Source organism: Arvicola amphibius, chromosome 15 (genome assembly GCF_903992535.2).
Source record: "Arvicola amphibius chromosome 15, mArvAmp1.2, whole genome shotgun sequence".
NCBI lineage: Eukaryota > Metazoa > Chordata > Mammalia > Rodentia > Cricetidae > Arvicola > Arvicola amphibius.
In genome coordinates this window covers 36,224,492-36,366,344 of record NC_052061.1, presented here as the reverse complement: position 1 = coordinate 36,366,344, position 141,853 = coordinate 36,224,492, and the positions used below count along the sequence as shown (strand labels likewise).

Here is a 141,853-nt window from a genome sequence, read left to right as displayed (position 1 = left end):
GGGTGGGACGGAGTCTCTACCCGAGCAGATCGGTAATGCCTGGAAAAGGGGGACCAACTGGGAAAGGGCTCTCCATAGAAGGAAACATTTCCCTCTATCTCTGGGTATTTCCACAAGCAATGCGTTCTCTCCAATGCATATCCTGGTGCTAAAGGCCTGTACAAGCAAGAACCCAGGCATTTAAGCTCCATCATCCACTTCACTTCTTAGATGCCTTTGAGTGTTCCCCACAGATCTCTACCAATTCCTACCCGCCACCAGTATGAAAACCACAATAAAATCCTAAAGCTCTTAGGTGTCCATCAGAAATGGAGATAGAGCTGGGCTAGCCTCTTCTGACACCAATGTTTACCCTCTCCCCTTACCTGTCCTTGCGGCCACTCCGGCCAGCCTGCTCATCGCCCTCCTCGTCAGCATCCTTCTGGTCATCCTTACTCTCCTCCCAGTCTTTGTAAGAAGAGACTCTGGATTTTTTCTTGTCCTCCCCATCATCCTTTTCCTCTCGCTCCCTCCGTTTCAGGGACGCCAGTAAGTCCAGACCCAGCAGTGAAGGGCGGGGAGCAGGGGCTTTGAAGACATGTTGCTCGCTGGCTGCACTTTTGGTCTTGCAAATAAGACCTCCAACCTGAGAGTCCAGATCGGTGCCTTCCAGCCGGTGGATGGAGGCATCCTCAACGATGTCCTCCATCACAGGCTCTTATTTCTCTGGGAGGAAGGCAAGCCATTAGAATTGGACATAAGAAAACTCGGTTCTACTGCCCCAGAATAACTAGTATATTTAAGTGGCTACCCCTACCTTCTTACACTGAGTCCAGGACATCTTCTGCTATGAGGGATGTGTGTGTGTGTGTGTGTGTGTGTGTGTGTGTGTGCACATTCAGACAGGTACACATGCACTGTGTGCACATGAAGTCAGAAGTCAATGTCAGCTGTTTTTCTCAGTTGCTCCCTTACTTACTTTTTGAGACAGAGTCTCTCACTTAACTGAGAGCTAATTCAGCCAAGCTAGCTGGCCAGCAAGCTCCTGGGATCTGCCTATATCTGCCTCTTCAGCATATATGTGCCTCTACTCGTGGCTTTCCCATGGGTTCTAACCTCAGGCCCTCATGCTTGTGAGAAAGCCAACTGAGCCATCTCTCCAGCCCCTTTATGCTTGTGAGAAAGCACGTCACCAACTGAGCCATCTCTCTAGCCCTTTTTGCTACTTTCGAAGACTTTCCCACCAAATCATTGACAATCTCAAAAAGCTTCCCAGTTCCCACCCCAACATATATATGAAAGCCACAGAGACACATACACACAGAGCAAAGGACAGGATCAAGAGGGTCTCATCCAGACAAGAATAAACCTCAGTAAGAGCTTCTAACTGGAATACAATGGCATTTACAGGAGTACAGAGGAACCAGGTATAAGGCAGAATCCTCAATTAAAATCCAGGTTCTGAACCTGGGCATGGTGACACACACCTGTAATCTTAGCATGTGGGAGGGCGGGGCTCCAGAGGATGGCAAGTTTGAAGCTACCCTTCGATACATAGTTTCATAACAGCTAGACTATTTGGTGAGATATTCATTCATTCATTCATTCATTCATTCCCACGGCCCTCACTCACGTATCTTCCCCTGCCCATTATCTAATTTATTCTCCTGTGATTTCACCCTCCTACAGGATATACTTTCTCTCACTTAAGAACCAGAATCATCATCTTCACGATCCCCCATTAGCTCACTGCCTCCATACATCAACCAGACACACTCAGCTTTTTCACGTGAACTGCAGCAGTATATCCCTTCTCTAGTAACAGACATTTAAAAAGAAAATCCCGGCTCTTGGCATTTTCTGCTTCTGTGAAAGTAAGCGTCTGCCTTGGCTAGCTATTCCTGCTCTCTCTGTGAAACAGAAACCACTTCTACTTTACACCATCCACAGAACCACTGTGAGAATCAAGCAACTGCATATGAACCACAGCTGCTTCATCGATGTAATTATTACACATTTGATATTACATTCCTATATACTGACTAGTTTCCTTACTAATATTTTATAAACATTCTCCTCCCCACCCATTCCCGTCCCCTTTAAACCACAGGCTCCATAAAGCAGAGATGGAAGAACATAATTTTACCATCCACATTCTACACACTTGGTGACTTTGTTTAACCAGTAGAGTTTTGTGGGAAGAGAAAAAAAGGTGCCCCATAGCAGGCAAAATCTCTTGAATAACAATCTGTGTTCACCAAAGCTACTGATGAGAAATACTGTTAGGAAACGGCATTTCAGGAAAGAGTTTAAGAGACTGCAAGATCTCCCGGGTGCTCAGCTGACAACACATTCATGTTTACCCAACACCATCCACTTGTGAGCATGAACTGATGCTGGACACAGAGACAATTATTTTCATTCCAATAAGTTGTTAAAGCATAAGAACCGTGGAATCTAGATTTCCTTTGCCATGTTCTAATCAACACACACAGCTCTACCAAGGAGTACTGCAAACATAACGTGGATGAAGAAACGGGAGTTTCATTCATATGAGGAAATCTAGACAGGACGGCTGAGATCCACAGACTCTCAGCAGTTACCTGAATGACGACTTCCGCCCTAAAATGGCATTTGTATACAAGCAAGAGGCTGTCTTGATGATTGCTGTAGACCAATAAATGGCAAGATAAAAGTCTGATTTTTTTTTAAGTAAATGAACAAATATAACTTATTAAAAGCGGACAAGAACTCAAAACATTTCTCTGGACAACAAGAAGTTATCTACAACACAAGACAAGTAAGGTCTTAAATGGCTGCTCAAATAAGGAATTCCAGGGCCGGATTATGGAAAAAGATCTGTGGTAAAGAAGCCATAATGGACATAATTGGGCAGGAATTGCTTATTGCATGTGTCCTTGAGTTAAATGCTGTTTTCAACAATACTGATAAGAGAGAGAGAGAGAGAGAGAGAGAGAGAGAGAGAGAGAGAGAGAGAGAGAGAGAAGAGAGAAGAAAAAAAAAACTGTCCTTTGGAGTTAGCGTTCTACTTATAGATCACCCACTAGATGTAGGGCGAACACTTCTGTGAGAAAGGAGGAAGGCACCAGGAGCCCTAGCCAGGCTCTCCCGGTAGCCGGTAACAGGTTAGGGTGCTATCCTAAACGAGGGCGCAGGGCGGATCCCTAGATCTCAGTGCGACGGTTCCAAACATCGGGATGTAACCAGAACAGGGACAAAGTCTATAGTGTGCTGAATGGACACAAGACTGCTCAAGTGAGTAGAGAAAGTTGGGTAACAAGGAGCAGAGGAACTCTGAAACCAGGGTCCAAAACCTAAGCCGCGAGCCGACCGGCCGCCTGAAGCCGCCACGGCGGCCGAAGGACGGATCTGAAAAGAGAAAGAGACACTCACCTCACCAAGCACAACTCTCGGGACCTTCTGCCCCTGATTTGGAGACGCCAGCGCGGCCACTGCTCGGTCTGACGGTCTCAAAGAGGCCAATTCCACGGCTTGAAAGCGGCCATCATTGTCCCATAATACCCTGCGCGGGGTCCTCTATCCGTCGAAAATTACCATCGAGAGCAGCCAGGAAACGATGGTTCCTGGACGCCAGAGCGAAACAACGTGAACACGCCTTCAAAGCCGCAGTGTCTTCCACTGGGCCCCAAGTGTCCTTGCGACCAATCGTGCTTAGCCTGATAGTTGACAGCCCGCCTCTGGCCTGTAGGCGTGAGAGGAAAGACAGAACAAGGTCGGCCATATTTACTAAGGGCAGAAATGACATAACTTCCGGTTGGGCGGTGCCAGGTGGGCGAGAACTAAGATAATGCCGTCTGATTATTGGTCTCCTGACTGGGGCGCGCGTTGGTACGTTCATTTTCTGCGTTCGTGTTTCTCACTTCCACTTATAAGTGTTTGCGGGTCGAAGAAGCGTTTGTAAGCAACAGCACAGGTTAGTTGGGGTTAAGGTCTTTTCCCGGGTTGGGACTGAGGAAGGAGACAGTTGTGCCTCGGCCATCCCGTAGAGGAATCCGGATTGCTGACAGGTTTTCCGAAGTGTCCTCCCTGGCACCGGCATCCTGAAAAACACATGTGCGGGATATTTTGGAAAGTAGACGTGTCCGCCCTGACGTAAATGAAAGTTGCCTTCCTGGCGTGGTGGCACAAGCCTGTAATGCCAGCAGTTGTGAGGCAGAGACAGGAAGATTGCCACAAATTCAAAGCCAACATGGGCAGCTAACCGAGACCCTTAGTGTAAATAATAATCACCTGTCTGTTCGTATTCAAATATGTCCTTTGATGATACCTTGGGATATGTATTTCCATTTTCCTATGTAAATGTTATACATTCAGTCTTTACAAAAAGCTCAATCAGACTTTACATAGTGCTTCATAACTTTTTCAGTGACTTGTATAAGGTAGATCACAAGACTACTGTTATCAATATCCTGTTGATGGGTATTTAGGTTGTTTGCCACTTTTTGCCATGATCAATGTGTTAATTATCCTATGAACAAGTCTGTGTCCTACTTCATATTCTCAAAATAGGGCTGTTGTGTAAAGAATGTGCCAGTTTTCCTTCCGCAGAGGTTTTGCCTCTGAATTCCAACATTCCCACTGTCCCTTCTCTCTCTGGCCAAGGTGTGTTACTGTCTTTATTTAATGGTTGTCAACTTTAATGCATTTCTTAAATATGCCTTTGACTTTGTCATTCTTTGACTGCTTGCAAAGCTGGGCTTTCCAAGTGTATTTAGTATTCTTTTTTTTATGATTCTCCATTATACTGGCAGTATATTTGGGGTCGGAGAGATGGCTCAGAAGTTAAGAGCACTAGGGGTTCAATTCCTGGTATCTGTGTGACACCTCGCATCTGTCTGTAACTCCAGTCCCAAAGAATCTGATACTCTGTTCTGGCCTTTGCTGACACACGTGTAAAAATATTCAAATGGTGACCTATAGCTGGAACAACTTCATTTCTTATATAAATTTTATTCCTATCTTGTGTCTGCACCTGTCCTTGCACACCTGCATGTAGAGGCCCAAAGGCAACCTCGGGTGTCATGCCTTGGCTGCTGTCCACTTTGATCTTTTTGAGACAAGGTCTCAGGCTGCCTACAACTCACTGAATAGGCTAGGCTGACTGGCCATCAGACCCCTGAAAGCTTCCCGACTTCACCTCCCATAGGCTGAGTGGCCATCAGCCCCCCCCCCCAGCTGCCTGACTCCACCTCCCCAGCACTGAAATCATAAGCATGCTCTCACACACCAGGTTTCTTTTAGCGTGGAGTCTGGGGATCAAACTCAGTCCTTACGATTGTCAGGCAAGCACTTTACCAACTGAGCCATCTTCCCAGCCCTAATCATATCTTAAAATGTGAGTTTTGATGAATGGGGAAAAGAGAATTCAGGTTTCATAGTGTTAACAAACCTTGAAACTAAATTCAAACTATCTAATCTCTTCATCACATCTCCTCGTGGACACCCTCAATAATAGCTCTTCACTCATAACACTCCTCACACGTGAGGTTTCTTCTTATAAAATGAGGAGCTAGACTAGCAATTTTTTTTTTTTTTTTTTTTTTTGGTTTTTCAAGACAGGGTTTCTCTGTGGCTTTGGAGCCTGTCCTGGAACTAGCTCTTGTAGACCAGGCTGGTCTCGAATTCACAGAGATCCGCCTGCCTCTGCCTCCCAAGTGCTGGGATTAAAGGCGTGCGCCACCACCGCCCGGCTAGACTAGCAATTTTGTAGAACAGATTTTAGCCATTGTTCTATAGCTCGAAGCGAACCAGAACAAACTAGTCTACAGAATAAGAAGCCCAGCACTAAAAGGAAACAGAGAAGACCAGATTAGGCCCCTGTATCACAGTATCTTCTGATTCATTTATTTAATTGTGATTTCCACGCGCTTTTTTTTGTTTTGTTTTTCAAAGACAGGATTTCTCTGTGTAGCCCTGGCTGTCCTGGAACTCACTCTGTGGGCCAGGCTGGCCTTGAACTCACAGAGAACCACCTGCCTCTGCCTCCCAAGTGCTGGGATGAAAGGCGTGCCGCCACCACACCTAGCCCCACACGCTCTTTGTTGGTCTGTTTGTCACGTGATAAAGTGCACCTAGGAAGACTCCTTAAGCCAGGACGTGAGAACGTACAAATGTCCATCAACAAAGGACCTCTGAAGTATGGTCCACATATGAAGTGGTACGCTACCGTGATAGAATCTGGAAGCTTTCTATGTGGGGCTATGGGAATTTCATTAAGTGTTAGATTTAAAACTATACGTAGCGCAGAAAATTGGGTGAGCCTCTGCTGTTACCAACTGCACTTCCTCCTACACTAGCTGGCTGAGGTCAGCAAGTTCGTCTGCCTCGGCACTTCCCGTAAGTTCTGGTTCCATCTGGACTCAGGCAGTGGTATTGGGGGTAGGGATAGCAGCATCCCTTAGATGCAGACCAATCTCTCTGTGTAGCTGCCTCTCTGCTCAGCTGCCCATGGCTCCACAGAGTGGGGGCAGTCACAGGCTTTGCCTTCTCTTCCTGTTCTGTTCTAATTAGATCTCCAGGCCCCACATTTGAGGGTATCATCTCTTGTTCGCTGGACCAATGACTTATCTCTTGTGTAAAAGGGGAGCAAACACAGAACTGTGCGTATGTTCTTCTGGTATGGTATTTCTCATGTATTTCTGAGAGAAATTACTGAAAGCAGTTACCTGGTGTTTCAGGATGGCATATGAAGTTCTGGAAGCTAGGCCCAAGGATAGCAAGCCAGGGGTGGGGCCTCCTCACAGAATAGGCTTGCTGGAAGGCTTCTTAAATCACCTGAATTCATGACTGAGGCTCAATGGCGTTGTTTTGTTCTTTGCACCAGGACTCCTGTACTTCATCTAAACAGCCTGTAAACTTCGCAGAATTGGCAGTGAAGACTCCCACTGGGATTTTTCCAGATGAGCTTCCTCTTGCCCAAACTGACTAGCAAGAAAGAAGTGGACCAGGCCATCAAAAGCACTGCGGAGAAGGTGTTGGTTCTCAGGTTTGGGAGGGATGAGGATCCTGTCTGTCTGCAGCTGGATGACATTGTAAGTGACTTTAAGTGAGCAGCTTTAAATGAAAAGTCAAGCCGTGGAAGAGCAGGAAACGCCAACACTAGGTGTCTGAACCTTGTCCTTTCCACGGTCACAGCAACAGTCCATGCAGAACTCAGAAATCCCTCCAGGGTGCAGCAGTGGTAAAGCGGGGTCAGAGCTGTTTCCCTGGCTGCCAAGGTGCTGCTTGTTTGCTGCTCCTAGAACGGGCCTGGTGGAAAGGTCAAGTTTTACAGCGCGTCTTCACACGCCAATTAGTAAGGAGGGAAACTAGGAGACAGGATTTGTTTTTCTTGTCTCTGTTTACCGTGGAAATTGAACCAAGGACGGGCTTCTCTCCCACCATCAACTGTGGGAAGCAAATGTAAGAGTAGCATTATGTCATTAAAACGAGTGTGCGGGGCTGGCGAGGCGGCTCAGCAGGATGAGTGCTGGCTGCACAGGACTTCCAACCCGAGTTCCATTTCCGGAACCCGCGGTAGAAGGAGAGAACTGAATCCTAAAAGGTGTCTTCTGACCTCCACATACACCCACACTCACATGTGCAGCACACACACACATACTCCAGTCAATAAGTAAGAATGCTATATTAACCTGGGAGAAGATGGTCAGAAATGTATACTTATAACTATGGGAAAGAGTATAGATTCTAGGCCCTGAGTTTCAACTCCTGATGCTAACAAAACACTTAGATATATAGATTGATTCTGAAACCAAGCCTCCAAAGTTCAAATCCCGCCCCCGCTGCTTAGGAGCTCTGTGTCCTGAGAACGCCCTCAGCTTTATCATCTGTAGAATGGGGATTCTAAGCAGCTGTAACTTCTATGCTAGCTGTTAAGTGGGCTAACAAGTGTAAAGCATTGAGGGCCAGTTAGCCCGAGGGAGGTGGTGGGAGGCACTTCTCTAATTTCCATTTCTAGGAGGAAAGAGCCTGGGGAGCGTCAGCATCTGTGTGAGTGTTCCTGAGCTGTTGCGGGCGGGTATATCAGGATCTATTGTTTCTGTTTTGAAGTACTGAGAATTGAAACTAGACCTCACGCTCTAGCACTGTGTGTGCTCCCAGCTCACTTTAAGAGAGTATAGATTCCTTTCTTGAAAATAATTAAACACGAGCCCATGAGATGACTCAGCAAGTGAGGACTCCTGCTGCTAAGGAGGAGAAACCTGACCCCAACAGATTGTCCTCTGGCCTCTACACATGTGCAGCACACATGCACCCACCCTATCCCTGCACACACACAAATAAAACTTTAAAAAGAATTCATCTCAAGCATCAACAAAACAGAAGTTTTTGGTTACTTCTCTATTGCTGTGATAAGACACCATGACCAAGACAACTTATACAAGAAAGAGTTTATCTGGGGCTTATAGTTTAGAGGGTTGGAATTCATGACCGTTATGGCAGGGAGCATGGTAGCAGGCAGATATGACGCTGGAGAAGTAGCCAAGAGCTCATGTCTTGACACAAGCAAAAGACATGAGGGCCATTCTCATTCAAACAACCATACAGTGCCTTCTCCAGAGCCTGTCAACAGGGTTCCACCCTCTGAACAGTAATAGTATGTCTGGCTGGGCGTAGTGTACACATTTAATCCCAGCACTTGGGAGGCAGAGACAGATGGACCCCTGTGAGCTCAAGGCCAGCCTGGTTTACAGCAAGTTCCAGGATTGTGTCTTATGAGGAATTCAAGTGCACTTGATTCTTGGTTCAGGTATTTTTCTCAAAAAAAAAAAAAGTTATAGTAAGTTTCACGTACAATATTAAAAGGCGGTTCACAAAAGAAGCATCGTGCACCTGGCGTAGCACAGTGCGACCTCCATCCATCTTGTCATTCACAGCTCTCAAAGACTTCTGCTGACCTCGGTAAAATGGCGGCTATTTACCTGGTAGATGTGGACCACACTCCGGTTTACACGCAGTATTTTGACATCAGTTATATTCCCTCTACTGTGTTTTTCTTCAATGGGCAGCACATGAAAGTGGATTATGGGTAAGTTAAGTTGACTCTGCAGTCTGGAAAGTTGGTTCTCTCGGGGCAGGTTCAGTAGCTCACTTACTTTTCCGTTGCTCTCTGAATCTGGCTAAGTGAGTGCTGGCTCCTTATTTGATGCTTTCTATTTTTCTTATGAGAAACTTCAGTGCAATTTGCAGGTATTTCAAGTGTGATAGGCAAATTTTAATTTCTAATTTAAATATAAAAAATAGTATAGCCTTTGAAGTGCTGACTAACCATCCTTAGGTATAGAAAACATAGAATAGCTATATTAACTGAGCACAGAATATAAAAATTTCCAAAAAAAAATCTGTTGCAGGAATATCCCTGGTTCCTAAGCTTTGGGCTGGCAATTGTCATTTCCACAAGAAGCATTCCTGCCAGGGAGACACACTTCTCTCTTGCAAGTGTCTTCTGACACTCAGAGAATTTTGAAGTCATTCTTCAAGAAGACCTGTCAAAATAAGTCCATGGTATCTTCTGCACTACCCTCTACCCTGTTCCCAGCCCTAGATGAGTACCGTTGGCTGGGTCATCCCTTGCTCTGCGGCGGGTGTCTGCTTTCCCGTTACCTGACGGAGATGAGTTTGACACTGCCTGTTTGGAGCTGCTTGTCCTGCTCGGATCTGCTTACTGTAATCGTTTAGAACGACCTCCTCCGTGGAATTCATGGCATGGTTTCCCACACCTTCTCAGTGCTTCATCTTTCAGCCCAGTAGTTCCGTTTCCAGCAGTTTCGTAGTGTCTGTGCACATTTTACAGCCCCGAGGCAAATATCCGCTGTAAGATCACGTTGCTAAAGGATCTGTGGCGTGGTTCCTACCCTAGCAAAATACATGGAATTCACACCCCACACACACAGAACTGGAAGGGAACCCATCAAAAGGTGACTTCTGGCCTCACAGCTGGCGTTATTTCTCTTCTTAAATTTCCTACGAGCCATATGCCTGATGCTAAAGATAATTTGTAAGGTTATTTATTAATACCCACAACTCAGAAGAGTCAGTGAGGAGAACCTGAGCGGCTGTGATGAGCTAGTGGACTTTTACAGAGACCCTGAGCAAACTGCCCACTGCAGGACTCGGAGCTCGCCAGGCTACCCTGGAGTGAGTGACGTGGAGAGTGGCGGAAAGGCAGGGTCTTCCCACACGGTATACTCTGCCTGGGGAAGGGCAGTGGTCACACCACAGGTGGAGGCCGCCGCTGGCTGCTGACCGTGCAGGCTTCATGCACTGGAAAGCTCTGACGTGGTTATTTCCCTCCGTGCTGCAGGTCTCCGGATCACACTAAATTTGTAGGAAGCTTCAAAACCAAACAAGACTTCGTGGATTTGATTGAAGTCATCTACCGGGGAGCAATGAGGGGAAAACTTATTGTCCAAAGTCCTATTGATCCCAAGAATATCCCCAAATATGACCTCCTCTATCAAGATATTTAGCACACTCATGGTTGCTGGAGATGAAAGAGTCATGGGTGGAAACAAGACCTGAACCCAGAGGGCCTGTGGTCTGGAGTCCCTCAAAGATGTGGTCACTGCCCCAGCGAAGAGGTCTGATGTGCCTGTAATCAACAGCCCCTGTGCAGAAGCCCCAGTACCCCAAAACTCCAGATGTCTGAGTGTCCGTTCCCTGAGAGCCTTAGAGCAGACAGGCTACAGTGTTTGGTGTCTTTGTAACTTCCCTTTACCTGGACCTGTCTTTACCCTTAAGGTCATCCATCGTCCTAGACACTGAGAACAGTTTAATGGGCATGTTTGTGCACACATGCAACCCTTCCCCTCGCCTCCATTCCCTTGCCCCTTTTGCTCCCTCCTGTCCCAGCTTATCTTGAAATAATTAGCATTCTATTAGTTGTAGGTGAGTTCTTGTATTTCAGGGGCCTTCCTGGCATGGACTGAGAGCACTGCCCTGGTCCTGCTCATTTATAGCTGGCAGGCTACTAAATTGACAAAAGGAAAAGGTGGCCCTTCACCGTCCAGCACAGTTTAAGCTAAACAACAACTTGCTGGGAAGTAAAGGACGGAGCTCTTATTTCAAAGACTCAAGACCAAAGGTACCAGAATTGTTAAGGGGGAAAAGCCTGTGGGGTTTGCTGATCCCAGAGGCTTTTGAAGAATAGCTAAGCTTCCAGGGTCCCCCAGCCCAAGCTCAGGAAGCTTGTGTTTTTACTAATCCTCTGGTGTTCCTGACACTCTGGAATGGGAGCGTAGGTACAGATCTGGAGGTCCATGGCCAAGCAGCTTGAGACCTGCTGGGTAGCCAGAGACTTCCGCCAGCAGAGGCCCAGGCTTGTCACAGCGGCACTGTCACCTCAGGGCCAGCCCTGTCAACAGCGCCTTCTTTCTAAGCTTGTCCTTCGGGGAAAAGTGAAACGGGACCCGGTTTTGATGATTGTGGCACAAGAAGGTTGTCTGGGCCACTTCAGGGATGGGAGAAGAGTCCTTCTTATACACAGGGGGGCTGTGGCAGCCACCCCGGCTTAGTGTATGCAGAGATGAGAGTCAGACCCCTAGTGTTACTGAATCCTGGGTGAACTCTAACCCTTCCTCCACATCCCTAAGAAAAAATAAAATTCTTTTGTCCAACTCACTGTCGACTGGTCCGTCCTTTGGCCTAAGTGCTCAGGTGCCAGCAAATCTCAAAGCCTGCACAGGGAAGAACACTTTCATCTTTCTCCCTGAGGGCTGGGGTGAGGGCAGGGAGGGCCCTGCAGTCTGGCCTATGTCTTAGATCCTATTGTGGTTGCTTTCCCTTTCATTAGTGTTTATTAAGCCTGTGTTGTATGTCCTGTTCAGTGCTAGATACCGTGTAAATGACTCCTGGACAGAGAAAGGTCTCTGAGGAGAGATGAGAAAGGCCTTGTGCAGGAAGGGAGAAGCATTGCTGCTAGGAAAGCAGAGCCATGAAGGAAGGGCCAGGTTTCTCAGTTCCCTCTAGGTAGTGGCCAGCCACCTGCTCCCAGGTGTTGTGTGAGTGTGTGACTGCACTGTTTCGGTTTCTAGAATATAGGTCCTTGTCTCCCTGGACCCCACAGCTCTGCCCTGGGAAGATGCCCAGTGACTCCGAGCATGCAGGTGAGTGCCTCCCTGATGACCTCATACGCTGTGAGGAGAGACTGTGTTTGGCGTGGTGGAGGGTAGACTAGAGAAGGACTGAACTGAAGACTTGGGGCAAGGAAGTGTATTTCTGCGGTAGAAGGGGCATGTGGCTTGTCTCCAAACCCCAAGGCAAGCTGAGTTTTTCCACTGTGGAAGAGGAGCCACTGAGACAGAGACCCCAACTCAGCCGAGTTCCAGCACATTCCAGCCAGGGAGCTCTAGAGTCACTAGTGTTTATCCCTGATGGAAAAGATCTGGGGAAAGTAGCAACCGGGGAACTTAAGTCGCCGTGCAAATCTGTGGGCTGGGCAGTGGTGAGGACCCCTTAAGTCAATAAGTAGCCTGCCTGCATGTGCACTCTTTTGGTTTCTGGGTCACTGGCAGGTGGAAGCACAAACACAGGCTTTTATCACAACCCTTGTCCCACTCTGAGCTCACACGCCTCACAGGCTCTCCTCACCCACTTCTGAGAGGTGATAGGATTTGCTACTGAGCTCAGGGTTTGCAGTCAAGCAGACCCAGGGTCAAGTTCAGCTCCATCGTTGAGTAGCTGAGTGACCGTAACCAAAGCACTTCACCTCTCAAAGTCTCTTCCCTTGACCGAAAAGCAAGGGTCACAGTGATCTCCCTCAGACCTGGGTTTCATAAACATTCCCCAACGCAGGCAGTCTATAACACTCTAGGGATTTCCTGGCACCTCAGGATGTGGGGGTCCCCATTTTTCCAGTCCACCCTGCCTGGCCGCCCAGTACTGTAAATAAGAATAAAAGCCCCCTACAGGGAAACCCTGTCTCGAAAAACCAAAAAAAAAAAAAAAAAAAAAAAAAGAATAAAAGCCCCAGACTACAAAGGTGTCAGAAGCAAGTTCTTTATTATTGACGGAGCAGTGCCCTGTCCCTTCCACTCCCCCTTCTTCCGTGGTGAAGAGTGTTCTCAGACATAGACTGCCAGCCTGCCTGGGCATAGCTGTCCAGTCAGCCCTGCACTAGTCCTGGGCCATGGTTTCCTGAATCCAGTCCAGGATGGAGTTCACTTTCACGTACACGCCGTACTCAGCCACAGTGCAGCTCTTATCGAAGCTCAGGATCCCAGCTGCATACCAGGTATCCTGCTCCAGGTCGTGAACAGCGAAGGCACTGCCAGCATCGCCATAGCAGGTGTCTTCCTGGTACTTGGTCATGCCAGCACAGAAGGTATGTTCATTCAAGATGGGCTGTACCCCCACAGGACTCTTGTGGGTCTTCTTCTCGGGCACTGTGCTGCCCTCATAGTGCAGCACACAGCTGTCCTGGTCAGCTACAGGCAGCATGACATACTTGAGACGTTCAGTAAATCTAAAGTTGACATTCCGCCCCCAGCCAGACACGTAGCCCATGCGGCCTGGTGCCACGTAGTCTTTGGAAGGCAAGCAGATGGGCATCACTCTCTCGTTGACAGGCACCTTCTGCTTGAGCTTGATCAGCCCAATGTCCACCGCAGAGCGGTTGGGGTGGATGACCACCTTCTCAATCTCCACCAACTGATTTCTTCCCACAGAGAGTCGTAAGGTCGGGGCGATGTCCTTGGCTTTCGCGTCCTCACTGTGATTCAGGTAGAGGTTTTTGGCCGTCGTCAGCAGCCACTGGTCACTGATCAGAGTGGCCCCCGTGATGAGGTCATGGCGGGAGACCATCTTGGCCTGCCAAGGAAAGCTGCCTTTGGCATCCAGAGAGCCGCCAATGATGCGCTGCACCTGGTCCACGGGATTCTTCGGCTTCCCGCACACTGCAGAGGGAGGGAGGAATGAGAGCAAGCCCCACCCGCGGAGGCCCTGGAAGCATCAGCTGCTGCTGTTTCTACACCAAGCAACATTCGCTCTGCCATTGCCACCTGTCCCTCTTATTTCTAGTATTTACATATTGCGTGACTCAGACAATTTTTTTAAACCCTGGCTGATAAACTACTATATAAATATATATACCTGCATACACACATACACATATATAAACATTATCACACACAAAAATTCCACAAGTCTCTGAAACTCAACGAAAGGACTGGAAGCTGTGTGTATGTTTCATTCTCAAAGATGGGTGTGCAGCAGTGTTAGCAGGAACACAGACTTTTTTTTTTTTTTTTTTTTTTGGTTTTTCAAGACAGGGTTTCCCTGTAGTTTCTAGAGCCTGTCCTGGAACTAGCTCTTGTAGACCAGGCTGGCCTCGAACTCAGAGATCCACCTACCTCTGCCTCCCGAGTGCTGGGATTAAAGGCGTGCACCACCACCGCCCGGCAGGAACACAGACTTTTTACAGATGTTGAAATTAACCCAAAGCCAGTTGGCAGTTCCTGCCACCCATCGTAGAAATTGAGCAAAATCCTTATCCAGGCAGAAGAGGGGAGAACTATGAAGTGCAGGGGTCCCAGCTGCCCCCCATGTCCTGCCTTACCCCTTGTGGGCTTAGCTTATTTTGTCCCTAGCCTGCTCCTTCCTGGGACATTCACTTTACCTTTGACCAAGTCTCTGTAAGCAGGTGTTCTGTCTGGAGGCATCTCCATGGGAAGCTGTTTAGACCATTGATTGAGCCAACCCCCTTGGGCCTAAATGGCCATGCCACTTACTAAGCTCTCTGGGAGTCGTCTTGTCCCTGCTTTGCTCTCTATAACCCCTGTCTTGGTTCTCCCATATTCAGACCACACAAGAGGAACACGGCTCTGCCACATGTTAGCCTCGATCCCCGCCCACCCTCTAAGACCTCAGCACCTACCTGCCTCGCATTCAGGGAGTCTCTCTCCAAGGTCCTTGTTCACCCACTGGTTCTCATCATTCAAGGTATACACTCCTGAAACAAAAGGAAGAGATAAAGTCAGAGGACACAAATCCGGCCTCAGTGCAGCATGAGGAGATTCTAACCAGAAGGGTTAAAGCGTCGGAGGAAAGGGAGCAAAGGAAGGCCGGAGTACTGGGCCTCGAGTCACGAATCATGTTGTGCCTGGCAGGACAGAAGTCAGTCATGACAGATGGCAGCATAGGACAGGAAGAAGTCAGGATTCAGACAGACCCTAACTCTGCCTCTCACAGGCTGTGCCTCAGTTTCCTTGTCAAAAAAAAATGCTATAAGACTCTGCAAAAAAAGATGCTATAAGACCCACAGGAGCTTTAAAGACACAGTAACGTTCTTAGAAACTGTCAAGAACAGTGAGGCTGCCCAGTGTCATAGGTGAAGACTGCACTCCCGGGCAACAGGGGCTATGAAGTTGCTGCCCCAAAACAGGAAGCTGAGACAACTTAATTTGGCAGAAGGACCTCCAAAAGGAGACATAAACTTTATGAGAATCTAGCTCTCCTGGCTCCAGACAGTACTCATGAGGTTTCTGGCCAGGTACCCTGGCCCTATCCATCATAGGGACACCAGCCAGGGCCAGGGGTGTGCAGGGAGGGACGCTCATCCAGGCCTGACCGTCTCCTTTGGTCCTCAGTCTGTAGAATGGGCGGCAGCGATAGCGAACCAAGTGCTCCACGTAGCCGTTTGCAATCTCCGGGGGCTTTGGACAGCTGTCATCTGCCAAGAAAAAGAAGCCAGTAAGGGTCGTGAATGCCCAGATGGCTTCCTATGAAAAGTCAGCCAAGAGGCCCCGAGTGGAAGCTGAGGAAGGGAAGCCCCAAAGATTTAGGGAAGAAGAGGGTAGGAAGAGGAGCTGGGTCTTCCCTCACATGGTGAAGCCTTGATAGGGCCACACTGGGCCCCAGCCGTGCTGGGGCGCACAGTTCCTGGGGAAACCCAGAGACTCACCTGCAGTATCCATGGCGTCATTGCCCAAGTCCACAGCAAAGAGCTGTCCCCAGAGCAGGAGGGTGGCAACTACTCCCAGGGCTCTGCAGAGGGGTGGCAAGATGGAGAGTTGGTCGCCTTGCACGTGTAGTCCTGCAGCACACGCACACACACACACACACACACACACCTTTCCATTAAGAAGCCAGTAAAGAAAGAAAATGGAGCTGCATCCTCCTTACCCCTAACCCGCCAACCCCATCCCCACAGGCTTCAGCAAATTCCAGATATACCAGCAAACTCCCTATCACTGGGAATTCTTTCCAAGCTTCAGAGAGGGACCACATAACAGAGGAAGGAAGGCCGCCAGTATCACAGCATCCATGCCATCGCAACTCTCCACACTCTGAGGCAGAGGCAGGAGGATCAGGGCTTTGAGAACAGCCTGTGCTACTACATCACAAGTGCCTGTCTCAAAACAGCCGAGGGAGGTGGGGTGAGAAAAGCGGAACGGAGTGGAGAGAGGCACAGAGCTGTGAGCCCTTCTCAGTGATGACCCACGATGCCCCGCAAGAAGCCTCTGCTGCTTGTCAGTGAAGTCCTGGGCTATGAAGACACCGTTAGCACACTGTAGCTAAATTAAAGGTGAGGGCTATGGTTTGTTTTTTCTATTCTCACTCCTTTCGGAAGTGTCCCATATTGAAATGGTCGGTTTTTTTTTTTTTTTTTTTTTTTTGGTTTTTCGAGACAGGGTTTCCCTGTAGTTTCTAGAGCCTGTCCTGGAGCTAGCTCTTGTAGACCAGGCTGGCCTCGAACTCAGAGATCCGCCTGCCTCTGCCTCCCGAGTGCTGGGATTAAAGGCGTGCGCCACCACCGCCCGGCTGAAATGGTCGTTTTAATGTATAACTCATCATAGTTGTTATTCTTAAGTGTCACTCATTGCCCAGGCTTGTCACAAACTCAGTTTCCAGAGTCACCGGGTGCGCACCGTCACCCCTAACTCAGGTCTGGCTGTCCGTATCACTCCCTGAGTGTTTGACTTTAAAAGGTGGTATATCAAACCCAAGAATGCCAGATGATTACCTGGAGAAAACCGACTTCCTAAAGGCATGACTGTGGCTGGCCATCCTTGGTGCACAGACCACACTTAAAAGGTAACCAAATCCCAGCAGATGCTGGCCAGGCAGGAATTTCTTGGTGATGTTCTGCTTCTAGTCTTTTCTCAGCCTCCAAAGTCTTTCTAATTTGATAGAAATCCGGGTGCCTTGACTGTGTCACTAAAATGTGAGACTATTGTCTTTGTTTCATTAAAAGCTGGTCTATAAATAGGCATAGTCAATATTCCGGGAAGCTGCTATGTACCTGGTCAAAACAAAACCTCTATAAACTTAAGAGGAAAAGTTCTCCTTAGAGATAACCAGCCCGTGTGAATGCATGGATGCAGGAGGAGGGGCTTGGTCACTGGCCCTTCACTCCCTGGGGTTCCAGGCACATCCTGCCTTTGACATTTCAGCATAACATTGTCACCTGCAAAACTCACAACTCAAACTGCACAATCAGGTTACAGAAAAAAAGAAAAGAAAGAAGGAAAGAGAAGGAGAGAGGGAGAAAAGAAGGAAGTAAGTATCATAATTCTCTAAGCTTACAGTTTTGGGTTGAGTTGCATTCACGGCTATCCTCAGCAGCATGCAGCCTACAGCCCATGGGCTTGCCTCACCTAGAACTTTAGCCCACTGGTCCTGCTCCATTTTTGCACTTCTCCCACCGAGTGCCCCAAGTGTAAGATGTGCACCGTGGACTCACCTCATCTTGGGCCTCTCTTGCCGCTCTCCGGAAGGAAGGTCCGTACTGTGGTGACTCCCACTGAACCTTTTATGCACCAAGGTTCTACCCCACCTCCTCTTCCAATTCCGTGTTTGCACAATATCGGCCAAGGTCATCAGTTATGCCAGTAATCAGACCACAAACCAAACCCCTTTCAAGAGTTGAACTCTTGCTTCATACCTCTCCCGTGGTACTATTTTACAAATCATGAAGAAAGCTGGCAGCTTCGTGACCCCTCCCAGTCACCACAGTGGTGGAAAACCCCAGAGGGTGGAACAGAGAAGAGGGCCTGTCAATCTGACACTTTATTTTTTTGGAGGGGATTATCAGATCTTTCTTTGAGTTATTTCAAAGCCCTTTTAGACACCCCTGTGACCCGACCTAGCTGGGACTATAAAGGAAGTGTTTCCTTTTCTCACCCACGCACCTAAGTGTGGGCATCTCCTTCCTGGTTGTGAAAAGTTCTGGAACCTGCAATCAGTAGACTGGGTTTATTGGGTCTTGGCCCTTTGATCTTTTAAGTAATTAAAGCAGCTGTAGTACAGACTAAACATGGGACCCTCATGCTGGCTTTCACTCCAGAGTTTTCAGTGCTGACAAAGTTTTATCTTAGGATCATTTCAAGATAGACTCTCCGGGGCAGAGCCCCCCACCCACCTGCAGCCTCCCTCAGGGAGAGCCAGTGGGTAAACAACAGGTTCGCATTTCACACTTGCTTCCTAACCTGTGTGGACATCTTCCTGTTGCTAAGTGTTCTGACTTGAAATTAGTGAAATGAGCCTGTGTCTCTCTCCTCTGATTGCTCCTAGCAGAAAACCACACCAAGTGGTTAGTGTAGACACAGAGCAAGTTCAATAGCAGGGCTTCGTAGGCCAGTTTCTAGTCAAGATAGGCAGCTGAGAAACATCACTGTTTCAGTCAGACACCTGCCCTGCTATGCTGTTCACTCATTCCACATGGCTTCACTCATTAAAAAAAAAAAAAAAAAAGTTAGCTGTTTTTAAATTAGATCGTACCAAAGAATTACATCAAACAACTGAGAAGAACACAGATACATATCAACAGGGGACTGGAAACTGATGTGCGGTGTGGTCACACGATGGAAGACTGGAAAACCATGAAAATGCCTGAACAACAGAGAGTCGAGAAAATCTTATAGTTTTCAACAACGCACAAAGTAGCAGGTGATTGCATTGGGAATAATACTGCTCTTGTAGGGGGCTGGAGAGATGGTTCAGTGGTTAAGAGCACTGGCTGCTCTTCCAAAGGTCCTGAGTTCAATTCCCAGCAATCACATGGTGGCTCACAACAATCTGTAATGAGGTCTGGTGCCCTCTTCTTGCCTGCAGGCATACATGCAGACAGAACACTGTATACATAATAAATAAATAAATAAATATTAAAAAAAATTCCAATCAGCGACCCCGCTAAAACACACTGGCTAACCAAGTTGGACTTTGGTGCTGTGATACTTTGATCTGTCACGGGACCTCTATCTGGGGTGAACAGACGTGTGTGTTGCATCTTCCCCAGGAAAAATTTTGTCATACAACAAGGTGTCCACCAATAGGAACTAAAACAAGAGGCTTTCTGGCAGTGTTCCCTGCAGTGTCTTCAGAGTGGTAGAAAGGTAGAAACAGCCCAGGGGTCCGTCAGAAGATTGCAGACTGATCTGCACATGCCAGAGACTTTTATCCCCCTACGGAAAAGAATAGAGCTGATTGACACCTCCTATCATAACCTCGGAAACCTCCCAAGTGGAAAGAGCCAAAAGAGAGATTCACAAGGCAGGAAGTAGATGAGGAACCGCTAGAGGAAGGGCTTGGCAAGACGGCTCAGTGAGCAAAGGCACTTGCGGCCAAACCTGAAGACCTGAGTTTGCACAGAAATCACATGGTGGATCGAACCACATGGACCTTAAGCATGTGCGCGCGCGCGTGCACACACACACACACACACACACACACACACACACACACAATCTTTTAAAATGTAAGAAACTGCCAGAAGCTGGAAGAGGAGAGCTGTTGCTTAATATCTGTGTAGTTTCTGGTTGGCTGGTGAAGATGTTTTCGGAACAGTGCTGATGCACAACATTGCAGGTGTGAGCCGCACGGCTGAAATGGAAGCTGAGAGGGGCTAGAGACAAGCTGTACGTTCTATCTATTTTATCACAGTAAAAAATAACTCAGGAAATAAATAGTAAGTGAACTTTGCCACACGGGGGGGGGGGGGGGGGGGGGGGGTAGGGAAGCAAGCGAAATTCAGCGGTGAAGCGCACAGCCGTACCCTCCAGTGACACGGGAACTTTAGTTTTCAAGTTTTCAAACACGAAATGTGAAGAGTCATCCATGTGAGCAGGGTTTGGGGAGCCAGGTCCCCACTGTGCCCGTGCAGTGATTCTAATGGTTTCCCGTTCCTAAGGGGACCCTGTTTCCCTAACCTTTGCATCTGGGTGTGGCTGCGTGACTCTGTGAACTGGTGCAGATGCAGCTCGAAGATAGACCTGGAATACAGCTGGCCCCTGGGCTTGCTGTCACTTTCCTAAATGTAGAATCCAGGGGCCGTGTGGAGGAACCTGAGCAGCTCCTGCCCTGCCGGAGCATTTTAAGGAGAACGCGGGGGGGGGGGGGGGGGGGGGGGGCGGGGGGGGGATCTAGCCACAGTCAGTCGGCTCCTCTTTTCAGAAGCCCTCTACATGGTAAACACGGGTAAGCGGTAAGCGCTTGGCCCAGCTGAGACCTGCCCAAACCAGCGCAGCTTGGTACAGACCACGTGGATGGTGTTCAGAAGCCCAAGCGGAGAGGGCGCTTGCCTGGAGAAGGCTTGTTAGGCGGCAGCATCAGCTAAGCAGAGAAGGCAGAGTACTGCCACCTCAAGCCCCGGTCCATTGTCCGTGCCATCCCAGTTTGCCTTTGCCAGTTCCTCTTTCTCCACCATGTAGGTCTGGGGATAGATCTCAGGTCCGGACTTGGCAGCAGGTGCCTTTAGCCATTGTGCTGTCTCAATGGTTCCTCCCTTGAACTTCTTATATTGTTTGTCTCTTTTCTATGTCGGGGACTCCCCATTTTTTAGTTTCTTTTGGTTTGACTTGTTTGTTTTGCCTTTTTATTTTTCTGTGCATGTGTACAGGCATGTATACATACGTGTGCCAGTGCCCATGGAGACCAGAAAGGTGGCCCAAAGAGGGTCTGAGATCCCCTGAAGCTCTAGTAACAGTCAGTTCTAAGTCACACACTTGGGCTTACATGGGTGTTGGGAACTGAAATTGGGGCCTCATCAATAGTAATGAGCATTCTTAACTGCCGAGCTATCTCTCCAAACCCCTGTTTTAGTTTTTTGAAGAGTCTCATGTAATCTAGGGTGTTCTCAAACTTGGTCTTAAATGCCTCTCCATTCCAAGTGCTGAGGGTACAGGTCTAGACCACCATACCTGGCCTAACGGCTCCCATTTTCTCTGCCATATCTTTTCCTCCCCCCTCTATCTGTCCTCCTCCCCCCTCTATCTGTCCTAGGTGTGTTTTAGTTTCTGAATTTCTTAAAGTAGAAGCTTACATCAATGTAAGCGCTGTACCTATGAGACATACATTTAAAGCCACGCCCTCCCCTGAGCCCTTGACTCACATCCCATGTTTTAACACACTTTACTCAGCCATTGAAAAATATTGGCAGTTTTCATTTCCTGTCTTGTTTGCTCCATACCTTATTCGGTTTATTCATTTTTTTATTTATGTGAATGTGCGTGCACGCTACATGATGCTGAGCTTGCAAACATGGAAGTTTTAATGACTTCTCCATACTAACTTCATTTCCAACCATGCTCACTGAACGTATTCCGTGTGGCTTCGAACACTGGTCCGTCTTTTTTTCACAAGTTCTGTTGTTAGGTGCAGTCAATTTTAGACTTCCTGCCTCTTCCACTGGAATCAACCACCAATCATGAAATGTCCTCGTTCACCTATAGTAACTCTTTTGCCGGAAGGTCCCTCGGGATAAGCGAACTTACTTCTAATTACTGTTTCTGTGCACCATCTTCTCTATTGATCTATATCACCTAGAGAACTTACCCACCCTTTGCCTTTTAATTAGAATATTTGCTTTATTTATATTTAATGTAATTACACCCACAAGTTCTATTTTATTTCTCTGCTCCTACCTCCATTACCTTACTCAGTTATTGCTGATTGGAGTGGGGTTTGGTGAGGGTTTTGTTGCTGCTGCTGCTGCTGCTATTGTTGCCTTTGTGTTTTTGAAATAGAGCCTCACTCTGTAGCTCAGGATGCCTAGAACTCATTAAGCGGCCCACTGAGTACTGGCAATCCTCCTGCCTCAGCTCTCAAGTTCTGGGATTACAGGCATAAACAACCACACCTGTTTGTATTATTCCACTTCTCTCTCTGAAATCCCTTAGAGGCTGTCCTGTCTCCTTCCACAGGCTGTAGCAGGGGATTTCCCTGAGGCCACCCTTCCCATCTTCCACTGCAGAGTGGGTGGCCGTCCCTCAACAGGGTTAATCTCTTTAACAATTAGTCACAGCCTCTTTTCTCCCACTTGTCTTGGGGTCAACACTAAGCTTCCTAGGCTCATATTTTGTTATTTCTTTCTGTTCCACTTGCTCTTTTTCATTGTAGACCTGTCTAAGCGTAGCCTGTAATAACCATTCTAAAGACTCAACATTATACTGTCTTGAAATTTTCTCTGCCAGAGAAATTACACTTTTTTAAAAAAAATCTTTTTTTAAAACAGATCTCTCTATGTAGCCCTGGATGTCCTGGTACTTTCTATGTAGTCCAGGTTGGCCTCGAACTCACAGAGATCCACCTACCACTGCCTTCCGAGTGCTGGGATTAAAGGTCTGTGCCTCCACCATCTGGCAGGTCGGTTACTTTTAACTTCAGCTTCGAGTGCGTTCTTAGGACTTTGGCAGAAGTCAGTTAGAGTCTTTGCAAAATATCACATGAAGCCCCTAGTACAGCCTCTCATAAAGTCCTTGCTTCCCTCTAAATCCGCATGAGCTGAGCCTTCACTATCCACATTATTCTCAGTGCTACTGTCTTCCAGGCTGCTAGTAGGATGGCCCTTGACCTCTGCGTAGAGCATTCAGCTGCTTTTCTAGTCCAAAGTCCCAAACTCTCCCACCTTATTCCAAAAAACAACATGGCCACATTCTTTAAGATCAACGCCCCAATCTTTCTTTCAGCTTTTATTTTTGTGTGTGATTGGGCTGTAATGATACCACTACCTTCTTCCCTTTCCTCTCTCCAGAAGAATGTGTATTCTGTGCAGTTGTATGTTGGGGGTATGTAGTTTGTATGTTGGCTTACAGGAGTTTACAACTAAGAGAGTGCCTTGAGTCTCAGAAGAGGCACTGGACTCCTGAGCAGTGTTGAGACTGAAAGACAATGAGAACTTTTGAAGCCAGGCTAGCTGTATGTCACATTCCATGACAAGGCCATGGGTCTGTGGGGCCAGGGAAGGGTGCTGTAGTCGGAGTAGGAACATCCCCATAGACTTGTGTGCTTGACTACTTGGTGGCACTTTGGGGCAGGTTATAGAACCTTTAGAGTGTGCAGCCTTGCTGGCGACATGTATCTCTGGGGAAGAGCTTGAGGTTTCCACCCTGGCCCCTCTTCCTGCCAGCTCCCTCTGCTTCCTGTGTGTCTAGAATGTTCTCATCCAGTTCCTGCTCCTGCCACCTGCTGCTGCTTTCCCTGCCGTTATGGACTTCCCCTTGGGAACCATAAGCCAGAATACTCTTTCTTCTCCACAGCAACAGAGAAATAATCCACCCCATAAACACTTTATCTGGTGGTGCTGGGGACAGAACCCTGGGCACTGTGCCCACGGAGCAATGCTCTGCCAGGGAGCTAAATCCTTGACCCTCTTTCATTTTATGTCTGGAGACATGGCCGCTTCAAGCTGCCCAGTCTGGCTTTTGACTTGCCATCTTCCTGCCTCAGCCTACTAAGTGGCTGACATTACAGGCCTATGTTCAGCCCAAAAGGCTTTATAAAACACAGTTCCTACCAATAGATAGGAAATACCTTGAAATGCAAGCAAATTAGGATAAATTTACTGTTGAAGAATTTAAAGGGAAAGGGGAAATCCAAGATACTGTGGGAAAAAATTATAAAGAGGAGCAACAGTGAAGAGGACAAAAGGAAGAGCTGCCTCGCGGCTGAGGAAGCCGGGGTGGGGAGGCCTCGCGGCTGAGAGGAAGCCGGGGTGGGGAGGCTCTGAGCTCTGGCTCTTAACTCAACTCACTCAAAGGACTGCTGGAAAGGACAGCTTGGTCAGTTAGTGGCCGAGCAGAAAACACTTCGGTTAGACAGTGTGTGAGGAATGAGCTTATCAGGCAGTTAAACACAAAAGAACCATGCATGCACTGGCCGAATGTCGCTCTGGAGTCTTCAGCGTGCCTGGGCATTCCAGGTGGTGAGTCTGCAGCAGAGACCAGATCAGACGGAAGCCTCGAGCTCCGGGAGCCAGCGTCCTCGTAGGGATTTGAGAATGACTAATGCACGCGATGAGAATCATCAATGGAGGCAGGAAAAATGCAAGGGCTGGCAGGATCTAGAAGGAGCTGCCGCGAAAACTGTGCACGGAAAGCAGTTACAGCAGGAACCCTGGATTTCGGCAGCTCACAAAGTTGGCTGCTTTCTCTCCTGGGGAGATTTTTTTTTTTAAATCCCAGTGCCAAGGACACCTTTTCTCTGTTATGTCTGATTGTGAGATGGTGGGCACCCAGACATCAGATTTTTTATTTTGGGTGTTGTTATAGGTAGTGGTGATGATGGTGCTAGTGGTGTGTGTGTGTGTGTGTGTGTGTGTCTGTGTGTGATACATGCACATGACAAACATTCAAAATGGAAAGATAAGCGGCATCTCAGAACTGGTGGAACAGGGAAGGCAAGAGCATGAGCAGCGTGGACAGAGAACCCCATGTTTTCCTGGGGTACACACGACTTTCCAGCAGGATCAAAGGAGGAGTGTTGGAATCCAGAGCGTGTTGCTCAAAATTGCACCTTGTCTCCATATGAAAATTAAACAGATGTTCCCGTTAAGACACTCATTTCTAGAACGTCACCCAGCAATCAGCTGCCAGGGACTACGCGGCACTGCCCTTCTGGGAACACAGGCACTGCTTCCCAGCAACAGTTCTGAGTGCCTGTGATTCTGTTCTCAGAAACTGGACCACTGGCACACAAACGTGCCAACGTCTGCACTATATGTACCAAAGTTTCAAGCTTTTAGAAAAACTTATCCAAAACATGAGCGTCCTCCCAAAATCAACCTAAACATTGCATAAAGGAGGAATTCCCAAGATCCTGGCTGCCAAACTAAACATGATCCTCAAGCCAACCCCTTGCAGAGACAGGAAACACGTGAAGTCTGTCACAACTGTCAATAAAGTCGGCCTTTCCCCATAAGAGATGGGTCAAAGGTCAAAGGCAAAACAATATTACTATAACTCTAAAGACAAACTGTGTCCAAAAGTCATGCCAACTTTGCAAACTTCCTTCACTCTGCATTTGTAGGACAGATGGCCTCGTGGAGCCTAGATGACCAATGTCATCATGTTGGCATTTGCTTATTCTCTGCCATCAGTGTCCCCAGCAATGCTGGCACACAACTCAGTTCTGTTTGCTGAACCACATGGAGAGTAAACAGAACCTCTGCCCTCAGAGTTTGGGGTGGGGGCAAACATGATGCAAGGCCACAGCCAAGCGCTACCTGCTCTCTCTACAGCCCTGAACGTCTGGTCCTTACAGAACCAGCCTGACAAGCCCCTTACAGAAAAGGCAGCGGTCACACAGTAATGACAGGCCACATGTGAGGGTCCTTACCATGAGCCAGGCACTGTTCTGCCTGGATCCTGAGCACTACTGATTAGATTCGTCAAGTCCCCAAGGCAGGAGGACCTGCCATCATTTAACGAGCCTGTCTTTATAGCTGAGACAGAGGTTTAGGAATTTGCTCAGAGTAACAAAGGAAGAAATAGTAGGCAGAGGAGATAGGCCTAAGACATACGCCAAGCCCAGGACCACTAGGGGGCCTGATCTGCAGGCTGACCTTTCCTGCGAGTAGGGGTCCTTCGCACCATCGGGTCCAGTTCCCACCAAAGTCACCTCTGGGAGTCAGCAGATGCAGACCCTTTGGTCCTGGGTTAGCATATGGCTTCCCCAGAAGTGCTTCCCCATGCTGGCCAGGCTGAAGTCATTTCTTATTAGCTATGTGGGTCATGTGGAAATCTGTGTATCATATCTGAACTATGAACATGGCAGTGACACCCAACAGAGTGGGAAGAAGGCCACTAAAACGCTGACACCCCCAAAGCTGGGAAGCCCAGTGCTTTGAAGAGAGCAAGGCTCTGAGAGAAGGGGCCTCTTAGCCCAGGCCTCCAGGGACATCCAAGAACACCATGGAAGGGCTGTGAGGAGCTAGCACAGATCACGTAGACCATGGCTGGAAAGTACATTATTAGGCAAGAGCTCAAGCAAACGGCCTCATGCATCCAGGCAACAGAGTCCCCCAGTGCCAACCAGGGGACTGTTGTTAGGAGGAGCTGGGAGGAGCCACACAGCCCAATCCCCTGATGAATAGCTCTGGTGGGGGTGGAGTTAGCATGGAATTGTATTTTTGAACAGTCAGTCCAAGGAATCCGCTACCACACACACCCGGTAACCCAAAAGTGACTCCCCTCCCCACTGTGGAGCTCAGGCTCCTGCTCCTGCTGTGGGATGTGAGCAGTAGGATTCTGCCCCTTGTATTCACATGTGGCTTCCCAGAGACTAAGGGTAGCGAAGCATGGTCATCCCCATCCCAGCACATAGCTCAGCCACCGACAGCAGGGTTGCACCAACAAATAATTAAAGAATGAAGGACACAGCTCAGATCCAGTTATGCACACGCTTGTGTTTGTTCTTAATGGTTAGAGACTCACATAAAATGGAAATCCTGATCTCACCAATCTGATATATTTTGGGTCCCAAGACTCAGGATCCACAGCAGACTGTTAAGAATCAGGCTCAAGGGGGGGCAGAAGAGGCAGGCAAATCTCTGTGAGTTCAAGATCAGTCTGATCTACATAGATTCAAGCCAGCCAAAGCTACATAGTGAGAACCTGTCTCAAAAAACAAAAATTAAAAGAAAAGTTCATTTTCTGGCAGTGGTGGTGCATACTTTTAACCCCAGCATTCGGAAGGCAGAGACAGGTGGGTCTCTGAGTTCTCGGCCAGCCTGGTCTACAGAGTGAGCTCCAGGACACCCAGGGCTACATACAGAGAAACCCTGTCTCAAAAAACAAAGGAGGAAGAGAAGGAAAAAAAATGACAAGAATGAGCAAGATCAAGAATGAACAAGAATGAGAATGAACAAGAACGAGAATGAACAAGAACGAGAATGAACAAGAACGAGAATGAACTTGAACAAGGAAGAACAAGAACCAGACTCAGCACCCAGGAGAAAAAACTGAAATTGCTGCAGCCAGGGCATTCAGTGACTCTGTCTGGGGCAGGAAGAGCCTGTGGCAGAACATTATTTTAACTAGGCAAAGATGTGTTACTTTGTTTCTGCTGAGGAATGTTACTTAAACTGTGTAAAAGCTTGTTGCTTTTGTTTATGCTGTATTTGTTTAATGATGTAAGGATGTGTGTTTAACTATGAAAAGCATCTGTTTTACCTTGCCTGCCTATGGTACCTGATTGGTTTAATAAACAGCTGAACAGCCAATAGCTAGTCAGAGAAAGGATAGGTGGAGCTAACAGGCAGAGAGAATAAATAGGAGAACCCTAGGCTCAAAATGAAGAAACGAACAAAAGGAGGAGAGAATGAGGGAGACGCCTGGGACAAGAAGCCAGGCAGACACCAGCCAGGCAGACACAGAGAAGCAGTGAGAGTAAGATATGCAGAACTAAGAAAGCAAAAGGTAGATAAAGCGAACAGGTTAATGTAAGTTAAAAGAGCTAGCCAGAAACATGCCTAAGCTAGGCTGAGCATTCAAAGCTAATAATAAGTCTCTGTGTTGTGATTCGGGAGCTGGTTGGTGGCTTAAAAGAAAAAGGCTGGGACAGGAGCCAGTTCTGATCCTTTGAACCATTTTGCTTCTGGCCCAAGCCAAGTGGTTGACGGGAACACAGGAGGAGCAGTGGCTCAACCCTCACACTGTCCCTCCTTTCATTTCCTGCAGGGTACTCTCCAGTTGGGATTTCCCACACCTAGGAACCACCTCCTGGTCATCTGATGAATGCAAATGGCTAAGCTCCCTCCCTCTCCCAAAGGTCCAGCCCTTTGGCGAGCTGGCCCTTGCGTCAGTTCCCAGGCCCTGCTGAAAAGCTGCTTTTGTGTCTTTCCCAGGCCTATCACAGCCCAACTGGGTGCCACTTCAGGTCACCTCCACTTTGCACAGATGCCTCTCAGTCATGTCCCCTGGTGTCCAGGTACACGGACTTTATTTCCCACCCGTAGGACCACGGGGTTCTTATGGAAAGATCCCCTGGCTGCCAAGACTTACTCAACACAGTGGCACTTACTCAAGACTAGGTGACCCATTGACTCCCATCGCATTCTTGTGGTGCACTGACCAAGATCCGCACCTGGAGGAAAAAGCCTGAAGTCCCTCTCAGCAGAAAGCAACATCTCTCCCGGGCCGATCCACAGTCGTGAGAGGCCTCAGTCCCTTTCCTTGCTGAGGTTAGGGTTGACTACTTAAAAGCGGGTCTAGCTTACGGCATTAAAGTGATGAGTAAGTAGACAGAGCCATTAGCCATTCCACAAAGCTCTTTCTGTCCTTGCCACTGTCATCTCTGGAGGGTGACCCTGATCCCCAGGGCTAATGCGCATGCCAGAGCTCCACACTCGTGTTGTGGTCGGAAAAGACCTCCCTGAAAGACCACCCAGTGCCTTCACACTGAACGGAAGGGGTCATATGACCAAACTCAGATATATCAGAGATCAGGAAATGTAGCCTTTAATCCAGGGATTAGGAATGCGGAACTGTCTGCACGACTGCTCACCTCACTAGACTAGAGGAAGCTGGAGAGCACACAGGTGAAACCTGACTGGCCGTGGAAGGAACGTGGGGCCAGGAGGAGGCACTTGTGTACACACAAACATTACAGGATGTCAGGGAACTGTGGCTCATTTACTTAGATATAGCTATGGATTAATGGCAATTTAGGAATACATACGTATTCTCAAATAGTTCAAGTTATTATTTACTTGGGAATAAATTAAAATACAGTATATAAACAGGTTTTAAAAGATTGACAGAGGGGACTGGAGAGATGGCTCAGAGGTTAAGAGCACTGCCTGCTTTTATAAAGGTCCTGAGTTCAATTCCCAGCAACCATCTGTAATGCCCTCTCTGGCCTGCAGGCATACACACAGACAGAATATTGTATACATAATAAATAAATTTTGTATACATAATAAATAAATATTTAAAAAAATATTGACAGAGTAAACACATAAGAAAAGACAGAATTTCCGTCTAAATGGAAAACTATGGATATTATCCCATTTGTTTAGATTTTCTGTACATCTAAAATATCTTATTATAAATATTAGGGACATTCTGCATTTGGTTTGGCTGTCCCAAGGCTTTCTCGTGTTGAGGCTAACAGGCTCCTGGTGAAAGGCAGGGACTTGAGCCAGTCAGTGCAAAGGGCAACAAGATGGGTCCCTACAGTCCTGGCCATGGTGCACGAGTCATCCAGGACCTCCTGTCCCCAGCTGGGGTGAGCTGTTCTGTGTACCTCTTAGTGCCCTCCTGGGGCTCCTGGCTCATCGCTGCCAAGAGTAGGTACAGACCTATATTGGAAACCTAGATTTGCATCTAGCCTGTAAGCCAGTTCCAGCGATTAGCACATCAGCACATACTGTGAGGACTGCAGATGCCACATCAGGCGTGAAGACGTCAGTCTTCTCTTAGCAGGTCAGACAGCACAGTGCTCTCCCAGCATAGCCTCTGGCTGACCATCCTTCCCCACCGCGAGCACAGCCCAAAGAACTCACACTTGATAGCCCTGTCGTGAGGCCCAGGATGATGACACCAGTGATCTCGGGTGCCCTCCAGACTAGGTCCCCAAGCTGCTCCACACTGTGTCATTTTCCACTTGTCTATGTTACCCGCAATCAGATGGCATGTTTCCCTATTCCTCTTCATGGACAACTGGACACAAAAGTATTGGCCACAGAACCACATCAGAAGCAGACCATCAGGTGAACCAGCTGACTTTCTCCAAATGTCAAACACACCTGTGCTGACCAACCATGACTGCTCTCGGAACCAGGTTCACTTAACACCCAAGCCGGGCCCAGGAGCGTGGACAAGGGTGTCCACTGGGGCTCTAGGAGACATCAAATGCTGGCAGTCATCAAGGGACCATGAGGAGACTGGTTAAATACATCCTCCTGATAGACAAGCCCGACTGACAGGAGGCAACAGCATCAGTGCCATCTTAAAACCGCAAAGGAACTGCAGAACTGTCCTGTGTTAGTCACGGGAAATGCTTAACAGCTATAAACACAGACAAGGGCAGGCACTCGGTCCCCAAAACACAGTGGACTCATATGTGGGTGCTTCTATGTAGAGGGGAGTCTGAGAGGACACACTACAAACTGAAGTCGTTTCTGCAGAGTGTGGTTAGGCAGCAGGGGGACTTTTACACATTTGAGAGTACTGTTTTGTTTTGAGTCAAGGTTTCTGTGTGGCCCTGACTGCCCTGGAACTCGCTCTGTAGACCAGGCTATCCTCAAACTCAAAAGAGATCCATCCACCTGTCTCTGCTTCCTGAGCGTTGGATTAAAGGCTGTGCCACCACACCTGGCTGAGAGTACTGTATTTTTTAGCCTTTGAGAATAATGTATAGTGTACTGGCTAGTTTTTAGGTCAGCTTGACACAGGCTAGAACCATCACTAGAGAGAACCTCAGCTGAGAAAATGTCCCCACCAGATTGGCCTGTGATGCATTTTCTTGATTAATGATTGATACAGGAGAGCACAGACCTCTGTGGCTGGGGCTACCACTGGGCAGGCAGTCCTGTGTCCTGGAAGAAAGCAGACTGAGAAAGTCATAAGGAGTAAGCCAGTAGCCGCTCCCCTCCATGGCCACTGCATCAGCTCCTGCCCTGCTTGATCTTGCCCTGACTTTCCCTTAGTAATGGAGTGTGATCCAGAAGCATAAGACAAAAATAAACTCTTTCTTCACTGAGTTACTTTTGGTAATAGTGTTTGATCAAAGAAAAAAAGAATCTCTAAGAAACATAGTGCTTTTGAAATTTAAGCAGTAATATGATATGCTTTGGAGAAGCAGGCTGGCTTCTCATGGAGGAATGACGACACCATCTCCAATGTTTCAGCAATAATAGCATATGCTAGCAATATTCTCTCTCTCTCTTTCTCTCTCTCTCTCTCTCTCTCTCTCTCTCTCTGTGTGTGTGTGTGTGTGTGTGTGTGTGTGCAGAGAAGAGGATAGAGAAGCTACTGTGACAATTGGTGACCCCTGGTGGCTCAAAATGAAGACACATAGACTTCACTGACTACTCCTGCAACTTTTGACTATGTTTGAAATATTCTCAAAATAAAGTCAGAAATGTAACAGAAATTAAGTCAACTGAAAGGCAGAGTCCTGGGAAGCCCCCTGTAGACCAGGGAGTGGAGACCCAGAAAGACCTTCAGCATATGGGCAGAGACCTGGCCCCCAGGAAGGAACAGGATTTTAAAACAGGTTTAAATGCCTTTATTTTCTCCATGATTTTTCCTCCCAAAGAGCCGATGTCCTTATAATACCTAGAGATCCCAGGACATAGACCCAGAAAGTGACACTCGAGTTTGTGGTCTCATTAGAGAACGCCTTCACTGTCTAGTGACACCCGGGACACTTGTGCAGTCCAGCTGGGCCCACAGTTCAACGGCCATGGCTTGAGACAGAGCTTCCTCTCATGATGCAGCCACCGGGGGCTCGAGGTGCGCACGTTCTGGATGGAACGTCTGGTAGGAGCTGTCACCTCCGATGATCTGCTCCAATGGCCTCTGTGACTGTGTTAAAACCCTGCTCTCTGGAAAGAAAACAAAGTCTGTCGTCAGGAGGCCCACGCTTGCCACGAGCACACTGCTTACCACACCACTCCATCCAGCACACCTTATGACTACTACTCTGCCCTCACCCAGGCCCCTGCACACATGTCCGCCCGGGCCTTCTGTGCAGGAAGGGAAGTGACTTTACACTGCAGCTCCTGGACACTAGTCAATGTCAATTTACCACCCGCTTCCTTCTGCTAGGATTCCTCCATCCCCGGTCCCTGGGCAAGCGGCAGGCCCTGCCTGTAACGAGCTCCGCCTCCGAATCACTCTGAATTCCTTGGCACTGTTTGTCTTTGGCCAAAGATGCAGCAGAGTCATTTTTCCCGCCCTGCTGTCTGTGTTTCCCTCCAGCCCTCTGGGCGCGCACAACAGACGGATGACCAGTGTCACTTTTTAATTAACCTCTCTGACCAACTTCCCTGTCAAGCTGCGTCAAGCCCCACTCACTTAAGAAGAGCCTCCAGCTCACGCTTGACCCTGACCACGACAGGTGGCCCCAGGAAGGTGAGGGCCGTGTACAGCTGCACCAGGGAGGCCCCTGCCTGGATCTTCTCCAGCGCATCCTGCCCGCTGCTCACACCGCCAACCCCGATAATGGGAATCCTGCCTGGAGGGAAGCACACAGCAAGGGCAGGGAGGGGGGTGTAAGGACCCAGGTGTCCATCGGGCCTCAGTGCTGGCAAACACAGCGGACGAGGGAAGAACCAGGGCCTCGTGAGCCTAAAGAAGCCTTGCCTTGAGTGAGGGCGTACATCTCCCGGATGGTCTGGGTTGACAAATCTCGGAGTGGCTTCCCACTCAGTCCTCCCACCTCAGAGCGCAGAGCACCTTGTAGGCCGGTAGGGCGACTCACTGTGGTGTTTGTGACAATCAATCCATCGATGCCCAGCTGCAGCGAGAGACAGAGAAAGCGCCTTAAGCCATGGATCTGAGGGACTCAAAGAGACTGTCTCCTTTGAGGACTGAAGCAGCCATCAGGCCAGGGGCCAGTTCTGCAGAGCAGGACCCTCACAGTCTCACCCACATCTTGACTGGAAAGACATATCAGAACAAGCCTCTCAATGTGACACAACAGTGTCCCACACTGAGCCCATGGCAGCCCCTGAGCAGGGTCTGACCTTAGCTGTCTGGGAGTATGTCAGGGAGTACGTGGTAGCACCAGGATTGAAATCCAGGACTGCTGGACTGTGTTCCTACTACCCTGTATAGCCGGAGAAACCTGTTGTTGGGACCGGCTGGAAAGGGACAGACGTGAGACTGGCAGACAGGCTAGCACAGGTCTTAGACTTTCTGGATGAAGACAGATCAGAAGAAAAAGACTGGCCAAACATATTTCACTCACCGGGTGGTCTACACAGTGACAGATAACCAACCAGCCTTCCACGCCACATAGAGGAAGTCACCAACTGTGCCAGTTTGTGTTATCCCAGCAGCAATGGACGACGGAGGCTACCCCCACCCTAACCGGGACCACCCTGACTCAAACCTCTCTCGCCACACTGGCAATGTCCTCCTTGTCCTGGGCCGTGAGGTCAGGGGCGATCTTCACCAGCACGGCTGGCTTCCGCACTCCCTTCAAGGCGTCCCTCTCCTGCAGCACCTAGGAGGACAAGCCAGCGATAGGGACCCCACCCCACAGCCCGGCAGGGCAGATCAGCGTTTTCACATACGGTCAACTAAAGCACAAGCGGTTTCTCCCCTTGGGATAACCACTCAGGTTGATTTTGTTCTTGAAAACAAGCAAGGAGATGTGTCGCAAGGACTGTGCAGTGAGCAGTCATTCTGTTCACACACAGTGCTGGGGACAGAGTGACACCTGAGAGCCGTGCCAGCTCTGGCTGCCTGTGGTTTTACAGCAGTTAACTGCCTACTGGTATGACTGGGGATGTGAGAGATGAGGCGGTGCCTGGAAAAGGTATGATGAGGGTTCCTAACAGCTTCAGCAGAAGAATGAAACGGAGTAAGGGCAGCAGGCTGGCCAAAGGAACATGTGATGGTGTAATGACACACCTTGGCCAGCAGGAGGCGCAGCTCAGTCTTTCCCTGGAGGCTCCTCAGGCCAGCAGTGTTGGGACTGGACACGTTCACCACGAGGTAGTCAGCCAAGGGGCCCAGGACACGAACGCCCTCTACATAGTCTGCAGCAGCATCCACCGAAGTCTTATTCTTCCCCAGGTTTATTCCCAGGGGCAGCCCATCTGTGAAGAGCAAGGTTCCCAGGCAACATTCTGAGTACAGGTGGGACTCCCCTGAATTAGCTGCCAGAGAAGGTTCATTCCTCGGGCTGCTGCCTGATGGCTGAGAGCCGCTTCATCATCTGTCTCTACATGACAAGTATGTGCACATACAAGGATGCTTCTGGCATACTAAGCCTTTTATCTTTTAAATTTTAAATAGAGAAACTAGAAGCCTACATACTAGGAAAAAGCAGAAAAACAGCAGGAAGCTGTGCATGGTGGGCACTTGTAAGCCCAGTTCTCAGGAGGTGAAGGTAAGGAAATCAGGAGTTCAAGGTCATCCTTAGCAATGTAGCAGGTTCAAGGTCAACCTGGGCTACCTGAGACCCAGTCTCAAGAAAACAAACAAAGAAATGCAGGGCTATGGAGACTGCATCTCGGTGATACCGCACTTGTTTAGCGTACAGAAGGCCCCCAACAGAAGCCCCAACACCAAAGAACTTCCAACTTACTAAGGCCCCATTCCCAGCAGATCACAGCGATACTCTCCAGGCTTCCTCCACCACCCCATCCTCTGTCACAGCTGCCACTCCCGCAGGGACTCTCTGGGAACCCTCCAGCCCCACCGGCCAGGAGATCAGCTCCACTCTCCCACCTGTCCCCAATGCCAACCTCCCAGTCTTATCCTTTGAAACAGACAACCTGCTGTGTCCCCTCCTCAGAAACCAAGGGACTGAGCATCACCCCAACAAAGACAAGAACAGATATCAGCACCCAGAATTACAATCATCTCAAACCCAGATGCCTACATTCCAGTGTAAAAACCCAGTAACAGTCAGGGCAATGTCTCCACTGGAGCCCAGCAACCCAACGACAGCAGCCCTGGGAAACGCTGTGCAGTGAAACACAAGACATGGATCTCAGAATAGCTATTACGAGCATGCTCAGGGCCCTTAAAGAGGGCATGAATGAATCCATTCATGAAAACACAAACAGCGGAATGAAAGGGAAAAAGCAGTTCAATACATGAAAGAGGAAATGGGATCGCTAAAGAAAACCCAAACTGAGGTAAAGCTGAAAATGAACATTTTAGGAACTGGAACAGGAACCTTGGAAGCAAGCCTCACCAAAATTATACAAGAGATGGAAGAGAGAATCTCAAGCACGGAAGACAATATAGAAGAAAATGATACCTCAAAGAAAATGTTAAATCTAAAATAAAATAAAATAAACAATGCAGGCAGAAAACATCCAGGAGATCGAGAACACTATGAAAAGATCAAATCTGTAAGTAATGGGCATAGCAAAAAGGAGAAGAAACCCAGGTTAAAGGCACAGAAAATATTTTCAACAAAATCATAGACAAAAAGTTACCTAACCTAAAGAAGGAAGTGCCTATCATGGTACAAGAAGCAAAATGAACACCAAACAGACTGAACCAAAAAATAAATTCCCCACAACATATAATAATCAAAACAAAACAAAATGTATAGAACAAAGAAAGAATAGCAAAAGCTGCAATAGAAAAAGACTAGGTAACATATAAAGGCAGACAAACCTATCAGAATAACACCTGGCCAGGTGGTGGCGCACGCCTTTAATGCCAGCACTCAGGAGGCAGAGGCAGGCAGATCTCTGTAAGTTTGAGGCCAGATTGGTCTACAGAGTGAGTTCCAGGACAGGTTCCAAAGCTACAGAGAAACCCTGTCTCGAAAAACCTAGATAAATAAATAAATAACTTAAAAAAAAAAAACAGAACAACACCTGACTTCAATAGAGACTCTAAAAGCTGGAAGGGCCTGGATGTTCCGCCATAGACACAACACTTTCAAACAGAGTAGATGGAGAAAGAAGGGCATTCCATGAAAAATGAAATTTAAGTGGTTCTATCTACAAATCTAGCGCTACAGAAGGTGCTAAGAGGAAAACTTCATCCTGAAGCAGTTAACCAGACCAAAACACAAGGATTGAATGATCTCAGACCAGCAAATCAAAAGACATAGCAACAATATAACAGGAATCAACAAACACTGGTCATTGATAAGTCTCAGTATCAATGGCCTCAACTTCCCAATAAGAAAACACAGACTAACAGACTGTGTTCAAAAACAGGTGTACAAGGCAGGCGGATCTCTGTGAGTTCGAGACCAGCCTGGTCTACAAGAGCTAGCTCCAGGACAGGCTCCAAAGCTGCAGAGAAACCATGTCTCGAAAAACCAAAAAAAAAAAAAAACAAACAAACAAACAGGTGTACAGGTAAGTATATCTACTGACCTGTACGCCTGGAAGCTCTGGCACAAAAGGAAGAAATCACACCCAAAAGGAGTAGATGGTAGGAAATAAACTCAGGGCTGAAATCAATGAAACAAACAAACAAAAACAATGCAAAGAATTGAAACAAAGGGTTGGTTCTTTGAGAAAATCAATAAGACTGACAAATGCTCCTTCCCCAAAGCAATGTGCCTTACTCTCTCTCAGGAGTGGGAGTAGGGTGAAGGTAGAGGGAATGGGAGGAGAGGAGGGAGTGGGAACTGGGATAGGTATATAAAATAAAAAAATATAGTTTTTAAATAAAAAAAGATCGACAAACCCTTAGCCAAATTAATTAAAGCTGAAGAGGGGAGATCCAAATTAACAAAATTAGAGATGAAAAGGGAGCCATAACGACAGATACCAAGGAAATCCAAAGAATCATAGGGACATATTTTAAAAACCTATACTCCATCAAATTGGAAAATTGAAAAAAAATGGATAATTTTCTTGATATATACCATCTATCAAAGTTAAATTAAGATCAGATAAACAATATAAACAGACCTATAACCCCTAGTGAAATAGAAGCAGTCAATAAAAGCCTCCCAAACAAAAAATGCCCAGGGAGACAGAGGAGAAAAACCACAGGGTTCTAATACAGAATTTGACCAGACTTTCAAAGAAGACATTCAAAGAAGCTGTTGGCCAAAGGGGCCTCAAGAGAACCCCCAAACAACCTAGACTATTGCCAACTGATGGCAAACCCTATTGCTGAAGACAACACCTACACAATCATTGGATAGGGATGAGTTAAGCTGGAGCTACCTTCAGCCTTCATCCCTCTGGTCTAGTGTCCATGGTACTGGAAGGTATTCTACACGCTACCAAATGAGAACAGTAAACACCAACCCAGCTACAAACCTTTTGATCTACAATGAGGCCCTGCCTGGAGGATGCACTAGTGAAAAAGCACAAAACTTATGGGAGTGACCGACCAATATCTGATTGGATGTAAGGCTCACTCCAGGAGATGGAGGCCATCCTCAACCCTGCTTGGAGGCCAAGGATCTGAGATCAGACAAGTCGGAGACAGAGGGGAAAACCAAATACTTATTGTTCTGCTAAAGGAATGTAGCAACAAAATGACTCCTAAAGACATCCTGCTAGACTCAAAGATCAGTGCCTTGCCAAAGTTAGAAATATATACATTGAATGGGCATGCCATCAAAAGCAAGCTCAATCTCGCATGAGCCTTGGCCAAGGGACTGTATGTGAAATGGTTGGAGGCCACACATGGGGATTCAGCCTCCTGTAAGTCTGAGCACGCCTGAGCTTCACAGAAAAACACAAGAAAACGTTTTCAACTATCATGCCTAAAAGGCAGATAGAGGTGTGTCATAAACCTTTTTTGTTCTCCGTTGTGAAATAGTTCAAGATGTATTACCTTCGTTTATGCTGTGGAATAATTGTTTAATGATGCAAAGATGTGTTGCACTCTTTTATGTTGCATTTGTTTAACTCTGTGAAGCTGGGTTACTTTGCCTGTCTGGAACACCTGATTGGTCTAATGAAGGGCTGAACGGCCAATAGCAAGGCAGGAGAAGGACAGGCAGGGCTGCCAGGCGGAGAGAATAAATAGAGGAGAAATCTAGGCTCAAAAGAGGAAGAGGAGGAGAGGAGGACGACAGGGGCCAAACAGCTACACAGCCTGTGACAGAGTAAGAAGGAAAGGAAGATATATAGAAGAAAGAAAGAAAAAAGCCCAGAGGCCAAACATAGTTAAAGAGAAATGGGATAACTAAGCTAGAAAGCTGGCTAGAAACAAGCCAAGCTAAGGCCAGGCATTCATAGGTAAGAATAAATCTCCAGTACTTATTTGTATTTATCTGGGAGCTGGGTAGTAGGCCCCCAAAGAGTAAAAAAACAAACAAACAAACAAACAAAACAAAACAACAGTTCTCTGAGAAAAGAACTTATAATTGGAATGATCATACATCTCCACAGCCCCAAGACATTCCTTGAGCCTGGTGTAATCACCCACACCCGTCTCCTGTCACTCGCAAAGGGCCTGCCTCGAGAAAAATGGTCTTTCAGACTCCTCACGCTTTCTGTGACAGAAAGGCATTTACAGCATTCAGCCTTTCTGACAACGCCTCGCAGTGGTCAGTGTCAGTGGTCCAGTGTGCTGTTCGGCTGCCACTCCTGCGCAGACCTACACCGCCCAGCCAGCTCACCCGTGCCGGGCCAGGGAGGACATGGGTGACACCCCGTGCTGCTAGCCGCCTTCTCACGGCCAATCACCTTCTTGGTCACCAGTTTAAAAGTCAGATTTCTGTAACGCATTTCCTAAGTGGTCTCAAAGCTTCAAGCCCAGCACCCAGCAGGCTAGAATCACTTGTTAGCTTCAGCACAAGTGAGCCTCATGGAGAATATGGCTTCCTGAATACCTGGGCCTGTCAATAGTGCTCACCCATGAGGAAAGCTGAGCTACTCTACGCAGTGCGCCGTCTCTTCTATCAGTTCGTGTTCCTAGCCTGGTGCTGGCAGAAAGCTTCTACGAGGCCGCTAGCTGCCAGCAGATGCCTGTGGGCAGGGCATGGACACGGGACTGGCCTCACTCCAATGAATGTGAGGGCACAGACTGAGGGTGAAGGGTGGACACAGGACAATAGCAAGAAAGCCCGTCCACAATGCAGGCATTGAAAAGAAGAGATGGAAGGCAGGAGGCAGGAGAACACCACAAACCACAGACCTTCACAGTTCTGCAGGGCCGGCAGGGTCTGGTTCTGTCAAAGCCAGGGTGTTTTCTGTTTTGTTTTGTTTGTTTTTTTGTTTTGGAGTTTTGTTTGTTTGTTTTTCAAGACAGGGTTTCTCGAACTCACAGGGACCCTCCTGCCTCTGCCTTCCAAGTGGTGGGATTAAAGGTGTGCGACAGCACCACACCACCAAAGTCAGCGGTTTTTAAACACTGTCATTTCCTACATCCACCATTTGGGCTTGCCAAATGCTTCAGCCCAGAAAGGGCTAAGGAAGAAATCCTTAGCTCCTCAAATAAACGCAGAAGTTCTTGGCTTAACCTTCACGCCATAGGACATCAAGGGAGTCTAAGACCTCCTGAAAGACACTGCAGAGGCGAAGGGGAAAACCACCCCACCCCCCAGAACTACAGAAGGCGTGTGGGGAGCCATGGGCAGAGGTCCACCACCCAGGGCTCTGGCCCCAAAATGCAGCTCCGAGAGCAAAGCAGACCACAGAGGACAAAGACATTTCCATGAAAAGCCACCAAAAGTGAGGCCTGAGGACAGCTGTCCCGAGTGGGTAGGCGTGAGACACCTCTGAGTCCAGCTGGTCCCGAGTGGGTAGGCGTGAGACACCTCTGAAGACAGCTGGTCCCAAGTGGGTAGGTGTGAGACACCTCTGAGGCCAGCTGGTTCCGAGTGGGTAGGCATGCGACACCTCTGAGGCCAGCTGGTTCCGAGTGGGTAGGCGTGCGACACCTCTGCTCTCCTCTTTAGCTTGTAGTGCACACCATTTACACAGTGAACGAAAGGACAGCCGGGCTGGACATGCAGGGATGCACTCGGGTCACATCTTAGCCACACACATGCTCTCTGCTGACCCCAAGCCTCCAAGTTAGGGCACAATCCAGGTTCCATGGGTGCCGGAGACCAAAAAGACCGTGCTGAATTATGACATCCGTTACGACCTTTGAGGCTGTGGTGGAAGCTGGACAGTCCCCAAACGAGAGGAGCCTGAGTGGCTTTGTGCAGTTTTTATTGTTCGTTTCCTATCACTGGATCGCATGCCCTCCCCATGGATTTCTCTGTAATAGAGGAAGAGCCATCCTCCCCCGACTCCCGACTCTACCTGCAGTGAGCTTGGTCTGCTTCTGCTGTCGGGCCCGTAGCCTGTGTTCCACCACCGAGAGCCCGTGGCTGTTGAATCCGTACCTGGTGCACATAAACGCACAGGGAAGGGGAAGAGTTGGAAGGTGACAGCTGGAAAAAGCACCTGAGACCGCTTCCACGCTCTCACACCGGCTCCTCTCTATTGTCAAATGCATGGGAGTTAGAGTCGCCATGGAAACACACCTGTGGTGTGTCTGTACGACTGTTCCCAGGAAGGTTGAATGGAGCAGGGAGACCCACCACGAAATGGGCAGCACCGTCCCATGGGCTCACATCCCAAACTGAGTAAGGAGAAAGAGACCCAAGAACCAGCATCCTCCACTCCCTGCTTCTTCGCTGGAGGTGCAGAGTGGCCCTCTGCCTTAGGCTGCTGCCACCAGGAGGGCTTGTGCCCTCAGTGAGCCAAAATAAACGCCCCCTCCTTAAGCTGCTTTTTGTCAGTACTCTGTCCCGGGAACAAGAATAACTAACGGGGTCTGGTTACATCGCTTTGTAGCTTGCAGCCAGAGCAATGCAGCATGGGCAGTGGCACGTGATCTGCTGACGCAGTAAATACTCACCCATCCAGCATGGCTATGATGAACACATGCCATGGACATGAGCAAGAAGGCTAAGTGTGCACGTGCCCAGGAGCACAGATGCCTGTCCCTCACCACTCCCTGCCCCACGGGGCTCTGCCAAGTACATTACCCAAAGTCTCATGTAACAGACAAATCAGAAACACAGGTATTTTGCCTGTCCAGCCCTAAAGACACTGGTCCCTTCCATAATGCAACAGAAAGATCTATGACCTGAGAGAAGCTTTCTGAAATAAGCAGTAGGAAGCGCGGCCACAGGCCTGCCAAAATCCTCACCAGGAAGCTCTCCAAAAATCTCCCAGCAAAAAGTACAAAGATCTTCCCTTTGCAGTTATACTAAGTACTCAGAACCATGAAGGGTGAGGCTTCACGCAGTCGGAAGGACTCCTCCTCCTAAGAGCAGCCGTACATGCTGAACACTCCGTCCTTGTTCATCCAAAGCAAGGGCCAACTGTGCAGTACCAAGGCTACTGGCAGCATGTGGCCACCAGCTCTGCCCAAGTCAGAGGAACCAGAAGTAAAAGGCACGTGGGTGCAGAAGGACCAGAAGCTAATAAAAGGGGAGTATAGTTAGCCAATGATTTTTACATCGACTGCATATTACGATGGTTTTAGAATACATTGCTTATACTTAAATCTTATAATTATAAATACATTACCAAGTTCATTCCTTTTCTAGTTTTTAATGTAGTCATGAGAATATTTCCAATGACAAGTGAGATCATTATACTCCTATAGGCCGACCCTGGACCAGGGCAATGGAGAACAATGCACACTGTGAAGTCCAGGCCTTTCCCAGCTGATCTTTGCGACCAGCACCAGCTCTGGGAGCCTCAGAAGGAACACATGGTAAATCCTAACAGCTGTTTTCCAAGGTGGGGTGAGCGCTGCCTCGTGTTCAAAAGGGCTCCTGAATACTCCAAATGACAGAATGTTCTCCCATCTTAGGCGAAAAGCAGAAGGCGGGTCTTCCATCTCAGAGATTCCAGCAGGGGAGGAGATACTCCACCTGCAACACTGAGCCACCCCCTACCTGTTAATGACAGCTTGGTCCTCTGGGAGGCGGAATACTCTGGGTCTGGGGTTTCCTTCCTGAGGCTGGGGAGTCACACTTCCGACCTCAACAAAACCAAAGCCCAGCTTGAAGAGGCCATCCACAGCTTCCCCATGTTTGTCAAATCCTGCAGCAATCCCTACTGGATTTCGGAATTTATGGCCCAGGACTCTCACTTCCTGGAAAGGAGACAAGGGCAGAGGTGTACGGGGCTACACCAAGTGGTTCTCACAGCAGGACTCCCAGCATCCTGCATCAGAAGTCCCCTAGAGCTTGCTGAGCATCAGTGGGCCCACAGAATAGGGATCTTTGGGAGGAAGGACACTGAGGTGTCTATCTGCAGGTGCTTCTGATGTCTGCTGGAATCTGACACCAGGAGGCCTTAAGGCTGAGGGAGAGGCCGTATCCCACCACAGGAGAACAGGAGACAGGGGCTACCCTGCACAATTATGGTGGCTCTTCTTATCTACTGGGTAGGAGAAGGAGTCCTCAGGTGTCATCAGCCTTTAGGTCATACTACTCGGGCACCACTGAGTACCACACAGCTGAGCCTGTCACCTGTCTCTAGCATACAAGCCCCAGTTGACCCTTCCTCCATGACTGACAAGAACCCAGCAATGGGCATCATGGAGAGTTGGAGGGAGGACACTGGCCGGCACTGGTGCTGGTTCCAGTGAGCTCTTAGAGGTCAGGTAAGTGTCCCCAAGGGGAAAATCACATGGTCTTGAAATCCACAGGAGATGAGAAAGGGCACAAGGAAGGTAAGAATGTGCATGCAGCACCTCAGAGCCACGAGGCGGGAAGTGCAGCTCTAATGGACCCTCAAGCCGGTTCTTGTCCCTGGCTGTGTGACAGAGCCTGCGGTGTTGTCAAGCTTCTCTGAGATTATGGTTAAACCGGTCAGTCAGGAGACCTGGGCAGCCAAGCATCCCAAAGCACCCCCACCCTCCCAGGAGAGCCGAGTCAGGACAGAGAACTGAAGCCTTAGGCAGAGAACTAAATCTCTGGTAAAGGGAGGGAGGTCAGGTGGGCTACGAGTATCAGCTGGCCTGGATGCCGGGGAGCAGGGACCACTGCTCAGTGGGACATACTGTATGGTCCCACTTACTCAGGAAGCTGAGGCCCAGAAATCATTTGAGCCCACACGTTCGAGATCAACCTGGACAACATAGACCCTTCTCAAAAGAAAAAGGGTATGCTGGGCGGTGGTGGCGCACTCCTTTGATCCCAGCACTTGGGAGGCAGAGGCAGGAGGATCTCTGAGTTTGAGGCCAGCCTGGTCTACAGAGTAAGTTCCAGGATAGCCCGAGCTACATGGAAGGAAAAAAAACCTGTCTCAACAAAAAGAAGGAAGGGAGGGAGGGAGGGAGGGAGGAAGGGAGGGAGGGAGGGAGGGAGGGAGGGAGGGAGGAAGGGAGGAGAAATAGGGTAGCTTTCAGAGAGACAGCCAAGGGCCACACTGGCTCTGTCATAAACGATGCCAGGTGGGCCAGAGAAGTGAGTTGTGATTGGATGTGACTGGAGCAGGTGGTTGCCTAGGACTTAAGTCCTCCACCCTCTCAGGATGATGACTACACCCAGGGCTGCTTCTGGTGGGGGAGAAAAGAAAGGACCCATCGGGCCGGACTGCAGTATCCTCCTGACCCTTCACACCTAGCCAGACAGAAGACACAGTATCTAAAAGAGACGACCCTTCCCAGCTAACACTGCATACATTAGCTGTTTAACGACTACAGAAGATGCCCCTGCTCAGCAGAGGGATTTCAGCAAGGCTGGCCAGTGGCCAGGGTTGGACACTGGAGTCAGACTCCATAGGTTCGAATCCTGGTCCTGCCACCTCCCAGCTGCGTGACCTTGGGCAAGCCACTTACTTAGTCTGTACCTCAGTTTCCTGCTCTGCAGATGGAGATGAGATAGGACCAACCTCAAACAGCAGTGGTGAGGATTAAAGCTGTGAGCATAGGCTACGTGGTGAGTGCTCTTCCGTAAGTTAAGGGTGTAACGCGGGATAGGAGATGCTTCCTTGGCTTGGGCTCCAGGTCCCAGCTGCCTGTGGACCTGCAGCTCTGGTTTTCAGAAGTGCAGTCGCAGCAGAGAAGGACAGAAGCGCTGAAGGATGTGACCTCTCCCACATACCCAGGGACACCTACCAGCATGCCAGAGTCCTGAAATGTAGCTCGAGGAAGGAGCCCGAGGGACGTAAAACGAACAGCGAGTCGGTGGGCTGATTCTGGGTCTAGCAGCCTCTGCAGGGCCGGCATGAGGTATTCAGCATAGAAATGGTCATCACCCGTGGCTGTCAGGTAAGAGGTGAAGAGAAGTCCTCCGCCCCCAAGGATGATGGCCGCATCCAGAGCCCGCTTCTAGTGGGGGAAAAGAAAGGCTCCGTGGGGACCCTCATGAGGCCAGGCTGAGCACCCTTCCTTACCCTGAGGACATTACATCCTACATGAAGTGAGAGCCCTTCCCTGCCCACACTGCCCCCCTTCATATTCTGCCCACTCACACACCAGCATTTGTAGACACGGTACCTACATTGCTTACACAGATTCTATTTCTGAGTATTTTTTCCTAAGAACCAGCCAGGGAATTTTCAAGATAGGGGCCTCACGGGAGAATTTTTACTAGTTAATGAGGGAACAATGCTAATAGATTTGGTGTGGAGAAATCAGTCCTGTCAATATTCTTCTTTGATTAAAGTTAACACACTGATTTCCTTATGTTTGAACTTGCTATTGCTATTTAGGCAGGTTTAAAAAAAAACTTCCTATTATCTGAGCCAAAGAACAAGCTGTAGTTCACCACAAAACACCTACTCCCCACATTTCACATATATACAGTAACTTTGCCAGAAATATAAGTATCTTTTGTTTTTGTTTTTTGTTTTTTCAAGACAGAGTTTCCCTGTAACAGTCCTGGCTGTCCTGGAACTAGCTCTGTAGACCAGGCTGGCCTCGAACTCACAGAGATCCGCCTACCTCTGCCACCAGAGTGCTGGGATTAAAGGCGTGCACCGTAACTGCCAGGTGGTGCCTTGTAATTTAAGGACAACTGTTCAGTGTGCACAAAACATTACAAAAGAATCAGTCATCATTCCTAAAAGCCCACCAGAAAGGGCGTGATGCGCTGTGTGTGCACCGGTGGACCCCTTCTACTTAGAGGCTTAAACACCTGACCATCAGCCAGGCCGTGGTGGCGCACACCTTTAATCCCAGCAGAGGCAGGCAGATCTCTGAGAGTTCAAGGCCAGTCTTGTCTACAAGAGCTAGTTCCACGACAGGCTCCAAAGATATAGAGAAACCATGTCTCAATTAAAAAAAAAAAAAACACCAAAAACCTGTAGGTGAATTGTGTTCTGACGTCTACATGCAGAAATTCATGTTTTCATTTAGCCTTTATTAGCACATGGTGTTTATATTTTAAAAGTATACCGGTTACTGGTCTAAAATGTCCTTTGTGTATAATATAAAAGTGGCTACAATATAAACATAGCTTCACACTTTGGGTAGAGAATCACTACCCCGGAGCCCAAAAGTGGTTCACAGGGCTTTTTGGTAATTAGCACCACAAGATGCTAAGTGACTAATGCGTTCATTCAATCCTTCAAAAGCAAGCAAACCAGACTTGGTCCCTGTCCTTCAGAAAAATATAACCTAATGAAGACACAAATCAATCATCATGAGCCAAGGAAACTGACATGAAGCAATGGAAGCATCTTGAGGGAGCGAGTTAAAGCTGACTCTCAAAGGAGCCACAAAAGCTAAAGTGCAGGAAGCAGGTGGAGAAGGGATCTCTAGAGGGCTGAAGCCAAGGAAGGGCCAGAGAAGGGAGATCTGTTTGGAACTAAAAGGAAAGCATTGCTTAAAATGAAGTAGGAGGAATGAGAGTGATGTCAGCCAGGATACAGATCTGGGGGCTGGAGATAGCTCAGTGGCTAAGCGCACTTGCTGCTCTAGAGGAGCAGAGTTCGGCTCCCGTTCCCGGGTCAGACAGCTCACCACCAGGCCTGTAACTCGAGCTTTAGGGGCTCCAAAACAGCTGGTTTCACCCCACCCCCACACAAAATTTTATTTTTTAATGGGATTTCTTCACTAAACAAGGAAGTAGAAGATGTGCTCAGATTCGCCCACAGCAAACCAAGTATTCATTCTCCCTCCTCCTGGGAGTTTGCAGAAATGCCTCACGTCTCAGGCAGCACTATCTGCGCACTCTTTCCCAAACCAGGGACACAACCAAGGACTCTTCACACAGGGCTCCCATTTTAAGCACACTATATCTAGAAGGGTGGCTGCACGTCTTATTTCATTCCGTCTTGGATCCTTTCTACAAGGATAGACAACCATGTGCTCACACAGGTCCGATACTAGCTCAGTTAAAAAAAAAAAAAAATGCCATCGATCGCTCACGCTCAGACCAGACTCTGCCAGGCACGCTTGCTTTTGGCATGCCCCTAGCTGCGCACCCGTGCAGGGCACGCTGCAAAGGCCCCAGCCTTTCACGCTCCCCGCCTCATCTCCTCCCATCCTGTGCTCCGACCACGCGTGAACTCCCATATCAGTACTCACTCGCAACTGTCTCCACGCCATGCTCCTTCGGCCACTGGGCCCGCCTCTGCCTCCACTCCATTGGAGAATGTGGACTCAGCTCCACCTATCTCCCCAGCCCTGCCTGCCGACCCAGCCCCGCCCCTAGATGTTGAGTGGACGGTCTCACGCCTGCGTTCTGCCTGGAACCGGACCTTTTCCGTCCGTCTGTCGCTGTGTTCTCTTTTACCGTTATCATGCCTTCTGAGGAATGCTCGCTACTGCGCCGAGCTTGTCCGAAATTCCACACCCTCCCTTCTTTGCATCAGTGAGGAAGAGGTTTCCAGAAGCCTCTGGAGTGGGGAATAGACGCCTCCGCAGTCTGCACACTCAAACGCCAGTGCCCAGCAGTGTGTACTACCCTAATGCTTTCCTACCTTTCGGAAGGAAACAAAGGACTATAGCCCGAAGGTTCCGCATGATTGTCTTTATGCCAGAGCTTCGGTATGACTGTCAACTTAAGAATTCTGTTTTATAGAGCGCACTCTTGCCACCACGTTGTAAACAATAAATACATAAATTTTTACTCCCCCACTTTAGGTCATAATTTGGGGCAAGTTGGGGGAAACTAGAGATGGCTCCGCTCTTAACATTTGCTGGAGAGGATCCGAGTTCCCGTCCAAGCACCCAAACAGGTGGGCTCACAACTGCCTGTAACTCCAGCTTCAGGTGATCCTATTCTTCGTTTGCACATAACCACATGCAGACACATACACCTACACATGATTTAAAATGATTAAATCTTAAGTCTATTCTGCATTTGAGAAAAAAACATTTGGCTTTTGGAGATTGGCTTGCTTCACTTAACATGATCTTCAGTCCCATATGTTTTCCTGTAAATTATCTCCTTTCAGTCTTTTTAATGGATGACTATTGTTTCACACCTATGTATACCATATTATCTTTATCTGTTCTTCTGTAACTGATTCCATAACTTGGCTGCTGTGAATAGCGCTGGTGGGGAGGGGAAATGGTGCACAGTACCTCTGTTGCTTGCTAGGTATATTCCTTTGGGAGTATACATATTCCTAGAAATGACATAGCTAGGACTTTTGGTGGTGATTCTGTCTGTTGGTTGTTTTTAAATTTTTCTTCCGTGTGTGAGAGTTCAGGCACCAGCCTGCTATGGCAGACATGTGGAGCCCAGAGGACAACTTTCAAGACTCTGTTCTCTCTGCCTTGTTGAGGAGCAGGACCACTATTGTTTCTGCAGCACTGCGTACTCTGGGCTAGCGGGCGATTCTGTCTCTATCTCTCTACTCCTGCGGGAGTGCTGGATACAGATGTTTACCACTGGGCTAGAAGGCGATTCTGTCTGTATCTCCCAGCTCCTGCAGGAGTGCTGGGTACAGATGTTTACCACTGGGCTAGCAGGCGATTCTGTCTGTATCTCCCAGCTCCTGCAGGAGTGCTGGGTACAGATGTTTACCACTGGGCTAGCAGGCGATTCGGTCTCTATCTCCCAACTCCTGTAGGAATGCTGGATACAGATGCTTATCTCTAAATCCTGTGGGCTCTGGGGTTCCAACTCAGGTTACCAGGCTTTCACATGTAATGGCTCTGCCAATTTATATTCTCCCAAGCAGTGTCCAAGGTTTCCCTTTTGGTTGGATTCTTGCTAACATAGTTGTTTCTTTTCTTCATGAAAGACATGCCAAGGATTGAAACTGAATGTCCGTGTAGCTATGATCTGCATGTCCATGAAAACTAAGGATGCTGAACATTTCTTCATATGTCTTATTAGCCATTCATGCTACTCTAGAGATTTGTCTGTGAAGAGTCCAAGAATAAGAAAATAAAAATGTAGAAATAAAAAATATAAAGTTGTAAGTCTAGGAGAATGAGAGCAGACTATCAGCAGCTTTCTCAGCAGATCAAGGATCATTCATTCACAGTGAGCTATTTTCTCAGATGCTTGGGAAGCTTAGGTCATTTTACAACTGGCTGTTTTATTTACAAAGCCAGAGCTTCTCCCTGCAAATTGAGAGTAGTGTCCTGGCCATCCCTGATAAATAACAGATGTGAACTGAGTTAACCTTTAGGAGACAGAGATATGTCACCTTTGGGTTAGACACTGTCTCCGTTATGGAAAACTGGCGCCACCAGAGGAGAGGCATAAGACTCCAATTTACACCTGGAGGTACCAGGAGACAGTGGACAAATACAATGGCTTAGTTAATGAGCTTTAATTAATGGAGATTGTAAAGTATGGCAGTCAGTATCTGAGTTTTACCTTGAGATAGTGTGAAAAAACTTTCCGTTATCTTCTAAGTTCTCAGCCTAAGAAAGAGTTAATCCAAATTTATTAACCTTCTAGTATTACTAGCAGTCCCTTACTGACTAATTGCTAAAGACATCTTTTTTCTCGCAATTAATGACTTTCGTTGTAATCTCCTCTGAAACCTATTTCATGATGGCTGCCTTGTTACCCATTGACATTAGCACTCACTCCCTTTTAGGGTCTCCGCTGACCAACCCAAGGGTCAGGGCAAGGTTGTAAAAATTCCTTTGCCCAGACCTAATGCTTGGTGCCCTTACTATAAAAGGTGGGTTCAGAAACTAGTTGGGGCCACGGTCTAACAAACACCATAATTGATAAGCTTCTGTGCCCCGTGGTGTTTTATTTTTTATTTTTAAGTTTGCTTCTGGTTTTCCTAGGATCTGGTTTCTGGAATAAAGTTTGCTTCTGGTTTATTAGATTTGGTGGTGTTCTCATCTTTGGGCAACCCCCCTGGACCCAACAGTCTGCTCACTTTATTTGTCCATTTATTGATTAGATTACTTGGGGAGGACTGGTATTTATGTTTAGTGCTTTTTATATGCTAGATATTAGCCCGCTGTCAGATAGGTAGCTGGCAAGGCTTTTCTCCCATGCTATAGTCTGTTTCTTACTCTGGTAACTATCTCCTTTGTTGAACAGATTTTCAATTTCATGATTTTAAATTTCTTCCAATTGCCAATCCTTGCTATTTCCTAAATTAACGACTCCCCATCCATAAAGTCCTTGCCTATGCCTAAATCTTGAGAATTTGTACAAACCTGCAGGCCCTGGACCCTAGGGTCATGGACTTGAAAAAGGGGAACTCACCCAGACAAAGCTAATCTTAGCCTGGAGGAGAGCACAGGCAAGAAGAACAGTTTCCAACACATAGCCCTGGGCCAATGGAAAAAACAGCCCATCTCGGTGGGATCTCTAAATGTTTAGTTTTTTCGGCCTGAAAAACCTCTCCACCAATGCAATAATCCAAATCAAACCAAATCAGAGTGAATTAGAAGTCCAGGTTTAATGGATGCCGATGCTCCTAGGTGGCCCTCCGGGAAAACAAGGGGAAAAGGGGGGACCAGGAGGACCACAGAGAACCAGAAAGATCATATGTTCGTTGGGGGGGGGGGGGACAGTTTAAATAGCCTGTGGGCGTGGTCTTGACCTTCCCTGGGGAGAGGTCACCATTTGGCGGGCTTTCTTGGAGGTGGAGTTTGGACTGAGGCAACTCCCAGGGGAGGGGCCTTGAAAAGGAGCTTTCCACCCAACGTTCCAAAATGGATGCCAGGAGCTAGGGTGAAGCCCCCAACCAAACAGTGAGCTGCCATGTGGATGCTGAGAATTGACCCGAGTCCTCTGGAAGAACAGCCAGTGTTCTTAACCACCGATCCATCTCTCCAGGCCCCACTCCTCAAGGTCCTTTAAGTATAGGCTTAAATTATCTGTAGACAGGAATAATTTGAGTTCTCCCCTTCCTGTTTGTAGCTCTTTTTATTTCTTTTTCTTGCCTCATTGTTCTAGTGAGTAATCCTAGTGCTATACTGAATAAATCTGGTGCCTTAGTTAGGGTTTCTAATCCAAAGAAACAAGATGGGCAGGGAAGTGTTTATTGGGCTTAACTTCAGCATTGCTGTTCATCGCTGAAGGAAGTCAGAAGAGGAACTCAGACAAGGCAGGAGTTGATGCAGAGGCCATGGAGGGGAGCTGCTTACTGGCTTGCTCCTCATGGCTTGCTCAGCCTGCTTTCTTATAAAACCCAGGACCACTGACCAAGGGATGACACCACCCACCATGGGCTGGCCCTCCCCCATTGATCACTAAATGAGAAAATGCCTTATAGCTGGATTTCATGAAGACGTTTCCTCAACTGAGGCTCCTTCCTCTGATGACTTTAGCTTGTGTCAAGTTGACACACAACACCAGCCAGTGCAGCTGGGAAGAATGAACACCTTTTAATCCTTCCTGAATTTAGAGAAAATGCTTTCAGTGTTCCCCACTTGAATATAGGATTATCATACCGTAATGAGCGTGGAAACAGATCCCTCTGAATAAGTAAAAAAAGAGGAATCTGTAGTGTAGGTAAAGTAGGAAAGCTATAGTAGAAAGATAAGTCTAATAATATCGTATAAGGATAATATAGAAAATATCGAATAATTATAATTTAGAAAATAGAAAATTAAGTAAGAAAACTGTGTGAAGTAAAAAGGAGGAATATTAAGAGAACATTTTGCTTACTTGGAGGCTGCCACACCCATCTGGCCTTGACAGATGGGAGACTGCAGCCAGCAACCTTGGTAACCAAAGTAATCTTGCCACACGAGAAGGACCCCCACCCCTCTGTGACTGCCGAGTCAGGAAAATTTCTCTGCGGTACCCCACCAGCAAACAGCAAAAGGTTGTGTTAAACTCTATATTTGTGTTGGGAAGTGGTTAAGTGCACTTGTCCTGTGAGGTCGCAACAACTCCGTCAGCACCGGCCGATAACATTGTTGGGTCTAGTCAGTCATCTTGGTTATTTGCTCCAGGAATGATATTATCATCCCATGCCCTCCTGGTTTTCAGGGTTTCTCTGCTTAATCTGGGTGTCCCAATAAGTTTGTCTTTGTGAGTGAGACGACCTTTGACTCCTGGTTCCTCTCAATGCATTACTCACCAGAACCTTCTTCCTCTCGTCATTAAGTACAAGAATTTCATTTCTTCCCAAATTAGACATTTTCAAAGTATGGACCAGACGATGCCCTTCAATAGGATACTTCAGCGTTTTCAAACTAAGGGGATAGGTCCTCAGCTTCCGACTTCAGAGATGTCTGTTTCCATAATGTTTTTCAAACTCTTAAGGACATTAAGAGCTGAGGATACGGCTCCATGGTAGAGTTCATGCATGGGAGCCCTGAATCCCAACCCAGTAACACGCACACCAAACACAGGTGGAGAGAAAAGAAGCATTATTTGGGTTGCTTAGATGACCATCTCAACCCTGAAAGCTGCCAGGCGGTTCAGTACTGCATTTGCTTGCTTCTATGATCACGCACAAAAGAACAAGACCAGCTGGACAAATCAGCAAAGGGCGTGCCACAGGTGGAGACCAAGGGGTAAGCTCTGTAAACAAAGGTTTTTCAGCAAACCAATAACCCAAAAGAAATGAGGGAATTGAAGTTTCCCAATGGCGTGAAGTACTGTGCACGCCTCAGGCAAAGGAGACAGTGCAGTCATAAGCCAAGCCCACACAGATTTGCTGTTGGGTGCAGCCAAGTGTGAGTTTTATTGGTTTCTAGTTTTGTTTGCTTTTTTTTTTTAATTCATTCTTTCATCAACTGTTTATCTGGCTTTAATGACTTGGTAAGATCTTTAAAATACAGTTCACGTGTGCTTTTGGTTTTGTGTGCTTCAACAGAATACAGCCATCTGAACGAATCCCAATGGCGGTAAATATGGAGGACATGCAAGCCCGAAGATTTATCAGCGATAGTATTTATGTTCTTACCCATTAAAACCCTTCTGGGAAACAGAGCCCTGCTGCATGAGTAGATTCCAACTGCTCTGTCACAGAAGCCTTTTGGAGGGTAGCTCTGAGAGGGCAGACATGTTGCTTGACTACATTGCATTAGCGCATGTGTCCTGGAATACCGTCCATTCTTTATAGAGTGCGCACTATAAGAATCCACACTAACAATATGTTAACGAGCTTCACTACAGCATTTCCAGACCTGAATTTATCCTGTTTCAGTCTGGTTCCTACTCCTGTCTACGCTGAGTTAGCCTCTCCTTCTCCCTCTCCCTGAACTTTTCATAGTGTCTCCTCTACTGGCTTCAGGTCACCTTTAAGTTCTATCCTCTAGAAAGAAAGTGTGAGAAAATGCGTGATAATTGACCAGCTGCATCTGACTTATTCTGCTTAGCGTGAAAACCTCCAGTTCCATCCATTTCCTGGCAAATGGCATGATCCCATCCTTCCTGACCAAATAGACTCTGCTGTATATATCCACCGTCTCTTTTTTAGTTGGGCCATCCGGGCTGATGTTGTGGCTTGACTGTGGTCAATGGTACTCAGTCAGCATGGATACACAGGCTGTCTTCTTGATGCTGACTTCACTCCCTGACAGCTAGTACAGGTATAGCAGGGCCACATAGCAGTTCTTCTGAGACTGTTGATTAGATCTCCCCTTATTATTTTCCACAGGTTACACTCGCTTACAATTACCACCATCAATGTACAAGGGTCACTTTCCCCCATTTTGCTGCTGGCCATTCTAAGCGAGTGGAAATGAAATCCCAGTGCAGCTTTGGGTGGCATTTTCCTGGTGACTGGGAATGAAAGGTTAATGACCTAAAAGTGTTGGGTGGATTGAGAAGCTCTGGGCAAGACAGCTGACTGACTGATGACACCAGTGGACATCTCTGATAAGGAGATCCACACATCAAACCCACTGGCCTCCACCACTTCCAGACCACGAGGGAAGTGACAGGCAGATGGACTGGATTCTTTGGTCCCCAAAGTTTCCCCATTTCATATCCTATAAAACCCCAAGACCCTCACGCCACATGCACATGGAAGATACCATCACCGTTCATGGTGCTAATAAAAGAACAATCTGGGATCTGGAGCTGGAGTGGCTGAGTGGTTAAGAGCACGGACCGCTCTTCCAGAGGACCCAGGTTCAATTCCCAGCGCCCACATGGCAGCTCATAAGTGACTGTAAATCCAGCTCCTGGATGATCTGACACCTTCACACCATTGCCCATAAAATAAAGTTAAATCAATCATAAGAAAGAACAATCTGCTCCTGTGGGGGACAGTTTATTCTTTCTTCTATTTCTGTGACAACTCGGTCAATCCCTGTCTAACAAAGGATGCTTAGTATTCCTCCCTTATATTTTATCAGCCATTAGTGTATCTCCTGAGATGTCAGTTCAGATCGTTTTCCATTTATTGATTGCATTACCTATTCTTTTTCTTTTTTTTCTTTTTTTTTTTTTTTTTTTTTTTTTTTTGGTTTTTCGAGACAGGGTTTCTCTGCAGCTTTTTTTAGAGCCTGTCCTGGAACTAGCTCTTGTAGACCAGGCTGGCCTCGAACTCACAGAGATCCGCCTGCCTCTGCCTCCCGAGTGCTGGGATTAAAGGCGTGCGCCACCACCGCCCGGCTTGCATTACCTATTCTTTTGTTAACTTTTTGAGTTCTTTATACAGTCTGGATATGATCCTTTGCCAGATGAATGGCCGATAAAGATAATTTAAAAAAATCAGTCATAGGGGGGCTGGAGAGATGACTCAGTGGTTAACAGCACTTGTTCTTTCAGAAGACCCAGGTCCAATTCCCAGTACCCAACACGATGGTTCACAAGCATCGTAGCCTCCAGTCTAGAGAACTTGACACCTTCTTCTGGCCTTGCAGGCACCAGCCATACACATGGTGCGCATACGTACCTACAGGCAAAACACCAATATACATGAAATAAAAATAAGTAAATATTTTTAAATGTTTAACTCAATAATAGGACTCAATAAGAATAGTCTTCTTTTTTATTAAAAAAAACTATCCATTTTTCTGGACACGGCTCCGTGCCTGAGTGCTTGTGCTAAATCACCAAGTCTAGGAACACTGGCTTAGCTATCCACCAGCCTCTCCCTGCTTCCAGAAAGACTTAGCTTCATAATGGATCTTTATTTGCTGAAGACACATCTGGTTATGCAGACACAGATGGAAAGCTCTGTTTCTATTTATTTGCAGCAGGTAAGAACTCCATCTGGGCTCTCTAAACAAAGCAAAACCTTTTTCCTCCTTAACAGGTTGTTCCCATCCCACCAAAGAACAATACAAATGATTGTGACAAACTCTCTGAGACGTATTTAAAGGGCCAGGCACCTGCTGAGCCTCCACACCCTGTCTTGTTCACAGTGCAGGGAGATGCTCTTCCCGAGAAGGTCCTGGCTCTGGCTGTACATTAGAGTAGGTGTCTTTCTGGGACGTGAACTCAGCAACCCTCAGCCACATAGGGAAGAGATCTGCTATGGGCTTTACATGCTTAACTGCAACTTCAATGAAGCAGATACTTACTGCCAGACCCAGGGAGGACGCCTGCCTCTCACTTGGAACGAAGGGCTTCAGACTGCCATACAAAACCGCTACCCAAAAGAGACAACGTGGTGGGTGGGAAGTAGCCTACAGTTCCTAGGAAAGCATCAAGAGGAAACTGACTCAGGTAGGGCTCTGGTATGAGTGCTGAAGAAAGCAACATCTTGTGCCTTGTTCTAGCTGGGGGGAAGAAAGTCGCTTGAAACTTTCAGCTTTTATATTCAGAAAAAAAGTCGTGGCCTCGAGCATTATCTCTCGCTGCGGCTGTCCACTTTTATGGCTCCGCCTTCATTTGTCTCTGTAGAGCAGCGACGGCTTTTTGTCAAATGAATGAAGCTTGTGTCCCCATCTTCATGTATGATGTAGTTTTGCTTTGTTTAATTTGGGGTGTTTGGGGGTTTGTTCAATTTGTTTTGGTTTGTATGTGAGATTGTTTTGCTTTATAGCACTGAATGACCTAACACTTGATATTTAGCCCAGATTGGCCTCAAACTCTCAATCCTCATGCCTCAACCTCCTGAATTTTGGCTTTCCAGATATACAAATGGCTCATATCCCAAAGAGCCATTGATTTTACCATGATTTTCTTTGTTATCCTTGCCTCCAAATTTCCTAAAACAGAAGCTAGAAAGAAATTACCCATCTATTGTCTTACAAAATTAGGTAGCATAGTATTGCAGTTTTAGAGAAAAAAATCCAAGAAATTATTATATCATCATTTCTCCATTAATGTCTAGGTAATTAATTTTAAGTTCTATGATTAAAACCCTCTAATATTAAAGAGTAATCTATAGTGTGTAGAGAAGAGTCATAAACTGTTGTCTGAGTTTTCTGTCCAGCCCCATTCCCACAGTTGTTAAGTCCCAAAGAAATCATACAGAGGTCTACATTAATCATAAACTGATTTGGCCTAGTATCTTAGGCTTCTTATTAACTCTTACAACTTATATTAGCCATTATTCTTATCTGTGTTAGCCACGTGGCTCAGTACCTTATTTGGTGAGGCAGTCACATTTTGCTTCTTCTATGGCTGGGACAGGATTGTGGACTGGGTCTTCTTCCCAGAATCCTCCTGTTCTCATTGACCTGCCTCTACTTCCTGTCTGGTTGTCCTGCCTATACTTCCTGCCTGGCTACTGGCCAATCAGCATTTATTTAAAATATAATTGACAGAATATAGACCATTGTCCCACACCAATAAACTTTTATGTGTTAGACACCAGACAAATGGGGCCCTCATGTTGGTACATGTGTGCACACCATGTACATGTGTACATGAGCCACAGTGTGTGTATGTGGAGGCCAGAAACTGACCTCAGGTTTTGGTCCTTGCCTTCTACCTTGTTTGAGGCAAGGGTTTTTTTTTTGTTTTGTTTTTTTGTTTTGTTTTGTTTTTGCTGTTTGTGACAGCATACCCCAGGCTAGCTGTACCCAAGGCTAGCTGTACCCAAGGCTAGCTGTACCCAAGGCTAGCTGTACCCAAGGCTAGCTGTACCCCAGGCCACCTGACCACAGGTTTCTGGGGAGTCTCCTTTCTCTCCCTCCCATCTCACCTAGAAGTACTGGGCTTACAGACATGGACTGTCGTGCCTGACTCTATGGGGGTTCTGGTGATTTGAACTCAGGTCTTCACACTTGTCCAGCAAGTGCTTTGCCCCCTGAGTCATCTCTCCTTCCTGAGAGTCCAGTGTCCCTCTAGGAGATGCCGCTGACTTAAAGGCCGGAAAGTGCAACTCCATGGTCACATACCCTAATCGCGCAATTTCAAAAATGGACCAGTGCTCGAAGAAGCATCACTTCATTTGCCAGACCGGTGAGTGATGATGTTGCATCAATTTCGTCTCGAAACTCATTTGCATAAGGAATGCACATGAGAGGATTTATTTTAAATAGTCTGTAATGGACCACAGGGTCCATACAGGAATTTCTGTTGTAATTATCTTTTTAAACTTGTTTTTGTGTGCCTGTGGGAATGGGGGGGGGTGGCACGTGTTCCACAGTGCACATACATAGGTCAGAGGACAACCTGTGGGAGTCAGTTCTCTCCTCCACCATGTGGGTTCTGGGGTTTAAACTTGGGTCATCAGCCTTGGAGGCAGGTGCTTTTTTACCCCTTGAGCCATCCCTCCAGCCTGCAATTTTTATTTTCATAATACTAATTTTCACAAAAAAAAACCCACTGCCCTTTGGGGTGAGGGATGTCTTCATACATCCCACTATGCCAGTTGCCAGTTGAAGTCCTCTCATGGGTGACTTGGCTGAAGTGCGAGAGAAACTGAGTTAGTAACCTTCACTTTCCGAATGTGCACCCCTAATCTGGTCAGCTCTGGGTTGTAGAGACAAAAATGGGAAAGCAAAGAGAATGTGGCAAATGAAAATGAGAAGACAAAAGAAGCCATCATCTCTTTAGAAGTGTGCTTCCCTGGAGCCGGAAGCTCAAAATGATCAGTCGGTGCGCACATGTGCGTGTGTGTGTGTGTGTGTGTGTGTGTGTGTGTGTGTGCCATTTTTATCTATCTGCACATGGATTCAGGTTCCTGGAGAGGCCGGGAGGCAGAGGTATCAGACTCTCCCTGGGGCTGGAGTTATAGGCAGATATGAGCTTCCTGACATGGGTGCTGGGAGTCAAACTCGGCTCCTCTGCAAGAGCAGAGTGCACACTTAGCCATTAAGGCTATTCTCCAGCATAGATACTGTTTTTTAATTAAGTGATACTCCTGGCATTGGCATCTGTTTTCATAAAGCATTTAGTCACAGCCCAGTGAATCCTGAAGTCCTTGCAATATCTCAGACAATGTGGACAAAATTTTATTCTGCCTTTTTGTTCGTTTGTTCGTTTGTTTTGTTTCAGCATCTCTCACTCTGTAGCTGTGGCTGTCCTGAAACTAGCTCTGTAGAAAAGGCTGGTCTCCAACTTCAAAGGCTCCTTCTGCCTCTGCTTCCAGAGCAGTCATTGTCTCAATGCCATAAGCTCTTGACATCAAGCCCCTTGGTCTTCACCATTCCCAGTTCTTTGTGCTGTGCCCTTCTCCATTGCCAGGGCAGCTTGCTACTGCTAAGGAGGCCGAGGCAGTAAGGCTGACCCCGTTGCGCGCCAGCAGCTACTCTTTCCTCCTCACAAGCTGCCTCCCTAATGTTCCCTAGCTGTACTACCGCTGTTCCTCACCCGTGGCCACGGTGGAGGCTTGTTCAGCAAGCCCACCGCCAGGTTAAAAATGCAATTTTTAATGAAAGTCATCTACTTGATGATGTGGACATCATTTGTGAGTGACAGTTGAGTCTTTAGGCATTCCCAAGAATTCTTGACTTTGGACTCTACAAATACAGTTCTCCCCACCCTGTGCTGCTCCCTCATAATGTGTCCAGAGGTGACCTTGAACTTCTGACCCTCCTGCTTCTACTTCCCAAGTGCTGGGATGACAGGCATGGGCCACCATGCCCAGCTTGATGCCTAAACTTCTGTGCTTAGACATGCACATCTCCAAAAACTGCAGTGGAATTATCTGTAATACGGGCTCTCTAGCGAGGAGTGAAGCAAAATGAAGAACAATGGGGAGAGTGGGGCTATTTTTAAAAGAGAGCATGAGTGTGTGTACACACACACACACACATACATACTACACACACCATACACACATACATCACACACACACCACACCCCCCACACAAACACACACGCACACACACACACACACACACACAAACAGAACAGAGAAAATGGCATGAGAGGCTGATGGGTAGGAAGGAAACAGGGCAGAAAGGGCAGCTAGACCTCTTTGAATGTACTTTGCTTACTGTCCTGTCCCTGGGCCACTAATGTTTTCTGTAAGCATTGTTGTGTTGAGTGTATAACTCCAAATCCAGCTTCGGCTAATGGAAGGTCTAAGAAATGGAACCTTTTAGAGGTCCCTTGGCCACCAGTTCTCCTCCCCTGTGACTGGGATTTGGTGATAAGTTGTCTCATCTCCTTTCGCCATGTGAGGCCACTGCTGTCCCCCGCTCTGGAGGATGCAGCCCTCACCAGATATTGGATGCCAGAGTCATGATTTTAGCCTTCTCCAGTTCCCAAACTGAAAAAAAAATATTTCTGGTTTTTTCATTCTCCTTTCATTTTTTTCTTCTTTTCTCTTCTTCCTTTCCTTCCTCTTTTCTTTCTTCTGAGCTGTCATGCAATCCAGGATCTTGTTCATGCTAGAAAAGCATCCATGGCCGAGCCACACCCCAGCCCTAAACTTCTGCTCTTTATAAAGCACTGAGTCTGGGATGCTCTATCAGCACAAAACAAACTAAAAAGAAGACAAAACAGCCTTTAATCCCAGCACTCGGGAGGCAGAGGCAGGCGGATCTCTGTGAGTTCGAGACCAGCCTGGGCTACAAGAGCTAGTTCCAGGATAGGCTCCAAAGCCACAGAGAAACCCTGTCTCGAAAAACCAAAAAAAAAAAAAAAAAAAAAAAAAAAAAAAAAAAAAAAAAAAAAAGAAGACAAAACATTTAGGTCGAGGACTTTAAAAAACAATCCCCCCAAATTACAAAAAATAAAGATGTGTCAGGGAAAACATGAAGCTAGCAAATTTAAACCATTTAATAATTTTCTCAGAATAGTTTTTGCTCAGTTCAGAAAAGAATCAAATGAGTAGCTCACAAAGTCAATAGAAGCTGCTAGTTTCTTGTTCTTGCTGTTTTGGTGACAGGTGGCTGGAGCAGCAGCTGAGAGCTCACATCTGGTCCACAGCACAAGGCAGAGAGAGCAAACTGGGAATGGCATGGACTTTTTTAATACTTCACAGCCCACCCCTAGTGACACACCCCCTCCAACAAGACCACACCTCTTAATCCTTCCCAAACAGTTCCACCAACTGGGGACCAAGTATGCAAACATATGAGCCTATGAGGACCATTCTCATTCCATCCAGCACACACACTGTAAAATAAAGTAAAAAGCAAGCTGCCATCTGCCCTAAGGTGGATATAGAAGGCTCCTGGTTGCTGGAGGCTGAGTAAGGAAGTCAAAAGGAGCTGAGCAAGAACAGAACTAATAGACTAGACACACTGCTGACCACCAGACAGTGCAGATGCAAGCTGAGGAGGATTGTGGTCCCACTTTTAGCTTGAGATGTAGCCAGTGTAGTTATATGATTTTCTCTAGCGTTCAGTTTGCATGTGTGAGGAACATGTATGTATGTATGTATGTATGTATGTATGTATCATGTGTCTGTATGTAGAAAATGAGGCATTCCAGGATGTCCCTGTTGGGCTGAGAGTGTGGCTCAATGGTGAAATACATGTTGCCACTCCTGTAATTTCTGAACCCTGAGCTCTACTGACCCAAGTTACAAAACAAAAAAGGAAGATGTTTTCTTTGGCAGGTCTTTCATACAAAGAGTTTAATCCTCTGTTGCTTGCTTCTTGGCCAACTAGACCCAGTCTTAGGCATCTGGAAGTGTACAGCCAGATGTGGTGATGGTCAGAGTGAAGGGCCTACTTCAGCATCTCCACATTGCTATCTAATGGAAATGATGAATAATCTGTGTTTGTTTTTTCATGCTTATCGTGTGTGTGTGTGTGTGTGTGTGTGTGTGTGTGTGTGATGACCATTTGTGAGCTTCGAGCCAAAGCCATAACCAACAGATATGCCCCAACCACACAGATGGCATTCCCCAGCCTGCTGAAGGCCGTGTGAACAATGAGAACAGCCCATGGAGTCCCAAGACAAAAAGAGGAGCCCAGAAACAGACGAATGAGGCCTTAGGTAATGTGTTCCTTCTCTAAGTGTGTGATCTAGTCATCCTTGTAGGTGCCGGAGCTGAGGTAAACCTGAATGAATTATCGTATCTGGAGCCAAGGAAGCACTTGCTTGAATTAGCATATCTGATTTCAATACTACAGTCTGTATGCCTTTTCTTTCTTTGTGGTACAGGCAATCAAGCCCAGGGCTCTGTGCACAGCACTATACAGCAGAGCTATACCCACCCTTGCCTTTCAGTGTGTGTGTGTGTGTGTGTGTGTGTGTACTAAAAGCTTCCTTCCTAGTGTTCTACATCATCGTTTTTGTGATGAATGCCTTTGTCTCACTCCGAGCTTTGGGTTAGACTACCTGGCCAGTCAGTTCTGGGGATCCCCCCCACTCCCACCTCCTAGCACTGGGGTAACAGGCCTGCACAAGTGTGCACTGCCAGGCCCAGTTTTTCATGGGTTTTCAACTCTGAATCCAAATTCCTATGCTTTCCCAGTGAGCATTTTACCCACTGAGCCATCTCCCCAGCCCTCGTTATATCCAAACTTCACCTCTTCCCCTCTTGAGACAAGGGTCTTGTTACACCCTGGCCCCAGACTCTGACTCTTCCTGCTCAGCTTCTCAGATGCTGGGATGGCAAGCAAGCCTCTCCGCACCTGGCTGTTTTGTTTTCTCAGCACTCAGCATGCCTTTGAGTGTCTCTAGAATGAGAAGCAAAGTATTTTTCTCACAAAAATTCTATTACAAATAATTTTTATTAGAATAAAGCAAACCTCTCTCTCTCTCTCTCTCTCTCTCTCTCTCTCTCTCTCTCTCTCTCTCTCTCTCTCTCTCTCTCTCAAAATCCTAATTGGGGAAGATGCATTTGCTTGGAAATACTTCAGTCTGTGTCCATGTTGGACAATTAGACTGAGCACCGGGCAGAGTAAAACGAGGCTGATTTACAGTGGTTCTAGGGATTGTTCTTGAGAACAGGGATGACCTCACAAACACAAGTGAATGGAATCTATGTCGAACAAAGGATTTTTTTTAAAGGTTTTTGAGACAGAGTTTCTCTGTGTAGCCCTGGCTGTCCTGGAACTCCCTCTGTAGACCAAGCTGGCCTTGAATTCAGAGATCCACCTGCCTCTGCCTCCCAAGTGCTGGGATTAAAGGCGTGTGCCACCACCACCCAGCCTTCACAACTTTTAAACCAATATTTTATTGCTGAGAATTTCATACAGTGTATTTTGGTCATATTCATTCTCTCCCTCCAGTTCCTCCCAGATCAACTCCCGCCTCCCTGTGCACCCTCAAATTCATTCCTCTTGTTTTGCTTTCTATTAGCCACCAAGTCCAGTTTCTGCTGCCCACGTACTCTTAGGGGGACATACACTGGAGCTTGGCTGACTTACTAAGGGCCACACTTGCCACACTCTTAAAGAAAACTGGCCCTGGGGAATGAATTCCCCCCCACCCCAGGTCACCCACTAGCCATAGTTGCTGAGTTAAAGGGAAGGGCTTCAGACTCTCCACCTCCATTCTAGAATGTTGATTGGCTTCGTCTTGGGCTGGTAGCCAACAGCTCACGAGTGCAGCTGTCCTGTCACTGGGTCATCCCTGTTCCCTGGTTCTTACAGTCTTTCTGCACCCTTTTTCAAGACTGGACCTGATCCTTGCTGGGCAGTGATATGGATGCTCCACTTGTGACTGAGCACACCGCGGGCACTTGTTCTCTACAGGTTAACTTGCTGGAAGCGTCCTCATTAACCACCATCCACTGCGTAAAGAAACCTCTCTGATGAGATCCTTTTTTTTATGCATATGAGAGTTTTGCCTGCTTGTATGTCTATGCACAACATGCAAGCCTGGTGCCCATGGAAGGTGTTGGAGCCCTTGAGACCAGAGTAATAGACAGTTGTGTGCTGCCATGGGGTTGCTGGAAATCAAACCCAAGTCCTCTGGAAGAGCAGCCAGTGCTCTTAACCACTGAGCCATGAGGCTCCCTTAATAAACCTTTAAAAAACAAATTCTGAACTAATCCCATGAGAGGCTTCAGTCAGACTGCAGGCAGGGGGCCCCTTTCCCTCTTTCTATGCCTTAACACTCCCTGAGTTTTATCCCCATTTTACGGCCGAGATGCTAATTCAGGAAAGCAAGGGAAGAGAGCTTGCATTTACTCAGTAATAAGTTAGGAGAAAACACTGAAGACAGTATCTTTCTAGTTCACAACTTGTCTGCAATGGGCAAATCTCACTCCCAGCCTGACTGGGTTAGAATCGCCTAGGAGATGGGTGGTGGACAGCTCTGAGTGTGTCTGTCACTGTGTTCCCAGAGAGTGTGAAGAGAGCAGACAAGAGCCACCTAGATTGTGGGGTGACACTGTCCCACGGATGTGGGGTTTCTCCTCTGGAGAAAGCCGGGAAGTTCTGACCTTCTCCCCTCTGGTTTCTTATCCTCCATGATATGAACTACTGGATCAGATCCGCCACGCCCGCATTGCAGCGATGAGTCCAAAGAAATGTCCTCCCCTCTTAAGTTTGTGTCAGCCGTTCTGTCATAGTGAGAGAGGTAACTAAGACTCATGGTGGGCCCTACAACTCCCTCTGGAGCCATAAACTACTCCTGACCACTAATTGGCTGCCTGTACTGGCTGGTTTTGTGTGTCAGCTTGACAAAAGCTACAGTCGCCAGAGGAAGGAGCCTCAGATGAGGAAACGTCTCCATGAGATCCAGCAATAAGGCATTTTCTCAATTAGTGATCAATGGGAGAAGGCCCAGCCCATGGTGGTAGTGCCATGGGAAGGCGGGCTGAGCAAGCCATGGGAAGCAAGCCAGTAAGCAGCTCCCCTCCATGGTCTCTGCATCTGCTCCTGCCTCCAGATCCTTCCTTGTCTGAGTTCCTGTCCTGGCTTCCTTCAGTGATGAACAGCAATGTTGAAGTGTCAGCCAAACAAACCCTTTCCTCCCATACTTGCCTTTCGGATATAGTGTTTCATCACAGCAATAGAAACACTGAGACACTGCCTAAGAGAATTTGATTGAAATAACACAAAGGTTCTTACAAAATTAGGAGTCTGGGCTGCTCTGGTCCCAGGCTTCTCTGAGCTGCTCTGGTCCCCTCACTGGCTCTGCAGATGGTCTAGACTACCAACACCCCCAAGCTCCGAGTCACTTGATGCTTCAGGTGACGGCTGCCTTAATGGAGAATGTGGGAGCAGAAAGCAATAACGAGTGTTCTGGGGACTTAGTTCAGTTATGGTGTACTTGCCCAGCGTGCAGGAGGCCCTAGGTTCAACCCCAGCCTCTGATGAGACGTGTAGATAAGCAAGCAATAATGGCAGCCGGATAAAACTCTAAAATGATCGTTTTCTGACTGATTTCTGAAAGACCCCAACCTTAGTCTCCATCTTAAGATGTTTTTGTGATCAACTAGGGGAAAACAGGATACCTATGAGTAGCAGAAGCAGCCTTGAGACCAGCTGCACCTGCCAAGGGGGCAAAACAGGATATCTGTGGGCAGCAGGAGCAGTCTTGAGAAAAACACCCAGTCCTTTGTGTATCAAAGCACAGGAAGCAAAAACTGGCTGAAAACTGGCTTCATTTAGACTTGTTTTTGTTCTTAAGGTTCTGACAACTTGGTAACAGCTTTAAGTGCACAATCTATACAGTTAATATAGGTTATAAGATATGCTGAACCAGAGAATACTGACAGTTTACTGTACAATAGCTTTACCAGTTAGTGCTGTGGACCATTTCTACCAAAAGGAAATGCACTTGTTTTCATCCTGTTAGACTTGTTTTTGTCCTGTTAGACTTGTTTTTATCCTGTTAGACTTGTTTTTATCCTGATGTTGATCCCCCCATATGTTAATTTGAGTTGACCAATGAATGATATTGCTGTTGCTATGGTTCCCTGTTATGTAACCCTGAGACCCTATAAATGCTTGCTGGAAAAATACCAAGGGGGCTCAGTCTCACTGGAGTATTGAGTTCCCTGTTGGCGCCTTCTACATTAAAGAATCCTCTTGCTGTTTGCATCCATTGGCGTGGCTTATTGAGTCTGGGAGATCCTTTCCTGAACCTTAGAAATTAGGGTCTTCCTGGTCTACAAGAGCTAGTTCCAGGACAGGCTCCAAAGCTACAGAGAAACCCTGTCTCGAAAAAAAAAAAAAAAAAAAAAAAAAAAAAAAAAAAAAAAAAAAAACAAAAAAAACAACAACAAAAAAAAAAAGAAATTAGGGTCTTTCAATTTCAAGTTAATCAGATACAGTTTTCCCTTCTTATTTCTCTAGGAGAAGCCTACTCGTCAGACCAGTGTCACCCACAGCGTGTTCCTTCTGATCGGGTACGTGGTGTAGTTCACAGACATGCGTGAAGTGTTAATCTTTCCCATCAGTGGGGCCTGCCAAGAGTGGGCTGGGCACAATTCTAGAAAGGAAAGCTCAGGGAAGAAGCTATTGGGTAATCTGAAGAAAGTTCTAGTAACTGGTCTTTGTGCTTTCGTGAAGATATGATGACACCCCTCGTTGCTGCTGTTTGTTTGCCCTCTGATTCATTCAGAGAACTTGGGGCAGCTTTTAGAAACTCATGCAATACAAAAAAGATCTGCAAGTCAACGAGGGGGGGGGGGAGTCAGAGGGAAGGGAAGGCAGCAACCATCAATGCAGCTGCCAGATTCCTGGCCTCCTCCTCGTCATGGTCTGCCTGGTGACCTTTAAGGGCCTATCTAGATTGCTTTGTTTCTTTGATACCATGTTAACTGGAAAAGAGTTTCTAGCAACGTAAAAAGATGAAGGTGAAATAAAATTCCCGTCTTGGCATTTCCCAAGCTGACACCCCTTGAAATGCTGCCAGGAGGGGGTCACTAAAGTCTGAACTGCTACGTTGGGCCCCTCAGCTCTCCAGTTTCTTTGCCCCTTCCTTCCCTGTCTGACCTCTGCACAGTACTCAGAGGGATCCTGATTGCTGGCACTGGACATGCCCCTCATCCCCATTGCTCAATCCACCCCATCTCCCACCCCCTTTCTTTACTAGCCTCCTGCTTCCTCCTCAAATGCACCTAGCAGGCTTTGGCCCCCTCAGATGTCCTCAGACATGTGGGCAGAGCCCACGGTCTTCCCTGTCCTCACTCACCTCTGACTTCCGGTCTGAAGCACAGTGTTCACCACCCCCCATCTGCTTCCCTAGAGGTCTCTTTCACACACGTGTTCAGTACCTGATGCAATTTGTCTCTCAGTTTCCACTCCGTGGAGGCCCTAAGAGGCCAGACACTAGACTCATTTTGTTCTGCACTCTGAGTCCTCTAGAACACGTCCTAGCATGTTGTGTTTAATAACTTATTGAATGATGGGCAGTAAAACTGTTGTCCTTAATGTACAGTGTGGGCCATGTTCAACAGCAGTGTCCTACAGGACATGGGAGGCTCAGCGTGCAGACGGAATACTGCCCCAATGATGCTGTACTTGGTATAACATGATTCAGCTTCTTCCTTGACATGTTTTTATCTTCTAGCCTAAGATACTGTGCTTTCCCTTGGAAATTCCAAAAGCCATGCCATGGATGATAAACACGGCTCCAAACAGAAGCTCACAGGTGACATCAGCCACACCTGCACCCAGCAGCCCACCACAGGTGACAACAGCCACACCTGCATCCAGCAGCCCACTACAGGTGACAACAGCCATACCTGCACCCAGCAACCAACCACAGGTGACAACAGCCACATCTGCATCTAGTAGCCCACCACAGGTGACATCAACCACACCTGCATCCAGTAGCCCACCACAGGTGACAACAGCCACACCTGCACCCAGCAACCCACCACAGGTGACAACAGCCACACCTGCATCCAGTAGCCCACCACAGGTGACAACAGCCACACCTGCATCCAGTAGCCCACCACAGGTGACAACAGCCACACCTGCATCCAGTAGCCCACCACAGGTGACAACAGCCACACCTGCATCCAGCAGCCCACCACAGGTGACAACAGCCACAACTGCATCCAGCAGCTCAACACAGGTGACCCCTGCCACACCCATATCAAACAGCTCACCATGGCCTGTTGTGACAGAGGTCAGCAGGCCTGAATCCACTATTCCTGCCAGAAGATCTTTGGCAGACATCACTTCAAGCCCAAAGGAAGACTCTCACTCAGAAGTTACCTCTACTCACCCTCAAATGTCATTTCCGAGTACAGCCTATCAGGTAAGTCTGGGAAACAGAAGGTAACTGGGTAGCTTCATGATCCTGGAAGGCACTTGCTGGCCTGGGGATGTAGCTCAGTGGCAAAACACTGGCCTAGCATGTGCATGACCTCAGGTTCAATCACTATTGAAAAAAATCATCATGAAAACAGCCCATGTGCTCTTCTCTTACGTCATTTCCAGAGTCATGATTTTTAATCACGTTTTTAATGGTCACCCTGTTACCTCCCAGGAGAGCTGTATACTAAAAGCAAAAATGAAACAAGTCTAACCAGTGGCTTATGTGCCATTGCAGCACTTGAGGGCTCATTCCTATGTAGGACTCACATACCCACAGTGTGTGTGTGTGTGAGTGTGTGTGTGTGTGTGTGTGTGTGTGTGAAGAACCTCTGCTATCCACCCGCTGTATCTCTGCTAGATAAAAGGTAAAGCCACCAAGACAAGGTGACTGACAAGGATCCCGTTCCCCACTTCTGCATTTAAAATTTCCAACCCAGTTCACATGCAGCCTGACACTTTACCGTTAAAACGTCCCTCTTGCTCTGACCCGCTTCACGTGGTGTTGGCAGATAGATGCTCCCTCTTCTCCCAGCACTGTCTCCCACTGGGGAAGGACCAGCCTGTGAGAACTTAAACCAAAAATGGGGCTTGGTTCCTTCCCTTAAACAAAGAGAGCTAGAAATGTAGACCGAATATCCAGAAGTGTTTACAGATAAATTACCAGAACTGTTAAGAGAATTTAGCAAGGTTGCCCAAGTCCAGATATGTGTTAAAACTAAGTATTCATCAGTGGAGAAAATTAAATATAGCCAAGTGAGGTAACAGATACCTGTAATTCCAGTACTCAGGAGGCTGAGACTGGAGGATTGCAGGATTAAGTTCAGCCTGGCCTACATAAATGTTAAGGTGTGCCATGATGCGGCCTATCTGGGTTCTAAAATACCAAATGAGGTATGTGTCCCCACAGCTGCCCGTAGCTAGGATAGCATCCGGGAAGCCCAACCTCACTGGGTCCTGGGGTGGCAGCTACAGCTCACCCATACATGCCTTCATCCGTTCCTGTTTGTACCTCAGTTGTCAAAGCCATGATACAGTTCCAAAAGTGGCCTCTCCCACAAAGTCAGGTATGGCCTGTTAATGTGCCCCATGAGGATGGTGTGCTGGCTAGTCTTGTGTCAACTTGACACAAGCTAGAGTTATCTGTAAGGAGAGAACCTCAATTGAGAAAATACCTCCATAAGATTCGTCTGTAAGGCATTTTCTGAATTAGTGACTGATGAGGGAGGCCCTAGCCCATCATGGGTGGGGCCACCCTGGGCTGGTGGTCCTGGGTTCTATAGGAAAACAGGCAGAGCAAGCCATGAGAAGCAAGCGAGTGAGCAGCACCCCTCCACAGCCTCTGCATCGGCACCTGCCTCCAGGCTCCTGCCCTGCCTGAGTTCCTCTCCTGGCTTTCCTTCCGTGATGGACTATGGTGTGGAAGTGTCAGCCCATCCTTTGCTTGCTTTTACTCAGGGTGTTTCCTTACGGCAATAAAATCTGCCATTAGGACAGATGGGACCATGATCCACTGACTGCTGCCTCCCTACTTAACCCAGCATCTACAGAGCGCAGTAGGGCCTTGGTAAACGTCTCTTGAAAATGTGTGTGATAAGCGGAGTGTACTTCAGAATGCAAACAAGCAGTTGGGTTTACATGGAAATCGGTAGCAGTTGGACTTCAAGCATAGCCTTGTAAGCTAGGGCCTTGCTCCGTTTGCTCTGTTTGTCCAGGGAGACATTCGGTACCTCACCTCCTGCTAAACGGTACTCTGAAGGTTTTCCCCTTTCGAACATGAACTCTTCCCCAGTGTGGAAGCTTGAACTCGGGACCTTGTACTTGCTAGAAAAGCTCTCTATGAACTCTTTCCTCTAATCTTACCAGCAACCTCGTCTGCCTTTATATTCATTCTATAAAATTCTTATTCATCCTCTCTCATGTATGAAGGAGGTGAAAATCAATTTCCCCCACTTGCTTCTGAAAGTAACAGCACTTTTGGAGCCTGTGATTCATGAAATTTAGAAGATCAGCTTTGTAGGATGTCAGCTTTGTTTGGCCATTAACCTAGTATACTAAACTCCAAATGCATGATAATTCTGTATTAAGTAATTTTAACAAAATATTATTATTATTATTATTATTATTATTATTATTATTATTATTATTTTGGTTTTTCAAGACAGGGTTTCTCTGTGTAACTTTGGAGCCTGTCCTGGAACTCTCTCAGTAGACCAGGCTGACCTTGAACTCACAGAGATCCACCTGCCTCTGCCTCCTGAGTGCTGAGATTAAAGGCGTACACCACTACCAGCCAGTACAAAATATTATCTTTTAATTTTTTTACATTTATTTAGTTGTGTGCATGGAAGTAGGGATGTTCACACACTATGTTACTCACATGGAGGTCAGAGAACAACTTGGAGAAATCAGTCTGTCCATCCACCATGTGGGTTCCAGGGATCAAACAAGGGTCCTTCAGTCTCAGGAGTAAGTGCCATTGCTTACTGAGCATCTCTCCAGCCTGACAAAATCTTTTCTTCCCAACAGGTCACAGATCAGACAGCAGGGAAGATGGTCCCAGAAATACCTGCTTTTCAAGCACACAGTGAATTCCAGAAAGCTTATGACATCCTCCAGAGAGTGAGAAACTCCCCTCCGACATCTCCTACACCAGCTCAGGTATTCACAAACAGGGAGGCAGCAGGAAGGGAAGGAAGGGGGTGGAGACTGTGCCATCTGCAGAACTGGGCGTCATAAAAGTACTTGGTGGAGACGGAGCTGAGTATCAGCAAATACAATTGCATCTTGAAGTCTGAAATGAATGCATTGACTGGCGATGGTATTCTCAGAGTTCACTGATTAGGGTACTTCATTTTAATTTGTTTGTTAGGAGAAATCATGCAGCTGAGATAGATGTGCCGCTTGTCATAGATACAATGGAATGGTCTTGGGACAGGCAGCACAATGGGAATACTCCTGACCTTGCAGTTTTCTGCATCCATGCTTGCTGACATCATTTCCTCATAATTGGTCAGGCTGCTTCTTATGCATAAAAAGGTGGAAGCATAAGAAACTCAACTTTCTCTTTTCTATGTTTTTTACACTTGTAAATCATCACAATAAGCGTTTTGGTTCTTTGGTTTGCTTGTTTGTTTTTATTCTTTCGATTTTGAAATAGGGTCTCAGGTATCCCAGATTTGTCTCAAACCTGATGTGTAGCCTAAGATAGCCTTAAACTGTTGATCCTCCTGCCTCTACCACCCCAGTTCCCATATAACAGAGATGCACCCCCACCCAGTTTATGAGGTGCTGGGGCTCAAGCCTAGGGCTTCGCGCGTTCTAAAACACACTTTACCAAGTGAGCCACATCACCGTTCTGTCTGGATTTTTCAATTACAGAAGCAACACATTCTTCGGAAGAAAATCAAAGCAGAGCAAATGCAACCATGAGGAAACAACCCCCAGACACCCCTTTGCCCTTGCAAATGTCATTAGCCAGATGTGACCACTGTTCCCTTTGCCCTCGATATATATGATGTTTCCTAAGTCAAAGCAGATATGGCCCCTTCCCCTTTATTCCTTCTCTGAACTGCTTTCTGCCTTCATCCGTCTTATTCACTCTTCACCTTGGGTCATTGATCTTGGTATTAGAGGCTTTTATTACTTTTTAAACTGTTTTTTATTGATTTTTATTGAACTCTACATTTTTCTCTGCTCCCCTCCCTACCTCTCCCTTCCCCTTTAGCCCTCCCCCAAGGTCCCCATACTCCCAATTTACTCAGGAGATCTTGTCTTTTTCTACTTCCCATGTAGATTAGATCTATGTGAGTCTCTCTTAGTGTCCTCATTGTTGTCTAAGTTCTCTGGGATTGTGGTTTGTAGGCTGGCTTTCTTTGCTTTATACTTAAAAACCTTACCTATGAGTGAGTACATGTGATAATTGTCTTTCTGGGTCTGGGTTACTACAGTCAAAATGATGTTTTCTAGCTCCATCCATTTTCCTGCAAAATTCAAAATGTCATTATTTTTTTCTGCCGTGTGGTACTCCATTGTGTAAATGTACCACATTTTCTTTATCCATTCTTCGGTCGAGGGGCATTTAGGTTGTTTCCAGGTTCTGGCTATGACAAACAAAGCTGCTATGAACATAGTTGAGCACATGTCCTTGTGGCACGATTGAGCATCCTTTGGATATATACCCAAAAGTGATATTACTGGGTTTTGAGGAAGGTTGTTTCCTAATTTTCTGAGATATCGCTACACTGGCATCCAAAGGGGTTGTACCAGCTTGCATTCCTACCAGCAATGCAGGAGTGTTCCCTTTTCCCCACAACCTCTCCAGCCTAAGTTATCATCAGTGTTTTGATCTTGGCCATTCTTCCAGGTGAAAGATGGAATCTCAGAGTTGTTTTGATTTGCATTTCTCTGATGATTAAGGATGCTTAATTTCCTTAAGTGTCTTTCAGCCATTTTAGATTCCTCTGTGGGGAGTTCTCTGTTTAAGTCTCTACTCCATTTTTTATTGGATTATTTGTTCTTTTGATGACCAATTTCTTGAGTTCTTTGTATATTTTGGAGATCAGACCTCTGTCTGATGTGGGGTTAATGAAGATCTTTTCCCATTCTGTAGGCTGCCATTTTGTCTTGTTGACCATGTCCTTTGCTTTACAAAAGCTTTTTAGTTGCAGGAGGTCCCATTTATTAATTGTTTCTCTCAGTGTCTGTGCTGTTGGGGTTATATTTAGGAAGTGGTCTCCAGTGCCAATGTGTTCAAGTGTACTTCCCACTTTCTCTTCTATAAGGTTCAGTGTGGCTGGCTTTATGCTGAGGTCTTTGATCCATTTGGACTTGAGTTTTGTGCATGGTGATAGATATGGGTCTATTTTCATCCTTCTACATGTTAATATCCAGTTATGCCAGAACCATTTATTAAATATGCTTTCTTTTTTCCATTTGATATTTTTTGCTTCTTTGTCAAAAATCAGGTGTTCAAAGGTGTGTGGATTAATATCTGGGTCTTCGATTTGGATCCATTGGTCCTCCTATCTGTTCTTATGCCAGTATCAGGCTGTTTTCAGTATTGTAGCTCTATAGTAGGACTTTTATTATTAAGACAACTATTGTAGTTGATTAGTTTTCACTCTTTGGCTCTTTGCTCTCTGGTGGCTCACGACCTAGCTCCCACACAAGCGATTTTTTTTCTTACTTATGAATGCCCGGCCGTTGCTTGGCTTGTTTCTAGCCAGTTTTTCTTACGTTATCCCATCTACCTTTTGTCTCTGGGCTTTTATCTTTCTCTATCTATATACCTTTCTTTACTTCTTACTCCATGACTGGCTGTGTTGCTGAGTGGCTGGCCCCTGATGTCCTCTCTCCTTTTCTTGCTTCCCCATTTCTCCTCCCAGACTTCTCCTTCTATTTATCCTCTCTGCCTGCTAGCCCCACCTATCCTTCTTCCTGCCTCGCTATTGGCTGTTCAGTTCTTTATTAAACTATTAGGTGTATTAGACAGGCAAAGTAACACAACTTCACAGAGTTAAATAAAGGCAACATAAAAGAATGCAACACATCTTTGCATCATTAAACAAATGCTCCACAGCATAAATGAATGTAATGCATCTTAAAATAATATTCCACAGCAAACTGTTGTTAACCATACTTCAAATATTTTGTGCCAGTGTCTTATTTTTAAATTTTGGAATGTGTTTGATTTTTGTTTGTTTCTTTGTTTGCTTGTTTTGGGACCGGGTTTCTCTCTATAGTCCTGGCTGTCCTGGAACTCACTCTGTAGACCAGGCTGGCCTCAAACTCACAGAGATCCACTTGCCTCTGCCTCCTGAGTGCTGGGATTAAAAGTGTGCTCCACCACTGCCCAACTGATGCCTTTGATTTTTACAGAAGCCTTTAATAAATATTACTTTGAAAAGAAATAGCATCTCAAAATAAAAATAATAGCACCTGTGTGGGTATCCAGTAACCATCCAGTCAAACTTGCCTAGCATTTCCTTTTGGTAGTTAGTTGATTGGTCTCACTATGCCACCTGAGCTGGCTTTAAACTTACTTGCAATCCCCCTGTCTCTGCCTCCTGGGTGCTAGGATTAATGGCATGCACCACCGCATTTGGCTGCTTAGCTTTTTTTACTCCTGCATAAAAGAGAACTGGTGTTCTCTCTTGTATTAAGAACTTCTCCCTGATCTCTGTTTTTTAGCTGTCTGGAAATTTTTGATGCTGCCGCCCATGCCTTCACAAAGAGCCCACCTACTCAGCATTTGGCCAGGCATTGCTCTTTTCCCAAGCATGCCTCTTTTAGTTGACTCTGTTCACTTAAACAGCTTGTCTACTTAACGCTCCGAGTTCCTTAGAATAACATTAAGCACAATCCTCCCCCATAGGTGGTATGGAATCGTATATTTTTCTTGTCTGCCAAATGGTGATGTTTCTTCTGATGAAATACCTTTGAACTATGTAATATCAATAATGGATATTGATGTGGGGCTGTGGAATATCTCAGTTGGTGAAGTACCTGTACACAAGCTTGAGAACCTGAATACACATCTGCAGCACCTACGTAAAAGCCAGATGTGGCCCCCTGCATGTCTGGAAACCTACTGATGGAGAGATGGAAACAGACAGATCCCTAGAGTTTGCTGTCAGCTAAGCTAGCCAGTTGATAAGACCTCCATTCAATGAGAGACCCTGTCTCAAAAAACATGGTGGAAAGCAACTGACGAAGACACGTGACATCAATATGGTCTCCAGGTGCACATTCACCCACGTGAATATGTGCACGCAACATACATACATTTATACATATATGAAGAGAATGAAAGAGAGAAGGGGGAGGGAGAGACTATTGAGCTGCTTGTAAGAAGGCAAGAATAAATTTCAAATAGTCACGAGTTACATGCATCTCCTTTCTGACGTCCCTAGGTCAGCGTGGCCAATTTGCTCATCGACCTGAGTGAGCAGTTGCTGATGATGATCCCGCTTCAGAACAGCGGCAGTAGGAACTTCAAAACTCCCACAAGCATCTGCCCCTTGCAGGCTCTCGGAAGCACAATAACAACCAGGGAAGGAAGTCTGCAGGTTCCTCAGCCAGACTCTGAGCAGGTAAGGGCGTTGCATGCAGGTGCCCCACTCTGCCAGGAACTTTGACCTTAGCAGCCAGCCACACAGCCTCTCCCCAGTCTCCAGAAGAGACTTTGCTAAAGAAACTACTGAGTCTTCTCCGGTCTCTTTTTCCACACCACCAGTGCAGAGGCTACAGTATGTTCACTGCATGATCAAGTGAAAGAGACTTTAGTAACGTATATTATAAACCCTCCATGAGATAGCCAACACCCTTAGCCATTAGAAAAATGCAAGTTAGAACTAAGAAGCTGAACATAGTGTTATCCCAGCACTAGGGAGCCTGAGATGGGGGGGATAGAAAGTTCAAGGCCAGCCTGGGATGCATAGCAAGACCTTGTTGGAAGGTGAGGGAATGGAAAGGAAGGAAGGAAGGAAGGAAGGAAGGAAGGAAGGAAGGAAGGAAGGAAGGAAGGGGAAAAAGGGTGATAACAATTTACACCAAAAACTATGGGTAAACCAGGTGTGATGACACATGTCTGTGCTTACAGCACTCAAGAGGCTGAGACAGATGGCCATGAGGTTATATTATATATTAAGGTTATCCTTGGCAGCACACTGAGTTTGAGGCCAGCCTGAGACTCTTTCTTAAATCAACATCAGAGAGACAGCGAGAGAAACGGATGGTCAGTAATAAGTATTAGCAAGGATGCTGAGAAATCATAATTGTAAATTGTTATATTGGGAGACAAAGCAGCAGCCCCTCAAAGTGTTAGAAACTGGTCTGGCTGCATCTCCTAGCAATTCTGCTCTTTCGGTTTATATACAGGAGAGAATTGAAAAGGCTGATCCACACAAAAACTTGCTCAAAAGAGGGGTTTTCAAACAGAAAAAGAGCACAAAGTGGAAACGGTTCCACTGTGTGTGATCTGAGGGGTGGATAAAGTACATGCAGCTTGTGCACACACGGACACACGATACAGCATGGGTAACCATCAGGAACACCGCACCCAGGAGAGGCCATCTATTGTAGTTCGCCTTGGGAAATATCCAGAAGCATAAGGTCTGTGGAAGCCAGAGTAGGCCAGGTTATTTTAAGGGGATGAATTTAAAAGCCAGATTGTGGTATTGGTACATGTAGAGATGTAAAATCATGTACTCCGAGTGGGTGAGTTCTACCACATTTGGGAATTTGATCTCAATGGAGCTGGTTTTAAATACTCATTGTGTTGCTGAGGCTGCAGCTCAGCTGGTAAGGTGCTTGCTTTCCTGCAAGAAGCCCCATGCTCCATCCGCAGCACCCCATAGATTGAGTGTACACAGCATTTGGGATTGAGGCGGGAGGATCAGAAATACTAAGTGATCATTTGCTGCAGAGTGAGTTCGAGGTCAGCCTGGGATACAGGACACCTTGTCATCCCACCCCACAAAGAGCACCTAACGTGAGAACACTGATGGAAACTCATGTCGGGGCAGGAACAGAAGTTCCTCACAGGGCTGATTAACCAGTTAGAGCTTCCGTGATCATGGGGAGTTTGGAATGGTACAAGTTCAGAGCCAAGTTATCTTGGGCCATCATTCGCCGTCTTAATAACCATTGTTGTCGAATGTGATCTGGCATCTGTGTGACCATTGGGTAAATCCTTTGAAATATCCAAACAGGCACCTAATTCCCAGTAACCAAAACCCTTAGAATGCTATCAGACAGCAGCTGAGGCCTATAGAATAGAGTCCCCCAATCTCTTTAACCCACCTATCTAATGATTCCACCAATGTATTTGAAAACTCCTTCATTTAAGACTTGGTTTGTTCTGTCACTATAAAAACTTCACCCAACTGTGACCACGATGGGACATGGAATTTGGGTGACCTGAATCTGAGTCCTGGACCTTGGTCACTCAGCCCAGAATGAACTCTCTCATCTGCTTTGAGATAAGAGCTGTTTCTTTCATCAATATGGAGCAATATATATTATATTCATATTATTATATTATCATACATTATAATATAATATATATTATTTATACACACAGATAGATAGATAGATAGATAGATAGATAGATAGATAGATAGATAGATAGATAGATAGATATTTCCTTGGCTGGCCCTCTTGGGTGATGTGAAGTTGTTAGAGATATTCTAAACACTTCTATGAGGTTCCAAAGTCCACATATGTGTTGTGTTGTTCCCTTTCTTTCTTTCTTTCTTTCTTTCTTTCTTTCTTTCTTTCTTTCTTTCTTTCTTTCCTTCCTTCCTTCCTTCCTTCCTTCCTTCCTTTCTTTCTTTCTTTCTTTCTTTCTTTTTTCTTTCTTGGACTCTCACTCTAACTGCAGGTTGAGGACATGCTGGAGACGTTCTTGATGGCCCTGGGAGAGATCCACAAAGCATTTTACCAACAGAGCCTGTCTCTGGAGTCAGCAGTGACCCTGACCTCTCCTGTGGCTACTCTGGTGTTGAGCAGGTTAGCAGGCTGGAGAACTGGGGAAGTTTCATCTTGGTTTTGACTTTTAGATGGCATCCAGGAACTGATTGTCATTTCAATTCTTTCAGCCACAATGTATCAACTTTGCCCCTGAGCACTTATACTCTGGGTGGCCCCGCACCCTTGAGGTTAGGTTTTCCATCCGCAGAAGCACTGAAAGAACTCTTGAATAAATACCCAGGAGTGAACCTTCAAGTGAGTATGAACGTGGAGATGGGAATGAAAATGGTATATGACAGCTGTGTGGGAATGCAGGGGAGAGAATACACCACAGCTGGGCCACATAAGGAAGACTGTGGGCACTAATTTATATTTCATACTGAGAAGAGAAAGGTCTCTTTAAAATGTCCCAGGAGGGGTTGGGAGACAGCCCAGTAGGTAAGAACATGTGCTCTGTCAATAAGAGAACCAGTTTGAATCTCCAGCACCCATATGAATGGGTGGATGGCTGTATGTGCCTGTAACCTCAGCTTGTGATGCAGAGACTGGCAATTTATGAGAGTTCATTGACCAGCCAACCTAGACAAAAACACAAGCTTCCACTTCAGTGAGAATCCCAGGCAGAGAGCAGTAGAGGAAGATTCCCAGTGTCCTGCACTGGCCTCTCCATGTCTGCTCATTGTCATAAACTCTCGCATGCACAGACTCATGTGTGCAACACACACACACACACCTAGTATATAGCTAGGTCTGATGGCAGATGCCTGTTTTCTAGCACTTGAGAGGCAGCAGCAGGAGGATTGTGGTGAATTCAGGGTTCAGGGATTGCCTGGGCTATGTTGCAAGTCTCAAAAATATAAAAATCCAGTAAGAGAGTTTGGGAGCATTAAATATGCAGATTTTGTTTTGTGATTTGAATTGACTCAACTACTGACACAGCTGGGATTATCTGAACCATAACTGATTCAGTGTAAAAAAAAAAGAAAGAAAGAAAAAAACCACACCAACAGTATTGGAGTGTAGAATACTTGCTTCCTACTACAAACTAGCAGCTGCGTGAAAAAGGTGGTGAGGACCCAAAATGGAGCGCTATCTTTCATTGTTTTCTCATCAGCGTTACAATGTTTAACGACCCTTCTTTTTTTTTTTTGGTTTTTCGAGACAGGGTTTCTCTGTAGCTTTTTTAAAGCCTGTCCTGGAACTAGCTCTTGTACCTTCTTTTTTTTTTTTTAAATATTTGTTTATTTATTATGTATACAATATTCTGTCTGTGTGTATGCCTGACGGCCAGAAGAGGGCACCAGACCCCATTACAGATGGCTGTGAGCCACCATGTGGTTGCTGGGAATTGAACTCAGGACCTTTGGAAGAGCAGGTAATGCTCTTAACCTCTGAGCCATCTCTCCAGCCCCTTAACTACCCTTCTTTACCTAACACATTGGTTCTCGTCAATATTACAATGTTTATCCACCTTCTTTTTTTTTTGTTTGTTTTTTTTTGGTTTTTTTTTTTTTTTTTTTTTTTTTTTTTTTTTTTTTTTTTTTCGAGACAGGGTTTCCCTGTAGTTTCTAGAGCCTGTCCTGGAACTAGCTTTTGTAGACCAGGCTGGCCTCGAACTCAGAGATCCGCCTGCCTCTGCCTCCCGAGTGCTGGGATTAAAGGCCTGCGCCGCCACCACCGCCAGGCACTTATCCGCCTTCTTTACTTAACACATTATCAACATTACAATGTTTAACCGCCTTCTTTACTTAACACATTGTTTCTCATCAGCATTACAATGTTTAACATCCCTTCAGTACTTAACACATTGTTGGGGAATCCCAGCATTTAATTTAGAGTTGCTACCTTGTGATATGTTGGAGGGGGTCTCCTGGAAGAATAATTTGGCAACTGGAAGAACTGGAATTTGCTTCCTGGGCAGGTAACAGGACTGGCTTTCAACCCTTTTGAGTCTTCGGATGACAGGAACATTGTTGGAAGTATTGGAAATGTGCTATTAAGCTCTGATTACCAATCGCTCCAAGTCCGTGATTTGACAGAAGATATCGAGGTAACGGTTACTTGATGGAAACAGGACATGCTGGGAAAGAAGATGGAAAGATGCAATAACTTTGCGTTTTAGACTCATGTCAGAGCTAAGTAGATGCCGCGTAGATCCCAGCACTATCTCTATGGGTTCAATGCCATCTAGAATACAGGGTGAGTTCTCTATGCCAGAAAGGCTACCCAGTGCTGTGGGATAATGCTCTCATACACTGCAAAGATTTGTCATTTGTATTAGTTTAATAAAACTCCGATTGGCCAGTAGCCAGGCAGGAAGTATAGGCAGATCACCCAACTAAGAGAATTCTGGGAAGACGAAAGGCTCAGTCTGCAGTCACCTGCCAGATGCAGAGGAAGCAAGACCAGAATGCCTCACTGATAAAAGGTACCAAGCCATGTGGCTAAACATAGGCAGAAATTATGGGTTATTTTAAGTTGTGAGAGCTTGTTGATAATAAGCCTGAGTTAACAGTCAAACAGTTTATAGTTAATATAAGCCTCTGTGTGTTTCTCTGAGACTGAATGGTTGTGGGATGGGGTGGGACAGAAACCTCTCTACAACACAGTGAGACCCTGTTTTTATTTTTTAAAAAAAGGATTCATGTCAGGGCCAGTATTTTGTTGCATATCTCAGAAAGCTTCACGAAGAGATAGACCCTACTCAGTCCCAGGAGAAGCCATTTGAGACTATATACCCTTCACTAATTCCTGGCATTGGGTCCTAAGACCCAAAGGAGAAAGCTTGGGAAATTCCTTACCTCATCACTACAAGGAAAACAGAAAGGCCCATCTTAACCCAGAGGATTAACTGTCTTTCTAGATCGTGCTCTGGAGAAATGCCAGCATGGAGATCCAGCCCACCAACCTCAACACAAGCACAGACCGTTTCACAATCACAGTGAATATCACTTCTGTGGAGAAAACACTTATTGTGACCATCGAACCCGAAAGTCCTCTTCTAATGACACTCTACCTGGGCTTCCAGGACAAACCGAACCACACTTACTTCTACCACAACACCAGCCTTCCGAGGGACCAGGTGTGGCAGAAAGGTATCGGCCATCAGATATCTGAAAGTTAATTGGCGATATGTTTTTCTTATTTTTAATTTGTGATTGTGAGGTAATTGTAGGTTCATCTGAAGCTATGAGATGAAGCAGCATGTGTGTTTTTTTTAACCAACCCGCCTAATGGTTGTGACCTTGACCCAATCCACTGTCAATATATGTGTGTGTGTGTGTGTGTGTGTGTATAGAGAGTGTATATATATATGATAAAGCAAATTTTATAAAATCCTAATTATAGAACCCAATGATAACATGAGTATATACTATAAAACTCAACTTTCAGTGTGGTTGAAACACTCATAAACATATTAGGGGGCATAGCTCTGTGGTAGAACGTGTGTTTAGTATGACAAGGCTGAGATTCAATCCTTAGGATGAAAAAAAATTGAGACCAACTATAAGGAATAAAATTCTAGTGCCATGGCCATATCATATTATTTCAAGTTTGATAAGATATAGATGAATGTACATGAAATACATATCCCGATTTTTATTTTTAGTCTTAGATTTGAGTAAGGGTCAGAGATACTAAGTCTTATATAAGACAAAATAACATCATCAGAGAAGTAAGGAATCTGTCTCCGTCTCTCAAGTGCTAGCAAGGATTACAGATCTGTGCCACCATGGTGGGTTTATTGGTGCTGGGGATCAACCCCGTATATGTGAGGTTCATATATGTTAGGCAAGCACTCTTCTCACTGAGCTACATTGCCTGTCTCTAGTCAGTGTTTTATTGCTGTGAATGACCACAGCAACTCTTACAAAAGAAAGGATTTAATTAGGGCTTGCTTGTGGTTTCAGAGGTTTAGTTCATTGTCATCATGGAGGAGAGCATGGCAGCATGCAGGCAGGCACAATGCTGGAGAAGTAGCTGAGAGTTCTATATCCATGTCTGCAGGCAGCAGGAAGAGAGAGAGACACTGGGCCTGGCTGGACTTTTGAAACAGCAGAGCACACACCCAGTGACACACTTCATCCATCCAACAAGGTCACACCCTCTAATCCTTCTCAAGTACTGCCACTCCCTGATGACTGGGTTATTCAAATATATTAGCCTATGGGGGCCAATTTTACTCAAACCACCACACAGCCCAAGTATGATGGTTTCATTTTCTAAAACTCACAGTGCATTCCAATTCATTACACCTAAGTGTGCATGAATCAAAAGAACATGATTCCTGTTACTAGAATGGATTGGATGCAGAGTTAGGGATTGTGTCATCTGCCTTTATTGTACACATTTCTGGTACTTGATTTGTATCCTCATTTGCAAGATAATAATAATGAACAATAGTCGTTGTGGATCTGAAGGTATTTCATCCCATTGGAAGTACAATCCATGATTCTTTGTTCTAAGATGAGGAGTACACATGGGTGCTGACACCAGAGAGCCTGCAGTACGGGACTGGCACCTACTACATAATGGCGGTGGTAAATCAAAGTACAGAGGCCACACAGCACACACCTGTCCTGGTCTCGGTGGTAACTGCTGTCACCCAGTGCTATTTCTGGGACCGAAACAACAGGACATGGAGGAGCGATGGATGCCAAGTAAGAGGGAAGTAGGGGGCTCTCTAAGACCTTACCTGCAACCCTTTCCCTTCCCTCTTTGGGGATAGGCCAGACACAACAGCAATAGGAAGGAAAACAAATCATCCTGGGGACAGAGAGGACGGAGGCCTGTGGTAGCCTGGCAGATATGTCTCTGGAACAGCTGTGTTTTTCTAATTCCCATCTCAATGAAGTTGCAGGCAAGCCTGGCAGTGCCGGGCACTGAGTGCCAGCTGATAGCTATAAAGGAAAGAGAGAAAGCAGGTGTGGAAGCTGTTTGCTAAATCTGCGGTGGCTAAAAGAAACAAGCCTCCTGCTAGACAGAAGAAAAACATTTCCAGTTGTGAATGTTACAGACGGGGGTGGAGAGGTGGCTCAGCAGCTGAGAGCATTTCCTGTTCTTCCAGAAGACCCAAGTTCCGTTCCCAACACCCATGTATTGGGTTACAGCTGTCACCTGTAACTCTAGGGGATCCAGTGCCTTCTAGCCTCTTCAAGCACACACACACACACACACATGCATGCACACACACACACATGCATGCACACACACACATGCATGCACACACACATGCATGCACACACACATGCATGCACACACAAATAAAAATAAAAGTAAGACTTAAAAAAAGAAGAATACATTGTAGATTCTTGTACACCCCATGCAGGCAAGGACAGATTGTCACACTTACAGACACCATCTTGTCCCTGGTGTCTGACCCTTTTAGACGACATCATACCTCTCAGTACATAGCCCAGGTTGGCCTCCAGTTCTCCCATGCATCACCACACCCAGCTTGTATATCCTTGATCCTGTGGGTGCCAGCCTGATCTACTGTTTACTTCAGGGACACCACACTGCTGCAAGCCCCTGGCAATTGTGAAGCTCTTTCTCCAAGGTCTGGGACTTGATCTGGGTGTTGTGGTGTTTGTGTGTAGCCCAGCACTTGGGAGGCAGAACAGGGGGGCATGAGTTCAAGTCCAGCCTGAGATACATAGTGAGACCCTATGTTAAAAAAAAAAAAGCTTGTCAGCCTGGTCTACAAGAGCTAGTTCCAGAACAGGCACCAAAGCTACAGAGAAAACTTATCTTGAAAAAAACAAAACAAAAAAAAAAAAAAGAAAAAGAAAGAACGAAAAGAAAAGAAAAAAGAAAAAAGCTTGTCAAGCACAAGATGGAATTCTCAAGAAAGCAACTGCCTCAAACAGTAATTTCTGGCAGCTATTTCTCAGGCAAATCCCCCAGTCAGGAGCATCTTAAGAAGCAGGTTCTGCCGTTGGCTGTGGGTGAGCCAGGCAATGCCGCCACACCACGTTTCAGAGAAACCATGCATTGAAGAGCAAGACTCAAGAGCGTCTATGCTGTCAGGACACAAGCACCGATAACAGAATCATCAGGATGCTTCTACTCCACTGAAGCTCTCTGTGATGCTGCCTCTGAGTACAGGAGAGTAGTGACTAAGTAGCCAGGACTTAGCATCGTGTGGCAGAACTAAGGAATTAGTCGTGGAGGCAATATTTTCAGTGGAAGGGATCAATCCCATGGCTTCAGGCTTGCTAGGGAAGCACTCTACCACTGAGCTCATGTTAGAGGCCTTCATTCACCAATTCAAACATACATTGGTAGTTTCCATTCATACATACTTACTGGTACAATTTAAAAATACACATTATGAAGAAATATTATCCCATATGGAGAATTAGAGGGAGTAATTTAAAAGTTCTAAACATACCGTAACTCAGCTTTCTCAAAGTTATTATTTTTCTAATTCAGAGTGATTTGGGGGTTGTTCTTGCTGTTGTTTTATTTTGAGACTAATTGTGTAGGGTCTAATTATGTAGCCCAAGCTAGCCTGAATCTCATAGAGATGCACTTGGTAATGCTGGGATTATAGGTACAGGCCATCACACCTGGCCTCATCCAGAGTCTTAAAAATAAACTCTCAGGAATAATAGAAAGCACATACGTACCCCTCACTGTTTCCACTCCCTCCCTCCTGTCGAGGGTAGCCCCGGCCCTGGATTTGCTGCACACACTCTTTCTTTCTGTACTTACTCAATGGACACCTTACATATGAGGTACCATGTTAGAAACTGGGGATGCAGCAATATCAGTGAAGAAGATTGCACACATGCAGGGCTGCCTAGCAAGACAGCCTGAATGCAACCCCTTGAGCCCATATGGTAGAAGGGAGGACTAATTTCTGCAAGTCATCCTCTGGCATCCACATATGCCCTGTGGTGCATCATCAGCCATGCACATACACATAAATAAGTGTTTAGAAAACAATCTTCATATCCTCTTCTGCCTCAAGGCTGCCAGTGTTGCATTTCCTGCTTGCTGCTCCTTAGCACACTCTACCTTAGACTTGGCGTCTTCAATCTCCTTCCAGGTAGGGCTGCAGAGCACCATGCTGAAGACGCAGTGTCTCTGTAATCACCTGACCTTCTTCAGCAGTGACTTCTTCATTCTGCCCAGGACGGTAGATGTGGAAAACACCATCAAACTGCTTCTTCATGTGACCAGCAACCCTGTTGGGGTGTCACTGCTGGCCAGCCTTTTAGGATTCTATATCCTCCTAGGCATGTGGGCTTGGAGGAAGGATCAAGCAGACTTGCAGAAGGTGAGAAGGCCTGGGCTCCAAAGGCCACCGTGTCTTGAGTGTGTCAAGTTAGATGGGGGAAGTAGGCATTATAAGCCAGGGAGCAGAGACATTTGAGTGGGGGTAGTATTACATTTTTCTGCATGTCTACTGTTGCAAAACAAAGTCACTTTTTTCTTTTTCTTTCTTTGTGTTTCTTTGTGGGGTTTTTGTTGTTGTTGTTTCTTTGTTTGTTTAGTGCCAAGGTTGTATCATAACAAAAGTCAAGCAGATTAGAAATAAACCAGGAAATAGCTGTCGTAGGAACTCAACTGAAATCAAACTCATTTTTGTTTGTTTTTTTTTTTTTTTCAACACAGGGTTTCTCTGTGTAGCCCTGGCTGTCATGGAACTTGCTTTGTAGACCAGGCTGGCCTCGAACCTACAGAGATCCACCTGCCTCTGGCTCCCAAGTGCTGGGATTAAAGGCGTGCGCCATCACCGCTTCCCAGCTATGGAACTCATATTTATCGCACCTTATACACGAGAAAAAGTTACGCTGAGTCAAATTATAATTTAACATAACTGCAACATACAGAAAACTAGTAAAGAATGCTTTCTGGGGCTGGAGATATGGCTCCTTGGATAAAGGTGCTTGGCATTAAGCCCAGTGAACTGAGTTTGATCCCCAATATGCCCATGACAGAGAGAGAGAGAGAGAGAGAGAGAGAGAGAGAGAGAGAGAGAACAGCAGTTGACCTTTGACCTCTGACCTCCACTTGTGTGTCATGGCACACCTGTGCCTCCACCCTACACAAACATAAATAAATGCTAAAATTTTTAAAAATTATTTTCTGTGTCTTAAAACACAGTCTTATACTCTACCCCAACCTGACCCAAGAAACATACCATATAGTCCAGGCTGGCCTTGACCTCATGGTATCCTCAAGTGCTGAAATTACAGATGTGAGCCACCACACTTGACTGGGTAAATTTCTTTTAGATGGGATCTCACTGAGTAGTACTAGCTAGCCTGAAACTCACTGCATAGCCCAGGGTAGCCTTGAGCCCACAGAGATCCACCTGCCTCTGCCTCCCAAGTGCTACCACACCTAGCTATGATTAGAAAAAAATTTGAAACAGTGAAATATTTTGGCAGCTTTTTCTTAATTTCTGTTTTATACATTTCTTCTTTTTTTTTTCTTCAAGGCCTTATACATGCTAGGCAAGGGCACTACCAAATAGCTACACTGCAGCCCCTTGTTTATACTTGGACGTTCTGGGAGGTGGAGTGTCTGTTTCTTGTTGTCCTGGGTGAAATGTTACCAGCTTTAGAAAATAAAAGTACAAGACAGGCCAGGCAGTGGTGGCGCACACCTTTAACCCCAGCACTCAGGAGGCAGAGGCAAATGGAGCTCTGAATTCGAGGCCAGCCTGGCCTACAAAGTAAGTTCCAGAACAGCCAAGGCTGTTACACAAAGAAACCCTGTCTCAAACAAACAAACTAAAAAGACAGCAACTTAGTTTTCATTTCATATAAACAGCAAATGAGTCCATGGCCCTCACCGGTCAGTCATCTGAAACTCCAGTTTCCCTGGGTGTCCTCTGCATTGCACGCTCCTCCCGAGCAGGAGGGAGGCGGAGGGCTTGATGCCCGAGGCCTCAGGTGACACTGAGGATGTTCCCTTTTAAAGACAGAGCCTGGAGTTTCAGACCTCATCCCTCTGGTCACTTTGCTGGCCTGGGTGCTTGCCTGGCGACACCACCTCCCACTGCTTCCCATGGGGTTCCAACGCTGCCACGGAGCAGCCTATTCCCAGCTGGGCTCTACCGAATAGAGACCTGGCAAGCTCATGGCTTCTTCTCTGCCCGCAGGTGAAGTTGACCGTCCTGGCTGACAATGACCCCGGCTCTGCGTTTCACTACCTAATCCAGGTCTACACTGGGTATCGAAGGAGGGCTGCTACAACAGCCCAGGTTAGACCAACGTTCGTTACTGTGTGTCTTCTGCGACGAGGCACACTCTAACCTGGCAAAATCTTGGTGTCCAATAGTGCTTTAAAAGGAATCACGGGGATTGGCATTGCCTAGGCCTGAAGTGTAACGCGAGGAACCCTCCGGACTTATCCAACTTCCCAGGGCTGCTTCCTTCCACTTAAGGAAAAGCCCAACCATGTCCCAGTGCCTCCTGTTTTATCTCTCCTCATTGCGTCTTAGGTTGTCATCACCCTCTATGGCTCCGAGGGACACAGCGAGCCCCACCACCTTTGTGACCCACAGAAGAGAGTCTTTGAGCGGGGAGCGCTGGATGTTTTCCTCCTCTCCACTGGGTCCTGGCTGGGGGACCTGCATGGCCTTCGGCTGTGGCATGACAATTCTGGTGACAACCCTTCTTGGTAAGTACCTGCCCTGTGCTGGCTTATTTTTCTTTTAATTTTTTGTTTGTTTTCTCTTTTATTTTTTTTACATTTATTTATTTATTTATTTATTTAATTTATTTTGTATGCGTACGTGTGCACCGTTCACCCATGAATGGAGGTAAAGGGACGATATGAGAGTCTCCCTTCCACCAGATGGGTTCTGGAAACTGAGCTCAGGTCGTAAGACTTGATGGCAAGAGCCTTTAGCCACCGAGCCCCTCACTGGCTCTGGTATCTAGGTCCCTTGTAACCTTGCTGGAGACCAGCAAGTTACCATAGTAAACGGTAATGTTTTCAGCCAAATCATAACGAGCGGCTGCTGGATTCAAACCTTCAAAGAAAACCCAGAGAGAAATAAGGACACTAACGATACGGCGAGGGAGGGGTTGTATAATGGAGGACGAGCCCTCTCCCTCATTATTGGTCATACCCATGACCAGCAGACAGTCACGGTGACAATGACGAACAAAGACTGAACATGAAATCAAAGTCTTTTTTTTTTTCAGACAGGACTTGATGAAACGCATGTTGCTGACTCTTTCATTCACTGTTCTGACTTTCCTCGCTGGGTCCTGGACTGAAGTCCTCCGCTACTCTGTATCCTCTTCCAGATCATTGGTTGTTTGGACCAGAATCGCTGACATCTTCATCTGCCCTTTCCATGTCTTTGAGTTCTAGTCTACAGAGGGGTCATGTCACCTGTGCCTTGCATGTTTTCTATATTCCTGTGTTGTCACTCACATCTTTTGGTTTGGATATCTCTTCTGGAATTTTTTGTGGGGGAGGTCTTCTTAATTAACAACACATTCTTAAAGGCTTGATCCCACTACCACCAGGAAACATAAGGTGTCCATACATATGGATAAAGGTCTCATTGTGTAGCCCTGGCTGGCCGAGAACTTTCTATGTAGACCAGGATGGTTTTGAACTTATTGAGATCTGCCTGTTGTAAATGGATGTGCAGCATCCAGGCTTTGCTGAACCATCTATAAAGCATAGGAAGAGGAGATTTAATCTAATTTCTCAGAACAATAAGAATTTTACGGTAAATTAGCATTTGCTACCACTTCAAGTCACCCACAGCATGGAAACCGGGCATTGACTTTTCCTCTCTGTTATAAAAATCCAAGATGGCTTCTTCTTCCAACATAGCACAGCTTCATTTACATTGAACGCCTGCTGATGCCCTCTTCGTCCAAGATCATAGCTGGATCTTCCAGATTTCCTTCTGCATCTTCTGCGCTGGCACTGGTCCTTCCCTATGTGTTGCCATATTCAGGAGCGACTTCTTACTGTAGCCCACATGAGCCAGGCTCTGCCAGCTGCAGCCTCTTCTGTTGCTTCTGGGTCTTTGGAAACCTTCAGAGAACTTTAGAGAGTTACAGTGTTGCCCGGATCAGGGAATGTTGTGTCTGGTCTGATCTCGCCCAAGGAATTTCCTCCATTGTCAACATGTAGCCCGTTCTGCTTTCTCACTCGTGTGTCCTTTATAGTAGTGATCTCAGTTCCCTTCAAGACCTTTTCCTTTGTGTTCTCAAGTTGGTTTCCCTTTGGCCCAGGAGCACCAGTGCTCTGCCTAGCTCAGCTTTGAATACCTTCTTCACTAAGCCTAATCAGTCTTAGTTTTTTATTTAAAGGAAGAGGCCATAAGAGAGTCTCACTTGAACACTTAGAAGCCATTGTAGTTACTAACCGGCTTTACTTCAACATTTGATTGTTGTGTATCAAAGATTAGAGAGACCCAAAGAGATAGGGAGGACAGTGGGAGGGGCTCGTGAGTGGAGCAATCAAAATGTGTACAATAGTGACTGGTGGAGATCACTGTCTTATATATGGGTTGTAGTTTGTGGCATCCTAAGACATTTACAGACATGACGTCAGGAGGCACTAATCACTGTGCTGTGCAGCATGATGCCGGCTGGTGCTCTGTGTACCAGTCCATTGCTCTTCTATAGTCTACATATAGTTCAAGGCTAAAATACTGCAGCTGAGGGGTTGGGGAGGGAGGTGGCTCAGGGGCTAAAGTGCTTGCCATGAAAGTGTGACAAGCTGAGTTTGAATCTCCAGAACCCACACAAAGCCAGGTGTGGTAATGTACATTTGTCTCTGCAGAACTCCTACAGCAAATGGGGGGAGGGGGAGACAGGAGAATCTCTCATGGGCGCAGCTGTGAGCAAGAGACCCTGTCTCGGACCAGGTAGAAGGAGAGGACTGACACCCACGGCTGCGTTCTGATCCCCTATGCGTGCTGTAGCATGTGCACACATCACTATGCACAGGAGACATACACACATTTGAAAACTAAAAAAGAACATATAGTTAGGAAGAAAACAGATCTAAGACCTGAGAGCCTCTAGTTCTGATGCGACTGCAGACCCAGATGGGGTGAGAAGTCATTAGTATAAATGTGAAATATCAGTGGTGGAAAATAGAGGCACATGGAATGCTTTAAGAAATAATAGAACATTATCAGTCATGGAACAGAGAAAGTTGAAAGATACTCTCTCTCTCTCTCTCTCTCTCTCTCTCTCTCTCTCTCTCTCTCTCCACACACACACACACACACACACACACACATCTTCTCAGGCAGTGAAGTCTGCAGTCTGCCATCTTGGACATGACCTTCCTGAGGGCAGCAGGGGAGACTGGCTTGCCTGCCTATCATTATTGCCTGGCAAAGCATCTGTTGCTTACCTGGGTCCTCACTGCAGGTGCAAGGTGACCCTCTTATCCCAGGGCAGACAGTCGATGTCCACTTCCTAACACGGCGGCCTTGATCTGACGGCAGGTATGTAAGCCAAGTGATCGTCAGCGACATGACTGTGAAGAAGAAATGGCATTTCCAGTGCAGTTGTTGGCTGGCCGTGGACTTGGGCCACTGCGAGCGCGATCGGGTCTTCACACCCGCCTCCAGGAGGGAGCTCTCTTCCTTCAGGTACAATTGTCCGTGCAGACACTAATGCGTGCTTAGAAGACTGTATCTCAGCTCTTTACTCCTCGTCGTCTCTCCATCAAACTTTTCAACCCCCCAGATTTTGGACACGTCTTGGCAATTCCTTCCTCAGACCAAAATGCATGGCTGCAAGAGGCCGAGCATGTGAACTTAGATAAAATGCCTAAACGTGGTCCCTAACCTCTCCTCAGGAATGTTCCCTTTCCTCCCTTTGTGTGGCGGGAACAGTAAGCGGCCCTTACATCTGAGAAGCCGCTCCCATTCTGTTGCCACAGAAGAAACAACCATCCTATTTTTGTTATGATCTTGAGAAATTAAGGGAAGGGAAAACCTGGGTAGTTGGTTTCCTTCAGATTGGCTGGGTCTGTAGTCATCTGAGACTTCATGCTGGCACCATGGTCAGCAGGTGGTGACGGCTGTCAGCCACATAGCACCTACACATGGCTACCCCAGCATGGCAGCCTCAGGCTATCTGGGTGCTTTCTCTTGTGACCCTGCTCTGTAGAGCTTCCCAGGGAAGAGACAGTCTACCATTCAATGGGAGAAGTTCAAGTGAATTTTGAAAATGTATTTAAATTGTCACATGAACATAAAGTTTATAGTTTACCTGACCTAGTAAAGGCTATGTGGCTTGACACTACCTCTGATCTCCAGGTAAGCTTTGTCAGAACACAAACAAAATATCACAGCATCCTCTGCATTAGGAGTATAGAGGGCAATCAAAACATGAATTTCCTGAAGTATTTTGAATAGAAGTCTACTTCTGAAGAAATCTACCAAAAGCGTTTAGATCATCACAACTATGGCATTTTTTATTTTAAGATCTCATATGATATAAAGAGCTCATACAGGGCTGGAGATATGGCTCTGCAGTTTTTAGAGCATTTATTGCTATTACAGAGGAACCAGGTTTAATCCATGGTACCCTCATAGTGGTTCACAACCATCGTGCCTCAAGCTCCAGGGGATCCAATGCCTTTCTGTGGCCTCCATGGACACCAAGCAGGCATGTGGTACACAGACATACATGAAAGTAAATACCCACACATACAAGATAAAAGAAATGTCTTAAAGCTTGTTTTAATCTCATATAATACATGTTATCTGAAAGCTTGATCAGAAAGGTGGTAAGTGGAGGCTGAGAACCTGCTGTGCATTTTGCTGCTGGACAAACCATGCCTCAGTCTAGGTTGCTTCAAAGTGAAAGCTCAGGCTGGTGGGATGGTAAAGGCATTTGCTGCTAAGCAAGGTGACCTGCATTCAATCCCTGGAACTCACACTGCATAAGGAGAGCAATGACTCCTCTGACCTCACACTTGAAGCCCCACACACAGAAGAAAAACTAAGTGGATTTTCTCATCTAATTTCTCATTTTAGCCACCTGTTCCCCTCCACGATCGTAGAGAAGTTCACCCAGGACTACCTGTGGCTCTCGGTTGCAACCCGACATCCCTGGAGCCAGTTTACAAGAATGCAGCGGCTCTCGTGCTGCATGACGCTGCTCCTCTGCGACATGGTCATCAACGTTATGTTCTGGAAGATGGGTGCTACCACGGCCAAGAGGGGTGAGCAAAGCACATGTGAGCCCTGATGTGTGCTGTCCGCAGTGCGCAATGTTTTGACTGTCTTTCCCTCTTTAAGCGCTAGGGATCAAGTCGCGGTATGCCATCATTTCCCTGACGTCATATGCTAACACATTCTCTTGGTGCTCTCGTTGATAAATAAAGCCGTCTCACCGGTGGTGGTGGTGCACGCCGTTAATCCCAGCACTCGGGAGGCAGAGGCAGGCGGATCTCAGTGAGTTCAAGGCCAGCCTGGGCTACAAGAACTAGTTCCAGGATAGACTCCAAAGCTACAGAGAAACCCTGACTCAGAAAAAAAGTCTCATGATCTTTACTTTCATGGAAAACTTTCGACTCTCAGATAAGTTCCCACGTAAGCAGCTCTAACCCAGAAGGGTGGAAGCTAAGCCAGGCTCTCCTTTCATAGGTCCATTGGCTGTGACCTGGTCAGAGATACTCATCAGCTTCCAGACTGCCATCATCCTCTTCCCTACCCATCTTGTCTTTGGGCGGCTCTTCCAGTTGATTCACCCACCAGAAACTCTGCCCCCACTTCCTCCCACCCAGGCTGCCTGCCCCTCAGGTCTTGGGTGTGAGTCCCCGTCTCCTGCACAGGTGGTCACGGTAAGCTTGCGATCTAATTTTTGTATGTAAAGTACCTTCCCCCATCTGTGTGGTGGGAAAGAGTCATGGAGGACTCCTTGGGAGGCTCACAGTGTTCTGGTCCCTTTCCTGTCCTTCCTCTAAGTCCTGTCCTCTGAGTTGATGATCTCAGCTCTAACTTTCTTCCAAGATTACAAACTGCTCTGGAGTCTGAGTGTTGGGGCTGCCTCTACTACTACTACTACCCCAGAGCTGTGTTAGTTTTTGATGTTTGAGCAACCTGTCCCTCTCTCGTGCTCTAGTCTCTCATAGAAGTGGTTTTGAAGCCACTGTGGGCTGACTCTTTCCTTACCCTAGGCATGGGCCCTTGATGAAAAGAAAAAGGCTTGCCAGTCTGTAAATGGCGCTCAGGGCTGGACTAATGCAAGACAGACTGAAGCCTCTCAACTCGGTTCCATATCCAGGAATTAAAGCAAACTGTGGGATTCCTGCTCAGAAGAAATGCACGTCTGCTCTCGGAGCATGAACAGAATTCGTGGGGTTCTTGTGACATTGGCGCGCTGGTGACACTTTTATCCAGCCTCCTCTATTCTCAGTTTGAAGAGCAAGGCTGTCACCAGCAGACGGAAGCCCCGAGAGAAGACGGTAAAGTCCAATGATTTAGTAACACATCTAGCGTCGACTCCACGCCCTTGTAAACCAAACCTTAAGTTCTTATTCATTTTTGCCTTTCAACACAAGACAATTTATGCTTATTTAATTTCCCTAAGCTGATAGCTTGAGCTGATAGCTTTGGTTTCTTGGCTTCTAGATAATCTGGTAATAAAACCATAGTACTAATTGTAAACATGTAAAAAATATTGAGATCCCATATTCCATCGGCTGAGCCTGCCATGTCATCGTTTCTTTCCCTTGAATGGAGAGGTGGCGCGATCTGTGAATTTTGAATGCAGTTTGGGAACTCGCTAGTCCAGGCTGCATGTGCTGGAGCTCAGGTGGAAAAGCTCAGTAAGGTTTTAAAAGTGTCTGAGTCAAAGATCAGAAGCGTACACTAGTGAGCTGCGTCTGCACCCTCAGGAGGGAACAGTACGGCAGGCAGTTGCTAGAGCCTGTCTCCATCAGTGCCAGGAAACGTTAACGTTACTGCCACCTAATAAACTGCTCATCTCCACCTCTGATCCATATTTACTGAAATCTCCCATCTGTGAACATGTCAACCGAAATAAATCCACAGCAGAAAACCACCACCATTTCTGCCACTACCTGCTCCAAGTTCTGCAGAGACTGAAATCCCACTTAAGTGTGTTCAGTGCTGCTCAGGCCCACCAGCCCTGTGACTTCTCAGAAGCAGTTAGCCAACTCCAAAGCCTCCAGGAACTCCTGAAAACACAGATTCTTCCCAGGGAGGGAGGGCCAAGCAGGTAAGCACTCTGGACCCCTGTCCCTACCCGGAAACTTTCTCTTGGTATCTGGCCGGAAACGATTCCTTCAGTTTCTATTCTTCAGGCACACGACCAGTTTCCCCATCCTAAGCCCAGAAGAAGGGAAGAAGCGTGTGTCTTTTTGCCTGGTCAGATGGTTGAAGTACAGCTGCTGGCTCCTCCTAGGTGTCGTGAGCCTGGCTTCAGCCTTTTTCACAACACTTTATAGCCTGGAGCTGAGCAAAGACCAAGCCACCAGCTGGGTTATTTCGATGCTGCTATCAGTGCTTCAAGATGTCTTCATCAGCCAGCCCATAAAGGTACTGGAGAATGGGACGGACCATTACAATTGTAGGAAACTGGAGAAACTGAGGTCATGTGTGTAAACCCAAGGGTTCTGAAAATTAGTAAAGAAATCAACAGGCAGAATGATATCTGTTAGGGATCTATGTTGTGTTAAGTAATAACAGAAAATGACTAGCAGCTAATAAATAGATTAGCATATGAAGATGGAGACAATTTTTAAAAATCAAACATTGTGACTGGGCGTTGGTGGTGCACATCTTTTATCCCAGCACTGTGGAGGCAGAGGCAGGCAGATCTCTGTGAGTGTTGAGGCTAGCCTGGTCTATACAGTGAGTTCCAGGTCAAACACTGTGGTTGATGAGATAGCTCGGCAGGTAAAGGCCCTTGCTGTCTGACCCCTGAAGTCTGATCCCAGGGACCCACATGAAAGTGGAGGGAGAGAACCAACTCCATGAAGCTGTCCTCTGACTTCCACAAGAACTGCACAGCATGTATGCACACAACACTCAACACACACACAATGGTAATAACAATATTAATAATAAATAAAATAATGACAGTAACTTTTATTAAAAAAAAACTTTTTTTTGGTTTTTCAAGACAGGGTTTCTCTGTGTAGTCCTGGCTGTCCTGGGGACCAGGCTGGCCTTGAACTCACAGAGATTTGCCTGCCTCTGCCTCCTGAGTGCTAGGATTAAAGACGTGCGCCACCACCTCCAGGTAACAAGCCACTTTTTTTTTTTTTTTTGGTTTTTCGAGACAGGGTTTCTCTGTAGCTTTGGAGCCTGTCCTGGAACTAGCTCTTGTAGACCAGGCTGGCCTCGAACTCACAGAGATCTTTCCGCCTTTGCCTCCCAAGTGCTGGGATTAAAGGCATGCACCACCACTGCCAGGCAAGCCACTTTTTCAAAGGAACGTAATTGGGGTTAGAAAGATGGCTAGGCAGTTAAGAGTACTTGCTGCTTTTTGCCAAGGACCCAGGTTTGATTCCCAGCACCCATATAGTGGCTCACAGATATCCGTAACTCCAGTTCCTTTTTTCTGACCTCTGAGGGTACCAGGCATGCAAGTGGTATACATACATAAACGAAGGCAAAACACTCATACACACAAAATAAAATAGATAAATCTTTTTTAAAAAAATCAGTCAACATAAAGATTTTTAACTAAGGAAGAGTCAAAGCACACCAAAGTATAGAAAACTATACTTTTATAACATAGTGCACTCTCGAGTTCTGAAACCCAACATCAGAAATTACCAGTGATGGCCAACATTGCTTCATCTGTTTTGAAAAAGAAACTTTCAAAGTTCACATGACTTTCATCTGTATATCTCTAAAATTTATATTTCTCTAAAAATTAAACGTTTTAAAATATAAAATCACGACAACGCATAGATAAGTTAACATGAGAATACACACTTGAGGAGCCAGCCGGTCCTGTCTCTCACCAGTAAAGAAACCTGAGTTTGATCCGGGGATACTACATGATAGAAGGAGATAAAAACTCTGAGAAGTTATCCACCTCTCCATAGGGATGCCATGGATACAAGATAATATAAACGTATGAATGAATGGGGCATGCTATCCGTCCCCACCCCACTGTATGTATGACATCATTGTCTGGGGCCCTACAGTACCTGCTCATGGAGTTCCCCTGTGACTCTTGTCTCCAGGTGATCCTCATCTCGTTCCTGTTCTCACTGACAGCAAACCGGATGCCATGGCTTAACAAAGACAAGGAACAACATGCCAAGAGAATTGTAGCACTTTGGGGTAATTCCAATAATCCCAACTACTGTTTAGTTTTATGAAGAGCAGACCATGTAAAAACAGTAGAATTCGAGGCACCTCAGTGATTCCAGAGGCCATATTCTCTGCCCAGGAGCCCCGTGTCACACACTCATGCGTCCCCTGGAAACCAGTGCTTCTTCTCAGTGCTTCCGTGCTCTGCTCCATCTCTCCTCCCTCCTGAGCCCCAGATGGTGTTTGTACTGCCTGTCATCTCTACCTGAATGCCTTCAGTTGCCTCAGACCGAGCTGTCTGCCCGCCCCACAAATCCACTCTTCTGTATTTTCTCATTTCTGGCAGGTGGCATCACCCCCATAGCTCTAAACATTAGAGTAACCCTAAGTACCCTTACTCCCCGCACTCCATCACCAAGTCTGAGGGATTACAACTTGTAAAAAACTGACTAAAAGTTACTCACAGCACCTGGAGAAATGTTGCAAATGCAACGTTGAGCCAAAAGTGAAAAATGCAAAAAATGCTAGCACAATGCTGTACATGTGTTGGCTAGAGCATATGTGTGCATCTCCTATAAATCCCCTAAAATCTCTAAAACTCAGGAAAAGGTTCCCTCTCTGAGGGAAGGAAAGGGTACGGCATGGAGGAGAATGTGATGGGCATGAAGCTAGCAACCACTCGCTTAAGCTAAAGGCTAGGCACTCCAATCCTAGTGAGGTTTCACAAATTAACAGTCTCACTTGAAATGCCTTTCTAGTCCTTATTTCATTTCTTTGTTTGTTTGTTTTGTTTTGCTGTTTGTCTTGAGAAAGGGTTTCTCTCTGTAGCTGTGGTGCCTGTCCTGGAACTAGCTCTTGTAGATCAGACTGACCTCGAACTCACAGAGATCCACCTGCCTCTGCCTCCCAAATGCTGGGATTAAAGGTGTGTGCCACCACCGCCTGGCGTTATTTCTTATGCATTTGAGCTATTATTCTCTTTATGTGAAGTGACTTCTTTTTCAAAGTTATTGTCCTTGTCCATCTGAAGATCTATGACCTGCCCTTAAGACAAATGTTGTGTGGGGTGTAGCTCAGGGTAAGAGTGCTTGCTTGCATACAAAAGGCCCTAAGGTGTGAGTCCCAGCACTGAGAAGAAAAGTTAAATACCAATTGCTCTGTGATGCCATTTCCAAACTTTCTTTGGAGTTTTGTTTGTTTTCCAATGATTGATTCATACTTGGCACAGACATGCTGGTGACTTCTTTGATTTCCCCTCTCTCTGTCTCTTTCCCTACCTCTGTCTCTAACCTTCCCTTTTCTTATTAATCTATATGTTCTTCTGCTCCGTATAGTCTTTAAGGCAGACCATTGTCCCCTCCTGGATTCTTCAGAAGAGCTCAGTGTTGGGCCCTTTCCCGAATCTGCATTGAGTAGAAGTCCAGGTGGTTTCCACCCACGTTAGACTTGAGAACAGTGTTCCCCAAACTCACTCCACCGAGTGGGAGCACAGGTCTCTAGTCTGAGACAGAAGAAGACAGCGAATTCCTTTATGCCCATTGAATCTACTTTTAAGATGAAAAGGCTAGGGGCGTGCTCAGTAGACATGTGAGGCCAGCCTGGGCTACTTCTGACAACAAAGGCACTGCCAGGAAGGAGAACATGCTAGGGTTGTTGTTCGGTATGCTACCATATTTCATGTGTGTTAGATGAGCACTCAACAATTACCATACTAGTGCTGAATCTCATTTTTCTAGTAACCAGTTTTTATCATCTTCTATCAGTTTGGTCCCCAATGGGTTGGAATTTTAAGAAGGCAAACCCAGGCCTCTTCCCCATAAATGGAGAGGTACTGCTTAGATATCATTTTATCTGTCCCTCCAGCATTCAAACGGAGATGCCTGCAACAGATGCTTGACAAACAGTTGGCAGCCATGTAATGAAATATAACATTTCTTTGACATATATTTCAATATCTGACAGCGAAGTGTTCCTCATCGGCTCCTGGTTTGAGAGATAAGAACAATCCCATCTATACAGCCCCAGCAGTGACCAGCTCTGCCAAGCACCCAGGAAGAGCCTGGAAGAAGCAGCTCTTCAAGCTGACTGGCGGTAGCCTGGGTATGAAGGGGTGGCAGCGGCATGCACCTCGGTACACACTGTCAAGGGGAGTGTGGGGACAATAAGGTGGAAAACGGGGGAGGGCAGAAAAGTGTCTTTGAAAATGAAATTTAGCGGGGCTGGAGAGATGGCTCAGAGGTTAAGGGCACTGGCTGTTCTTCCAGAGGTTCTGAGTTCAATTCCCAGCAACCACATGGTGGCTCACAACCATCCATAATGAGATCTGGTGCCTTCTTCTGGCCTGCAAGCAAACATCCAGACAAAATGCTGTATACATAATAAATAAATAAATTTAAAAAAAAGAAAGAAAATGAAATTTAGCATTCCAGCAACTGAGGTGATGTGATCCCTGGAAGAACCCTGAGCTTCCCTCTGGCCCTCAGGTTTCTCTGAGGTGGGTGCAAAGGAGAAAACAATACCCAGTTCGCGCACCTCCTAGAGGGTGGGGGGTGAAATTGCTTTGGAAAATGGTTCTCCTAAGTGCTGGGTTTGATGTACTTAGCACACAACTGGATTCCCTGGACCAGAAAACAGAAAGCAGCAATTCTCTTGTTCTTTTTTTTTTTTCATGCCTTCCCCTTGTGAAGCCAGAATGTGAAAGAGCACTTACCTCTAAGAGTCAAAATGCAGTATGCTTATGGGGGATGTCTCTTGAGTTAAATTTCTGATTATTGGCAGGAGGATTCTGAAAAATAAAAAATATATAATATTTATCTATACATATATGTATATTCTGGGTATACAGATGTATATATATATATATATATATATATATATATATATATATATATATATTTCTCTCTGTGTGTTGTGTGTGTGCATGCATACACATTGGATTGCCTATTTCAACTGCTAGGATTTTTTTTTGTTTTGGGGGGATTGGTTGTTTTTTTGGCTTTTTTGATACAGGGTCTCACTATGTAGCTCTGGCTGTCCTGGAACTCACTATGTAGACCAGGCTGGCCTCAAACTCACAGAGACCCACCTGCCTCTGCCTCCCGAGAGCTGGGATTAAAGATGTGTGTCACTATGTCCAGCTCCAGTTTGACTGGTTTTAACCTACAAACGTATTTAAGTGTAAGAAAAATGGAAAAGGTTTAGATTTCTAAAGTAACTGCTCAGATAGGATTTTTTGTTTGTGAACCAGTCCAGATCCTCTTTCTGGGCCTGCTGATGGCTACCGTCTACTCCGCCAGGGACTCCAGTCAGTTTCTCCTCCATCAGGCTATCTCGAAGAGGTTTTCTCACCGCATCTCAGAAATCAAACTTCTGAAGGATTTCTACCCCTGGGCCAACCACACCCTCCTTCCCAACCTGTATGGGGATTACAGCGGTAAGGACCGTTCTGGGCAGCTGGGAGGTGCCATTAGCTCTCCTGAAACCCCTACTATAACCCATGGAAAATTAGAGAAAGATCAGCCGGCTTCTCAGTGTGGCCACACCTCTGTGGACACTGCAAAGTCCCTAGACTCCACCCGAGAAGCTTCAGTTAATGACTCACGGTGACCGGTGGCAACCTCTTCCTACCTCGGGCACCAAACACACATGTAGTGCACACACGTACATATAGGCAACACACTCAAACTTATTAAGTCTAAAATAAGTATTTTCAGCCAGATGTGTTAGTTCGTGATGTCTGAAATCCCGGTAGTTGGGAAGTAGAGGCCAGCCTAGGGCTACATAGTGAGGCTATCTCAAAACAAAAGAAAACAAACAAGGGCTTGGGATGTAGAGTAGTGGTCAATCACCAGCACTGAAAAAAAAATGTTTCCAGATTGTTCTTACCGTGTCAATAACTAATCCTATTAGCAAAGCACCAGAGCTGCCCACATCGTCCCCGCATAGTGGAAGCATTTCCAAAGTGCACAAGGGGCCCTGGAGCAGCAGCAGGCTTTGCCGCCTGCACTCAAGAGAATCATCAGATTCTTAGAGCCAAACCAGAGCGCTGTGTCCCACCTTCATAAAGGCAGCCCTTTCTCCAGCCTTCTCTATATCTTTAAATCATAAAGCTGTGATCCCCCTGCTCAAAATCTCCCAAAAGGGACATTTAGATTAAAGTGTCGAATCCTCCCGAAGTTGACAAGACCTGTTCCGTCCAGCCCTAGCTACATGAGGAGTCACCTCCTCTCCTCCTCCTCTCCCTGATGCTCCTGCCACTCTCGCTAAATACATCAGTCACGCCATCACCACCTTGAGAACTTGCTGCTCCCCTGCTGGAATCTACACTGTGCTTCAGACTCTGTCAGGGTCTCTCCCGCGCCGCTCTGCCAGAGACTCTTTTTCCTGTCAGCCTAACAGCCTGCCGCTCCTCACAAAACACGGCCTCCTCACACCTGAACTCCCTGTGTTACCTGTCCTTCTTGTCCCTCCCCTGTGAGCTCCCGGAGGGTGCAAATGCCCTTGTAACCACTGTTTGTTCCTGGCACCTAGCACAGGGCTTGGTTCGTGTCAGCACAGAAGGTGTGCTCTTGAGGAAGGAATGGAGGTCGGCTTTTCCATCTTTTGTTAGGTTTAGCTTCGCTGTTGCTGTTTAAAGGAGGTGTTTGATTTCTGCACCTGTGGTAAGTGGTATGGCAAGATGAATACTATTATTTGGTGCCAAGTAGCCCCCAATAAATTATCATTTTTAAGTTAATAGATTTTTTCCATTGATCCTCTTAATTTATCTAGATAATGCATACCATTCAGAAATTATCACATAGTTTCATTTGTTGTCATATTTTTCTTTATGTCTGATTGCATTAGTTCATGTTTCTAAATGTTTTTAAAATTGCCAAGGAAGTGTCATGGGTTGTATCATTCAGTTAGCAACAAGACAGCTTTTTAATTGATCATTTTACTTTCTCACTAGGCTTTATTACTGATGGGAACTCCTTTCTTCTGGGCAATGTTGTGCTTCGCCAGATTCGCATTCCTAATGGCACGCTTTTCCCAGTATCTCTCCACGAACGAGAGAACTCACAGCCCCAGCATCAAGAGGACAGAGAGAACTATGGGGTCGGCTGGGCTCCCCCTGATACAAACATCACAGAAACTGACAGTATTTGGCATTATCAGAATCAGGAGTTACTGGGAGGCTATCCCATCCAGGGAGAGTTAGCCACTTACTCGGGAGGAGGATACGTTGTGAGGCTGGGAAGAGACTCCAGTGCTGCAGCCAGGTGAGTTTGTGCCCTGCCTGAACAAGAGGCCCATCTCAGGACAGCTGGGCATCTGTGCCCAGCTGAGACATTCCAACAGCCATTATAACGCTCTAGTCTGTCTCCGGTACATACACGCACTTCTAAGAAAATATACCATGTATTTTATTATTATTATTATTTGGTGTGTATTGGTATTTTGTCTGCATGTGTGTCTGTTCATCAAATGTGTACAGTGCTTTCAGAGGCCAGGAGAGGGCGTCGGATGCCCAAAGACTGGAGTTACAGATTGTTGTGAGCTGCCATGTGGCTGCTGGGAATTGACCCTGGGTCCTCCGGAAGAACTGCTTGTGCTCTTAACCACTGAGCCATCGCTCCAGCCCCTGGAACTAGAGCTTTAAATGTAAAAATTTCCTGGTCCACTTCAAGTTACAAATATGTTGTGTTTTGTCAATTTGAAAAAAAAAAAGAAAGAAAAGACCATTTTTAATCTGAAAAGAGATTTTAGTTTCAATTCTAGGGGTAGCTGAACCCAGGTGAGTCTGTCTATCTTAGACACACTGTAGTCTTCAGACATAAATGGGAACATTACCCTTTGTGAGCCATGATGTGAAAGATCAGCCCACAGTTCAAACGCCTGAACTAAACTGCCAAGGATTTACAGAATGATTTGATCCAGGAATCCTGAGAGTCTTTGCCATCATAAATGAAAAAATCTAAATTAAAATAATTGTTTTCTGACCAGGCAAGATGGCTCAGCAGGTAAAGATGCTTGCCACTAAGCCTGATGACCTGAGATAAAAACCCACGTGACAGGAGAGAACTATCGACTTCAAGTTGCTCTCTGACCTCCATAGGTTCACCATGATACACACACCCCAAGAAATGTAAGAAAATTTTAAAGTAAAACTTGCTTCAAAGTTATAGCAGCAAGGAATTGCTCTAAGACAATGTCAATCAAGTAATGGTGTTTATACATCTATGTTTCTTTCACTTCCTTGGTACTGGATAGGTGTTGGTGTGGAGTATTTAAAGTTTCAAATAGTAGTTGACGGAGTTTATGAAACTAATCCTGCCTTACAGATTAAATGCCAGACGGGGTCGCCCGGGTCTCTACCCTTGGTGTGCACGCACCTGTGAACATCTTGTTTCTTAGTGTGCCATCCTGTCACCACCATGAGAATCTGGGTGTTACGGGTCACGAGGTCTTTTTGTAGGAGCACTCTGTCAAGGAATGTGGCTTCTCGTGTGGTCTGTAACCACGCCAGGGTACTGTCTTCCATTTTGACCCTGGATGGAGACAGTAGCTGCCTCTGTTTTCCTGTGTGTTCAGAGTCCTGCGGCACCTGGAGCAGAGGCGATGGCTGGATCACGGCACCAAAGTCCTCTTCGTGGAGCTCACAGTCTTCAATGCTAACGTGAACCTGCTGTGTGCGGTGACCCTCATTCTGGAATCCAACAGTGTGGGTACGGGGTCTCCTCTCCTTGCTCTGCAAGCTGGCTATCTCAGGACCAGGCCTCCTTTACTAATCATTTACTATTCCTTCAAGTGAATTTAATTAGAATGATTACTCAGAAATATGATTTTTTTAAAGGCAAATAGTTCAACTAACAGCCCGTCTATATCGTACTCACCAGAGGCTATTTTTAGTTTTAACTGGTATTCAACTTATTAATTTATAATTTTTTATTTGATTTTTTTTTGAGACAGGCTCTCTCTATATTGCCCTAACTCTTCTAGAACTTGCTATGTAGACGAGGCTGTCTGCCTCTTCCTCCCAAGTACTGGGATTAAAAGCATGGATCACCATGCTGGGCTTTCCAATTCTTTTAAAGTGATGTTTATTCATGAAATCTTTAGTTTTGTTCCTTTATCTATAGATCCCTAACATGAGCACACCTTTCCTCTCCCATCGCTTTCTTTCCTGTCTTCAGTTTTGAGCTTCCGCCACTGGCATGGTGGCATCTCACAGATGGCTACATGCCAAATGGTACCTCCCTTTACAGGCAGTCTGCCTCGCCCCACCTCCCTTCCTCCTTCCTTCTCTGCCCTAGAACTGACTGACAGGTGGTCTGCCATTAACCACTATGTATTGTTTCTAACGGGGAACTTTTCCCTCCCAGACCAGCAGAACAAGCAGCTTCTCACCCTTCCCTCTAACTCAGTAGTTTTCCACCTTCCTAATGCTGCAACTCTTGGGTTAATGCATAACTATTCATAACCATAATTTTACCACTGCTAATAAATCATAATATAATGTGAACAGTGAGAACCACTGTTCAAAATGAACCTGAAGGCTTTCTGGGGGTTCTCCACTGGGCGGGGCAGTGGAGCTTAAATCTTGAGATTTAGCTGTACAAAGTAAGAAAATTTTGTTCCTAAATGTACTTTCTGCCTATCAGGGGTACATCTCGGTTCCAGTGTTTTGGGGCTAGTGCACAGAATTATGAAAGTTTATAAAACCATAAACTTTCACATTCTCACTGTTCTTTTTGACTGCATCTGAAACCTTGCATCCCCTCTGCATAGAAGTGTCTCCACATTCATGACTTGTGGGTGCTTTCTGTTCTCATGCCTGCGGCCACTCTGAGTTAAAAAGAGGATCGCCTGTTGTCAACGGCCTGTCCCGTTAGCCGAGACCAACCATATGTATTCTTTCTCTCTCCCAACTTCAGTGAAACTGGAGTTTCTCTAGTAGCTTGCCCATGGTTCACATAAAGTTCTGGACAGTTCTGCAGGAAAAACTAAGTGGGGCATGGAGACTGGAGTGTTTGAACCCAGCAGCAGATGGAGCTGTGTGGCTCTGTGCCAAGGAGAAAAGCTTAGACTCTTGACTCCAGTTGTTCTTCTTACCAGGGACTTTCTTCACCTCTCTACGCCTTGACAGTCTGACTTCCCTCCAGTCATCCAAGAGGGGTTTTGCTTGGATTATCCTACAAGTCAGCTACTACCTGCTCGTCTGTTACTACACCTTCATACAGGTGAGCCGTATGTCAGACAGTCGCCAGGCGAACCCTCTCTGGCGGGATCCATTGTGACGTGGTGCTCCATTACAGTGGTGGTCTCAGTCCTTCCTCGGGGCCTGGTTTCAGAGGTTAACAGATTTCCACCAAGTAGAATAACTCATTCAGTTATGTTCAAAGAATGAGTCAATTTTTATATATATAGTTTTTTATAAAAAATATTTATTTTATGTATATTTTGCTTGCATATACGTATGTATGCGCACCACATGCCCGTGGAATTCAGGTGTTGGCTCCCCTGGAACTGAAGTTACAAATGGTTGCCAACTACAATGAGTATAGGGAATTGAACTCAGGTCCTCTACAGAAACAACCAGTGCTCTAAATCACTGAGCCAACTCCCCAGGCCCTAAAGGGCCTGTTTCTTAACCCTTATATAAAGTAATGTTAAGAAAGTATGCTGGGCAAAAAGAACTAAATAATAGGAATTATTGTAAACAGAATTTTATTGTCAAACTTAATAGGTGGGGTTTTTAAAGCTTGTAAGTTAGGTACACACAATTGTCTTATAATCTCCAAGAATGATTATGTCTGATAAAAGCTTCATTAGCAACCACCCTTTCTGTTAGCAGTATCTGAGTGACTGCAGAGCAGTCCCATGTTCAGAGCCCATGTGCTTTGCCTACCGAAGTCCTGCTGGCCAGACTACTTTCTTAGGGACAGTCCTGGCTAATCGTCCAGAAAACAGTGGTGACTCTGATGTATTGCTTAGGGCTGTCGGCTGAAACGGCAGAGGTGGAAGTTCCTCACTAGGAAAAGAAACCTTCTGGACACAAGCATAATTCTCATTAGCTTCAGCATTTTGGGGCTCAACATCCAGAGCCTTTCTCTCCTTCATAAAAACATGCTGCAATACCATCGCGACCGGGACAGGTAAGGGACCTGAGGCACACAGGGCATAGCTACCCCATACTAAGGCTTCCTGATCACTATCCTTCCTTCTCTTCCACTTCCCCACCAGATCTGCTGTATTTGGATAAATAAAGTTAAACTAGAACTTGGACTTGTGCTCACAGCAGAAAAAAAAACACTAGCCGGGGGTGGTGGTGCACGCCTTTAATCCCAGCACTCGGGGAGGCAGATGCAGGCGGATCTCTGTGGGTTCAAGGCCAGCCTGGTCTACAAGAGCTAGTTCCAGGATGGGCTCCAAAGCTACAGAAAAACCCTGTCTCGAAAAAAGAAAAAAAAAAGATATTTGCCATTTGCGCTAGTCCTGCCGAGAGGCTCGCTGGTACTCAGGTGTCTGTCGAAGATAAATGCACTTAAGTTTCAGAGCAAGGGCTTGGAACTGGGGTTTCTTTGTATGCATAAAGCCCAAGATGAAATAAATACCACCCTTAAAAAAGGATACAAACCCAGAGCAAGACACAGCTTCCCAACAAGAAGTGGCAGCTGAGCTCCAGGCTGCCGTGTGGCACTGCCTAGGCCCGAGGTTCTCAATCTTCCTAATGTTGTGACACTTTAATACAGTTCCCCATGTTGTGGTGATCCCCCAGCCATAAAGTCATTTTCGTCATTACTTCATAACTGTAATTTTGCTGTTTTGAATCGTACTGGAGATATTTTGGAGATAGAGAAGTTTGCCAAAGGGGTCGCAACCCACAGGTTGAGAACCACTGGCTTAGGCCTTAGGCAATGAAAGATGTGGTTGCCAACTTGCTTATAGCTATAGGAGTCTCTCCAAGTAAACCAGTTGCTATGACATACGATTCTGCACTTTACACAACAAAACTGAACTGGGGGGCAAATCTCTCACCCCTTCTTACTCAGGACATGACAGCTCACTAGTGTCTCTACTGTCAGAGAACACAGGAGTGGTAGAAACAGACCAGGATGATGGCACGTCTCCTTAGGCTAACTCTCCTTTTGAGGTTCAGCACTTGACAACAGTGGAGGCTGGAAAGAAATCAGCTAGGAGCTGCCTTGAAAGGCTTTTCAGGATAGCTCCCAGCCAAGGGGCCATGCTAGAAAGCAGTTCACTGCACTGGGTGTCTGACCTAGCAGAAAGAACTCAGCCGCGAACCTTCTGCAGAGGAAGCCCCCGGTGACAGCAGCTCCTGCCTCATGCTGAGTCAGGTTCCCATGGTTACAGGTTCATCAGTTTCTACGAGGCACTGAAAGTGAACTCAGCTGTCACTCACCTCATGGGCTTCCTGGTTCTGTTGGCAACTGTGCAGCTATGGGACATACTGCGACACAATGCCCAGTTCCAGGTCATCAGCAAGACGCTCAACAAGGCCTGGGATGAGGTGGTTGGCTTTCTACTGCTCATCGTGATCCTGCTGAGCAGCTATGCCATGACTGTAAGCCCCAAAGCCCAGCATCTTCCCCAAGTGCAGAGTCCTGTCTGTGCCCTCAGAAAACATCACTATACATAAAGCCATCAGGTTAGCAGTGGGTCTTTAGAGAAAAGGTCAGATGGGAAAGCTGGACTTAGTCATGTTCCATATTTAATGCCTTTTTTAAAATAATTTTTTTGGCCAGGTAGTTGGGGAGCACACCTTTAATCCCAGAACTCGGGAGGCAATGGCAGGTGGATCTTTGGGAGTCTGAGGTCAGCCTGGTCTACAAAGCAAGTTCCAAGTTCCAGGACAGCCAGGACTACACAGAGACACCCTCTCGAGTGAGGGGTGGGGGGAAGAATTTTTAAAACATTTTTAAGATTTATTTATTTCTATTTTATGTGCATTGGTGTTTTGTCTGCGTGTATGTCTGTGTGAGGGTCTCAGATCCCCTGGAGATGGAGTTACAGATAGTTGTGAACTGCCATGTGGGTACTGGAATTGAACCTGGGTCCATCTGGAAGAAAAGCCAGAGCTCTTAACCACTGAACCATCTTTCCAGCCCCTGTATTTAATGTCTTGAACCCAGATGTTTGTGATGTCTCTAAGATACAAACAAAGCAACATCAGCTATAATATGAAGATCAGATAAATTTTGCAGTCACAGTGACTTGAATGGCCACATGGAATTTCCATTGCTTCTGTTAGGCACCTTAGGGCAGAAATGCTATTACCACTGACTGGCCTTTCTCCTGTTCAGTTCAATCTGCTGTTTGGATGGAGCATCTCTGACTACCAGAGTTTCTTCAGCTCCACAGTAACTGTTGTTGGCCTCTTGATGGGAATTTCTAGCCACAAGGAGGTAAGATAAATGATATATAGACAGACAGACAGACAGACAGACAGATATAGAGCAGAAGCAGCCTCATTTCCTTTCTGATTCATGTTTGGCGTAGCAGCTTTAACTAGCGGGATGGGATGGTCGCGTGTGAAGCAAGCTCTCACTACACAGGCTCAGGATAACCTACACCCCTCGCCCTTGTCTCAGAGGAATGCCTGTGCACAACACCGCACTACTCACCAGCTGTTGCTTCCTAAGCATTTGTGCCCCTTCTCTCCTCCTCTTTCCCCGCACCCTCAATCCACTGCCAAGGACACCTGGCCAGAACAGCACAATCTGTTGATGCACTCAAAGGTCCTCTGAAACTGTGACGGAAGCAACCACATTAGATCTTTTTACAGTTAACACACGTTGTGGAGTATTCTTTTAAGATGTGTTACATTTATGTACGCTGTGGAATATTTGTTCAGTGAGGCAAAGATGTGTGGCATTCTTTTATGTTGCATTTGTTAAACTCTGTGAAGCTGTGTTACTTTGCCTGTCTCAAACACCTGATGGATCTAAAAAGAGCTGAACGGCCAATAGCAAGGCAGGAGAGAGATAGGTGGTGCTACCAGGCAGAGAGGATAAATAGGAGATATCTTGAAAAGAGAGCAAGGAAGGAACAAGGAAAGGAGAGGAAGACACCAGGGGCTAGCCATCCAGTCAGCCATAGAGTAAGAAGGAAACAAAGACATAGAATAAAGAAAGGTAAAAATCCCAGAGGCAAAATATAGAAGAGAAACGGGATAATTTAAGTTAGAAGACCTGGCTAGAAACAAGCCAAGCTAACACCAGGCATTCATATATAAGTCTCGGTGTATTTATTTGGGAGCTGGGTGGCAGGCCCCCAAAGAGTAAAAAAACCAACTACACACACATCTTGGTGAGTTTACTCCTCCCTGGCCCACATATATCCCTGTCTTCCTGTATTACGTTGAGGACAAGGTCCTTCACAAAAAAATTACATTTGAGTTAGGTATACTGGTTACATTAAAATAATTATTAAAAAGGCACACAGTACCATAAGTATAATTTCACACAAAACTAAATAAATGAGCAAAGTGAAGGGAAACTTTAAATGGGCATCTAATGAGGACTTGGGTCCTAACAGTGAAGGGCTTGTGTGACCAGGAAATTAGTGGAACTAGTGACAGTTGTACAATTAATCACTCTGATGACCCCTTGTCTTAGTCAGGGATTCTGTGGCTGTGTTCAAACACCTTGAAAAAAAGCAACTTGGGCCGGGCGGTGGTGGCGCACGCCTTTAATCCCAGCACTCGGGAGGCAGAGGCAGACGGATCTCTGTGAGTTCAAGGCCAGCCTGGTCTACAAGAGCTAGTTCCAGGACAGGCTCCAAAGCCACAGAGAAACTCTGTCTCGAAAAACCAAAAAAAAAAAAAAAAAAAAAAAAAAAAAAAAAAAAAAAAAAAGCAACTTGGGAGGGAAGGATTCTTTTGGCTTATATGCCCTCACGGCCCAATGACGGAGGCCAAGACCTGAACTTAAGCCCTGCAGGAACCTGGAGGAAGGAGGCCATATAGAGGCCATGGCTTTGCTCAGCCTTTCTTAAAGAACCCAGGGCCACCTGCCCAGAGTGGTACCCCCCACAATGGGCTGGGCCATCCCACATCAATCACTAATTAAAACAACAAATCTGACAATGACTTTGGAATGAACCCTTGCAAGTAGGGATATATGGACAAAAGGATATATTGTGTGACTCGCTGTCACACTACAGCTTCTATGTCAAGATGGGAGATGGCAAGGGCTGAGGACAGATATGAAGGGATGGGGAGATGAATGGTATTGAGATGCATGATGTGAAAGAATAAATAGAAATAAAACTGGAAAAAAAACACTCTATTACAGCCTAATCTATGAACACATTTTCTCCTCTCGGATGATTAGGTTTTTTGTGGGTCCAGCTGACATAAAGCTAGCCAGCACACCAGTGATTCAAAGGTTACTGATTAGATAACTTATCAGCAGTTTTTTTTCCCAAGATGCAACTGCTACTTGCTGTACTCATAACGGTTGTAGCTGCATTCACAAGTCATTGGTTAACAGGCCTTAGTAGCAACAATCAATTGGCCAACAGCAAAGGGCGGGGGTGGGGCAGGGAACACCATTTGTTAAAAAAGAACACCTTAAAATGATAAGTATAAAGCCGGGTGGTGGTGGCACATGCCTTTAATCCCAGCACTCAGGAGGCGGAGGCAGGATGACCTCTATGAGTTCGAGGCCAGCCTGGTCTACAAGAGCTAGTTCCAGGACAGGCTCCAAAGCTACAGGGAAATCTTGTCTCACAAAAACAGGAAAAAAAAAAAAAAGCTAAGTATAGAAACCATCCTAGTAAGACCTAAATTTAGAGATCTATGCAGAAAAGCAAAAGAGGACTTAACTATCAGTATTCACACCTTAAAGGCCATGGTGGGAGGAAGCATATTAAGTCAGTTTCCCTCCTCTTTCCAAAGCCTTGCAAACCCTACCACAGCTACCTCAGCCAAAAGCCAGTTTCATCATCCCTTCCAGTACGCATTTATTCTTCCCATATGCATGCTACCCCAAGCTTTCGTGTTCATAGACATGTTTTTTCAGAATTGCCCAAAACATAGCTGGGATTTTGAGTCATAATCCTATTATCTGTTTTTTCTTGTAAAAGCTGTGCAATCAAATTTTAACAACCTTATTCATGTTATTTCCCTTTGAATCTTTTTCTCCCCTAGTTTCTTCAAATTCAAATGTATGCTCAGAAATAAATCCAGGTGTTAGCACAGGTTGTAACTCCAAGAGGTCTTACTGTCTTCCCAGGTTATTGCTCTCTACCCAGTCCTCGGCTCCTTTCTGGTCCTCACTAGCATCATCTTGATGGGACTCATGGTCATTAATCTTTTTGTTTCTGCCATTCTCATTGTCTTTGGAAAAGAAAGGAAGGCTCTTGAGGTGAGTAACTGGCCCAGTATGAACAATTAACTGTCATGATTTCCTGTAACTGAAACTTTTAATGACGCTTTAAGACAGTGGTTCTCAACCTTCTTAACACTGTGACCCTTTAATACTGTTCCTCATGTTGTGGCGACCTCCCCACCGTAAATTTATTTTCGTTGCTACTTCATAACTGTAATTTTGTTACTGTTGTGAATCGTAATGTAAATCTCTGTTTCCCAATGATCTTAGGCAACCTGTGACAGGTTCGTTTGATCCCAAAGGGGTTGCGACCCACAAGTTGAGAATTAGCAGGCATGGTGGCACACACCTCTAATCCCGACATTTGGAAGCGGAGATAAGAGTCAGAGTTCAAGGCCCCATGACATTACAAACTGGCATAATACACAGATCAGCACATTCCCTTTAGTGGTCTCAGTTACTTTCCGAGGAAAACGAATTGCCAAGACATACACAGCTGGTCTTCAACCATTCGTTAGACATTCCTAACATCTGGTGGTAACTCGTCACTATATATTTAGGGGTGTTTGGAGCAACATCTTTAGTTACTATATATTAAGGGGTGTTTGGAGCAACATCTTTAGTTACTATATATTAAGGGGTGTTTGGAGCGACATCTTTGGTACTTTAACCTACAATTGCAGGTCACTTACTTTTCCCTTTTTGTCTTCAAATACTCAGAAAGAAGCTACACTGACAGATATATTACTACAAAAGCTCTCAAGCTTGTTAGGAATCCGCCAGCAGCAGAATCCTTCATCTGAGAAGCATGCTGACAACACTGGATATTGACATCCGTGTCTTAAGATGAACTATCTTCATCTCACTATTGCCTAGGGTAGCTTACATTTTACTGCATTACTGATAATACTTTACATCTTATGACAGAAGTAACAGTTTGTGTTAGTGAAGAATCCGAATCCCATTGTTTCCAAAATCTTGCTGAGGGACTTCAGCAGTGTAGAAAGGAGAAGGATACCCTAAGTACATAGCACAGTCCAGCCACACTGCCAACCAGCAGGTAACAGAATGCTCACCACTCATGCCAAGAGTGAGCACAACTACAGTTTACCTAAAATAGAGTAGCAGGTAAGCACATTCATAGATGCTATCTGAGCTCAAACCCAGGGACTGAGATGAGCCCAACAGCCCCTGACGCCTGTCCTAAGGGAGAGGAGAATGAAGGCTGGATCTGGCTTATATACTGACATGGGTCACTGGTAAAACAGTCTCCACTAAAATCCATTCATTTGACCAACACTAGAGAAAGCAGGACACAGGATCTTTATTAGCAGCTACTGAGCTATGAGACAAACCAATCAAAAACAGTGAAGTTGCTTGAAACAGGTACATACAGAAATATTATACATAAACAAAAATCTCATCTTCCAGTCCCAAAGCTAATCTCCTGGGGAAGGGTGGCCTTGGCTAGGGGCAAAGAAGCACATAAGTTACCATAATAAAGAGTCGCATCCGCCCAGGAAAGCAGTGAGCTACAGCAACATGGCACCAAAACTTAGGATACCAGCTTGTAAAGATGCCCTAATTGTAAGCATTCAAATGAAAACATGTACCCCCCCTTCCCTGTAGGCTTCCAGACTTGAGCACTTCTATTAAGGCAACTGGAAGCCCACCATAGGCTTGGATAGAGACCTATGCTTCCTTCCTAACATGCCATGGGGAAAAACAAATTTCCACAGTGCTGCTCATTCCTAAAAGGGAAACACAGCACTCAAAGTAAAGCAAAAGGCCACAGAGGGCTCCCTGAGAATCCAGTAGAACTAAGAGAGAACTTTTCCAAACAAACTTTGCAACTGGATCCAGGTGGAACAGTGCCCTGCAGCAAGAAGTAGTGTATGTCAATGAGAGGGCCCTGCCTCCAGGAACCGTGACAGTGGCTTCCAGAGCCATCTAACTCATTTGAAAAAACACACAGTGGCCTTGCTTCTCTCTACAATCACCCCCAAGCAGAGGATGCATTTACAAGCCGAGGCTGAGACACATCACAGGATACTCTCTTCCATGGTCCAGCCACCTTTGGCAGCTCTACCCACAGTACTTCCCTTCTCACTCCTTTGGGAATGGAATGGTCAGGAGAGAACCAAGGATCCATGTGACAGACAAACAGGCAACAGCCACCAGAAGCCAACTGCTCCAGCCAGAGTCTCTAGCTGTTAGTCTCTCAGTATCACTAGAGAATTGGAAAGCAACACAATTGGTAGAGCAGCAGGAGAGCCCCAAGGAAGAGTGCTCGGTGATGGTTAACAGATAAAACGGAATTTCATGGAGATTCATTGTCACAAGAAAGAACTGTTCAGTCTCAACTTCCAGAATCTGGACGTTGCCTGGTTTAAGAGACCTATGTTTTCTTCTTCAGTTCCTCAAATCTCCGGGAAAGATCATCAAAGTCTATGTCTTCTGATGCTGAGGTACTGGCTCCAGCAGATGCAGTTGGGAGTGTGTCTGGCACAGATGGCAACTCTGGCAGTACAAAGTTGTTGTAATTATCCATGGGTCTGGAAGGGGGCTTTGCAGGAGCTTCTGGCTTGGGTCCTAATTAAATCAGGGCAAAGAGTATAATGTTACAAATAGCAGAAAAAATGACTCAGCCATCCTTTGACAAAAACACCACCCAAAACTCCATAATCCCTTTTGGCAGAGGACAAAAAAAGATCAAACTGCCAGAGAGGCTGGGGATGTAGTTCAGTTAGCAGAGTATTTGCCCAGCACACACAAAGCTCTTGGTTTTACACCAGCAATGCATACAACTGGGTATGGTGGTTTACACCTATCATGGCCAGTACGAGGGTAGTAGAAGCAAGAGAATAAGGAAATCTGAGGTCCTGTTAATACTGGTACTATTTGATGTGATCATCTATCTGTATAATGTCTTCCAGTTTGCTTTTTTTCTTTTCCTTCTCTTTCAATGCTGGAGATCAAATCCAGGGATTTGCACATGCCAAGTAAATGCTCCACCACTGAGCTTATGGCCCCAACTTCCCAGTGCTGGTGTTAGAGATGCGGCACCACACCCAGCGTCTCTGATTTTAAATATGCTTTCTGGGGTGCTTGTAGCACTCCATTTTTTAACTTATTGAACAACTAAATAAATATGCTTACTTTATGAAAATTCACCCTTATTGTTTGTGCCTATTTTGCCCTCTGTGCTGGGTAGTTTTATATCAACTAGACACAAGCTAGGATCATTTGAGAAGAGGGAACTTCAGCTGAGAAAATGCCCACTCCAGATTAATGAAAGAGGCCAAGCCCAGTGGGGGTCTCCCCCTAGGTAGGTGGTCCTGAGTGGAATAGGAAAGCAGGCAGAACAAGCCATGAGACTGAGCAGGTAAAGAGCATTCCTCAATGGTTCCTGCTTCAGTTCCTGCCCTAACTTTGACAATGGACTGTGATATAGAAATGTAAGAAAATTAACGCCTTCCTCCTCACGTGGTTTTGATCATGGTGTTTATGGTGGGTTTGGTTTTTTTTTTTTTTTCAAGACAGGGTTTCTCTGTAGCTTTGGAGCCTGTCCTGGAGCTAGCTCTTGTAGACCAGGCTGGTCTCAAACCCACAGAGATCCGCCTGCCTCTGCCTTCTGAGTGCTGGGATTAAAGGTGTGCGCCACCACTGCCTGGCCGATCATGGTGTTTTATTACAGCAATAGGAGGCTAGCCTAACTGAGACACCAATATATCACTTTAAAAAACAGCTGGGATGGGAGCTAGAGGGATGGCTCAGTGGTTAAAAGCTTTTCCAGAGGACCAGCACCCACACAGCCATTCAAAACAGTTCTAACTCCAGTTCCAGAAGACCCAATACTCTCTTCTGGTCTCCAGGGGCACTGCATGCACATAGTGCATAGACATACATACACCCATATACACAAAATAAGAAAATAGTTTTTTTTTTAAAAAATGAGGGAGGGCTGGAGAGATGACTCAGCCATTAAGAGCACATGCTATTTTCCCAGAAAACCCACGTTTAGCTCCTAACACACATGTCAAAACCACCTGTCAAGCCAGGTTAGGGGGGCACATGCCTTTAATCCCAGCACTTGGAAGGCAGAAGCAGGTAGATATCTGAGTTTGAAGAGGGAGGGAGGGAGGGAGGACAAACGGACAAAAACCACCTGACACTGCAGCCTTAGAGGGCCCTCCAGCCTCCATGGGAATCTGTACTCACGTGTATAAACCCACATACATATACATAATGAAAAATAATAAAAATGTACTTAAAAAAAACTTAAGTGACTAAAAATAAAACACAGCCTTGGAAGACTGGGGTTAGAAAAAATATTCATGTTTCAAAGCAAGAAGTCCTGAGCTCTGTGTTAGACAAATTATATTTGAAAGGAGGACATGGACCATGACAGAATGTCATGGCCATGGAGAGAGGAACAGGAAAAGAGAATCCAGCATCCATGAAGCTTTCTGAAATATACTTACCAACAATCTGTGCAGAAGAGACATTTTTATCACCATTAATGTCATCAACCTGCAAAACACAGATTGTTACCAAAGAAAAAGACAATGAACAACATCTTTAGACAAAGTACTAATACTGGTACCAGCTCATTTGATCTCCAAAAGCTAAGCTGTTCACCAAAAGCAACAGAATTTGCTCCTAAGAAAATGCCTCCTAGTCTCTCTGAACCACATAGACACCATGCCAACCTCTGACCTGCCAGGCAAAGAAAAAAAAAGTCTTACCACACTGTGACACTTTTCAGCTTCCAGGCAAAGCAAACTAGTAAATCTACAAGAACCAAGGCCTCAAGGACTGATGAAGAGCCACCTCATTCCATAAACTGTTGACCATGTTTTGATACATGGACTACTAAAGCGTGAGAAAGACTCAGCTCCAGGAGAAAACACATCAACTAGAGATGAAAACCAATGGGAAGAATGATCAGAGAGAGCTTCCTAGGTGAGCAATTTACATAGCAAATCCACACCAGCTTGTTTCCTTAGTAAACCATATGGAACAGCTCCCAAAGGCATGGATATATGGGTCATGTATGTGTATCCAAGACTGGCAGGAAACAAGTAATTGTGAAGCAGAGCTGCTGTTACAATCACAGTTCAAGGCATCTTTACTACATGAGCCATTTACCCATCACCCCAACCCCCGAGCTCTAGGGACTGCACCTACACGATAGACACACACCTTACCAATGAACCACTTCCCAACAGTTTTTTTAATTTTTATTTTGCAACAAGGTCTTTGATTTGCAATTTATCTACTTCAGTTCCCAAGCTGTTAAGATTACTGTCCTGTGCCAGAGGTTTGCTCTATATAAGTTCTAACTATAAGAATAAAATGTGAAACCAACGCTACAGGCCAAAAATGAGTGACTGGACATTTTTGGTTAAGACAATACTGTTACTATTGTTCCCCATGAATGTTGAAAACTTTAAAAAAACTGATACTTTAATAATTATATTCTAATATCAAATTACAGTAACTCAATGTGATTCTCAGACTAGTTAGTAGGAACAAATATATCTGTATTTAGTATCTTGAGTAGGGCACTACAAATTTCTTTTTTACTTTTTTTAGATGGGCTCATGTAGTCCAGGCTGACCTTGACTCTTGATCCTCCAAAGTGCTGAAACTATAAGCATGTGCCACCATGCCCATTTGAGTACTATAACTTCCTAAGAGCAGCTCCTTCCTGATTCCTGGCTTCAGTGCCAACATAGCAAGCCCACCACAAATGCCACCAACAGCGCACCACATCTCCAGGACAGTATAAAAGCAACAAGGAATCCCAAAGCAAGAGCAACACCCATACTAAGTTGATCAAAAGTTTGCCTTCCCTGTTGTTATTATTTTGCTCTCTTCATGGGATTCACTCTCCTGCCGTTTATCAAAGAGGCTCAGGCACTTACAGACTCATACGATGGGGGAGTTGCTGGTATCTGAGGTGGGTGAATGTTAGGAAAGGCCTGGTAAGTCCCCACTGGCAATCCACTGAAATCCGACTGCAAGAGAAAAGCAGTATCAGAAACCCTGTTCCCAATCTGTAACTTCTGTATGGGATGGGAAGAAGTATGTGTGAATACACACAGAGTGTGTGTGTGTGTGTGTGTGTGTGTGTGTGTGTGTGTGTATCCTCAGAGGAAAGAAAGGCTCAAAAGGATCACATGTGATCAGAAAGACTACAAGCTTAAAGATCTACAAGGGTTATTCCTCAAATACCACATCAAGTGCTTCAATGTCTATCTCCAAGGAAAAAAATCGAAACACTTTCTTGTTAGAAATAACCTACTGAGCCGGGCGGCGGTGGCGCACGCCTTTAATCCCAGCACTCGGGAGGCAGAGGCAGGCGGATCTCTGTGAGTTCGAGGCCAGCCTGGTCTACAAGAGCTAGTTCCAGCTTCCTGTCCCTTCCCAGCTCGCACCCAGAATCCTCCCCCCCTCCCCCTGCCTCATCCTCCCGTCTTTGGGGCCACAAAATCCCACAGCTCAGCCTGTTTGGGCTCTGGGGACCTGGAATTGAGTGCACCCAGGCCGGTGGGAGGTCCCCTCCTTCATTTGACTGCCCGGAGCAAGGTAGGCCTTTGTCTGAGAGCTGCTTGGCCTGCAAGGGGACCTGAAAGTCTGCAGGAGGATCCATCGTTCTTTGGGGTGAGTGAGGAGTGAGTGCCCGAACCGCGGCAGCTGCCCGGTGAGGGACCACCGACTCTCCACAACTCCCCCTGCCACCAGCACACTTCCTGCTCTTCCTGCAGGGGTTATTCTCCCCGGATACTGCCTCTCTCTTCCTGTCCCTTCCCAGCTCGCACCCAGAATCCTCCCCCCCTCCCCCTGCCTCATCCTCCGGTCTTTGGGGCCACAAAATCCCACAGCTCAGCCTGTTTGGGCTCTGGGGACCTGGAATTGAGTGCACCCAGGCCGGTGGGAGGTCCCCTCCTTCATTTGACTGCCCGGAGCAAGGTAGGCCTTTGTCTGAGAGCTGCTTGGCCTGCAAGGGGACCTGAAAGTCTGCAGGAGGATCCATCGTTCTTTGGGGTGAGTGAGGAGTGAGTGCCCGAACCGCGGCAGCTGCCCGGTGAGGGACCACCGACTCTCCACAACTCCCCCTGCCACCAGCACACTTCCTGCTCTTCCTGCAGGGGTTATTCTCCCCGGATACTGCCTCTCTCTTCCTGTCCCTTCCCAGCTCGCACCCAGAATCCTCCCCCCCTCCCCCTGCCTCATCCTCCCGTCTTTGGGGCCACAAAATCCCACAGCTCAGCCTGTTTGGGCTCTGGGGACCTGGAATTGAGTGCACCCAGGCCGGTGGGAGGTCCCCTCCTTCATTTGACTGCCCGGAGCAAGGTAGGCCTTTGTCCGAGAGCTGCTTGGCCTGCAAGGGGACCTGAAAATCTGCAGGAGGATCCATCGTTCTTTGGGGTGAGTGAGGAGTGAGTGCCCGAACCGCGGCAGCTGCCCGGTGAGGGACCACCGACTCTCCACAACTCCCCCTGCCACCAGCACACTTCCTGCTCTTCCTGCAGGGGTTATTCTCCCCGGATACTGCCTCTCTCTTCCTGTCCCTTCCCAGCTTGCACCCAGAATCCTCCCCCCCCTCCCCCTGCCTCATCCTCCCGTCTTTGGGGCCACAAAATCCCACAGCTCAGCCTGTTTGGGCTCTGGGGACCTGGAATTGAGTGCACCCAGGCCGGTGGGAGGTCCCCTCCTTCATTTGACTGCCCGGAGCAAGGTAGGCCTTTGTCTGAGAGCTGCTTGGCCTGCAAGGGGACCTGAAAGTCTGCAGGAGGATCCATCGTTCTTTGGGGTGAGTGAGGAGTGAGTGCCCGAACCGCGGCAGCTGCCCGGTGAGGGACCACCGACTCTCCACAACTCCCCCTGCCACCAGCACACTTCCTGCTCTTCCTGCAGGGGTTATTCTCCCCGGATACTGCCTCTCTCTTCCTGTCCCTTCCCAGCTCGCACCCAGAATCCTCGCCCCCTCCCCCTGCCTCATCCTCCCGTCTTTGGGGCCACAAAATCCCACAGCTCAGCCTGTTTGGGCTCTGGGGACCTGGAATTGAGTGCACCCAGGCCGGTGGGAGGTCCCCTCCTTCATTTGACTGCCCGGAGCAAGGTAGGCCTTTGTCTGAGAGCTGCTTGGCCTGCAAGGGGACCTGAAAATCTGCAGGAGGATCCATCGTTCTTTGGGGTGAGTGAGGAGTGAGTGCCCGAACCGCGGCAGCTGCCCGGTGAGGGACCACCGACTCTCCACAACCCCCCCTGCCACCAGCACACTTCCTGCTCTTCCTGCAGGGGTTATTCTCCCCGGATACTGCCTCTCTCTCCCTGTCCCTTCCCAGCTTGCACCCAGAATCCTCCCCCCCTCCCCCTTCCTCATCCTCCCGTCTTTGGGGCCACAAAATCCCACAGCTCAGCCTGTTTGGGCTCTGGGGACCTGGAATTGAGTGCACCCAGGCCGGTGGGAGGTCCCCTCCTTCATTTGACTGCCCGGAGCAAGGTAGGCCTTTGTCTGAGAGCTGCTTGGCCTGCAAGGGGACCTGAAAGTCTGCAGGAGGATCCATCGTTCTTTGGGGTGAGTGAGGAGTGAGTGCCCGAACCTCGGCAGCTGCCCGGTGAGGGACCACCGACTCTCCACAACTCCCCCTGCCACCAGCACATTTCCTGCTCTTCGTGCAGGGGTTAGTCTCCCCGGATACTGCCTCTCTCTCCCTGTCCCTTCCCAGCTTGCACCCAGAATCCTCCCCCCCTCCCCCTGCCTCATCCTCCCGTCTTTGGGGCCACAAAATCCCACAGCTCAGCCTGTTTGGGCTCTGGGGACCTGGAATTGAGTGCACCCAGGCCGGTGGGAGGTCCCCTCCTGCATTTGACTGCCCGGAGCAAGGTAGGCCTTTGTCTGAGAGCTGCTTGGCCTGCAAGGGGACCTGACAGTCTGCAGGAGGATCCATCATTCTTTGGGGAGGATCCATCATTCTTTGGGGACACCAAACACCTCCGCGCTCCTTTTGAAGGAAGAGATGGGCAGGCGCCAATGCAGGAGCTCCTCCAACAACATGAAAGGCAACATGACATCACCACAAGCCAGACATCCCGAAACAACAAGAATTGAACACCCTACCCCAGAAGATATAGAAGAAACCGACATTAAACAGTACTTTATAAAAATAATAGAGGACCTTAAACAGGAGGTAAAAAACTGCCATAAAGAAATGGAGATGACAAACAAAAAGGTAGACGAAATAAATAAATCTCTCAAAGATACCCAAGAAAAACAAGAAAAACAAGAAAAAGCAATCAAACAGGTAAGGGAAACAGTACAAGACCTGATAAATGAAATGGAGGTATTGAAGAAAACACAATCTGAGGGACGACTGGAAATGGAAACTCTGAGTAAACGAACAGAAACTTCAGAGACAAGTATTTCCAACCGAATACAAGAGATGGAAGAAAGAATCTCGGACTCTGAAGATACTATAGAAGAAATAAACTCACAGATTAAAGAACTAAACAAATCTAACAAATTCTTAACACAAAACATTCAGGAAATCTGGGACACCATGAAAAGACCAAACCTAAGAATAATTGGGGTAGAAGAAGGAGAAGAATTACAACTCAAAGGCCCAGAAAACATATTCAACAAAATTATAGAAGAAAACTTCCCCAACCTAAAGAAGGATGTTCCTATGAAGGTACAAGAAGCCTACAGAACACCAAATAGACTGGATCAAAAGAAAGCATCCCCACGCCATATAATAATCAAAACACAAAACATACAGAATAAAGAACAGATATTAAGAGCTGCAAAGGAAAAAGGTCAAGTAACATATAAAGGGAAACCTATCAGAATTACACCTGATTTCTCAATGGAAACCATGAAAGCCAGAAGAGCTTGGATAGATGTGCTACAGACACTTAGGGAACATGGATGCAAGCCTAGACTATTATACCCAGCAAAGCTTGCATTCACCATTGATGGAGAAAACAAGATATTCCAGGACAAAAACAGATTTAAACAATACGCAGCCACAAATCCAGCCTTGCAGAAAGTAATAGAAGGAAAATCACAAACCAAGGAGTCCAACAACGCCGACAATAACTCAGGCATCTAGCGACCCTTCACCAGCACAACTAGAAGAAGGGAAACACACAAACTCTACTACTAAAAATGACTGAAGTTAACAACCACTGGTCATTAATATCACTTAATATCAATGGACTCAATTCACCTATAAAAAGGCACAGGCTAAGAGACTGGATACGAAAACAGAATCCAACATTTTGCTGTTTACAAGAAACACACCTCAACCACAAAGACAGGCACCTACTCAGAGTAAAGGGTTGGGAAAAGGTTTATCAAGCAAATGGCCCTAAGAAACAAGCGGGTGTGGCCATACTAATTTCCAACAAAGTTGACTTCAAACTAAAATCAATCAGAAGAGATGGAAAGGGACACTTTATACTCATAACAGGAAAAATCCTTCAGAATGAAGTCTCAATCCTGAATATCTATGCCCCTAATATAAAAGCTCCCACTTATGTAAAAGAAACACTTCTAGAACTCAAGGCAGCCATCAAACCACACACACTAATAGTTGGAGACTTCAACACTCCTCTCTCACCAATGGACAGGTCAATCAGACAGAAACCTAACAGAGAATTGAAAGACTTAATGGAGGTAATGAACCAAATGGACTTAACAGACATCTATAGAACATTCCACCCAAATAGGAAAGAATATACCTTCTTCTCTGCGGCTCATGGAACCTTTTCGAAAATTGACCATATACTTGGTAACAAAGCAAACTTCCACAGTTACAAAAAAATATTAGTAACCACCTGTGTCTTATCGGATCACCATGGATTAAAATTAGAATTCAACAACAATGCTACCCCCAGAAGGCCCACAAACTCATGGAAACTGAACAGTCAACTACTGACCCACACCTGGGTCAAGGAAGAAATAAAGAAAGAAATTAAAGTCTTTCTTGAATTTAATGAAAACAAAGACACAACATACTCAAACCTATGGGACACAATGAAAGCAGTGCTAAGAGGAAAGTTCATAGCACTAAGTGCCCACTTAAAGAAAACGGAGAAAGCACTCATTGGTGACTTAACAGCACACCTGAAAGCTCTGGAAAAAAAAGAAGCAGACTCACCTAGGAGAAGTAGAAGACTGGAAATAATCAAACTGAGGGCAGAAATCAACAAAATAGAAACACAGAAAACAATCCAAAGAATCAATGAAACAAGAAGCTGGTTCTTGGAGAAAATCAACAAGATTGACAAACCCTTAGCCAATCTAATCAAACGGCAGAGGGAGAACACGCAAATTAACAAGATCAGAAATGAAAAGGGGGACATAACCACAGACACAGAGGAAATTCAGAAAATCATTAGATCTTACTACAAAAGCCTGTATGCCACAAAATTGGAAAATGTAAAAGAAATGGACAGTTTTTTAGATAAATACCATATACCAAAGTTAAACCAGGACCAGGTAAATGCTCTAAATCGTCCTGTTAGTCGCGAAGAATTAGAAACTGTTATCAGAAACCTCCCTACCAAAAAGAGCCCAGGACCAGATGGTTTCAATGCGGAATTCTACCAGAACTTCCAAGAAGACCTAATACCTATACTCCTTAAGGTATTTCATAATATAGAAACACAAGAGTCACTGCCAAATTCCTTCTATGAAGCTACAGTTACCCTGATACCTAAACCACACAAAGACTCAACCAAGAAAGAGAATTACAGGCCAATCTCACTCATGAACATGGACGCAAAAATTCTCAATAAAATACTGGCAAACCGAATCCAAGAACACATTAGAAAAATTATCCATTACGATCAAGTAGGCTTCATCCCAGAGATGCAGGGCTGGTTCAACATACGAAAATCTATTAATGTAATCCATCATATAAACAAACTGAAGGAAAAAAACCATATGGTCATCTCATTAGATGCTGAAAAAGCATTTGACAAAATTCAGCACCCTTTTATGATAAAGGTCTTGGAGAGATTAGGGATACAAGGGTCATTCCTAAATATAATAAAAGCTATTTACAGCAAACCGACAGCTAACATCAAATTAAACGGAGAGAAACTCAAGGCTATCCCACTAAATTCAGGAACACGACAAGGCTGTCCACTCTCTCCTTATCTCTTCAATATAGTGCTTGAAGTTCTAGCAATAGCAATAAGACAACATAAGGGAATCAAGGGGATCCAATTTGGAAAGGAAGAAGTTAAACTTTCATTATTTGCAGATGATATGATAGTATACATAAGCGACCCCAAAAACTCCACCAAAGAACTCCTACAGCTGATAAACTCCTTCAGTAACGTGGCAGGATACAAGATCAACTCCAAAAAATCAGTCGCCCTCCTATACACAAAGGATAAGGAAGCAGAGAGGGAAATCAGAGAAGTATCACCTTTCACAATAGCCACAAATAGCATAAGATATCTGGGAGTATCGCTAACCAAGGAAGTGAAGGATTTATATGACAAGAACTTTAAGTCTTTGAAGAAAGAAATTGAAGAGGATACCAGAAAATGGAAGGATCTCCCCTGCTCGTGGATTGGGAGGATCAACATAGTAAAAATGGCAATTCTACCAAAAGCAATCTATAGATTCAATGCAATCCCAATCAAGGTCCCATTAAAATTCTTCACAGAGATTGAGAAGACAATAATCAACTTTATATGGAAAAACAAGAAACCCAGGATAGCCAAAAAAATCTTATACAATAAAGGTACTTCTGGAGGCATTACCATCCCTGACTTCAAACTCTATTACAGAGCTACAGTATTGAAAACGGCTTGGTATTGGCATAAGAACAGAGAAGTTGACCAATGGAATCGTATAGAAGACCCAGATCTTAAACCACAAACCTATGAACACCTGATTTTTGATAAAGGAGCCAAAAGTACACAATGGAAAAAAGAGGGCATCTTCAACAAATGGTGCTGGCATAACTGGATGTCAACCTGTAGAAGAATGAAAGTAGATCCATATCTATCACCATGCACAAAACTCAAGTCCAAATGGATTAAAGACCTCAATATTAATTTGAACACATTGAGATTGATAGAGGAGAAAGTGGGAAGTACTCTACAACAAATGGGCACAGGGAACCGTTTCCTATGCATAACCCCAGCTGCACAGACTTTAAGGGCAACATTGAATAAATGGGACCTCCTGAAGTTGAGCAGCTTCTGTAAAGCAAAGGACATTGTCACTAAGACACAAAGGCAGCCTACTGACTGGGAAAAGATCTTCACCAACCCTGCAACTGACAAAGGTCTGATCTCTAAAATATATAAGGAACTCAAGAGACTAGACGGTAAAATGCCAATTAACCCAATTAAAAAATGGGGCGATGAACTGAACAGAGAATTCTCAACAGAAGAAGTTCGAATGGCCAAAAGACACTTAAGGTCATGCTCAACCTCCCTAGCTATCAGGGAAATGCAAATCAAAACAACTTTGAGATATCATCTCACACCTGTCAGATTGGCTAAAATCCAAAACACCAATAATAACCTTTGCTGGAGAGGTTGTGGGGTAAGGGGCACACTCATCCATTGCTGGTGGGAATGCAAACTTGTGCAACCACTTTGGAAAGCAGTGTGGCGGTTTCTCAGGAAATTCGGGATCAACCTACCCCAGGACCCAGCAATTCCACTATTGGGAATCTACCCAAGAGATGCCCAATCATACAACAAAAGCATATGCTCATCTATGTTCATAGCAGCATTATTTGTAATAGCCAGATCCTGGAGACAGCCTAGATGCCCTTCAGTGGAAGAATGGATGAAGAAACTGTGGAATATATACATGCTAGAATACTACTCAGCGGTAAAAAACAATGACATCTTGAATTTTGCAGGCAAATGGATGGAAATAGAAAACACTATTCTGAGTGAGGTAACCCAGACCCATAAAGATGAACATGGGATGTACTCACTCATATTCGGTTTCTAGCCATGATTATAGGACATCGAGCCTATAAGTTTGGGATCCTTGAGAAGATAATAAGAAGGTGAACTCCCAAAAAAGATATAGTAATCCTCCTGGATATTGGAAGTAGACACGATCGCCAGGCAAAATTGGGAACTTGAGGGTTGGGCAAGACTGGGCCAAGGGAAGATGGGGAGAGAAAAATGTGAAGGGGAGAGCGGGGGGAGCTCGGAGGAATGGGGTGCTTGGGATATAGGAAGGGTGGATATGAGAGCAGTGAAGCATATATCTGAATTTAAGGAGCTACCTGAGGGTTGTCAAGAGACTTGACCCTAGAGGGGTTCCCAGGTTTCCAGGGAGATGCCCCCAGTTAGTTCCTTGGGCAGCTGAGGAGAGGGAGCCTGAAAAGGCCAGTTCCTATAGCCATACTGATGAATTTCTTGCATATCACCATAGAACCTCCACCTGACGATAGATGAAGAAAATGACAGAGCCCCACCTTGGAGCACCGGACTGAGCTCCCAAGGTCCTGATGAGGAGCAGAAGGAGAGAGAACATGAGAAAGAAAGTCAGGACCGTGAGGGAACCTCCAGCTGGCGACAGATGGGGAAGGTGACTGAGCCCCACACTGGAGCACTGGACTGAGCTCCCAAGGTCCCGATGAGGAGCAGAAGGAGCGAGAACATGAGGGAGAAAGTCAGGAACGAGAGGGGTGCGTTCACTCATGGAGACGGTGGGACAGAACTAATGGGAGATCACCAACTCCAGTTGGAATGGGACTGATGGATCATGCGACCAAACCCGTCTCTCTGAGTGTGGCCAACAGCGGGGGCTGACTGAGAAGCAAAGGACAATGGCTCTGGGCTCTGATTGTTCTTCATGGACGGGCTCTGTGGGAGCCTTCTCAGCTTGGTCGATCACCTTCCTGGACCTGGGGGGAGTTGGGAGGACCTTGGTCTTAGCATAGAGTGGGGAACCCTGATGGCTCCTTGGCCTTGAGATGGAGGGAGGGGAGGTATGGGTGGAGGGGAGGGGAGGGAAGGGGGAGAAGGAGGGGAGAGAAAGGGGAGAAGGAGGGGAGGGAGGGAGGAGGAGGAGGGAAGGAGATGAAAAAAAAAAAAAAAAAAAAAAAAAAAAAAAAAAAAAAAAAAAAAAAAAAAAAAAAAAAAAAAAAAAAAAAAAAAAAAAAAAAAAGAGCTAGTTCCAGGACAGGCTCTAAAAAAGCTGCAGAGAAACCCTGTCTCGAAAAACCAAAAAAAGAAAAAAAAAAAAAAAAAAAAAAAAAAAAAAAAAAAAAAAAAAAGAAATAACCTACTGTAAAACTGCCATCCTGTCAATGAAGGTTTTTCAGCCTGGTAATAAAGGGAAGTTTTTCATTTTCAGAAAGAAAACAAACAATCAAAAACTACTAGCATTACTGCAACAGGTACCAGATGTTTAGTAACCTTTTCCTACCACTATCTTTAGATTGTTCTAATTCGGTACTTGCAGCAGACACCAAGGACTTTCCCCAATCTGATATTGTTCCTCAATATATTTGCTTGGTTACTCAGCTAATACAAGTATTTTTATTCTGTATTCCTCACAACCTACAATTCCTCAGTGTATTTATAGAGACCATATGTCCTTTTCTGCAACATTTTCTAAAGCTCACATCCACACTTTCTTTATATACACATACTTACTGGTCCCTTTGGCAATGGATATGAGAAGGGAGCATTTGGAGTGGGCATAGGCATAGGCATGGGCATGGGCATTGGCACTGTCCCATCAGGTCCACCAACAGGGGCTGTGAACCCGCCCCCTCCTCCTCTTCCAGGCCCGCCTTTCTTCACATCATCTGTAAATCCAACATCAATAAGGTCTGTCTCCACCCCAGCAGGAGCTTCTGCCTAAGAAACAAACAGAAGCACTTAATCCAGGTCCACAGCCATGCTCCCTAGGAGAGTCTAGTTATACACACATAAGCATAAAAGTTGTTCACTCTGGAGTGCTCACAATTTCAGCACCCGCAGGGCATGTGAAGGAGGTTGCGAAAACACTACACTGCAATGCTCCACCATAGCTCAGACAATTCCCAGGGAACAAGGGCACCTACAAAGGTCTCTAAGAGAAGGAAAAGAGCAGAATGTAAAGATTTTAAGACACCCTGTCCTGGACAGATTCAGAAAGAAAATGTCCCAGGAAGGAATACTTTCTTCCACTGAGGGCCAGTTCTGATGGAACACTCAGGTATGTTTCTACACATTAATGCTCGGGGGTGGGGGTTGGAAGCTGCTATCTATCCTGGGGGTGTTTGTGTACAGGAGGTTTGGTTAGCATAAGAGCTGCTACCACACCACACTAAGTTTAACTGTTGAATCATTTATATTCAGGACAGAGAATCTGTTTTACATGCATCTCCACTATCAGCTTTTGGACCATTACCTGCACATAGCACAATAAATGAACCACATAGTGTAGTTGGTATTTTTTACTCTTTGTAGGCCCACTGCCCAGCTCTCCAATAAATACTCAAGAGACTTATTCTTACTTATGAATGTCTGCCCTTAGCTAGGCTTATTTCTAGCCAGCTTTTCTTAAATTATCCCATTTACCTTTTGCCTCTGTGCTTTTACCTTTCTATATAATATCTACCTTTCTTTACTTCTTACTCTGTTGCTGGCTGTGTTCTGGGTAGATGGCCCCTGATGTCCTCCTCTCCTTTTCCTTCTCTTCCTCCTCCCTCTATTCTCATTCTCCTCTTTCTTCTTCTGTCTGGCAGTCCCACCTATCCCTCTCCTGCCTAGCTATTGGCCATTCAGCTCTTTATTAAATCAATCAGGTGTTCCAGACAGGCAAAATAACACAGCTTCACAGAGTTAAACAAATGCAACATAAAAGAATGCAACACATCTTTGCATTATTAAACAAATATTCCACAGCATAAACTGATGTAACAGATCTTGAAATAATATTCTACAACAATGTAGCCAAGTCTTGTGTATTACAATTTCTTCGAACTTGCTGAAAGGTAAAAATAATATGCTTTTACATTTCTGTCAAGATTGTGCATTCTCAAGATGCCTTCATTCATTCATTTAATCTCATGCTTTAAGTGACCTGTGAGATTTGCAGGTATCTTATTGTCAAGAAGGCACTAGCTGCACAAAGGTTTACTCACTCAGGTTCAGCTAGCATAAATAATACCCCCATCAAGCAGTCCTACACAGGAACTCATTTTCCTTTGTGCTCTGGCATAAACTTACCATGACCACAGAGTCAGGTTCATAGGGTACATTGTAATTCTTGGCAATTTCAATCAGGTATCTTTCCACTAGGATTTTGGGTGGGGCTTCCACACTCAGTTTGTGCATTAGCTGTAATAAAATATTAATGTTAAGAAGCATCTGTACAACCAGACTAATCCAAACTTGTTACTTTTAAAAAACTAATTCCTTGGGATTTGGAGGAACTAAGCTCAGTGGTAGAGTGTGCTTAATTAAGTCCTGGGTTCGGTCCTCAGTACAGAAAGGAAAAAAGAAAAGACAAAAATAACAAAAAAGACCAAAAATTTGGAGAAGAATAAAGATGAACTATTTTTTTCCAGTCAGAAGGCACATTGGGACCCATGCTTTTCTCATTCTCTAGCTGCATATGAGATAGATATAAGAAAAGATTCAACACTAATGCGACTGCCATTTCATTCATCCGACCTTCCTTTCTACCTTCCTTCCTGCCTTCATAACATACAGAAGATGGAAAAGACAAAAGCAAGCACCACAATCAGGTGTTGGGCAGTGAAAGAACTCGACTGTACTGCCGGTCACACAGCCATCCTCTGACCTTCATTATACTGTAAAATACACCCCTCAACTAACTCAGCCATGCACCTGCACAACTCAAGCCCCTGCTGGTAATAAAACTATCTTTCCCACTGGGTCCTATTTACAAGTATGTTCTTTACCCTATCGTTCACAGTCCCAATCTGGTTGGTCCTGCACAGCTTGCCATATTCCTTGCTATATTTAGCACAGAGCTGATCAGCAACCTACAAAAAAGGAAGAATAAAGAAAAATTATAACAGAAACCACTCCAGCTTCACACTTCCTATCAACATTAAATGTATCTTTATGACTAGGTTTAAAGAAACAACGCCTATGAAACCTTATTAAGCAGACACTATTTATTCACTTACCCAGAAAGCAACAACCTAACCACAAACACTATCGTTAAGCATGAAATACTAGAAGTACAACAATGAGCTGAGCAAGGTGGCATACACCCGTAATCCCTTTAACTAGGGAGGTAGAAGCAAGAGGATCAAGTTCAAGGCTAGCCTGGGTTACATGAGATCTTTTTTTCAAAACTCCTCTCCCACCCTCCAAAAATAGTAAAATGATGATGAACAAAAATAATCACTATTCCTACTTTTAGGAAGTCTTAAAATCTCTGTGCAAATAATAATAGTAATAAAAACAATCCAATAAAGGTCCACCTGCAGCTAAGATAAATGCTCCTAAAGGAAGGCATGCATGCAAATCAGACCTGAGCAGAAAAGTGAGATGAAGCTGCCTCTGAAGAAAGCAATGTTTTGTCAATATCTGAAAGATTATTAGAAATTAACTAAGCAAAGAGCTGGATATAGTATCAAGTCTCTGTAATCCCTAATGGGAGGCAGAAGAAGGAGGAGCCCCAAAGTTTGAGACCAGCCAGGGCTACATAGTTAAGAAAGAAACAAAACAAGTTAACAAGACTAGAAAGAAAATTGCTCTAGGGAAATGTGTAAAGATCTCCGGGGCTAAACATGGTCAATACACAAACATGAAACACAGTCAGTGAGCCTATAGTATAGCACCTCAGAGTACAACAACAACTGTAGGCCAGCCTGGTCGACAGAGTTAGTTCTAGGACAGCCAGGCTACACAGAGATACCCTGTCTTGAAAAATTAAAAAAAAAAAAAAATTCAGATCCTACAGTAGGCACATAAGTATGCCTTTTAGAAAGTTGTTCAAATTCTCAAAACAATTATTTTATGCCATAAAGGTCTAAAAAGAAGTAACTACTGAACAAAGCCTATTTTAAAACCAGGAGGTACAACATAAAGATAAAGATACCCAGTCAAATAAACAGACTTTTCTTTTTTGTTTTGTTTTTTGTTGTTGTTGTTGTTGTTGTTGTTGTTTTTTCGAGACCAGGCTTCCTGTAGCTTGGAAGCCTGTCCTGAAGCTAGCTCTTGTAGACCAGGCTGGCCTCAAACTCACAGAGATCCACCTGCCTCTGCCTCCCAAGTGCTGGGATTAAAGGAGTAAGCTACCACCGCCTGGCTATAAACAGACTTTTCTAATACCAAAAACTACAAAGGCTGGGCATAGTGGCACATACATATTTTCCCAGTACTCAGAGGCAGAGAAGGGTAGTTTTCTGTGAGTTCCAAGCCAACCAGAGTGACATAGTGAGACCTTGTCTAAAACAAAACAAAGCAAAAACAAAAGTCTACAGACATTACAGAAACTGCTTGTACTCACTATTTTCAACTCAGCTACTTCTGACTGAAGTCGAGGAGCAGCCCAGATCAGTGTAGACACAGATTCAGCCAGACCAGAATCTAGTTCCCTAAACAAAAAAATAAATTTAAAAAATTATATATATAATTTAACACCTTTAAAACCAACAAAATCATAGTTTTTATATCATAGACCAGATGATCACAAACTACACTGGCTACAGGTAATTGACATTCCAGCCTTTTCATTCCCCTACTTGCTTCTGAAGAAACAAAAACTAAGTGACATGTTCAAGACCTCAAAACCTCACACCAGCTGAACCAAGACTCAAACCTGGGACACCGGACTTCCAATTCTGTTTTCTTTTCACTAATAGGCAAACAGATCCTTGGGAATGCCAAAGAACTGCTTAGTGTTAGCCTGCTGCAGATACACAGAGACTGAGAAAGTATTATTCCATTCTCAAATTCCAGATTTGTTTAGCCGCTGAGGCAAGATATCTTACTTCATAGACTGGATAAGGCCAAACCGAGCCAGTAGCAGGTCACAGTACAGCTCCAGGATCTCCATGGCCTCCACAAGGTAGTCCTCCCGGATAATGTGCTCCACACGGATGCGTGCTCGCTCATCCTTTCCAGCAGCCAGATAGTCAGCGATCTCCTTCCTTGCTTTCTGAGCCAGTTCCGCTGGGACACAAACCCCATTCCAGTCACACAGCAATAATGCACTGGAACCTGGCCAGTTGGCAGACCTCCACCCAAGAGAGAAGACTGAGAAGGTTCTACTGTAATCTACAGTACCCTAGCTCATACTCACACATCTACTCTCATCATAGCTGCTCTAGAAGTCACCACCCTACATAGATGAATCTAAGACACAGCTGACATTTCCAACTCAGAAGCCAGAGTCAGGAAGGGTACTTAGCTACTCCACAATAGCTGCTAAACATCCAAGAGGCATTGGTTCCAGGACACCTATAGATATCACAACCAGAAGGCTCAAGTGCCTGGGACATAGAAAATGGGACAGAATATGTAGACCATTTATGTTTAGCCTTCTGTATACTTTAAACCATATCTAGGCCGGGCGGTGGTGGCGCACGCCTTTAATCCCAGCACTCGGGAGGCAGAGGCAGGCGGATCTCTGAGTTCGAGGCCAGCCTGGTCTACAAGAGCTAGTTCCAGGTCAGGCTCTAGAAACTACAGGGAAACCCTGTCTCGAAAAACAAAACAAAAAAAAAAAAAAAAAAAAAAAAACCATATCTAGATTACTTATATGTGTAATATAAATGCCTGTTACAATGTATTATTTATTTTGGAATAACGACAAGAAGTCTGTACATATTCAATACATAGACATTTTTTTCTCTGAATATTTCTGATCCACATTTATCTGAATTCACAGGTGTGGAACCCATGGATGCAGAGATTACAAATACAGAGGGTCAACATTACATCCCCTTCTGTGGTTGTTTGAAAGAAAATGTCCCCCAAAGGGAGTGACACTATTAGTAGTGGCCTTGTTGGAAGGAAGTGTGTCACTGTGGAGGCAGGCTTTGAGGTCTCACATATGCTCAAACCATACCTAGTGAAACAGACCACTTCTGGTTGCCTGCTCAAGATGTAGGACTCTCAGCTACCTCTCCAGCCCCATGTCTGTCAGTACATTGTCATGTATGGACTGAACCTCTGAACTGTAAACCACCACAGTTAAATGCTGCCTTATAACTCTTACATGACCTGCATAAGAAATGCTGTGGTCATGGTGTCTCTTCACAGCAACAGAAACAAAGACACCTTCTCTGCAACGAAGTGTTTCAATTTAACTATATACAAGAGGCAGACATGTATCCTAGCTGCAAAGCTATATAAAACTCCACAGTACTAGCCTGAAAGATCCTGCTTGGGATGCTGGTAGCTGGTTTAAAAATAAAAAAAAAAAAAGACTAAAAGTGGGGGGATGCGTGGAGAGAGACATGACAGACACAGTACTCACTTTTTTTTTTCTCCAACAATTTAAGACGATTTATGACTAATCTCAAATTGACTCGTAAGCGCTCAGCTTTGAAGCCGGAACCCAGCATGCTGTCCTGCTCCTTCTGGAAAAAGTAGCAGCACAAGAGCCCAAATTAGTTCAGAAACTAGTACTACTTAGAGGCAGACTGTAACATAAATCAGAGTGGTTTCTTTCCTTTTTTCTTTTTAGTGCTGGGAATTGAACCAGGGCCATGTGCAAGTCAAGCACGTGTCTACCACTGAGGTATCCCCTCAGTCGCTAGGGATTTTCTAATACAACAACATGACCTAAACATCTTGTTTACATTATCATTTTACATTGTTCAAAGAGCTGACTGAATAGGAATAAATGGACATAAAATCTGGGGAAAGATAAAATTAGTATGAAGCTATTGGCCACAGGAGTAGGGTGATTAAAAAGACAAGAAGGCCAGGCATGGTGACACACACCTTTAGTCCTAACACTCAGGAAGTCAAGGCAGGCAGATTCCTGTGAGTTTGAAGCCAGCCTGGTCTACATAATGAGTTCCAGGATAGCTATGGTCACAGCTACAGAGACAAACTGTCTCAAAAAACAAAACCCCAAACAACAAAATAAAGAAGCAAGAAGTATTCCTGCCCCACCCCACAAAAATTCTCAAACAATGGTGGTCATTTTTAAAAAATTGCCAAATTTAAAGCAAAAGTCAAAATACCCTTATGTTAATTTCTCAAATATTGCTACTAAATTTGACCCTTTAAGAAAAACTACTGTCTAGTATCACAAAAATATCAATAGTATTTACTTAGGCACAGAGTTATACGGGGGGGGGGGGGGAGTGAAGAATACAAACAGGAACCTGCTCTACAAAATTCTACAAGAGAGCACTATTTACCAAGATATGCACTGACAGCCATAAGAATCAACATAACCATCACAGGATGTCAGGACACACAACTGTGTATTGACCACTGTATATTCTATTTCAAGATAGCACAATTTCTATTTCTCAATTTTATTTCTTGTCTCAAAACTTTAAAACAATATAATGTTCATGTAGAAGCTAGATCTGACAAAGTAACCAAAAAAGATACAAATAAAACAGACAAAATGTACAAATACCAGGACTAGTATTTGTCTGTGTAAAAAGCGCTTTCAGAAGATAACGGAATATACTTCCTTCTGTGAAACTGCATCAGGAAAACTTCATACAACACTGAATAATTTGTATGTCACAAAATAACTTTCATCCATTATGCCAAATTATGTTCAATCCATTCAACAAGTATTTATTGATTATGTGTCAGACTCTGGCTAGATGCTGAAAAATAAAGAGTGTTAAGTACAGCCTTTGACTCTCACAAGAAAATCATATTCTACTGAAGAAAAAAATAGTTAAAATCCAGCAGGCTATAACAATGTTTGAAAAAGATTATGATTCTAGAGTCTCTCAATTGGGAGTGACTGGAGACATCTTGCATTGTTGTAACTGGAGGGGAAGCTATTGCCCACTAGTGAGTAGAGGCCTAGGATGCCGTTAAACGTGTAAGAATGAACAAGACAATGTCCTTACAACACCTGCCCAAAACCTCAACAAAACCAAGACTGAGAAACCCACTGTAAATAAATGTCGCAAATTCTTAGGACAATCATAATGAAAGGTTCCTCAGATAGCAAAGCTTAAGCTGTGTCCTAAAGAAGAAAGCAGGTCTGTGTAAAGGGAGAGTGGAAGCCTGTCTCAAACCAAAAACCTCCCAAGTACAAGGAGTTGTATGTGTAAAATCCCAGGTTCCAGCGAACAAGGTTTCTGAGAATTAGACTCCTGATACTCTAGCAGACTATGTGTTCACAGATCCAAACAGCATCCGTATTTTTAGGCATTCATAAGCAAAGATGGATAGGAAGTAGGAGGAAAGAAACACATTAACAACTACTATCATATATTTTCTAGTCATCTGCACCAAATCAGCCAGCAACTATGGGTAGAACTAAGAATAAAATTTAAATGCAAGTCAGGAGTGGCATCTGTAGCCCAAACTGATGAAAGAGGTAGGAGGATTCCTTGAGTCTTAAGCATTCCAGCCCAGGCAGTCTGACCTACCAAGGCCCAGATCCAGGGCTATGTGTTAGCCCACCCAACATCCACCCCATCTGTGATTTGCTGGAGCACAGGAAGGGACGGGTCCTACAGACTCAAAGCTACAAGTCTCCACAACACAGGGCAACAGCAAGATAATCAAGGGAAGTTTCAGTGAAGGCCCAGCATCAATAGTTCAATAGTGTAGAAGAAGCCAGAGGACTCAACTAAATCAATGATTCTCTGTAATCAACAGTTGCAAGTAAAGATATGTAGATAAAAGGGATTACAGCATGACTTATTGCATCACAATACAGCTTCCATGACAAGACTGGGTTTTTTCCTTCTTTTTTTTTCCTTTCCTTTTTCTTAAAATTTATTTTACTTTATTTGGGGAGAGGGAGGTTGCAAGGGCAGAAGGTGAATACAAAGGGACAGAGAAATGAATGGGATGGAGATGCATGATGTGAAAGACACAAAGAATAAATAAAAAGAGGGGGGGAAAAAGAGGTCCAGCCTGGGTAATATAAGGAGACACACTAAACTAAAACCTAAATGTACCTGAAACCTATATTGTGTACTTTATCACACTATAAACTGTAATAGAGCTCAGATCACATGTACAAGGAAGGCCTAAATGAAAACAGGAGTATGGGGGCAGAGGACTGCAGAGACAGCTTAGCTGGCAAAGCACTTGATGCTCAAGTCTAACAATCTGAGTTCAATCCCCAGGAACTATATAAAAAGCTGGGCATGGTGGTACATAATCGTAAGCCCAGTACTAGGGAAGCAGAGACAAGCAGATTCCTAGGACTCATTAGCTAGCCAGCCTAGCTTGCTAGGTGAGCTCCAGGTTTCTAGTTAAGACCCTGTCTCAGAACTGTGGTGGCACACACCTTTAATCCCAGCAATCGGGAAACAGAGGCAGGCAGATCTCTCTGAGTTTGAGGCTAGCCTGGTCTACAAAGCAAGTGTCCAGACAGTCAGAACTACTAGAGAAACCCTATCTCAAACTACCACACCCCCCATCACAAAAAAGACCCTGTCTCAGAATCCAGTGGTGGCGGCACACACTTTTAATCCCATTACTCTAAGAGTTTGAAGCCAGCCTGGTCCAGCCCGGTCTAAAGAACAAGTTATAGGACAATCAAAGCTACACAGAGAAACCCTGTCTCAAAAACAAAACAAAACGAAACAAACAAACAAAGGCAAGATTGACAACTCCTGAGGAACAGCACGAGAGGTTCACCTCTGGGTTCTACATGTTCAAATATCCTCTATAACAATTACGTATGGAATGCCTTCTATACTATAAAAGTCATAGAGATACACTAGTTTAAAAAAAGCAGGGGCTGGAGAGATGGCTCAGTGGTTAAGAGCACTTCTTGCAGGAGACCCTGGATTCAATTGCCAGCACCAACATGATGGCTTACAACTAGCTCTAACTCCAGTTCTAGATCCAATGCTTTCTTCTAGCCTACCTGGGTATCAGGCATGCACATGGTATACAGACATATATTTGATCAAAATACTCATACACATAAATAAACAGAAAAAGAAAAAATAATTACTGCCTTGTGTTATAGCTTAGAGAAAGTATCATATCACTAATTAAAATAACTCTCATCAGTGACTCAAAGAAAGAAATGATGTTATAAAGTTTATTACAGGGATTGACCTTGTCAGCCACTTGTTTGGAAACTGCCACAAGGCAAAAGATAACATTGGGACAAAATGCAGAGTTATTAGTTGGGGGTGGGAGTCAAGATTTCTGTGGTTCTTAAGTAGTCTTGGGCTTGATCCTCAGCACCAATGTAATGACTCACAACTGCCTCCATAACTCCAGTTCCAGAGAATATGGATCCCTTTTCTGACTTTCACAGCTGTGCTCATGGTGCATTTACCTACATACAAAAATTACCAAAAAAAAAAATAATTTAAAAGAAACAAACAGAAATATTAGAAGAGTAAGAAACTTGATGTAAAGGATCAACAACAGAATGGAAAAATGACAGAAGAAAAAGCCAGTACACTTGGAGAGATATTAAAATTCTCCAATATGAAAAAGAAAACTACTGATTAAAAAAAAAAAAACACTGATAAAAACAAAAAAAAATTAGAGACAGTTCAGTGGTTAAATGTGCTTGCGGCACAATCATAAGCATGGGAATTTGCATCCCAGCAAGCATGTAACAAGCCCACATATGCCTATAACCTTAACACTGATCTAAGTGAAGCCAGGCTCACTGAAGCTTGCTGGCTTCCAGCCTCACCAAGAAAACTCAAGTCTCAGGTTCACAGAGACACCCTGCCTCCAAAAAAAAAAAAAAAAAAGAAAAAAGAAGAAGAAGAAGAAGAAAAGAAGAAGAGGAGGAGGACGAGGAAGAGGACGAGGAGGAGAAGGAGGAGGAGGAGAAGGAGGAGGAGGAGAAGGAAGAGGAGGAGAAGATATGACAGAGGACACAAGACACCCCTTCAGTAATCTATGAAAGAACATAGGTGTGTATATCTACACATACATGTGCATATACCAAAATCATAAATACACAAATAAAAATGAACAAAGTAACCAGGTGGTGGTGATGCACACTTTTAATCCCACCATTCAGATTAGGATTCGGATTAGAGACAGGTAGACCTCCAAGTTCAAGGCTAGCCTGGTCTACAGAGCCAGGGCAGTCAGGGCTACACATAGAAACTCTATTGTGGCAGGGAGAAGAGAACAAAGTATTTTAAAAGGCCATTAAGGACATGAAGGACAGCAGGGAAGAGTATGCAGAAAGGCTTGGAAAGAGAAAAGGAAAGGGGGAAATTATAATCTCAAAAATTTAATGAGTAAAGTCTCAAATACTGGCAAAACAATAGAAGAGTCTAACATTTTTATCAAATGCCACAGGAACTGGGAATATCGTTCAATGCTAAGGCATTTGCAAGATGTCCTAGATTTGAGCTTTGCACTGTACAAAAAAAAGCTACTTGAAAATAATTAGCTAGAAATTCCCCTAAATTAACACACATACACACAGAGACTCAAAAAACTCCAAACACAACAAAACCAAAAAGATTTATGCCCCATTTCATCCGCTGAAATCAGATTCAGCTTTGTACCACCACCCCGCCCCCCGCCCCAAGACAGGTCTTTCTGTGTAGTGCTGGCTGTCCTGGAACTCACTCTGTATACCAGGTTGACCTCAAACTCACAAATCTGACTGCCTTTGTCTCCTCAAACCCTGTGAGTTCCTTTGTCTGAGAACAATTTCTCTGGTGGGTTGACATCTGAATTATCAATTGCTATAAGCTATAATTGCATCATGATCCACAATAGCTCGTGATAAATGCTCCTGACACCCACCTACAACTTAAAATGTCTACAGAACTTTGGGTCATTGTGGCAGGTCTGTTACCCAGAGTTTAGAGGCTGAGGCAGGTGGATTGCCATGAGTTTGAGGCCAGCCTAGGTTAGAGTGAACTCTAGTTTTAGAAAAAGCAAAAGAATCCAGTAAAAGCCAACCAAAAATGTACACCCTGAGAGTTTTCTGCAATGTGTTTATATTTTAATAAAACGTTAAAGATGTCTTATAATGCCGGTTCATTCCAGTATTGGTAACTTCTTGAAATTGATGGTGCCTGGACTCCAAAGCCTAGTCTTTGTTGTGAATTTCACACATTGTTGTTGGTTGTGTGATTCCTTTATTGAAATCTCAGTCTTTTTTGTTGTTTTTGTTTTTTGTTTTTGAGAAAGGTTTCTGTGTTGTCCTGGCTATCCTGGAACTAAGCCTGCCTTTGCATCCCGAGTGCTAGGATTAAAGATGTGCACTGCCACCACCACTCGGCTCTGAAAATATCAGTCTTGATTGGTTTTGTCAGCAAATATTTGATTAAACTATATTGTATGAAAGTACAGTAAACTTGCTGGCAAACTGTACAAATAATGCATTGAAGAAGTTGATTTATGTGTCTTGGAAAATACATCTTACTAGCTTCCCAGCGTGTGTCCTGCCACTGTGTTGCATCGCATTTCTCTCTCTTGGTTCTTTGCAGCTATGGACTCTAAAGCTGGTTGATGAGGATTTTTTGTGTCTGTGTGTGTGTTGTAATGGAGGTTTCAAGATGACTGTTGTTTCAGTGTTTTGGGGAGCAGTTCTTGACGCAGCAGTCTCTATTTTCCTTCCCTAAATAACCTTATTTAAATTCCTCTTTTTATTCCTACTAAGAACGAAGAAGCCTCTAAGGATCTGGGTGGTGAGAAACTAAGTTTTGATTTTGTTAAGGATTTGAGTAAAATGAGGAATTGACAGATGCTTAGAATACTAAGTGAGGCTGATGATCCATGTATAACAATTATTAATAAAAATAAAAATAGCAGCACAGAGTCACAGTAGGGTCTTTCTGTATAAGCAGGGTAGAAAACTGAAAGCTGGTTTTCATGATTTATTCATTAGGCTTTGTGTTTTGGTTGTCCATTGTTTAGTCTCAGATGGTGAACTCCTTGAAAGCTGGTGTCAGCTTTCATTGAAATGTCTCTTTCAGCTGGGATGTAACTCAATGGCAGAACACTTACCTAGCATATATGTTCCTGAGTATTTTCATCCCAACATGGCAAAAAAAAAAAAAAAGTGTGAGTAGTTAAACTAGGAAAATTATATTGTTTCCTCATAATTAATCAGCATAACAAGTACTAGGTTTTTGGCAAGATGTTATGCTATGCTATGCTATGGTTGCATATGGTTGTATATGTGAAATAATTGAAGGCCTGAGAAGGCCCAGTTGGTAAAGTGTTTATAGGTGGTAGTGTTAGCATGTGTCTAATCTCAGTGCTGGAGAAGTAAGAACTAGAGGATTTTTGACCAGCCAGTTTATCCAATCAGTGAGAGTCCCTGTTCTGAAAATAAGGTTGAAGGGGACACTCGAAGTTGATCTCTGGTCTCCAAACACATGCAAGCACACATATCAATAAAAATAGTTGAGGGTGAGCATCATGCACCAAGTAATCCTAGCACTTGGAAAGGTGAGACAGGATTGTAGTGAGTTTCAGGGCAACTTGTGAGAAGGATTATAGTGAGTTTCAGGGCAACTTGTGATGCAGAGTGAGGGTCTGTTTAACCTCACCTCCCCCAAAGTGCAATTTAGATGCTAGGGGCTTATTACTATATTTTCTATTGTAACGAGTGTAGCTCATTTGGAGAGATCTTGCCTAGAATCTGCATCTTGTCTTTCAAATGCTGAGAATTAAGGTATGTACAATTTTTTTATGTATATGCATGTTTTGCCTGCATGTAAGTCTGTGTTTTATGTGAATGCTTGGTGCCCTCATAGGCCAAAAAGAAGGCACCAGATCCCCTGGGAATGGAATTACCGGACAGTTGTAAGCTACCATGTAGGTGCAGGGAATCCAACCCAGGGTTGTCGGAAAGAGCAGCCAGTGAATGCTCTTAACCAATGAGCTATCTGGCCTCTGAGGACACCTGCCTACATGTGGCATACACAGATACATACATACACATGAATAAAAATAAAAATTTTTAAAGTATGTGTGTGTGTGTGTGTGTGAATGTGAGTGAGAGTGATTGCTGTAGAGATGATAGGCGTGGCTATGTTTTTAGAGTCAGTGTTTTTCCACTTATGGTAGAATGTAGAAATCTTACCATTATATAGGTTGTTTTACCTTCTTCCCCTTAAATAATGGTTTTCTTAAGTAGTACATTTATGTGTATTGAAATCACATAAAAATACTGGTTTTGCTTTAAACTGTCAAATTTAACAGAGTTGAGAGAAACAATCTATTAATTAGGTTTATTCATACAGATTAGTCATTTCTGTATCTATGTGTGTGTTGGAGGAGTGGCAGGTGTGATGCTGTGCATGCCCAGAAGATAACTTGGTGCAGTTGATTTTCTTTCTCCACCTTTTTGTGGGTTCTGCGGTGTAGTGATATTTCATTTGTAATTTAATAAATAAAGCTTGCCTGAAGATCAGAACACAAAACAGCTACACTAGTCAGCCATAGAAGCCGGGTGGAGGTGGTGCATGCCTTTAATCCTAGCACTAGAGAGGAATATAAAGTGGGATGAGACAGGAACTCACTTTCTTTCAATCTTGGATTTCATAGAGGTAAGAGCTCTCTAGTGGCTTGGCTGCTTTGCTCTTCTGATCTTCCAGTTGAACCTAGTATCTGTCTTTGAGGTTTTTATTATTTGTGCTACACTTGGGCTTGAACCCACCAGGCTTGCAGCAAGCACTTTCACACTGTGTTAACTCATTGACCCTTTCTTTGGCAGTTTTTTTAGAGTAGTTCTGCTGAGCACACAATTTCTTTTTCATTTTCCCTCATGTGATCATGTCTTGTTTCACCTTTAATTCTGAGGTATATTTTGCCAGATGTAAGGTTTCTGGATTGATGGTGTTTTCCCCTACCCCCACCCCCCAGTATTTGAAAATGGCTTTTCTTTTGGTTTCCCTGAGTTTAGGTGAAATTTTTAGCCTGTTCCCTTCTTTCTGATTTTTGGGTTCTTGGTTGTATTGTGCTGGTCTTTGATGATCCTCCCTTCTCATTCCAAGTAGCTGGAGCAGTAGGTTCATGCCACACTGTATTTGGTCATATGAATAGATGCACTGTAGATAATAGGTAATATATTGCTTTTATCTGGTTTCATTCAGTTTTTTAAAAATTTGTCCATGGTGCCTCAGGGCCTGCAGGGCTACTGACTGAAAACTGTTGCTTTCATCTGTAATTTCACTCGTGCAATAACAGCTGTGATATCTTCCATTACCATGCATTTTCATGCAATGTGTATATGTAATCTCATGATTGTGTCTCAATCTTATGGGCACATATATCTGTGAGTGGTCAGGAAAATGAGTTTTCATTTAGCTATATAATTCTGACATATAGAAAATACACTAGGACATACTTCATAACTAAATCTATTTGTCCCACAACAACTATAGACACTTAAAAGCTTGCTGTTCCTTTTGCTCAGACTACTAACTGCACACAATTAGCTCGCTTTCACCGCAGAGCAAGTTCAAACTAAAGACTTTTTGTAAATAGTTTAAAACTGTACAGCTATGCACAAGGTCAGAGTCACAGACTCTGACAAGGTTGCAACACAAAGCACCCTAAGAAAAGCATGCTAATTCTTCACTTGTCAATCTGCTGACAATAAACCTATGTCTCAAAGTTTGTCACTGGGCACTGTGTCCCCCAACACCCATCCCCATCCCCATCCCCCCGACCTGGTCATGGTCCTACTCTTGTAACCTTGGAGCCTTGTACTGCCATGCCAATGGCTCATCCTAGGAATGTGCTTTTGACCAATGAGAAGTAACTCTTGTAATTTTTTTTTTATCACTCCAAGCCTCCTGTAGAAAAGTTTGGAGGCTGAAAAAAGAAGCTAGGGAAAATTAGAAGTAGAACAGGGGAATCAGGATAGAGACTGAAGAATAAAGAGACTAATTTGGAAAAGCAAAGTGAGAGCATTCATTAATTCGTTCACCCTCAGATACCCAAAGAAAAAAACCCCTTTCGCTTGCTGTGGTGTCCAATCTGAGCTCTGAAGAGGATCTAGGAACTGAACCCCAAAGGCTCTCATCAGGTGGGGAGTACACACCATTATCCTTTCGCCATTTACAATCCTATCACATTATAAAAACCTTATTTGTATGACTGCTTAACAATTTCCATACTAATTGCCTGGACTTCTGACATCTGTACCATAGCAGGAATGCTGGACTGCGTTAATTTTCCTGGGTTTGAACTGACTTATACAGAATATACTTTGTTTCGCAGTTTTACTTTAAACCACAACACGCCACATACAACTGGGACTTGATCCTGATTAGAGCTTAAGTTAAGTGGACCAGAGTCTACCTGAGGATTCTAGAGGGGTGCAGGTCACGTAGAAACCAGAGGCACAGGAAGAAAAGAGAGGGCTACAAAATCACCGGAGGGAGGAGGAGGGAGAAGAGTATTTTTATCAAGTGAGAATGTTAAAAAGCTGCATGACTTAAAAACAAGAGCGCTGTGAGGTCCCCCAAGAAGGTCTGTGGATCAAAAAGCTTGAGGGGTTAGGGTCACCTCATAGCCAGGCGGAGTCAGAGGCAGTGGATCTCTGTGAGTTTGGGGCCACCTTGGTTCACAGAACTTGTTCCAGGACAGCCAGAGCTGTTACACAGAGAAACTCTGTCTCAGAAAATCATACATACATACATAAAGTTATCACCTCAGGTTTTAATAAGCTGGAAAAAATATATGCATAAGGAAAAATATGACTGAAAAAGATGGCGTGTTGACTGCTTTTCAGATTTGAAGGAGTTACACTGTTTTGTTCTCATAATGAAAAACAAAGCTCAATTAAACATCACGAACGCGTAAGAACAATAACAAATAAATTACAATCTCCTTTGAGCATCAGACTAAGCAGACAGAAAGCACCGAGAGCCTCCCTCTGCTGTCCTAGTCCTAGCGAGGTCCGCACCCTAGTTCAAGTCCTGACCCCAGCACCCGGAAGAGCAGCGCGGGGAACCGCGGCAATCGGGATCTGACTCCCTCCGCAGCGACCGCGGCGGGACACAAGGCCTGCCTGAGTGTCTCGACCCGAGGATACGGCAGAGGGGAGTCTGCTCAGAGCCCAGGCCATGCCCGGGGAAAGAGGCGCCGGGGACAGTGACGCCAGCACCGGTCTCAGCGGTCCCACCTCCTCCCCGCGGCCCGAGCCCGACGTCGGGCCTGATCCCGACTGTCAGGGCTTCCTTCCCGGCTGACACGGCGACGGCTGGGGTCCGGGAAAGGGCGGGGCGTAGGACAAAGAGACAGACAAAGCTGCCATGGCTACGGAGGGCACGCTCACCTGGAGGAATCCAGACGTGAAAACGGAAGAGACGGACTTCCGATTAGCCGCTCCGCGTCGAAAATGGCGACTCCCCCGACCTCACCACAGCGAACCCGGGCGGAGGAATCCACCGGGCGTCTTAGCCACGCCCTCCCTCGCAGGGATTGGCTGCGCGCACAGCGCTGGGCGGTGTCGCTCCGAGAGCCCCGCGGTTCCCACCCTCTCGGAGCCGGACGGGCTGGGGACTATTTCCCACCGCGGAGGCGCGGGACTTGACCCGGGAACGTCACGCGGAACTTGAGTCACTGGGCTGAGGGGCGGGGGAGTGCCTTGCAATTTGCCCCGGGGCGCGGTGAGGCGAGCGGAATCTGTTCCTGGAGTCCGTGCCCAGTACCCTTGTCCCAGATCGTTCAGCCCCTGGAAGAACCGGCTGCAGGCTGCCTCTCAAACGTCCCGGGTTCCGTGCCAGCCTTGCTTGCCCGGCGGTCGGACCTGGAGCATCGGCCTTTGAGGAGTGGCTAGGCGGGATTCAGCCCTGCTGAGCCGACTTTCTCCCACGGCCTCTCGGCTCCTGTCTACCGACGCTGGTCCTCCCTTCCGCTCCCATACCGAGTCTGAGTACTGCCTTACCGCGCTCTTCTGCGACCTGCACTTTCACTAATGCTCCCTCCGATCCACCGCCGCCGCCGCTTGCCCTTATTTCTATCTGTATTCAGAGGAAACTCTGGGCTTAGAGTGAAAG

The 141,853-nt window shown here is 45.7% G+C and overlaps 6 protein-coding genes across 11 annotated transcripts in view; 2 read left to right on the top strand and 4 right to left on the bottom strand.

The window, feature by feature from the left end:
* The window catches only part of Dhx38 (DEAH-box helicase 38), an 18,481-nt gene extending 14,850 nt beyond the window's left edge, over nt 1-3,631 (bottom strand). Inside the window, exons 1-3 of the mRNA XM_038313092.1 lie at nt 3,394-3,631; nt 366-705; nt 1-39 (exon numbers count right to left, since the gene is read on the bottom strand). The exon at nt 1-39 is cut by the window's left edge and continues 149 nt beyond it. Of these exons, the coding sequence (XP_038169020.1) occupies nt 1-39; nt 366-688 (362 nt within the window). The 5' untranslated portion in view covers nt 689-705; nt 3,394-3,631. The remainder of the gene's footprint in view (nt 40-365; nt 706-3,393) is intronic.
* A 153-nt stretch (nt 3,632-3,784) lies between these two features.
* Txnl4b (thioredoxin like 4B) lies at nt 3,785-11,641 on the top strand. 4 transcript variants are annotated; one of them, XM_038313317.1, is made up of 5 exons: nt 3,872-3,934; nt 6,532-6,620; nt 6,845-7,052; nt 8,898-9,049; nt 10,325-11,641. In XM_038313317.1, the coding sequence occupies exons 3-5, from the start codon at nt 6,921-6,923 to the stop codon at nt 10,488-10,490; spliced, it is 450 nt and encodes a 149-aa protein (XP_038169245.1). In that variant the 5' UTR covers nt 3,872-3,934; nt 6,532-6,620; nt 6,845-6,920; the 3' UTR covers nt 10,491-11,641. The 4 variants fall into 4 exon arrangements, with proteins under 4 accessions (XP_038169243.1, XP_038169241.1, XP_038169245.1 ...); XM_038313314.1 differs by having other exon boundaries at nt 3,873-3,934; nt 6,532-6,637; XM_038313315.1 differs by lacking the exons at nt 3,872-3,934; nt 6,532-6,620 and adding an exon at nt 3,785-3,849.
* Nucleotides 11,642-13,003: 1,362 nt separating this feature from the next.
* On the bottom strand, nt 13,004-17,781 carry LOC119802248 (haptoglobin). The gene is made up of 5 exons (XM_038313206.2): nt 17,702-17,781; nt 15,920-16,002; nt 15,587-15,688; nt 14,894-14,968; nt 13,004-13,913 (listed from the first exon to the last, which is right to left on the bottom strand). The coding sequence occupies exons 1-5, from the start codon at nt 17,704-17,706 to the stop codon at nt 13,135-13,137; spliced, it is 1,044 nt and encodes a 347-aa protein (XP_038169134.1). The 5' UTR covers nt 17,707-17,781; the 3' UTR covers nt 13,004-13,134.
* Nucleotides 17,782-31,449: 13,668 nt separating this feature from the next.
* On the bottom strand, nt 31,450-46,696 carry Dhodh (dihydroorotate dehydrogenase (quinone)). 2 transcript variants are annotated; one of them, XM_038313284.2, is made up of 9 exons: nt 46,552-46,696; nt 43,929-44,141; nt 41,758-41,957; nt 40,106-40,188; nt 33,819-34,006; nt 33,295-33,408; nt 32,544-32,697; nt 32,256-32,415; nt 31,450-31,783 (listed from the first exon to the last, which is right to left on the bottom strand). In XM_038313284.2, exons 1-9 carry the CDS (start codon nt 46,558-46,560, stop codon nt 31,729-31,731), a joined length of 1,176 nt encoding a protein of 391 aa, XP_038169212.1. In that variant the 5' UTR covers nt 46,561-46,696; the 3' UTR covers nt 31,450-31,728. The 2 variants fall into 2 exon arrangements, with proteins under 2 accessions (XP_038169212.1, XP_038169211.1); XM_038313283.2 differs by lacking the exon at nt 46,552-46,696 and adding an exon at nt 46,344-46,504.
* A 7,834-nt stretch (nt 46,697-54,530) lies between these two features.
* Pkd1l3 (polycystin 1 like 3, transient receptor potential channel interacting) lies at nt 54,531-109,571 on the top strand. The gene is made up of 31 exons (XM_042054206.1): nt 54,531-54,825; nt 56,398-56,511; nt 59,921-59,994; nt 65,926-66,621; nt 69,207-69,338; nt 73,592-73,771; nt 76,063-76,190; nt 76,280-76,406; nt 78,073-78,201; nt 79,015-79,246; nt 80,619-80,812; nt 83,206-83,436; nt 85,270-85,371; nt 85,612-85,790; nt 88,603-88,749; nt 90,145-90,332; nt 90,742-90,953; nt 91,397-91,577; nt 92,167-92,353; nt 92,439-92,673; nt 94,335-94,434; nt 96,367-96,504; nt 97,652-97,837; nt 99,356-99,665; nt 100,978-101,111; nt 102,502-102,626; nt 103,381-103,541; nt 104,761-104,971; nt 105,711-105,812; nt 108,645-108,776; nt 109,461-109,571. Exons 1-31 carry the CDS (start codon nt 54,531-54,533, stop codon nt 109,569-109,571), a joined length of 5,673 nt encoding a protein of 1,890 aa, XP_041910140.1.
* Nucleotides 109,572-110,045: 474 nt separating this feature from the next.
* Ist1 (IST1 factor associated with ESCRT-III) lies at nt 110,046-141,242 on the bottom strand. 2 transcript variants are annotated; one of them, XM_038313042.1, is made up of 10 exons: nt 141,130-141,242; nt 130,204-130,306; nt 128,714-128,894; nt 128,230-128,317; nt 126,668-126,751; nt 125,970-126,080; nt 124,407-124,613; nt 114,671-114,763; nt 113,225-113,273; nt 110,046-111,332 (listed from the first exon to the last, which is right to left on the bottom strand). In XM_038313042.1, the coding sequence occupies exons 2-10, from the start codon at nt 130,289-130,291 to the stop codon at nt 111,139-111,141; spliced, it is 1,095 nt and encodes a 364-aa protein (XP_038168970.1). In that variant the 5' UTR covers nt 130,292-130,306; nt 141,130-141,242; the 3' UTR covers nt 110,046-111,138. The 2 variants fall into 2 exon arrangements, with proteins under 2 accessions (XP_038168970.1, XP_038168971.1); XM_038313043.1 differs by having other exon boundaries at nt 113,225-113,231.
* Between the last annotated feature and the right edge of the window lie 611 nt (nt 141,243-141,853).

Bases quoted from the DNA above. Each gene is read 5' to 3' on its own strand.
- Txnl4b (XM_038313315.1), top strand. From the start codon at position 6,921: ATGAGCTTCCTCTTGCCCAAACTGACTAGCAAGAAAGAAGTGGACCAG. The intron at 7,053-8,897 runs GTAAGTGACTTT...TGTCATTCACAG, and splicing joins GTCTGCAGCTGGATGACATT to CTCTCAAAGACTTCTGCTGA. The intron at 9,050-10,324 runs GTAAGTTAAGTT...TCCGTGCTGCAG, and splicing joins CACATGAAAGTGGATTATGG to GTCTCCGGATCACACTAAAT.
- LOC119802248 (XM_038313206.2), bottom strand. The intron at 14,969-15,586 runs GTCAGGCCTGGA...CTTTTGTTTCAG, and splicing joins ACTGAGGACCAAAGGAGACG to GAGTGTATACCTTGAATGAT. The intron at 13,914-14,893 runs GTAGGTGCTGAG...CTCCCTCTGCAG, and splicing joins ACTCCCTGAATGCGAGGCAG to TGTGCGGGAAGCCGAAGAAT.
- Dhodh (XM_038313283.2), bottom strand. From the start codon at position 46,364: ATGGCGTGGAGACAGTTGCGA. The intron at 41,958-43,928 runs GTAGGTGTCCCT...TCTCCTTTCCAG, and splicing joins TTCAGGACTCTGGCATGCTG to GAAGTGAGAGTCCTGGGCCA. The intron at 34,007-40,105 runs GTAGAGTCGGGA...TGCTCTTCACAG, and splicing joins GCAGACCAAGCTCACTGCAG to ATGGGCTGCCCCTGGGAATA.
- Pkd1l3 (XM_042054206.1), top strand. From the start codon at position 54,531: ATGCTCTTCCCGAGAAGGTCCTGGCTCTGGCTGTACATTAGAGTAGGT. The intron at 91,578-92,166 runs GTAAAGTCCAAT...ATAAATCCACAG, and splicing joins GGAAGCCCCGAGAGAAGACG to CAGAAAACCACCACCATTTC. The intron at 101,112-102,501 runs GTACGGGGTCTC...TCTTCTTACCAG, and splicing joins TCTGGAATCCAACAGTGTGG to GGACTTTCTTCACCTCTCTA.
- Ist1 (XM_038313042.1), bottom strand. From the start codon at position 130,291: ATGCTGGGTTCCGGCTTCAAAGCTGAGCGCTTACGAGTCAATTTGAGA. The intron at 126,081-126,667 runs GTAAAGAACATA...ATTTTATTACAG, and splicing joins TTGGGACTGTGAACGATAGG to CTAATGCACAAACTGAGTGT. The intron at 111,333-113,224 runs GTAAGTATATTT...TGATTTAATTAG, and splicing joins CTCTTCTGCACAGATTGTTG to GACCCAAGCCAGAAGCTCCT.